The sequence below is a fragment of the Ambystoma mexicanum genome, chromosome 1p (genome assembly GCF_040938575.1).
Source record: "Ambystoma mexicanum isolate Mex_15411 chromosome 1p, UKY_AmexF1_1, whole genome shotgun sequence".
In the NCBI taxonomy this organism is placed as follows: domain Eukaryota; kingdom Metazoa; phylum Chordata; class Amphibia; order Caudata; family Ambystomatidae; genus Ambystoma; species Ambystoma mexicanum.
In genome coordinates this window covers 1,435,508,145-1,435,652,323 of record NC_090921.1, presented here as the reverse complement: position 1 = coordinate 1,435,652,323, position 144,179 = coordinate 1,435,508,145, and the positions used below count along the sequence as shown (strand labels likewise).

Genomic DNA, 144,179 nt, shown 5'->3' with positions numbered 1-144,179 from the left:
AGCAGACATTTAACTATAACCAAGTATTACATTTATCTAAATAGGACGGTTTTCAACCTTTTTCTAAACAGGTCCAATGTCTTCCATGCTCTAATCTCCAGTGACACTGCTCTGACATCTGCCACCTCCTGGAGGAACTTGACCTCAATCTCATCGGTCTCACCAAGACATGGTTCACAGCCAACTCTCTCACAAGCTTTGACACTATCCTCCTTGATGGCTACAAGATCCTCTCCGCACCCAGATCCAACCATTCCGGAGGTGCTGTAGCCCTGATCTTCCCTGAATGGATTCCTGCCTCTGTCATTCCTATGCTGGCCTACTCCTCTTTACTATGCCTCTTCTGCAGGCTCTCTCTCTCTCTCTCTCCTGACCATTCCCTTACCAGGGCTGCCATCTATCAGCCACCTGGTCAGATCTCCTCCTTCCTCTCTGAGCGGGCAGACCTCTCCTCTTCCCTCCTGGTTTCAACTACTCAACTCCTCCTTCTTGGAGATTTCAACATCCACCTGGATGCTTCCTGTCCTTCCACTGGACTCTTTCGTGACCTCTGCGACTCTCTCTCTCACTCTCCATTCTCCTCTCTGCAGGGCACACTCTGGATATTTTGATCTCTTCAGACCTTCCCCTCTCACCTGGAGTAATCACTTTCTCCTTTCCTCCCATCTCACCCTCTCTACCCCTCAGGCCAAGCCAACTCCAGCATTGCCACCTGCCTTCTTGGTTATCCGACCCATGAAGCGTGTGTCAGCTGAGGCTTTCACCGCCACTTTCTCACCACCCGCTCCCCCTTTGGCTCACACCCTGACACTGCCCTTTCCATGCTCCACTTTGCTATATCTGATACTCTCAATGTTCTTGTCCCTATCATGAGGATCTGCTTGAAGCCCAAATCCAAGTGCAACTCTTGGTACGGCTCAGGCCTCGTCACCCTTAAACGCAAGTGCAGCGTGGCTTCCGGTACATCCTCTGACAAACTGGCCTGCTGCCTTCTCCAAAGACAATACTGGTTCTATGTCCGCACCAAGAAGAGAGCCCACATCCAAGCCCTCATATCCATTGCATCTAACAACTCGGCCAAACTCTTTAATATCTGCAAGGAGCTGAACAATCCTGCCACAGTCTTTACCTCTCTTATCCCCTGCCAGGCCCTCTGCACGGCCCTGGATTCTCATTTCATCTCCAAAACTCAGGACAATCAGTCCTCTCTCTCTTCCTCTCCACCTCCTCTCTCTACTCACTGCTCTTCCTGTGGCCCTTCTTCAGCCACCTCTCCTCCTTCCTTCTCTGCCTTTCCCCTATTCTCCTCAGACGAGGTTGCTAGACAAGTCCGATCTATGAAAGTCTTATGAAAACAGGTTCACCCCTGTTCCTCCAAAACCATCAAGGACCACTTTGGCACCCTGGCTCCTGCTCTGGCTGATTTCTTCAACCACTCCTTTGCCACCAGAGTCTTCCCTCCCCCCTGAAGCACTCTCTTGTGCACCCTCTTCTTAAGAAACCCTCTGCCGACCCTTCCTGCCCGGCTAACTATTGTCCAATCTCCATCACTCCTTTCCTGGGAAAACTCCTGGAAAAGCTGGCCATCTCCCAGCTTAATCTTTACACTGAATCTGTTGGTTGTCTCCATGACCATCAGTCTGTCTTTAGAGCTGACAGAAGCATGGAAACTGCTCTCCTGGACAACCATGAAGACCTGCTCTCCAACCTCAATTCCAATACCCCTTCTGTCCTCATCTTACTTGATCTCTCTTCTGCCTTTGACAGGGTCAATCATGCCATCCTGCTCAACCATCTCCGTGATAACCTGGGTATCACCGATCAGGCCCTGACTTGGCTGACTTCCTTCCTCTCTGATAGACCCTCCCAGGTCCAACTTGCGTCCTTCCTCTCCTCTATCTCCAGTGCTACTTGTGGTGTTCCCCAGAAATCTAACCTCTCACTGGCTGTGCAACCAATATCTGGCACTTCTTGCCAACCGCATTGCCGCTCTCTGCCCCAACTTTCAGTGCAATGCGGATGACACTCCACTCATTTTCAAGCTACCCTCTGCCACCACTTCTCTCTCTCTCATCTCTGACTGTCTGTCCGCCATCCAGGATTTGTGTGCCACCAATGATCTCTGCCGTAATGCCAGTAAGATTGAGATTCTCCTCATCAACACACCTGCCCCCTCCTTTCCTGTCACTCTCTGGCCAGCCTATCTTGGCCCTTTTCCTGCCCCCACCTTTGAGTCTAAAAACCTTGGTGTCATCTTCGACTCAACACTTTTCTTCTCTCCTCACATCTCTGACATCTCTAAGAAGTTACACTACCAGCTGCACCTCCTCAGAGGTATTCTTCCTTTCCTTACTTTCCCCCAGAAGCTCACTATCTCCAGAGTTCTGGTTCTCTCCAGGCTGGACTACTGCAAAAGCCTCTTTCTAAATCTTCCTGCTTCTACTCTCCGTCCTCTGCAACTCATCCAAAACAGGACTGCAAGACTTGTCCTTGGCCTGAAGCCCAGGGATCGAATCTCTCCTGGACTGAAATCTCTGCACTAGCTCCCAGTTGAGGCGAGGATTAAGTTCAAAACCCTCTGCATTGTCCACAAGGCCATATGCGGCCTGGGACCTCAATACCTCCAACTCTCTCTTCCTAAATATTTTCCTTCTCAAGCTCTTCGCTCATCCGCCTTCAACTCTCTCAGATTTAGCAGCGGGTTTGTGGCAGATCTCTTTCTTCTGCTGGGGCCTCCCTGCCTCTCTCAAACTTGAGGAGAACCATCTCCGGTTCCGGAAGCACCTCAAGACCTTCCTCTTTGCTTCTGCCTTCTCCCTTCCTCTCCCCTGCTGATTTCCTGTCTGATACTGCACTGGTTACCTGGCTACCCTCTGATTCGGGTCGAGCTCCCTGCCCGCCCAGTTGCACAACCGCACTGCTTCCCGGTTACCTTGCACTTGGGTCTTTATCTTGCACCTGCCACCAGCTGGCCACACTTCTTGTTATTGTTGTGATCCCATGTACAGCACTGCCACCACCCCCCTTTCCCTTGGCATGTTTCTCCTCCCCTCCCCCCTGCATTTACGCAATCTCAATGTCACTTGGCCTAGTAAGATCGTTGTCTCTGTCCTCCCTCTGTTCCCCCTTCCCTGTGTATAGGTGTGTTACAAATGCCATATCATATCATATATCTGTGAGGGTTAGATTCTCAAAAAGTAGTACAAATGAAAGGCGCACAGAGAATATGCTCATTTAATTTGTGCTACTTTTAGAAATGCTGAGGCCACTTTATTCTCAAAGGTGACCTATGCATTTCACGAGGGGATGGACAATGGTGCAATGGTGTGCTGTCCAGCCCCCATTGCATTCCATAGTGCCTGGATCGTGCTTCAGACATTAATGTCTCAGAGGCTCCCAGCAACCACATGGTTGCTGGGAGTGCATTTCACATGCCAGGAAAAGTCCTTTTTCAATGAAATACTTGAAAAAAAAAAGCATTTCCATTCGTGTTTGGGGAACGGAAATGTAAGTGTGGCAGACTCCATTTTTCACTATTCTCACATGCGGAGGGTAATGACCCCCATTTCTGGGCATTTAAAATCGCATCCCATTTGTGAATTCGATATTGTCTTTTAAATTCTCAAAGAAAACGCCCCCTTATTTGTGCAAATGCCCAAAATGGAGAGAAAGGGTGCTGAATGAGCGCTTCTAAGATATGAGCTTTCTGGTGCCGTTTGTGAATTGGGGTGCTCCTTTTTTGGCGCAGTGTTGAGATGTAGTGGTGTATCTCCTCACGTGTGCAAAAAAAGATGAGAATCTGGCCCTTTGCTTTTTGTATTTTTTGATGAATTGATTACATTCCTAAAGGGAAGCCTGCTAATCAGGCTCCTCTTTCATAATATTCCATGACAAAAATGTAGTGCACTGTTGACCTGACTGGCTCGGGGGTCGTTCAACCATTTAATCAAATTGCAGATGAGGGAGAGGCCAGCAGGATGCACAAACACTGATGAGTGCATCAGCACTGCAGTGGGCACATCTCCAATGCCCTGGTTAGTGGGAAGGTCTTCAGAGGTGGGCTTTCAGCTCCAGAAGGTGTCTGCTCCCCCCACGGCAGTGATGAATGATGCACAGGCCATAGAATACCTAAGGAAGTGGAGTCATCACCAGTTATGTTACGATCTGTGCAGGTTTGTTCCAGAACGAGGGCTGATTGAGACTGCCAGTTCTAGGTAAGAACATGGGCCTCATTACGAGGAAGGAGGTAGCCATGCCGCTTTTTGCGGCATTGCTACCCCCATTCTGGGTACCGGGTCTGGGTTCACTGAATGGGGAAATACAGGGCCATTCCGACCTTAGAGGGGCCAGTATTTCCCCATTCAGGGAACCCGGACCCGGTCCATCCCCATTCCCATTTGAGCCCCTCTAGGGCTCAATGGGAATGGGGAGCATACTAACAACGGACCCGTTAATGATGGGCCCGTTGTTAGCATGCTGGACCGCTAGCGGGACCCTCTAAGGACGTCTGGTAAAGCCAGGCATCCTTAGCGGGTGCCTCGAGCGGACCTCGTAATGAGGCGATAGGGGGTTAACTGCCCCGGCAGCTCTACCAGCCCTGTTAACCCGCTACCGCCTTCTTCGTAAGGAGGCCCCATTTCTTCAGTGCGTCTGCAGGTGCAAATTAGGGAGAAAAAGGGAAGACCGTGAGGGGAAACCCACCAGTCCCACTCTCCACGCAATCTTCATTTTACACTAGGGGAACGCTGGGGGAAACGTGGGGTTAAAACTTTCTATATACTCAACAGCTTACATCACACAGTTGACATCATATGAGACAGCAAAGACACAGCAGGGCCAGATCTGTTCTTCTACCCCCCCTTAAAGAGCAAAAAAGCAAAGGTCTCTAACAGGGACAGTCAAGCAACACTTAAACAAGGGCACATGTGGACACACCGATGCAACAATCAAGCAGACACCCATGCAGGAGGGCACAGGGGACACATCTTCACTCTGTCACACACTTCTTCACTCTACTACCCATGGAGGGAACAGGCATATTCAAGGCCAAGGCAGGCAAGAGATGAAGATGGAAAGAAGGAAAACATGAAACCATCCACCAAAACCCCCAAATCCATTGCCACCCAATTGGCCAAAACCTTCAACCAACAGAATCTGTGCTGCACTTGCCACCCCGAGGGAGCCTTCACCAGCATGCATCCCAAGTAGGCCACACCTGGAAGCACACATGTATGGCACTGACACTCCCGAACAAACATGTGTCCACACCGGAAAATACATACACGCCCAACATTGAAACACTGCCTATCCACCTATCTCATAGCTTAGAGAAGAATTTGAAGAAGAAAGAGAAATAGACAGTACAGAATAATCAGGGATGGTCATTGGTCCGGCTCTCGCCTGATCCGAGATCCGGCACCAGATGTGTAGCTGGATATTGGGATCCGGCCAGAGTTGGCCGCCCCAAACCCCTGCTCTGCGCTGGGGAGGAGAAGAAAAAAAAGCACATTCGAGCAAACTGTAACTTCCTCTGGTGACTCCATGCAAGAGGTCACAAGAGGAAGTTACAATCCTCAGCCACTACCCGGTGTATTTATTTATGTTTGTCGGATACCTGTATCCGACAAACATTGCATAAATAAATAAATATACAGGTATCCGACAAACATTGCAGAAAGTAAAGGAAAACGTTGCATGTGGCGGACAGAAATCACTGTCTTTGAATAGTACCCACGGGGTCGTTTTTTAAAAATAAAATGGAATGCAAATTGTGCATTTTAAAGAATATTTACTCAGCAACACTGGTCAAAACTATTATCCACATAGTGAAGTAACTCATCACCAGTGCCATGGAAGTGGTTTAAAGTGGAATTAATGTATAGTTTTGAAAAGAAGCAGCATGAAAGAAATAGTGCCGTTTTAAACTATTATGTTGGACATTTCCTTTGATCGGAGGTCAACTGCGAACTCCACCCCACTTAACCCCACCACCTCGGGCACCGTCCCGTCCCCCCAAATTCTGCCCCCACCCCGCCTCTTGTGGGATCCCCCACCAATTTCTTTTTTTTCCATTTCCTCCTCTGAGAATAATGACAAAGGAAACAACTATACTACAGGAGCAGCAGCTGCCTGCCCTCGTTTCGACACATAAGGCCACATTGCACTGACTGGGCCTCCTGAACTCAGGAGCACCTCCTCCTAGGGCAGTGGTATTCAAACTGTGGGTCGCGACCCCCTAGGGGTCCGCGGGTGCATCCCAGGGGGGCCCTGAGAGCTCAGCATGAAAAAAGATTTTTTTTTTTTATTTTTTATTTTTTTTATTTTTTTTTTTAGATTGGAAGAAATGGGCAGGGGTGGCCCACATGGGCGGGCTGAAGCATGAAACTGTCTCAGGCAACAATGAAAAAGTGGCCCACAGTTGTAAATGGATATTCATTCCTTTAGTCACAGACTGGGCCTCATTACTACTATGGCGGACCAGTAACAACGGTGCTGGTAAGCTACCGGCACCGTTGCTACCGTTCCGCCATAGTAAGAGTTGTGCTCGTGGGTGCTTGACAGCCCCCGCCAGGTCTGACCTCAGCTCGTCGGATGCACCGGCACCGTTATTAACGGTGCCGGTGCATCCAAGCTCCCCCTTCCCATTTGAGCCATATGGGGCTCAAATGGGAATGGGGATCTACCGGCACCTTCGAAAGGGCAATTATCATGTCCGCCTAACTCGGCATGACCTAGTAATTGCCCATTCGCGGGTGCCAGACCCGGATGCAACTCCAGTGGCAGCCGTGCCGGTTTTACCGGCACAGCTACCGCCAGAGTAGTTATGAAGCCCACTGTTTCAATAGTACCCAAAGGGGTGCTTTGTGTTAAAATGTAAGTAAATTGTGATATATTCAGCAACAATGGTCAACATTACTAACTGCATAGTGGCCCCTCACCCATTATGGAGGAGCTAAGGAGCCAGCCCAGTGAAACAGTGAGCACTCCCTCAGCTGCTTTATCCAGCTAATGGAGTGCTCCTGGGCTGGCTGAACTGTCAAAGGGAAACACTGTTTCCCTTTGACAGTTCAGTTTAGTTCCCCAGCCGCACATGCTCACTGAGCCATGCAAGTGCTGGGGCGTTTTGCTTCGCCAGCATTGCATAGCTCATTGGAAATGCTGGCTGGGGCACTGCATGTCTGTATGTCCGAGGGGGAGCTCCTGCGCCTCCTCGCACATACGGACAGAGCAGCTGGAGCAGCACCCACACACAGGACAATGCAGAAGGTACGTTTATGTTCATTGTTTTTATTTAAACATGTGTATGGATGCGTTATGAGTGAGTGTATGGTGATGGATGCTCATGTGAATGATAGAGTGATTGCTGTATGAATGTGCAGCGCCTTGCATATACACATAATCATGTTCATTGTGTTAGGACCAGTGGGGCCCAGGGGACAGGGATGGTATCTTTTTACCGGACATCTATCATTCAAAACCCTCTGCCTTGTCCACAAGGCTTTCTGGGGCCTCGGTCCAAAATACCTTCAGCTATTCCTCCGCAAATACCTCCCCTCTCGAGCTCTTCACTCCTCTACCTCCAACTCCCTCAGGGTCAGTCGTTTATCAAAGAAACGAGCTCGGGGTAGATCTCCGTCTTCGGCTGGGGCCTCCCTCTGGAACAGCGCCCTGCCACTCTAAAAGTTGAGGAGAACCATCTTTCTTCCTGCACTTATCAGACCTACCCTGTCTGCTGCCTTAAACGTAGCACTTGCAAATTGCTGGCTGCACTACCACTGTTTGTTGCCTTTATTATTTATTTATTGTTATTTATCTGTTTCTCCTCTGCTTCGCACTTTCCACTTCTCCCCCTTCCATGCACTTTTCCCCTCAAACTTGCGCGTTCTCAATGTCACTGGGCCTAGTAAGATCGCTGTTTTATTCTCCTCTGTTCCCCTCCCTTGCCTTGTCACGCTCTGAAACACTTGTGTACGAGCGCGATAGAAATAAAATATCAATGCCTGCCCCCTGGACTCCCAGCAACAATTGCAAACTGTTTGGCTATTTACCCATTTTTTGTTAAAAGTATGCTCTACAATGCAACATTTTAACCTATTATTTAAAAAAAAATTCACAGGGGGAAACCCCCCCGAACCTCCCCTTAATGCCCCTCCACTTAAAAAAGATTCACCAGCCGCCACTGGCCCTCAGACTGTTTTGGGAACGGGATGGGGGAACCGAGGGACTATGGTGGGAGCACAATGGGCGGGAACCATGGGATAGTGATGGGAGCAGAGTGGGGAGAGCCCTGGGTGTGTGATGGGGTGGGGAGAAACCAGCGACTGGGTAGGAGTGGGATGAGGGAGCCCAGCGACTTTGATGGGAGCAGGTGACGGCGCGCAATATATACTGTCCATTTGGCATTTCTGGGGGGTCCCGACCTGCCCAAATTTTGCTCAGGGGGGCCCTGGCCAAAAAAGTTTGAAGACCACTGTCCTAGGGCCAGTAAGCAACAGGAAGGACAGAGATAAAGGGGGAAAGACGGAAAGATGGGTTCAGACGCACCCTAACAGTGATCTCACCCGACTATCTGCAATACTCAGGAGCGTCAGGTGGCCTACGAATCAACTCCACCCTACTAAAACGCATGGCTGACTATGGTGCTCTCCACACAAAGTGAAACCAGTATGGAAATGCAATTCATGTAGCAACCCTACCAGTGCCACGCGTGGACACGAACTACTTGTGGATCATGGGCACACCCCAACACCAGTACCATACAGGGACACAGAATACTCATACTAGGATCATAAACATACCTCTCGCCCAGCAAGCACACCAGCACCACAGGTGGACAATCAATCAGCAACTGAAGAATCCGGCCGGAACTGAGATGTAATATGCTGCAGGCCTCCTAAGCGCATATAGCATGATAAACAACACGGACCGCCCTAAACAAAGTAGGCATTAATAGGTAGGGTAGTAAAATGCGCATTAATAGGCACTGCCATGCTCCCATAGAAACCGTACCTGAGGAACAATTGATGGCTGTCCAAATAATAACACACACCAAGTGTGTTCAGTAATAATAATGACAATCTACCTGTTACACTGCCTGGGGGAAGTCCCTTTTGCTGAAAAATTCCATCTGTGAAAGAAAAAAAAAAGTAAGGTGTATCAAATGACTAATACATATAAAAATGATGATTATAAAGATACATGCGACATATTGAAACAGTGGAACTCCTGCTGTGATATGAGGTCGCACTTAAGCCCCTTTCACTACACCACAAGTGCTGGCCCCATCACAACAGCTTCGAAAAAGAATTGTGTGCACACAATTCTGAATAGTGAGCACAGGGGAAAGTGTTATATAGTTGTGCAAGCTGGTTCTTTGTGACTGTCAAAGACCATATTTTCAAAGTCAATTGTAAAGGTTGAAGGTCAAATTCATGGAGCTCATTGCATACCCTTGGTAAATTCCTCAGACAAGGTGACAGAATTAGCGCAAAAGACACCCACTTTGGAACTGTTGCTGCTGGGTTGGCTGAAGGTGATATCAGCCTTGAATATCTTGGGGTACTTCATTGTGGGCAAAACAGGGTCTCTGCGATAATTCTGGATGCCCATCCAGGCATTCGGCTTGGAAAAGGATGCTCACTCTCTGCTCTATTGCGTGAAGCCCTCCTTGGTCAATGCACTATGCTCAACTGCTGCCTGGAGCGGACACTGTGGAGGAAGCATTGTTGTCGTGAAGGAGCGTTCAGAGGCAGCAGGCTGAGTGCATGAGGCATGCTCTACACCAGCGCAGATTAAAGCTGGCCTTACGCAATGGAGGCAGCCGGAACAGCAGGAGCTTTTCCACCAGGGCATGAGTGGTCCCTCCCAACATCTCCTGGGCTTTGTGCAGGGCTGCTTGAAATCCCATGCTTGTCCTGGCACTTTCTTCTCATCCTCCTGAGCCTGAGCCCACCCGGTTGGGTTTCTGATCGGCCCTGACATCCTGCTCCTATGTCCAGTCAACAGTGTCATGTGAGGTGATCCCACATTGACTGTGCTCAGCCTGAGTTAGCTCCGCATTCTGTTGGGTGTTCTGACCCACGTTTGGGCTATTATGCTACAACATTTGGTGCTGTGGGCTTAGGAAACCCAAGATGGCCGAAAAAGCCCACATGTGCGCCAGAATCTATGAAAACCGCGCAGTTTGTGCGCACACCAAAATGGTCGCCTTACTTGCCACCCCCCGGTGCGGGTGTGCTGGGTCAGAAGAGCCATGAGTGAATGGGGTGCCAAAGAGAAAAACAGCAGTGCCTGTTCGCTAGAAAGCACTTTAAAAATCACCCTTTGTTTCTCTGAAGGCAAGCTCAGAATGCCCATTTCAAACATTGCAGAATATCCAACAATCTCACTGAACACCAGCAGACATTTGACAGAATAAAGTCTTGTGGGCATACAAAATCTGGAAAGAGGATGAGCCTAAAATAATGTTCATAGCAAAACTGGCTGAGTAGTGGATTTCAGCAGTTTAAGTAAATTTGGACTGAAAGACACTAAAAATCTAAATGTTTAAAAGAAATGAGTGACCTACTTTTGAGTGTCACATAGGTTGCAATTGTTTAAATGTCATAGTTTTAAACTTAGAATCAGCATTCTAGCTGCATGCGTACAAATTGGAAGTTTGATTTGGACAGGAAAACTGGCAGCCAAAGAGACATTTAGCTGAGGCCTGGCTTAAAAAGAGAGGGAATTTTGCCCACCAGCTACCCCCGACAGGAGTTGAGACTTGCACAACAGCTGTGTTCCCAGGCCTAGCTGCCTTTTTTTCTGTTCCCACCAAAAGGGATATGACACTTCTCTGATTGAATTACCTGGGCTCTGCAGGAAATTGAACAAAGCCCTGTCCTGACTCAGGCAAATGTTTTATTGGGGGGGGGGGACCTAAAAGTGGCTTCCTCCTGGAAGGAAAGGGGAGGAGCACTGGTATGTTCAGGGGGGTTTTTAGCAGAAAAGAGGATATTACTCTAAATGTATGTATGTTAAAAATCTGACACTCCACCACCTAATGCCCACATGCTTTGCGAACATTTGTGTAAATGCGGGGACAAATCCAATATTGGTAACCCGACCAAAAGTGAAATATGTTGCCATTTTTGAACCCAAGCTCCTAGAAACGACAGAATTGGAACAGGGGCTACCATCAGTAAATGCATGATGTGTGTATGCAATGCCAAACCACTGTGTATCTATGAAATATGTCTTTAGGTCAAATATAGATTGTGTGTAATTTGACAGGGGAGTGTCCTTTCTGCAAGCCATTAAATGACATCGCTCTGACACTCCACTTCTTTTCCCCAATCAAGAGAGAAAGGAAAGCTTGACCAATGGGCAGTTGAGAGAGGGGCTGGCTAGTGATGCTGAACACACACACCCACTTTCAAAAGACATAAAAAGAGCCACTGGAAGCTAGAGAGGGAATTCGATTCCACCTGCTGCGGGACACTCTGCCGGGAAAATCCATACTTTACCTCCATCAACCTCCAGAGAGCCAACATAGAGACTTCAATCTATCCACCTTCAGAGACCAAGACTTTACTTCAAAATTTGTAGCAGAGAGGCCAACTACAAGCTAAATCCGTCTTTAGCAGGCCTCAAATCATTGCCACTATTCACAGCCAGGCGAGCTGTTTGAATTCTTTGCAAGAACTCTTGCCATTTGCCAGAGAGCAGTGTTGCATCCAGAGAGAGACCAGCTGAACCGGAGACCGCTGTATCCGGACCCCCAGACCTGATCAGAACCAGAGACCCAGACCAGACCAGCAGAGTAGAGCTGACCCAGACGCTGTGCGCAGAAACTGTCCGTGGCGAGTGAAGAAAACCTGTTGACCAGATCCATGGCGAGGCCCATTCCTTTTAAAATTATATTGTGATTACCTAGCAGAACTGTGCAGAACCAATCTCTTAGTTAAAATAATATAATTCAATCTATTTTAATCTAACCAGAACTGCCTCCAAACTGTCAACTGTCATTTGCAAAGCTGTCACTTGTCAATTTCTAGCTGCAAGCTGTAACCTGTCACTTTGAACTTTTAAAATTTCAAATCCGAAAAACGACCTTTATTTAATCGTCCGTATCTCTGGAACCGTTTGGGCTAGGAACTTGGTTTAACTTTCCTCTGAAAGCTTAGAATCTCAGCTTTTCAACAAGCCTAGACTTCCTACTCCTCATACTTTTGCCGTAATCACGATTCTCGCACTCGCGAATTTTACCGCGATTTGCAATTTGGTAAAAAATCCAGCCACGTGTGAAAACAGCAGCTTCATTGCTTTCCTTTGCCAAAAATTTGTTTAACCTGCTAGTTACTCCTAGATCCTTGCTAAAGTGAGCCTGAACTCATCCCAAGTATATTTCACTCACCCTGAACCTCCTAAAGGGAATTAAAACCATTTTCAGCATATTTCTCACTGCATTGTCATCATATTCAAAGCATTTTGCCTGTGTTTCAAAACTCCTATCTGTTGTATAAGCTGCTGGGGGGGAATTGAACTGAATTCTATTTGATTGCATTCCTAAGAACTGTGTCATCTTCATCTCCTTACAGTGCATAAAAGGGGGGGTGAATTGTCCAAGAAAGTGATTACATTGTCTTTTGCTGAAATCCTATCAAGTTATTTTCTGTACTGCATTTCATTCCACATTGCATCCATTTGAAACCATAAAAGTATTGTTGCTATCGTATCCATCCTATAACCACTCATCATTGATTATAAAGAAGTGTGCTAGTGCCGGACTATCTATTATTGATTACTGCTCAGATTAAGTGTGATATTCAATTATTAATTTATTATAAAGTGTGATATATATATATATATTGTTTAAATTATCAAATAAACCGTTTAAACTTGCAAAACAGAACTACTTCGTGGCTCAGTGGGGTCAGGGGATTCCAAGAGAGGGGTGTTATATAGGGGTAGTCATCCAGAACGCATGAACTGGACGTAAAGATATATCAATAAGGGTTTCCATTCAGTATCCCAGACTAGGCATTGACTTAGCTGTAGTGTTGAATTGAATCCTCTTACAAATTGGGGGCTCGAGCCGGACGTTTGGGTTAGATCTATCACTTGTGCAGATTAATACAGCGTGCCAGCTAACCACATACACATATCCGGTCGGATCACCACGCTGTGTTACGCTGTAAAGCACTCCTCAAAGGAACGCTCTAAGAAAAAGGTCTGTTTTGCAAAAATAAAATACAAACTTCTGTAAGTCAGGACAGAGACCAATCTCTAGAATGACGACCTTGGTAGATATGAAAATAGCCAGAGAACACTTCTTACATAAGCTATTTGTGAGAGGTGAGTGGACTCATCAGGACCAAACGGTCTGGTTGCAGGCAATCGCGCAACAGGTCACTGAAACAGGGTCAGATATATGGGGAGATCAGGGTCCCCTACATGTGGCCCTGAGTGAACTATACATGGCCCCGAAGGCCAAGGATGAGCACCACAAGATTGCCAGGGTAGCGGCATATTTATATTTACATATGGGAGCCATGCAGGACAAATGTGCTGAAGGCCAAGATCTGGCGAGTAGGCAACTGCTGGCATTACAGAAGGCCCAATCTGATCTGGACTCTTCTGAGCAGAGGCTGCTCAGGAGCCAGGAGTCAGAAAATGACAGCAGACGGTACATCACTAAAATAAAGGAGGATATGGATGTGCTGCAACAGGAAAAGGCGGACCAGGATACAGATTTCTGGCCTTGCAGAAGGAGTACCAAGAAGGTTTGGACTCCCTACTGCAGAGCCAGAAAAAGCTGGAGCAACAGTTAGACTTCAATAGGGCATGTGCTGAGCAGGTAGTCACCCTGCAAAGCCACCTAGATAGGGAGAAGGCAGAGAGCAATAAACTGATTTTGAAAGACCTGGATACCCAGGCAGAGTTTGACCAGGAGCGCCAGAAAACTGGTGCCTTCCAAAGGCAAAGGGACGACCTGGCGGCACAGATGCAGGCTCTTAGTCAGGAAAGGGATACCTTAGGCCAGGAAGTCTGCCACTTAAAAAGGAAAATGGAAGAAAATCACCTGGCCCTCCAGGGACTGGGTGACCTCCAAAAAGAACACCAGAACTTGTTAGAGCACACCAGGAAGGTGGAGGATGCTCTGGCAAGAAAGGAGCAGGCAAATAGGGACACAGCTCAGGAGGTAACCCTCCTGCAGCAAAGACTGGCCCAGTGCTCCAGGACCAATCAGGAAACGCAGAGAGAGAATGAGGCTCTCTGCCAGCACAATGATAGGCTCCAACAACAGGTAGCGATGCAGGAGAGACTGATAGAGTCTAGTAAGGCCTTAACTGAGGAACTCAAGGCGCAGGCTCTTGCATTGCAACAGGGAGCAGGGGCGGATAGAGACCAGGTTCGCTGGGAAAGGGAAACTCCTGAGCATAACCTCAGGAGCCCTAGTACCAGAGGCATTTATCTCTCTCAGTCCCTGGACTCTGCCACCCCCCTGTCCCCTGGCGCACATGAGCACCGGGCCACAGGGATGGCAGATTACTATCCAGCCAGAAGCATGGGGCTCATAGGCCAGTACCTCCCAGGAATGGTTGGGCGGGCATCCGGGTATGGGCACCCAAGCACAGTGCAATTTAGTGGGGAACCCCAGGAGAATAGGCCCATTAAGGGCATCCTGAAAACTTCTGCCCAGTTAGGTCAGTGGGGGGGGTACCCATCAAATCCTGGCAGCAAGGAGGAATCTGAAGACTCCTCTGAACGGCGCAGGACACAGGAGACCAGGTCCCCACATTCTGCCAGCCATTCCCAGGCTCGCAGAATCCGGGAAAACCTGGAAGATCAGACAGGAACCTCTGGGAGCAGTGACTCTGAGTCAGAGGATGAATGGACAAGGGTTACCCGAACCAAAAAGGCCAATAAGGCAAAAAGGGCCTTGCTTAAGGACCCATTGAAACAGATTAAGGCAATCAGGAGTGTCATCACGCCTTATCATAAGAACGCCAAGTACTCTGTTTGGGAACACTTGGAGCTCTATGAGCAAATGATGGAGACTTTCCATTTGAAGGACAGCAGTAGCGGCATCCAGTACGTCAAATGGATTTTCTCCCCAGAATACTCCAGTTTCTTTGCGGGGCTGGAGGACCAAAATCATTTAAGATGGTCCACCTATAAGGCGGCCATCTTGAAACATTTTTCTGTTCACAGAAATCCTCAAGAGGCTCGCAAGGCAGCCTACAATTTGCAATGTGGGGAGGATCAGGCCCCACAAGAATTCGTGCAAGAACTGAAACGTGCCTTTGTGCAGACCACCAGAAGGGTGCGCACAGACAGCAGAGAATTTGTCAATACATTTTTCCATGCCTTGCCCAAATATATAATGACCCAGCTCGTGAGAGATTTTCATGAGAAAAGATCTTTAGACTGGGTCATTGAACAGGCTACCCGGATCTATGAGGTGCAGAAGCCCATAGAAAATAAAAGCAATACCCAGAAAAATCCCAAAACCAACAGCACCCCTGCTGCTGCCAAGGTGGCAGAGGTAAAGGTCACCCCCGTTTTGGATTTGGAGATGGGGGGGCCTAAAAACCTACCTGCACCTAATAATGCTAGGCCCAGAAGGTCCTCGGGCCAGTCACAGACAGGGAGTGAAAGAGGTAGTCCCACAAATGAGGTCCCTCGCTCTCCTGACTATGTAAGTCCCCGTTACAAGGGAAACAGACCAATCCTGGGTTATGTGTGGACTCCTCCAGCCCAAGGGGGGGGATCCAGCCAAGCACCTGACCAGGGGAACTTCCCTCCTAACTTCCCCAAGGAGGGCAGAAATTCTCCAAATCCTGGGCAGAACTTTTTCCCCAGGTATCCACCCAATTTCCAGCCCCAAAATCATCCATCCTTCTTTCCCCAATTCCCTGAGCCCAGACAACCTAATCCGGGAGAGGGGAGGCCAAGGGTGGAGGGGTACCAAAATCTTCCCAACCAGGGGTACTACCAGAGAAGGCATAGCTACCCTTCCCGGGATCAGCCCAGGGGAGAAAATAGAGCCCCGTATCAGCCTGAGCGGGTTTCCCAGTTAGAGCGCCAGGTCCAAAATATGGCACGGGATCTGGGTCACATACTGAGGGCTCAACAGAACCCTCAGATGAGCATGCCACCGCAGAATGACCCAAACTCTGGACCTGGTGCTCCAGAACAATGACGGGGGCAGCACCCCGATAACACACCGGTTCCCAGGGAGGAGGCACAAGGGGAAGGGGGGTGTAAAGCCTTGGAGGAAGTTTCCTTTCCAACTTGTAAACAGCCCCTGGAATACCAGGAACCGGAAACAAAATCTCCTGCCCCTGAAAGCCCGCCTCCCAAGGAGCAGAGGGGGGTAGGAGAAACAAAGGACCCAAACAGACCCACTTTGTGGAGGAGGTACAGGTCTTCCAATTTGAGGGAGAGGGATCCTCAGAGGATCCTGGGGAAAGGACCTTCTCCTTCAGAGATGGGAGAACTCCTCCCAAGGAAAAATGGGTCCCAAGGGATGCCAATTCAGACTGGGGAGATATGGAGACTGAGCTACCGCCACCCATCATCTCATCCCAGAACCCACAATACCAAAATCCCCTGGTTCAAACCCATCCTGATGACTGCCTCCAAAAAGGGGGGGGCGGCCCAGAACCGGAACCAGAGGAACCCACAATGGCTCTGATCTCCAGTTGCCAACTTTTTCTTTCAGATTCCCAAGGCTCTGCACAGAATTCTGCCCAAATTTCTTCTCTTGCAATGTCCCAAACCAGAAAGTTAGCCCACCAGTTGTCCAAAAATGTGCATTATCTGTGCCCCCTTGAGGAGAAGGAGGGAAGATATTATGCCCCGGTACAAGTACAGGGGCAGGGTACGATTTCAGCGCTGGTGGACACGGGATCTCAAGCTACCCTTCTGTCCAAAAGGGCCTTTGAGGAACTAAATGCCGGAAGGGGGGGGAATTACCGTATTCCTCTCACCTCTCTTCCTGGACAACTGCAGAACTTTGACGGGAAGGAAATTCCCGTTGAGGGGACTGCAGACTTGGACATTAAAATTGGGCGACACAAGTTGAAACACCCGGTCATAGTAGTGACTCCAGAGGGCACCCCTTGTTTACTAGGGAATGACCTCCTGAGAAGGTTGTCACCTCTAATAGATTGTGTAAACAAGGTCCTCTGGACCGAGACTAGCTGACCAATAAAATTAAAACAGAGTGTCAACCATGTTAGTTTAAACGGCACCTGCCACATGGTTGAACAAAAATCTGACCAAGTAGAATTTCACTTCCAGAACAACCACATTCCAGACGTGACAGTAATAGCAGTAGGACAACAGACTGGTGATGGGGGGTCCTCTCTATTTCTGAAAATCAACCTTCCTTCCAGTTTAAGGTGGTATTCCACACTGGAAGGAAACACCCTGAAATTCTTTACTAATCCACAATCAGAAACTCCCACTCCTATGGTCCAGAAAGATGTGAAATCAGCTCAGAGCCTGGCTGATATTCAGCAAATTGGAGAGCAGTTGTTCATCCCTGTTCAGTTAAATGATGGGAAGGACTCTGATCTCGCTCGAGTGTGTGTGAACAATGGTAAGAGCTTCATCAGCGAAGCCATGTTCCGCCAACTCCCAAAAGATCCAGCCATTCCCACATTAAAACTGATAGACAAATGGGAAATGGACCTGGAAGTACCTAATTCCAAACATCTCCTGCCAAGCAGGTGTATGCTCAAAATCTCCATTGGCAACAAGAGCATAGTCCATAATTGTTGGGTCGTGCGAGACGTCACTGCTGCCTTTTACTTAGGCAGTGACATTCTCAATCGCTTTGCCATTAGTTTGGACCTAATAAACTTCAAAGCTTGGTCCCGATTAGCAGATAATCCCATGGGCTTTGATGATCCAGAAAAAGCATTTAGGTCAGCTCAATTGCTACCTTATGCAGTTGAAATTCAGATCAAAGAGGAAGTCACCATCCCAGAAAGGACCCGACAATTCTCCCTGGAAGGGAAAGCTAAAAGAGGACAACATTTGAAAAACCATGATGCTTATATACATCTAAATGCTTCTCTCCAACAGCAAGGGTTGGGGGTAAACCCAACTCCATTAGTCAATATAGAACATGACACCATTCCAATAGAGGTGGACAACAGCGATTTAAAGAGTATTACTCTAGCCGCAGGCACCATTATTGGAATGGCGGTTGATGACCGACATTTTTCCATCGATTTAGGAAATGAACTGTTAGGACCAATCCCCAAGGACTGTTTTGACAGTGATGACAATACAACACCAGACAGGATTTTTACCCGGCATGGGGGGAACTTCCTGGTGTACACTTCCTGCCCCTATGGTAAGGAAGATGTGACTTGTGACTTCAGGAGGGATGAGGTGATTTTCCAGGTCCATGAGGGTTGCCTTTCCCACCTGAGGCCTCCAGTCCAAATCAACACTCTGACCAGGGACTTCTCCACCCAGCTGGAGGAGGCCACTGAGATAGCCAAACCAGAAGTCTTTCCAGGCTTCAGGCAGATGGTGGAAGAGAGAGTCAACCTAGCTTATGCCTGTGTGACTCTGGAACAAAAGCAAAAGTTGAAACAAGTTTTCTTGGATTTCCAAGATCTCTTTGCGGTAGACTCATATGACTGTGGTCGCACTGACATCCACACAACAACAATCCCCACGGACCCTGGCATGACTCCTGTGTTTGTGAAGCAATATCGCTTGCCTCTCGCATCAATGGAGTCTCTTACTGAAATAATTAAGAACCTTGAGTCCCGGGGAATAATCCGTCCAGTCCACAGCACCTTCAATAATCCTGTGCTCGGAATATTGAAGCCAAACGGCCAGTGGAGACTCTGCGCCGACCTCAGGGAGCTCAACAAACGGGTCCATACTTCCCGATGGCCTCTGCCCTACATTGACCAAGGGCTGGCCCAGATCCAGGGGTCTCAGGTATTCACTGCAATAGACCTGACCAATGGATACTGGACTGTGCCTGTCAGTAGGGAGGACCAATACAAGCTGGCTTTTACCTTTGGGGGCCAGCAGTACACATGGACTCGGACTCCCTTCGGATACCTCAACTCCGGCAATGAATTCAACATTTTCCTACACAAGGCCATGCCCGACCTGGGTGCAAGGGGTAACCTGGCTTATGTATATGATGTCCTCATCAAAAGCTCATCTGTGGAGGAACACATAGCGGAGATCCGTTATGTTCTGACCCAGTTGAGGGCCGCCGGAGCAAAACTTTCCTTTCAGAAAGCACAGTGGTGTAGAACCCGTGTTAATTTCTTGGGGCATGAGATTACTCCTCAGGGTCTCTGTCCCCAGGAAAAGAAGGTGGAAGCACTCCAAAAACTGAAAGACCCCACAACTCTGCGGGAACTAAGGAGCCTCCTTGGACTGACTAATTACAGCAGAAAGTTCATTGAGGGCTACGCAGAGATCACCAGACCCCTGATTCATCTCCTGAAGGGGGGGGTCAAGTGGGAATGGGGTCCAGAACAAGCCGAGGCGGTAAAACAACTCAAAAGAAGCCTCTCACAAGCGCCTTGCCTAGCTTACCCTGTCAGAAACAAGGAGTCTTCCTGGAGACGGGGTTCTCTAATACGTGCTTGACGGCAGTATTATACCAAAAGCATGACAAGGTCTCCTATGCGAGCAAAACTTTATCCTCTGTGGAGGAAAAATTCAACGATTGTGAGAAGGCACACCTGGCAACGGTGTGGGCATTGAAGAATTACCACCCGTTTATCCAGGGGGAACACATCATAGTGGAGACTCCACAACAGCCTCTGCAATATCTCCAAAGTGACAGAATCCGGGCCGGAAATGTGAGTAATTCCCGAATTACTTCCTGGATTCTGTCAATGCAAGGCTTTCCTGTGGAGGTCAGATATGGCCAAAACAAGAAGAGTCCCCTCGCGCAAGGTCTGGCTGACTTGCAGGATTGTGCCAGAGAAAACTGTCTCGAGGACGAAAGTCTAAAAATCAAGGACAACACGGAGGCATACCTTAATTCCCCACACAAAGTCTTTGAAGAAGACAAGTGTGAGGGAATGCCCACTGTCTATGTGGATGGATGCTCGTACCATGTTGACAACGACGGGGAGAAAGAACTGGTGGCTGGCGTAGGGAATGCATGGGTGAAGGAGTTCCCAGAACCCTCCGCTGGATACAAAATTGGTCCCCGAAGTAGTCAGGTGGCAGAATTGATGGCTGTGCATCAAGCCATCCTCACTGCTGTCCAACATCAACTCCACGAACTGGTCATAATCACAGATTCTGATTATGTACGGAACGGGTTCGTGGAGCACCTGGTCAACTGGAAAACCAGAGGCATGTTATGTGCTAACAACAAACCCTTGACACATGGGAAGTTGATCCAAAACATTGATGATCTGGTCACCTCGAATGAGATGACCATCTATTGGAAAAAGATCAAGGGTCATTCCAAAGTAGAGGGACCAGACAAAACTGGAAATGACTTAGCTGATCAGCTGGCCAAAACCGGGGCCATCCAAGGGGATCTAATTGAGATTGAGTCCCTGTTGGGGGAAATCCAGGTCACTGCTATCACTAGTTCCCAGACAAAGGCTCACAATGACCTTTCAATTGCACAATGGAGTAAGGAGACCCCTGATGCTGATTTGATTACCGCTCAGAAGGGGGATCCAATAATTGGTAAATTTTACCAGCACCTTGAGGACCCTGAGAACTTTCCCCTGACGGATACCGATTACATTGGGAAAGAGGACCTAAGAGTGTTGATGAAATGTCCAAAAATGTTCCGAATCCAAGACGATTTGCTGGTAAGGAAATCCAAAGCTGGCCACGATCAGTGGGTGGTTCCTACCTCATTCCGAAGCCTGATGTTAAGTCACGCCCATGATGCGGCCACCGCCGGTCATAGGGGGTTTCACACAACACTGGAAATCTTAACAGAGGTTGCATACTGGCCACACATGGGGCAGGACCTTGACCAATACTTGAAGGGGTGTCTTGTGTGTGCACAATTTCAGCCATCATCCCTCACACACCGTGCGCCTCTCCAAAAGAGGGGGATGACACTGTCATGGTCAGATTTGCAAATCGACTTTGTAGGCCCTGTAATCCGCTCGTCTAGAGGAAACAAGTACATGTTGACCGTTACATGCTTGTTTACCAAGTGGGTGGAATGTCTCCCAGCCCCAAATTGCAAGGCAGAAACTGCAGCTGCCCTGATGATTAACCACATCTTTTCCCGTTTCGGTCTACCTCAAAGGATTGAGTCAGACAGGGGTAGCCACTTCACCAGTGAAGTAATGACAAAGATGTGGGAGATACTGGGGGTTAAAAGGAAGCTACACATTGCTTACAGGCCAGCTTCTTCTGGAGCAGTGAGAGATACAACCGAACCATTGTGAGCATATTAAAGAAGTTTGTGGCAGATTCTGGGCCAAGTTGGGTATCCGATTACCTCTGGTCCTAATAGCCATCAGATCTACCCCTTCATCTGCAACCAAAATGTCACCATTTGAGTTGATGACTGGACGCAAGATGGTGCTTCCTCAGCATTTGCTCTACAGGACCCAAGAGCAGACACTAATAAATGCCTCTACAACTCATGAGTATGTGGAGAATTTAAGGAAACACCTTCAACATGCTTTTGCCTATGCTCAGCGGAATCTAGAAAGATCAACTGAGAGTATGAAGACCCACTATGACCTGAAAACTTCCAGGAAGGAATATCAGGTGGGGGACCGGGTCTATTTATACAATTTCCAAAGGAACCAGGCCAAACAGCGAAAATGTTTGCCTACATGGAAGGGACCGTTTGAGATTATAGACAAGATCTCCCCTGTGGCCTACAAGATCCGCATCCCCAAAGGCGGTTTGGCAGAGGGGGAAGACACGTGGGTCCATATAAACCAGTTGAAGTGTTGCCATCCCAGGCACACTTTGCAGCAGGTGGAGGAGTCCTCGGTAATCCCAGAGGGTATCGCTCCAGAGTAATTCAATTCCAACCCTAAAAGATCCTACATATAGCCTATCAAATTCTGTGTTTCTCAAGTTTATGTGTTCCTGTCTCTTAATTAAAAATAAAATGTGCATGTTCACATCTGTTGAGTTCTAAAATATATATGCCACCCCACTATATCAATGGTGGGGGAGAAATGTCCATGAATAGGTATTGCCGCTCTTCCTTTGTCGTCCTAGGAGAAAGAAAACCTGGAGACTGGCCAAGGAGGACGATCCGGAGACCGGGAGCAGAGACGCAAGGGGCCCAGTGTACCGCCCAATACTCCAATCAGGACCGGCGAGGAGAACCGACTGATCCACCCCTGATGGAGGAAAGGATGCTGAACTTTGTCATCTGCGGAATTGGAAGAAGATGATGCGGACCTCCCAGCACGTGGGTCAACATCCTTAGCACCCGACATCCCCTCGACTCAATCCAAGTGCAGTCGGGCGGGGGGGTTTGTTGGGTGTTCTGACGCACGTTTGGACTATTATGCTACAACATTTGGTGCTGTGGGCTTAGGAAATCCAAGATGGCCGAAAAAGCCCACATGTGCGCCAGAATCTATGAAAACCGCGCAGTTTGTGCGCACACCAAAATGGTCGCCTGACTTGCCACCCCCCGGTGCGGGTGTGCTGGGTCAGAAGAGCCATGAGTGAAATGGGGTGCCAAAGAGAAAAACAGCAGTGCCTGTTCGCTAGAAAGCACTTTAAAAATCACCCTTTGTTTCTCTGAAGGCAAGCTCAGAATGCCCATTTCAAACATTGCAGAATATCCAACAATCTCACTGAACACCAGCAGACATTTGACAGAATAAAGTCTTGTGGGCAAACAAAATCTGGAAAGAGGATGAGCCTAAAATAATGTTCATAGCAAAACTGGCTGAGCTGTGGATTTCAGCAGTTTAAGTAAATTTGGACTGAAAGACACTAAAAATCTAAATGTTTAAAAGAAATGAGTGACCTACTTTTGAGTGTCACATAGGTTGCATTTGTTTAAATGTCATAGTTTTAAACTTAGAATCAGCATTCTAGCTGCATGCGTACAAATTGGAAGTTTGATTTGGACAGGAAAACTGGCAGCCAAAGAGACATTTAGCTGAGGCCTGGCTTGAAAAGAGAGGGAATTTTTCCCACCAGCTACCCCCGACGAGTTGAGACTTGCACAACAGCTGTGTTCCCAGGCCTAGCTGCCTTTTGCTGTTCCCACCAAAAGGGATATGACACTTCTCTGATTGAATTACCTGGGCTCTGCAGGAAATTGAACAAAGCCCTGTCCTGACTCAGGCAAATGTTTTATTGGGGGGGGGGGTCATAAAAGTGGCTTCCTCCTGGAAGGAAAGGGGAGGAGCACTGCCTGTGAGAGCAAGCTGGCTTGGCAGAACTGGAAAAACCAGAAATTCAACCTTGTGCTGCGGGGAAACCACACCCCTTTGGGGCCAGAACATAAATCTAAAAAGATGGATCATTCATAGAGCGGACTTGTGAAAATTTTATAAGTGATATCATTATTCTTGTGATTTTTCTGTGCACATTTGAAGACGTGTTAGGACCCAGTGGTATGTTCAGGGGGGTTTTTAGCGGAAAAGAGGATATTACTCTAAATGTATGTATGTTAAAAATCTGACACTCCACCACCTAATGCCCACATGCTTTGCGAACATTTGTGTAAATGCGGGGACAAATCCAATATTGGTAACCCGACCAAAAAGTGAAATATGTTGCCATTTTTTAACCCAAGCTCCTAGAAACGACAGAATTGGAACAGGGGCTACCATCAGTAAATGCATGATGTGTGTATGCAATGCCAAACCACTGTGTATCTATGAAATATGTCTTTAGGTCAAATATAGATTGTGTGTAATTTGACAGGGGAGTGTCCTTTCTGCAAGCCATTAAATGACATCGCTCTGACACTCCACTTCTTTTCCCCAATCAAGAGAGAAAGGAAAGCTTGACCAATGGGCAGTTGAGAGAGGGGCTGGCTAGTGATGCCGCACACACACCCACTTTCAAAAGACATAAAAAGAGCCACTGGAAGCTAGAGAGGGAATTCGATTCCACCTGCTGCGGGACGCTCTGCCGGGAAAATCCATACTTTACCTCCATCAACCTCCAGAGAGCCAACATAGAGACTTCAATCTATCCACCTTCAGAGACCAAGACTTTACTTCAGAATTTGTAGCAGAGAGGCCAACTACAAGCTAAATCCCTCTTTAGCAGGCCTCAAATCAATGCCACTATTCACAGCCAGGCAAGCTGTTTGAATTCTTTGCAAGAACTCTTGCCATTTGCCAGAGAGCAGTGTTGTATCCAGAGAGAGACCAGCTGAACCGGAGACCGCTGTATCCGGACCCACAGACCTGATCAGAACCAGAGACCCAGACCAGACCAGCAGAGTAGAGCTGACCCAGACGCTGTGCGCAGAAACCGTCCGTGGCGAGTGAAGAAAACCTGTTGACCAGATCCGTGGCGAGGCCCATTCCTTTTAAAATTGTATTGTGAGTACCTAGCAGAACTGTGCAGAACCAATCTCTTAGTTAAAATAATATAATTCAATCTATTTTACTCTAACCAGAACTGCCTCCTAACTGTCACCTGTCATTTGCAAAGCTGTCACTTGTCAATTTCTAGCTGCAAGCTGTAACCTGTCGCTTTGAACTTTTAAAATTTCAAATCCGAAAAACTACCTTTATTTAATCGTCCGTATCTCTGGAACCGTTTGGGCTAGGAACGTGGTTTAACTTTCCTCTGAAAGCTTAGAATCCCAGCTTTTGAACAACTTCCTACTCCTCATACTTTTGCCGTAATCACGATTCTCGCACTCGCGAATTTTACCGCGATTTGCAATTTGGTTAAAAATCCAGCCACGTGTGAAAACAGCAGCTTCATTGCTTTCCTTTGCCAAAAATTCGTTTATCCTGCTAGTTACTCCTAGATCCTTGCTAAAGTGAGCCTGAACTCATCCCAAGTATATTGCACTCACCCTGAACCTCCTAAGGGAATTAAAACCATTTTCAGCATATTTCTCACTGCATTGTCATCATATTCAAAGCATTTTGCCTGTGTTTCAAAACTCCTATCTGTTGTATAAGCTGCTGGAGGGGAATTGAACTGAATTCTATTTGATTGCATTCCTAAGAACTGTGTCATCTTCATCTCCTTACAGTGCATAAAAGGGGGGGGGGGTGAATTGTCCAAGAAAGTGATTACATTGTCTTTTGCTGAAATCCTATCAAGTTATTTTCTGTACTGCATTTCATTCCACATTGCATCCATTTGAAACCATAAAAGTATTGTTGCTATCGTATCCATCCTATAACCACTCATCATTGATTATAAAGAAGTGTGCTAGTGCCGGACTATCCATTATTGATTACTGCTCAGATTAAGTGTGATATTCAATTATTAATTTATTATAAAGTGTGATATATATATATATATTGTTTAAATTATCAAATAAACCGTTTAAACTTGCAAAACAGAACTACTTCGTGACTCAGTGGGGTCAGGGGGATTCCAGGAGAGGGGTGTTATATAGGGGTAGTCATCCAGAACGCATGAACTGGACGTAAAGATATATCAATAAGGGTTTCCATTCAGTATCCCAGTCTAGGCATTGACTTAGCTGTAGTGTTGAATTGAATCCTCTTACAATTCCAACCCACACTAAAGGGCATTGTCGTCGAGAGTCGCTGCAGGCATTGCCACTTGAAGCTTGCAGGCCTGACTCTGCTATCTGGGGCTTGCTCACTTCTCTAATCAAATTCCACGTGTCAGAGAGGTCAACAGGATGCACAACACCTGCACCAACATGTACATTCCTATCAAGTGCTGGAAAACAAAGTTCCAATAGCCAGAGGTGTTTTGTTTATCATTTGCACCTCTGATTCAAAACATAATTATTGCATACCACAGTCAGCCATGTGGAATGCTAAACTGTAAATATAATCCATGTCTGATTATGTCATGGTGGCTACTGTGGTCACACAATTACACAGCCACACAACTTGATATCATATTAGTGGTAGCTTGGAGAGCTGTGCTCTAGTCATGGTAGTGCTGGTGTGAATTAGCTTACTGGCCTGGGTGTCTCTACAACAGCCAAATGGGACCTTGCCCCAGGAAGCTGCTCTTTTGGTCGTACTGAGAAATGTGATGCCTTCCTTGAGGGCAGGTTAACTCTCCCTGTGAGGTCGCCTTAGATACTGTGTATCAAAGCAGTCATGGTATAAAAAGCAACCTTCGCACCAGAGTGCTGATCATTGGAGTCCTTCGAAGTAGGAAGACATGGGAAGGGGGTGGACATAGAGTAGCCTGATGACAGGTTTAGGGCATCTTGGATTCCAGTAGAACGTTGTATGTTTCCTGCTGACGAAGCACTGTGGGTCTGATATCTGAAGGCAAAGGACACTTGTTACATTAGCCTGGAATGGATCCCTGACAACAAGCTTGTCATGGACCAATCCACCACAGCAATTTGCCTTTATAAACGAAGGAAATCCTACCCTTAGGGCATCAATCTTATCTTTGGGCTCTCAGAGTGAGGGAGATTCACTGCAACTCTGTGGGGAATATAGTCTATTCTCAAGTCCTCTTCCACAGAGTTGAAGCCCGAAGGTGCCACTTCAAGGCATATGTTCTGTGAAACTGCTGCTTACATAGCCTCTGTGAGTCCTAACACTGTTGTATACCTGTTTAGGGGGTTCACTTAAAGCACATTGCATGTGATTTAGTATGATTAGCCAGCGTAGTATTACAAGCTATGAACCCTGAAAGCAACCTTTGGAGAGCCAATGGTGTTCTGACAGAGAGAACAACATTTTCTGCATAACCTAGCACAGTATGGATCTCTCAGCCCTCCGCGGGATGTTGAGGTTTCAGCCGCAAATACTCACCCAAACCATTTAGTTATAGTTTGAACAGAAGTAGCACTACTTCACATGCACTTCGGCTTGTTGGAAATATGTCTTCTGCCATTGTATACATAAACATATATTCCAGTATACATCTGCAAGGTTAGGCTAAGTTGTCCATTATCAATACCCAGACTTATAAGAACATCCAAGAGCAAAATATATAATTATTAATAGTATTATTATCAGCATTATTAATATGAATATTGTTATTGTTATTCAAGACTCAATAACATATCAATATAGTGAATAATAAAGCGTTTTAATCATTCTCCTGCGGGGCATAGGTCTGGCTGGCCCAAGCAACTCTGATAACCAGCAGCAACATGGGAGGAAATTAATGTTGGTTCTGTTGCAGTTAGCCCACTACACTAGACATGTTGGTGCACTGTCTGGCCAGAGATGAATATATATCCCTGTGTTAAATCACCTTATAGGGTACATAGGGAGGTCAAGTGATACGTTAACACAATTCTAGGCAACTGCTTTGGGGGATATCAACATAGCAGGACAAATGGACATCAATGTGTTAGTAAAATCATTATATCTGTCCAACTGTAAAAAGGCTTTTTTGAATATTGTGAACGCCATAGTTCTGCATTGTTAGCATTTATGGCACAGTGAAATGAATCTCTTTGCCAGGATCACACACTTTGGTTAAACAATGAGAATGGGACTTTAACCCGTTCTGAAATTTAAGAACATACACATTTACCTTCTGAGCTCTAGGTCATACAAATATTTAAGTTTTGGTTTTGAAGAACTACAATAATATGCGATTATAGTGTTTTCTTGCTAAACTCACCTAGAGCAACCTGAGACTAGGTACAATCTTATAGAAACAAGGTAGGCCAAAAGAGTTTAATTGTAACATTATTTGCCACATCCTGAACGGAAGGCTACAAGTGCCAGAATGCAAACCCATTTTTTGCATGTCAAACTAGTAGATATTGCATATATACACTAAGATGTAAAAAGGTGCTTCATTTGTGACTCACTTTCTTGCTCTGCGCTTTCTAGACCCAATATGCTTTGATGACATGTAACATATTTAAGCACATTCTAGTGAGACTGTAATGAAAATGAAGCTTTTATGTTACAATACTCCATAACTCTGCTCTTCCTGTATGAAACCAGACACACTTGAACACTGCTGTGAAGATGAGTTGTGTGCCATTTCTTCTGACCCTCCTAATCTCTGTCCCACCAAATAAGTGCTGCAGCAAAACCAAAAATTGATAGCTGGAAGGTGTTGAACAAATCATCACCATAGGCACAGCTCGGGGTACCCTCCAGGCCATCGTTTTCCAGCCTGTCAAGCCATTACACAGGGGGAAAGACCATTTGCAAATCAGGATTGGTCCCGCCCCCAAAGGGGAAGTCGACCCCAGACCGCTTCATCACATCCTTTCTGCACAAGACCACAAGCATCAGAGACATGTTTTGGCCTTGTTGGGCATCGTCAATGAGGAGTAGCTTGGGTCTCTAGGCCCAGCAAGCTTGGGTCCCATGTCTGGGCATACCTGTCCCACTTGGGTCACTAAAGCAAAACCAAACGTTGATGACTGGAAGGCTTTGAACAAATCCTAACCACGGGCACAGTTCTGGGCAACCCTCCAGGCCATCGTTTTTCAGCATGAAAAGCCATTACAGAAGGGAAAAGACCATATGCAAATCAGGCTTGGGCCCACCCCCAACCATACAAGTGCTGATATTCTGAATCTTTAACTAAAACCTGACTTAGTGTCAGCAATAATTTATTATATCAATTTGACTGTTTTACTCTTAAGTGTGTGGCTTTTTTATTAAAAAGAAATGGCCTGTGACTCACTTTAATAGTTCTAAAAGCAGGAAGAGATGTTATAGGTATTTGCATCTGTGTGAGAGTTTTCATTTGAAAATGTCATATCACGTTTTGTATTGCCGAAAATTCATGCATAAAGAAAGTGCTGCTAATAACAATGTAATTTGTTACAGAAGTATTTCAAGCTAAGCTCCGAACAATTTGTCCAAAAATGCATCGAGTATAGTCCTAATGCCCCTTGGTGATGAGCTAGTATAAGAGCATCATCAGTGAAAAGCAACAGTAGGCAAATCTCCATTCCCAACTTTAGTGAATGCAGGCATTTCCCTCTAATGTATCTTACCACCTTCTTGATGTACAACAGGAAGATGAGGGGGCCACCATACATCCCTGCCTTACCCCTCTTGATACTTCGAAGGGGTCAGTTAACTCCCCACCCATTCCCCATCTGACGTTGGCTGTATTACCATAAAATAGTTGGATGATTATCTGCAGAAGGGCAGGCGGGATTCCCCTCATTTCCAAAATTCTCCATAATGTTGGTCTCGACACAGAGTCGAAGGCTGTCCTGAGGTCGACGAAGGCTGAATATAACTTCATCTTCCTCAGGCCAGTGTACTGCTGCGTTATAATATGCAACCGGAGTGCCTGGTCTATAGTACTAATTCCAGGTTGGAACCCCACTTGTAGGTGGTCAATGATCTTGTTCAGAGAGACCGTTTCCCGGAGGTGCACACATATTGCCTTTGCAAACATATTTCCAATCCAATAACGAGATGCGTCTGAAGTTAAATTGGTCCTCTCTCCCCCTCTTATAAATTGGAATTTTATCAGCCTGCCGCCAAGAAGGCAGGACTCTGTTTTGTCTGAGACATGCATTAAATAGAAGCCGTAGCATGGGCCCCCAAACAGTTATCTCATCCTTGAATTAATCTATTGGGATCAGGTATCGGCCCGTTGCCTTACCTCCTTTTGTAATTGGATTGCATTGCAAATTTCCCTCAGGTCCATTTGGATAGGCCCATTGATAATCCCCCCTTCCTGGCAGGGTTGGGGCTCTGCTAGAACACCCAGGCTTCCTTTCTTGCCATACAATTCGTGATAGTGCCTGGTCCAAAGATTTGGGCTTATTTCAGAGACCACCCCTCTGATGTGTCCATCATCCAGGCCACTCACCAATCTCCAAAAAGTATGTGTGTCGCTCGACAAACCTACCTCATGTAAATTTTCTAAGTTTTGGCGGACAAAAGCCTCTTCTTTGGAATTTGTCAGGGTTTTAAAGCCAGCCCTAAAGGATTTTAGCTTTATTTTGTCTATGGGTTGGTTCCTTTTTAGGCAGGTTAAGATGTCACTCTTGGTTGACCTACAGTCCTTGTCATAGCAAGGGCATGTTTTTGTAGCAAACATTTTTATCTTCTTAGTGGATTTTGTGACAAAGGGTTGGATAGTCTTTACAACCCGAAGAATTATTGGCAGTATCTCTTTCTTGGCCCATGTTTGACCGAGAGCAGTGTTTTATTAGTGGCAGTATAGCCTTGTACATTTTGGGCTTTTCTTTAGTTAAATCCAAAGCAGCCCATTTTAGACGTTGATTTGCTGTACCTTGTGTGCGAATATATACACTATCATTAGGGAATTCATTTGTGCAGCCTCTGGGGGTGACATCCCAATCTTTAAACTTTATTAATAGCGGTGTATGGTCGCTCCCTTCTGTACATAAGACTTCAAAGTTTTGTATAACAGCCCATGACTCCATCGAAACAAGGATGTCATTTACGTACGAAGAGCCCCCGTGCCCTATGAATCTCTGCTTCAGCGGTTGATCCTAAGGGAAGCATCCATTGCAAGCCTTGAGCCCCAATCCAAATAGGGTTGTGACACAACTGCCAGTGGATGGGCTCTCCTCTTGGGTGGCAGGATCAAAACTGGGATATCTCACGCCTCATCTAGCTCGTCCCATGCCCCTTCCATATCTAAGAGGGGCTCTGTTTGTGTTTTCAGGTCACCCACAAAAATAATACAATGGCTTGAATTGACTGAGCCAAGCCTAGTCAAGACTAAGTCACGGGTCAGGTCAATAATACTAGTTGGGGCCTTGGGGGTCATTTCTATTATACAGATTGCATATGGATACTGGGAGGGTGCTATTACCATTTAACACCAGATACTGGACATCTGGGCCCCCTGTTTCTATAGATTCTATGTGCAAATCCAGAGTTGCACTGATCCACATTGCCAGCCCACCTAAGTCCCTTCCTAGCCAGTAGCTGAAAAGCCTCATATCCCAGGAAGCTAGTTAATTCCTGGTCCCATGTCACCTGCATGCAAATTATATCATGACCCCTTAGGAATTCACACCATTCGTTATCCACCAATAGATTTCTCTTCTTGCGCATTTCAGTCTGCTGATAGGAGTAGGCAACTTGCAAGTAGTGTTGGATTTTAAGATTCTACCTGACAAATATTCTGTGAGTCAGTTGGATTTGTATTTGGTTACAGAGTTCAAAACCACTCTTGCTATGATGCAGGGAACGTTGTGAATGCAGAATTGGTTCAGTAGCCAGTAACCTTAAGCTGACAGGTTGTCATGTACATTTTTGCTACGGAAGGTGGTCAGACCGACAGAGTCTATCCTCCCTCCAATGGAAATATTGTAGTCACCTACCGAGACTGAATATATGTTCCTCCTACTTACCAAGAATTGTACACATTTTTCTCTGCAACTAATACTTTCTCTAGCCACTATAAAGTTAATACTCACTTACAGCCGCTCAATGTAATCGGTTTCTGCCTAGGAAGAAATATCAATTTTTCTCTCCAGCTAGTTTTTTTCTCTTTTCACAAAAGGATCAAACACTCATTTATGGCCTCTAAATGCACTCTTGCCTAAAAATGATGTTAAGATTTGTAATTCCTAACTTCGCGAGCAACATGTATTTGGTCTGACCAAAAAGATGCCACATTGAATTACAGCCACTGAAGGAATGTATTGTAAGATCTTTTTCTCTCAAACTAGCGTGTTCTGGCAGGAAAGCTATATTGCTGTACACAACACGCACTGACAGCATTCTCTGGCTTAAAAAGAAACTAGTATTTGATCGTGCCATTGAAAAATGGTGACATGATTTACAGCCAATGAGTGATATCCTGCCTTGCTCTGAAGAATTGTCTTCACTGCACGAAGACAAGAAACGTCAAATGTGTTTAGGTTAGGCAAGCTGGACAGTCACTGGTATTCTCCCAAGTTCTTGAAGGGCACCATGACTCACAACCAGTTTCTCAACAACTGGTATCTTCTTTGGCCACTAAAGGCACAGACATTTACAGTGCTCAATGAAATCTGAATCTGCCTAGAAACAATATATGACTGTTTCTCAGCAGTGAGTATTTTCCCTGGCCACAAAAATACCGAACACTCAGTTGCAGCCATTGAAATAACTATTTGAATTAACGATTTTGCTTAGAAAGAAATGTAAGGTTTGATAGTTGCAACTTTGCAAGACACCGTTATATGATTTTAACAAAAAGGTGGCACACTGATTTACAATCACTGAATACAAACTACTGCAGGTCTGCAAAGAATTTTGCAATTCTAGTTTATTCACCCAAAAAATAAATGTTACATGTGTTTACGTCATGCAAGGTGAACACGGGGATGTAGTAGAATCAAGAGCAGTGACACAAAGGTAGTTCTATCTCATTTCAATGTTCTGTGTCTCTCTCTGAGAAATCTCATTTTACATGTTTATCTATCTGCCAAAAAAAATCCTATTTCAATATTCTAGCCCTCCCTCCAATAATAAGATAACAGATGTATTTGTAAAGCACACCTCAAAAGGGCATCATGGCGCCCATAAGAGATGTGTATAGTTACCCAACTTACTGGCACTCATTGTATTGACCTCAGTAGGATGAAGGGCTGAGTGGATCTGACAAGATTTGAACCTGTGACCATGAAGTCAAACACCATCCCATGTAGTAGATGCATTAGTCCACTGAGCCACAGACCAGGCAATACATTCTAATAATATATTACCTTGTCCACAATTAAGACCTATTGTTCCAAATGATCTAACAACCTCCTTCCTCTGCCGAAAAAGACTGACCTTGAAAATCAAATTATGCATGACATATTTATAATATTTTAGTCCAAATAACCCAAAACGCTTAACCCGAACAAGTGACAATGTTCAGAACAACTAATTTGTCAGAAATGCCTAATATTCTGAAGTTTCTGTTCCTGTGAGAACAAGTTTGGCCATTGGTCCCGAATAGGATGTTTTGTAAATATTTAAACCTGTATGTATGGGGGGTTTTATCATTTTTGCAGCAGATGTCTTTATAATGTGAGTGAATGTATACACTCTGAAGCATCTTCGTGCATGTTAACTATACTGGAGGCCAGCTGCAGCCCAGACGTGTATGTATGTATGTATGTCTACACTTATATTCCACCTCCATCACCTTAGTTAACAGGCATGTGGGAGACGAACTGGAGGCCTACGGATAATGAAGTTCAAACTAGAATAGTACAGCAGCATGTATCCAGTCCATAATCCTCTTAACCTCAGACCCCGCCGAGGGATTGCCACATGCGGATCAGAAAACACAGCATGTTCAGTGTTTGCAACTAATATCTGGGTTTCACATGCAATTCACAGGTTTGAATTCAGGCACTGCCATCGTAGCCCTTTGACCTGAAGAGGTGCTTATATTGTGTCTGTCGTCTCTGTCTATTGGTCTGTATGGAATGCCATACAATTGGGAGAGAGTCAAACATTGTATTTACAGCACCATGAAACAGCAGAAGCCAGCACAATACGCACTATATTAAAATAGACTGTGTCTTATTATTATTTATGCAAATACTCGGGACATTTCCAGCTTTGACATGCTCAATGGATTTTCATCTCTATGCATTGGGATACATCACAACTCCCTACATTCATAAAGAAGAAAAAAACATCGAACCTCCTTAATTTTCAAGCCTAATTTCATTCATAAATTTCGCTCTGTCAGATATTAGTATTTATTTTCTTGGCATTTCCAGAACATGGATACAGCCAAGTTCATCTGCCTTGCTCTTGCATGCAATATGTTTCAGGCCACGCCATCATCAGCTATTCATCGGATCTGCACTGGGCCATCCCCCATTTTGAAAAAGGAACCACTAAAGATGTTTTTTTACTGGAAGGAAGCTGGCCTGTGGAAGTCTCTGAAAGAAAAATCATTCAAATGGAATGTTGACTTCCTCTTGGTGCACTCACTCCTCTCCCAGGTGAATACGCCAAATAACCATGGTAATCAAGGTAGCGTGTCGGCAGAGAAACGTGATGATTAATTGTTGACTACCCAATGGAAATAGAGATGTCTTGGGATTTCTGTTTGCATTGTTTGAAGGTTCAGGCAACTTAACTGTGTTTTGTAAGGTTGCCCCAAGTCTGTTCACAGCCAGGCACCATCACAAGCCAGCGTCCATGAAGGCATAATAATAACAATAGCTTACTTTGGGCACTGCTTTCAGCGCATACTTAACAGTGACCTTGCAGATATGTAACTAGCAACGGTTTCATATCACTCAACTATATCAATTCTTGAAATGGTGAGGCAGTGAGCAATTCTCTCAGGATTCAGACCTGTGCTTTTTGGAAAACATACTTCTTACAACACAGAAGTGTTAGCAGGGCAGGTCAAATATGGACATATGTTTGGTTGGCCATCAAGAGCAGAATCATTTTAATTTCCAAATCAGCGCGAACCAATCATCTAGAGATAAGCCAAACGTGCACCGCTGATAGAACATACATGAGTCATGTATGTCTAAATGAACCTTTAGGGCTGCAGACACGCTCTTACAGATAGAGGATATTTCCTTGTACTCGAACTTCCAAACAACAAAAAAAAGTCTTCCATGCAATCTGGGCCCAAGCCAAGAGGCTTTGCGGGAAACTGGGCGCATGGACAGCCAATGCGGTACCTCCCTCTCATGAGTTCTTCCCAATGTAAATGTTCATTTTGAATTATTAGTTTGAAAGCGCCACCTTTAAGTCGAAACTATTGTCATTAAATAAGAGCTTTACTATAAGAGATTCAAATATGGGTTTTGAATGAGTGTCTGTAATGCTTTTCTAAAGGAGATGACATTTTAGGAGGGATACACAGTTGTTAGGTCATTGAATACCTGCCATTCCCTGCACCTAGTCATGCTAATCCTTATGGCCAATCCCTCCCATTCATGCCCATCTTGGAACTCTTGGAGCTCTTCCATGGAGGCAGCCATCTGTGATGACTGTCTCTAAGGAAGCTCTCTGCAAATAAGCCGAAACTAGCGGCCATCTTTGAATAGGAAAGTGACCATGCATCTTCCAAATAAAATGATACATTGAATCACGTAAGTATAATTTTTTTTTAAATAGCTAAACTAATTTACGGTACTTTCGACAGCAGTAATTATTTCTGTCTTTTCTGCGTTTCATCTCCTTGTTTTTTTTTAATATAGCAAGGGCTGTTGCTTGTCCTTTTTAAATCAGTTTTAATATGTATCAATGTCTTACAAGACAAAATCGGCAATGGTGTGATACATGTGATGTAGTGCTCAAACCCTTACTGGGTCAATGATTGCCTTTGTTAACTGAGAAGGGTAATGCAGATGCTTGCCCCACATGGTCCTGCAATCCGACTGGCTGTGCTCGGCTTAACACATACATTGTCTGGATCACTTCAGCTCTATTTTTGCCCTTTGATGCATTCCTTTGCCACCACTTTTAAACAAACTGTAAAGTGTCAACTAAAAAACTTGCACTAAGACATGAAACCCCACAGTGCTCATGTCGGAGAGGATCTCTGATATCCTCTCTGACGTGAGCACTGTCCTTTGTGTGTTTGATGGATTTTGCTTGCATTCAGAATTATTTGCTCCCCGCTGCCGGCATGTGCCACGTTGCAGACAGCAGGGAGCTAGAAATCCAAAGTGTGAGCAAAATCCTGCCAACACACAGAGGACAGTGCTCACGGATTGTGAGCACAGTCCTGTGTGTGTGTGCGGGATTTGGCACACAAAGTACAGTGTACACTGAAATGACAAATATATAAATACTTATGTTAACCAAAAATATTATGACAGTAAATTTGTTTTCCCTATTTGGAAATGGTAGAATACAAGCATATGAATGCAATATGATGTCAGCCTTAAACAATCTTCTATGCGTTTTGCAGCTTTTCGGTCAAGTCATAAAGACACACAAAATCAAAACGGTGTGGCAATGCTAACTGTTAGTAAACATAATGTGCCTGATTTGAACAATTGTTTTTGAATGGGAAAATCAATGTCAATGCTTCCAGAATAAATTAACTGCTTGTAGAAGTGTCTTCTCACCACTTAGGAACTGCCGTTTAAACATTCCACCTGCTTGAGAGATGGTAAGCAAGCATTTCTGTTGGTTTAGGGCAATCTTGACCTTGGTGGGTGGCTCCCCTTTTCTCAGCAAGCAAGCCTGTAGGCTAGGGCCACTTATCACCTGTTCTGAAGCACAAAGACCACATAACAGGATTGTGAGGTGTGGCTGGTGAGTATTGCAGGTAGGGCAGGGAAGCCCCCGGGAGTTGTTTGCAAGTTACGCTTGATTATGTGTATCATTGATTAGCCACCTTCTTGATTGAAACATAATAGAGCGTAAGGGCCTGATGCATGGAATTATTTGCAGTGAAAATCAGGGACATGCACGCCACACCACGCACATGTCCTCGTTCGGCGATTCATGGAATCGAACGAGCGGGACTTTTCCTGGACTTGAGTGGAGTTTGCAAAGACTCAGCACCTCTCTACGACCCGCCGAGGGCCTTGCGTGAGCCACCGCGCAGAGCGTGGGCGTGGCTTGTGCAGAGGGCTGGTAAGATGGCGGAACACCAAAAATAGGGAAGAACTTGCAAAAAAGTGGGCGTTCTAAGCGTCGTCATGCAGGCAAGCCAGTCCCTCCCACGCCCACAATTGCACGGCATGAGATGTATTTATGGATTCGATCCTGCAACTTCTCAGCCGGTAAATGGCCACGCAAGTCCTTCATACTATCCGCCACCCAAAGGCAGGCATAATTACACTTTTACACAGGAATCAGAGTTTGGAGGTTGGTTTGCATGTCGGATTTTGCGGTATGTGTACACAACCAGAATTCCGATCCAATTTAGGGGTTTGCGTACGCAGTGTACCGGGGGCAGTACCGGTTTACTAGGGTTTGCATTCATATTTTTTCATACTTCAACTGAGTTACGATTTTTCATACGCATGTTGTCGGGGTACCGGATACAGTTATGGGGGATGCAGGCCTGCTTGCGGGTGTCCCCACGGACTGTTTCAAGGGTGAGTGTATTCGCACCCGGGGGTGCATGCAAAGATAGCTGTCCTGGCTGTTTTTGCTTTGCATGGGGGCATTTTGGGCGTATTCTGGGTGTGACTTATGAATACACTTACTTTGCACAGTAAATTCCATAAATACGCAGGGTGCACATTTTTTAATCTGTGCACAGGCTTGTGCAGTGTCCTTCTTGACATGTGGCCCCTGTGGGATTTCTGCACACATTTCCATGAATGGGACCCTAGATGTTCATCTTCCCCTCACCACCCGGTGAGAAATGTATGTCCCCCCCACCCAGGTGGCTTTGAGAACCTGACAAAGACATGAGGTTGAACTCTTGTTGTGTCTTCACCTGAAGACACAGGAGACTTGAACTCTCCTCCAATACCCTCCACAGGACAGTAGGACAGAATGCCATTAAGTGTGTGGGCTCAGCTCTGGGAAATTATTTCTGTCTCAACCAAAGGTGGTTACTTGGCAATTCTGAGATGAAGCAAGGCTTTATGCCAGTTACCTCCACTAACAAACTGCAGTGAGACTTGCGTGTCTCCCAATGCCCATCCACCCCCATCTCATTGGCTTGCTTGTGTAGCAGTGGTCTCTGGTGTAGCACTTTCCTGGAAGAGACACTCTTAAAGCAGGCACTACATGCATCTTGTTTTCTCCTTGGCAGGAGAACAATCAGGATCTCAGGGTTGCTTTTGTTCCAGTGCGCAGGCATCGCTTGCCAATCTGGAGGCCTGCCAGCGTTTTAGACTCATGTCCAACCCCCATTAACACCAGCACAGGAATGCCCCACACTATCTCTGCACCTTTGCTGCTGCTACAAGGTTTCACCCCAATAAGTGGACATACATATATTAAGGACAACCGACATTGGACATTTTTTATTGTAGGTAGGCAGTACGGCCAGATGCACTTAGGGTGTGACCATGATGGGTGAAGTGCTAGAGTGGAGGGAGAAGAAGTGAGGGACAGAGGTAGGTAAGAGGCGAGGGAAAGGTGTTAACTTTGCTAGCTAGGATAGATGGCTGGGTTGAGTGAATGCTGCTGATTGAGCACAGAATGCAATCTATAGGTCACATGTTTGAATCCCATTGAGGTGGAATCAGGATTTCATCCATCTGTGATTCACCAGAATTGGGACAAACAGTGTTTCTGGATTTTCTTTTTCTTTTCAGTAGCACTGAGCTGAAACCTATGTTTTTCTTGAAGGTGCAGCGGCAAACGCTCTTTTGGTTGCTAGCTTATCTTGCAGCCATGCAGAGCCCAGAACTGATTAATTGAAGTTGTGGGCGCTTGTGTTTTGGTGCATTTTGTTGCATCTCTTCGGATTGCGTGAGTACCGTATGAGACGACACAAAGCTTGTATGTGTTTGGTTATTTGCCCACCCATTGATTGATCGTGATTGATCGTGTGTTTTTATTTGTAAGGATATACGATGTCAGAATGTGTTGCACATATTTGCACATGTATTGTATTTGATCTTTCGCAAAAGAAGAAATGCACATAGATGAGAATCCAATAGTCAGCTGATACTAGAGTGCTTGCCCTCTGGCACCGTGCCATCAAGTACCTGTGTGTTTTCAGAAGTGTTTTTATCGCATGAACTGCCTACTCCCGGGCGCGATTGAATCTCCCTCCATTTTGTGTTAACCTTGAGGTAAAAGGCAGATCTCTGCCTCCTTATGCGGATGAAGGCGCTTGTTGCAAACCCCAGTAAAGGCATTCCCTCATCTTTAAATCATAATATAACGCTGCCTGAACATTGTTAAACTCCACAACGGCACTGCACTGGTGCAAACACTTCAGACTGCAAAGAAGGCATGCGCTTGTACATTATGCTCCGGCAATTTGCTGAAATTTACTTTCGGCTTCAAATATGTGGCACATTTCAGATGTTTAGGCATGGATCAGACATTTGTTTAGGCTATATGCCTCCACACGCTTCCCATAATGTAATAAAATTGACAGACGGCTTGTTCTTGCAACAGGTTTGAAAGGATTCTAGTGTTTTCGAGATGGCTGTTTAGACAGCAGCCTTAAAAAATGACTAGGCACTGAAATTCCTCATGCTCCTTTCGCTTCGTGTTGATTCATATTAAATTCATGACAAAAAGGCAACTTGAGGCGCTTTTGGAAAGGACCACTCTTGCAGTGCTTTCCCTCCTGCAGGCTCCACGGGCCCAGAGTCCATAAAGCGGCGGCTGTCTCGTGTCATGAAAAGAATCAGCTTTGCCTGGTAACGCCATTACTGGGTAATGAGCCATGCAGCAAAATATACCTTCAGCAGCCACTTGATGAAGGCTTGCTGACACACCAGACCAGACAGAAATGTTTTTTTGTGTGTTCTCCCTTATTTTGCCCATCAATCACATCATTACTCAAAGCAGACAGGCCTGTCAGCCGGGCACAGATGCAGACTGGCAGGCGATCAGCGGACAGGTGCTCCCGCTTCCCAAAAACACAATCTTCGCAATGAAGGAAGACCTTGCTTCAAGGGCTGGAATGTCAATAAGAAATAGACCGCGAGGGGAAAAAGTTCAGCGAGGGGAAGCCGCAGCGCCAGGCAAAGAATTCCACTTAGCAAAGACAAGGACATAACAACCAAAACAAAGCAGTAGCAGATCAGATATGAAAGAACAGCCCTTCCACACATGATTTCGGATCGCTCTAATTCCAGTCTCAGTACAGCGGACTTTGAGTGGGAATACATGCCTTTACTTCTCACGTTCATGTGTGTTTTGCAAACAGTGCTGCATGCATGCTCAGATGTCAATAACATTCCAAATACTGGTTGTCTACAGGTACGTTTGCCCAGTCTTAAATTAAACCCACACTTTACTATTTAAAACAACAAAAAAACAACATGTACTTAGAGAGAAGGGCTGCGTCACAAAGAAGCACTAAGCATGAGGACATGCGGGCTGGTGGACCACTTGCATGTCTGGGTACTTTAAAAAAGAATGCAAAATGGCCACCCTTTAACACCCACACCACTTTTCATCACTGTAACATGTTCCCCTCAGATTTTAATGTTAACTATTCCCTGCTATCCTCAGTTCACTGCTCAGGACAATTCACCTCATTTTACTGAGCTTATAGCCCTTTAGTAACGTGCATGAAATGGGTGGGATCTCAGAGTAATTCTGATTCCAAATAATCGAACCAACTCAGGAAGATGGTAAAGATACTGTTTTATTAACAAATTATCTAAAACAGGAAGGTTACAATGGACATGAATGGACGGTCGCTCAGGCTCTCGACTATTTTCTCATAAAACATCCTTATATGCAAAAAAATGTGATAAGTGACATCATACTACGTGGCAAATAATAGAAAACTTATGAAGGGTTAGGATTGGCTAAGGTAAACATCTAAATATACTTTCTATAGGGGCTAGGATTTTGATTGGCTGCGCAATCAGGTGGACAACTTATGCCTACCTCTAAAACATGTCATCTTCAATACGGTTAAGTACACAGTTTATCATTGGTCTTCACATTATAAGACGCTTTGTTATACTGCCCTCTACAATTGGTTGACATGCTCGTGCATGTTTGGAACATGCGGTTCACTTAGCAGCACGGAAGTTCAGACCCAGGTGCCAGGAGGTGAACTTGACTTTACCTCCCCACCCAATTATCCCAACATCTCTCACCACACATGCTTTCTGCCATGAAGATTGTCTTTGAACTTGGCCTTGCAAAATATCCTTGTCTGTGGGAATATATGGGAGTGGAGGCTGTCACTATTGTTGTTCTAGACTCCAAGCTCAAATCTATTTCTATCCTTGTCTCACGTGACAGTAGACAACGATTTGGTCAATTTTGCAGCATTTAAATGTCTTAAATGAATACAACTTGGCACCCTTGGGGCCTCATTATAAGGCTGGCACTCCCATAATGAAGGGGGCCGTTACGGGACCGGCCCCTTTCATTCCGGGAGCACCGATTACGAGCTTCCCATCGCGGGACCCGGATCGCACGCCTGGTAAAACCAGGCATGCTTTCCGGGTCCCGCGAGGGGAAGAGGGAGGCAATAACGGGCCAGATGTAATCTGCCCGTTATTACCTCCCTCCCCATTCCCATTGAGCCCTATGGGGGCTCAAATGGGAATTTGGATGGGTTCCTGCAAGGAGGAATTACCGAGTCCTCCTATGTCGGAGTAACCCGGAAAGTCCCCATTGCAGGAACCCGATAATGGAGCCCGGAACAGAGGCAGCCATGGAGCTAAAAGCTCCATGGCTACCGCCTTTCTTGTATTGAGGCCCATGGTGTTCTTTCTTTGTACCTTAACATGGGATGATTCTCTTCTGCCAGTATTCTCGGGGAGTCAAGCATGTTTCTTGCGATTTCACTAGCTTCTCTCTTTGCTTCTTTTCATATTCCTTCAGAGAGTTCCTCCCTCAGATTGTTGTCTCTTCAGGAATACATTCAATAGGGTTTTCTCAGTGGATACCTTCTTTCAAATATCTGCTGTGGTATTGACACAACTGCTGGTGAAGACTGGAGGGGGGTGTCTGTACTTCTGCTCTCTATATGGTAGAGGAGAGGCATAGAGGACCCCAGCCAAGATTCTCTATTATTGGTATTGTGGTCGAGCAATCAAGGCCTAGCTTCTCAGGAAGGTGATGCAGGCTGATTCTTAAGTACAGTGTAGTCCCCAAGCACCCACAAAGGAATGTCCACACACTCTATCGATTAAAACACACTCTTTATATAGTTAATATTCAAGGTTATGTGCACTATCACAATAACTCACTTTGTGCTCAGAAAATCAACAATGGTAAATATATACAGTTCTACAGTGGTACCACAAATATTATCAGATCTCATTAAAGTGCATCAAATATGCTGTCAAAATGTCACACAGATCAATAAAGAGGAAACCAGCAGTAGAGGGAGGAAGGAAAGCAAGACGGTTGAACAATTGGCAGAATACCGGTCACTGTCGTTAAACACAGCTCTGTTTGGAGATCCCCCCACCTGGGCAACTAGTAGAATAAAGATACAAGCCCAGTCCATACATTGTTCACAATAGACTTCCCAATAGTTCTGCAACCCCAAAGTACCTTGCGTTGTAGCATTCGTCGTCGGGGAATCGATGGCCCTTCTTGAGTGCCCTCCCTTTAAGGCAGGAGTCACGGGTCATCGAACGTCCGACGGAGAACAGGGTGAACTACGGCGATGAAGTGGCAGCTTCGTTCCTAGCGGTGCTCGTCGACGATGGAGCGTTGGCGTCCTGCAAGGAAGAGGCGTGCGGGGCTCCTCAGTAACGGTAGTTCTGGACCGCAAAGAGATTTTGAAGAACTGTGGCCCTGAAAGGGCGTCGAGTCGTTGGCATCTCTGTGGCATTTAGGTGGTGGGAAACCCACCGGCAGATGTTCCTTGGCGCGTCGACCATCGGGCCTTCTCCAGCGGGATAAAGTGGGCGGCGATGCAGACGAGAGCGTCCTTGGCTCAAATTAAGTTCTTAGGCAAAACGGGAGCACAGTGGCTTCAGTCAGCGATGGCGGTCATCGACAATGGCGGACAACAGTCCGGGCGCTTCTCTTTGGGATTCCGCGGCAGTCCCCGTCTCCGGTCGGCAGCCTGTCGTAAGTCTGTCTACCAGGGAGCTTTGGCAAAGATCAGCTGGTGCACGATGTTCCCTCGTAGCTCGGGAAGAGGGTTCCTTACCAGTTCCTCTTTGGGTCAGTCCTTGGAGACACAGCCGCTTTCAGATAGACGAAGTAGAGCAGCAGCAAAACTTCTCTTCCAGCAGGGCTTCAAGGTTAAGCTTCAGTTTCACTCGAGTTACTCTTCAGCTTCTGAACACAAATTCTAGCAGTGAGAGACCCCCAGATATACTAGTTGATCTCCCATTCATTCTGCTGGGTCACACTCAGGCAACCAATTGGTCAGAAGGGCATTCATGCAGGCAGGCATCCAATCAGGTGCATAGTGCATTCAGGCCATTCACTCCTCTCCAGACACTCACAACAAGTTATGTTTATTGGGACAAGTACCCAGCCATTCAACACTTCACACTGCATTCATAGTAGTTTTGGGCAGGGCTGTCTCAGTCATTGTGTCAAACACCAGATACTAGATACCCACAACACAGAGGGCCTCATTGCGAGGTGGGTGGTAAGGGTTACCGGCACAAGTAAGGGCACCGGTGCCGGTAATCCCTTACCGCGTTACTACGAGTTCCCTTTGCGGGTCCTTCCTTAACGCCTGGTTTTTTAGGCGTTAAGGACGGGACCCGCAAAGGGACTCTAGAGCTAATAACGGTACCGCAATTTGCGGTACCGTTATTATTGCCTTCCCCATTCCCATTGAGCCCTATGGAATGGGGAATGGCCGTAGTGAATGGGGAGTTACCGGTCCCACCAACCTTGGAATGGACCGGTAATTGCTCCATTCACCAGGGCGGAGTCGGAACGAGTTTGGAGGCAGCCATGGCGCTAATAGCGCCATGGCTACCTCCAACCTCATAATGAGGCCCAGAATGCGTATTCGTTGCACACTCCATTCACCCAGGTCCCACCCACACGGTGTACCCATAACATACAGTCACTGGGAAGACCCCAGCCAGTCTGGCCTGGACTTCACAACAACACCATATATGGAACTTCCACCCAACAACCTGTCAGGGGGAAGGGACAGAGTCAGGGCTTCCAAGGACTTTGGGAAAACAAGGTAAAAGGCAATAGAAAGCAAGAGCCCACAGGGGCCATCTTGTTTCCTATCAAGAATCAATTGATTCCAATGGCAGGGCCTGGGTATCCCAAAATGAAGGATACCCAGGGCACCTGTCACATTCAACATGGAGCTGCCACCAGCCCATATCATGCTCTGTGGGCCACACACAGGTGCCCAAAAGAAATACACTAGGGGCACAGAGTTCTACCCCCACCCATGGGTGCCATAAGGGTTTTCCATGGGTCTGTACACCAAACCAAAAGAGAGAGCTGCACCACCAGGAGTCCCACATGCACTCCTGTGCGAAAAACATGACAGAACACACGATAAAAAGCAGTAAAGGACAAGGATACAGAGGCCTTGTCCCTCCGATGCATTTCCAGCATCACAGTCGCACCTCCCAGACTGAGGTTAGGGTGCCTAATCTCCCACGGGATAGACACCCTCATCCAGACGGTCAACATACCTTCTGGAATGGCCATCTGAATTATCGTGACTCTTCCCTGCTCCATGCTCAATGGTGAAGTCTAGCCCTTGCAGGTTAATGGACCACCTGAGCAGTTTCGGGTTTTCACCCTTCATCTGCATAAGCCACTTCAGGGGCTTATGATCTGTTTGGACCTTGAAGGTAGACCCTGAAAGGTAGGGCCTAAAACACCTAAGGCTCCAAACTATGATAAAACATTTTTTTTCAACAGTAGCCCACCTAAGTTCTCTACCCTTGAGATGTCTACTGATGAATATGATAGTATGTTCCCTCCCTTTGTCTTCTAACTGGGACAAGACAGCTCCAATTCCGGTGTCGCTGGCATCCGTCTGGACAATGAAGGGTCGGCTGTAGTCAGGTGCACACAACAAAGGTGCCCTACACAGACTTTCTTTCAAGCCATCAAAGGCCCTCTGGCAGTCTTCAGTCCAATTATCCTTCCTAGGTTGTAAAGGGGGGAGGCAGAGCTGTCAGGGGTGCAGCTATGGTTCCATAGTCTGCCATGAAATTGCGATAGTACCCAGTGAGGCCCAAAAAGGCTCTCACCTGAGTTTGAGTAGTGGGAGTCTCCCAGTCATGTACATCCTGTACCTTACTGGGGAGAGGTTGGATTTGACCCCCTCCTACCTCATGACCAAGATATGTAATTTTCCCCTGAGCTATCTGGCACTTGGTGGCCTTGATAGTGAGGTTAGCCCTTTTGAAGACCTGCAGCACCTTATCCAGGTGTGTCAAATGCTCTTCCCAGTTGGAACTGTAGACAGCAATGTCATCTAGTTAGGCCACACAAAAGGCCTCCAGCCCACTTACCGGATGATTGACCAATCTCTGGAAGGTGGCAGGGGCATTCTTCAACCCAAAAGGCATGACCCTAAACTGGTAGAGTCCCTCTGGTGTTGAGAACGCCATCTTTTCCTTGGCATGGTCCGTCAGTGCTATTTGCCAATAGCCTGTGGTAAGGTCAAAGGTGCTCACTAATTAGGCAGCACCTATGGTGTCCACGAGCTCATCAGCCCTGGGTAATGGGTGCGCGTCAGTTTTGGTGACGGCATTGACTCCTTGGTAGTCCGCACAGAACCTACAATCCTTGGTACCCGCCTGGGAACTTGCCTTGGGGACAAGGACCACTGGACTGGACCAGGGACTGGTTGAGGGTTCAATAACATCCAGAACCAATATGTTGGTGACCTCAGCCTGGATGTGGTTCTTAACTGTATCTGACATATGGTAGCACCTGCTATTGACAGGCACACTTTCACCAGTGTCAATTTCGTGCCTACACCATGGTGTAAGGCCTGGTGTCAGGGAAAACAGAGAGACATACTGCTGGAGCAAAGCCCTGCAGGCCCTCTGCTGCTCTGTCGTCAGACCTGGAGAGAGATGTACTCCCTCCACTGAGCCATCCTGAGGGTTGCTATGCAGCAAATCAGGAAGGGGCTCACTCTCATCCTCTTCTTGCTCTGAAGCTAGCAAGAGACTTGAGACTTCGGCTCACCTGTGGAAAGGCTTGAGCCTATTAACATGGAATACCTGAGGGGCTACCCCCGAGGCTCCCATGTCAACCAGATAATTGACCTCGCCCATCTTGGAGATTATCCTGAAGGGTCCAGTCCATTTATCTGCTAAAGCTCTAGGCTTGGTAGGCTCCATCACAAGGATTTCCTGTCCCAGAGTCCAATCCACTTGCGAGGCTTTAAGGTTATGCCAGTACTCATTTAATTCCTGGCTGGCATTGAGATTTGCTGTTGCTTGACCCATCATCTGTGTCATCCTCTGTCTGAGGCCTAAAACATAGTCCCCCACTTGCTTGGCGGGGCCTAGAGGGGTGACCGCTCAACCTTCTCTGATCAAGGCAAGAGGCCCCCTACGGGACATCGAAAGAGTAACTCAAAGGGGCTGAAATCAACACCCTCTTGAGGTACCTCTCTGTAAGAAAACAGCAGGCATGGCAGGAGGAGATCCCATTTCCTCCTTAGGGGCTCTTCCAAAGCGCCTAGCATGCCCTTGAGAGTTTTATTAAATCTCTCAACCAGACCATTGGTCTGGGGGTGGTAAGAGGTAGAGAACTTGTAGGTTACCCCACACTCTTTCCACATGGTTTTCATGTAACTAGACATGAAGTTGGATCCTCTGTCAGAGACAACCTCCTTAGGGAATCCAACACGGGTGAAAATGCCCAGGAGAGCCCTGGCAACCACCTTGGCAGTTACAGTCCTAAGGGGTATAGCATCAGGGTACCTGGTGGCATGATCTACCAAGACCAGGATGAACCGATGTCCACCTGAAGTGGGAGGGTCAAGGGGACCGACAATGTTGATGCCCACCCTCTCAAATGGTGTGCCGACCACTGGCAATGGTTGCAGTGGGGCAATGACACTGCCTCCAGTCTTGCCAGACAACTGACAAGTTGGGCAGGTCGTGCAGTGGGACTCCACCTCTACTCCCATCCGTGGCCAGTAGAAATGGGCAGAGAGCCTCTGCTAAGTCTTCTTGGTCCCAAGATGATCAGCCAAGGGCATCTCATGTGCCACCTGCAGCAGGAAGGGCCTGTAAACCTGGGATACCACCAACCTCTTGAGGGCACCAGGTTCAGGCTTAGTGGGCTCACTAACAAGGAGCTCACCCTCCCAATAGATTCAGAATGTCCTAGGCAATTCTCCTTGTGCCTGGGACAGGGCCTGTTTCCTCAGACCCTCGAGAGAATGGCACTCTCTCTGTCCCTTACAGAAGTCCGCCCGCCGGAGGGTCCCCCTTCAGCCAACAAGCATAGAAGGTCGGGATGATCCTCCGGGTTGAAAACCTCTCCCACAGGAGAGGCTTCTTTCTCTTCTCCCTCAGGAGTGGAGTTTGGGTTTTCCACTGGACCCAGCCCGTCCGGAGCATGGATCCCAATGGGTGCTGTCGGAACAGCAGGAAGGGTAGGGGCTCCCTCCACAGAGGTGGCCTTCTTACTCTTCCGTTTCCTTCATGCCTGGGGTTTCCCCGTCGGCGAGGATACCGGGCTCACAGCCGGACCCTGTGTGACCTGCGATCGGGTGACCACCACAGCAGCCATGTTTAGACCATCCGTGATTATCCCCAACTCTACCAAATCGTTTCCTGACAAGATGTTCGCAGGCACGTTGTCCTGAACCAGGGCCGGAAGCTTTGCTGTCTTGTCTCCAATAGTAATGTTGACTAAGGCTACAGGCGATAATTTGGGAGGCCCACCAGCTAACCTGGTGGTTCTCAGAGGAGCACCTACATAGTCCTCTGGCTTGAGCAGGGTCCTGTACACCACTGTCATGCTTGGCCTAGTGTCTCTCAAACCAGTAGAAGGCTGGCCATTCAAGAGGACACTTCTCAAAAACCTACGAATGTTCTGTGGGATGTTCACCAGTACTTCTGCGTACTGGTCCCAGGCCCCAGGGGACACTAAGGAAATCTCTACGGAACACCAAAGGTGATCCCAGTAGAGGAGGAGAGGACAGTGGCCTCCACCTCAGGTACGGAGTAGGGATAGGCCAGGCTGACAGCCTGGACTCCAAGTTCCTTACCCTTACACTTGGGGTCACCACTTCGGTGATCCAGAGCCCCATAATCCCAACAAGTGCCGGGAGTGCAGGGTACGGTACTGGAACCACTGGGACCCTGCTTTGCAGCAGGCGGACCCCTACTCTTACTCCCACGCACAACACACCTATCCCCACTAGGTTTTTGGGTCTTCGGAGAGGTAGGTTTTGGTTTACCTGACTATGATTGCTTCTGGGACTCCTCAGCTTTCTGAGAGGTCCCCTTTTCTTTGTCCTTGTCCTTCCCAATGGAGTCCTTAGGGGACACCCGGTGGGACACCCACTTGTCAGCCAACATAGCCAGCTTAAAGGGGTCAAAAAGTTTCTGGTCAGCAACATACTGACGCAGCTCTGGTGAACAGTCTTCTGAAAAATGTTCAAAAAACAAGAGGTGGGACAATTCAACAAACGTTTTCACTTTGTAACCATCAATCCACCCCATCATGTTCATATGCGCAGCACTCACCCAGTCAATCCAAGACACATTCTCTCGTTTCTTAAAATCCCTGAACCGTTTATGGTATTGGGTTGGTGTCTTGCCAAACTTGGCAGTTAAAGCAGACTTCATGCACTCATACTGACCCCTTTCTTCCACACTTATTTTCAGAATACAGTCATATCCAGTCGGAGGCACTCTGCTTAACAAACACTTAGCCCAATCTCTCTTATCAACACCATGAATTGCACAAGCTACCTCAAACGCTTCAATCCATTGGAGGATATCAGAACCCTCCGAATACACACCAACCAAATCCTTCATAAACTCGGTTGCTGGGGACCTGACACTCTCAACTGGTTTACCTGAAGTCTCCACTCGATCTTTCTCTAACTGGATTCGCTGACATTCAGTGTCCTTGTCTTTGAGTTCAAGATCCCTATTCTTGAGTTCCACTTGCTGTGCCACCTCCTCTTTCTTAAGCTCAGCATCTATTTCCAACTTGAGATATTCAAAGGCCAATTTCATCCTTAATAACTCAAGCTCCAAGGAAGTGCTGGGGTTTGGAACAGAGGCAGCAGGAATGGTGGCATTTCCAGAATCAGATTCGGCGACAACCCTCGGGGTAGAGTGCTCATTGGTTTAATCCCCCACTACAAGAGTTTCACAATCAGTCTGGTAGTCCACCAGGGCAGCTATCAGCTCAGCCCTACACTTATCCACAAAGTCTAACTCCCTGGCTTCACAAGCACTCTGGAGAGCCTCTAAGCTCATCCTAGTCAATTTACCCTTTGCAATAGACTCCATTGCTTGTAATGCATTTATTTTGTACACAACTAAACCTTAATTTAATAAAGTGCAGATATTTTGTAAGTGGCACGCTTATACACTGATTCTCAAAACCATAAGCATCCCACCGCTGCTACCAGTGTAAAGACTGGAGGGGGGTGCGTACTTCTGCTCTCTATATGGTAAAGGAGAGGCACAGAGGACCCCAGCCAAGATTCTCTATTATTGGTATCGTGGTCGAGAAATCAAGGCCTAGCTTCTCAGGAAGGTGATGCGGGTTGATTCTTAAGTACAGTGTAGTCCCCAAGCACCCACAAAGGAATGTCCGCACACTGTATCGGTTAAAACACAGTCTTTATATAGTTAATATTCAAGGTTATGTACACTATCACAATAACTCACTTTGTGCTCAGAAAATCAACAATGGTAAATATATACAGTTCTACAGTGGTACCACAAATATTATCAGATCTCATTAAAGTGCATCAACTATACTGTCAAAATGTCACACAGATCAATAAAGAGGAAACCAGCAGTAGAGAGAGGAAGGAAAGCAAGACGGTTGAACAATTGGCAGAATACTGGTCACTACCTTTAAACACAGCTCTGTTTGGAGATCCCCCCCACCTGGGCAACCTGTAGAATAAGGATACAAGCCCAGTCCATATATTGTTCACAATAGACTTCCCAATAGTTCTGCAACCCCAAAGTACCTTGCGTTGTAGCGTTCGTCGTCAGGGAATCGACGTCCCTTCTTGAGTGCCCTCCCTTTAAGGCAGGAGTCACGGGTCGTCGAACGTCCGACGGAGAACAGGGTCAACTATGGTGGTGAAGTGGCAGCTTCATTCCTAGCGGTGCTCATCGATAATGGAGCGTTGGCGTCCTGCAAGGAAGAGGCGTGCGGGGCACCCCAGTGGCGGTAGTTCTGGATCGCAAAGAGATGTTGAAGAACTGTGGCCTCGGAAGGGCGTCGAGTCGTTGGCGTCTCTGTGGTCTTTAGGTGGCGGGAAAACCACCGGCGGATGCTCCTCAGCGCATCGACGGCTGGGTCTACTCCAGCGGGATAAGGCGGGCAGCGATGCAGACAAGAGCGTCCTTGGCTCAAATTAAGTTCTTAGGCAAAACGAGAGCATGGCGGCTCCAGTCGGCGACAGCGGTCATCGACAGTGGCGGACAACAGTCCGGGCGCTTCTCTTTGGGATTCCGCGGCATTCCCCGTCTCCAGTCGACAGCCTATCGTAGGTCTGTCTACCAGGGAGTTTTGCCAAAGATCAGCTGGTGCATGATGGTTCCTCATAGCTCGGGAAGAGGGCACCTTACTAGGTCCTCTCTTGGTCAGTCCTTGGAGACACAGCCGCTTTCAGATCGACGAAGTAGAGCAGCAGCAAGTCTTCACTTCCAGCAGGCTTCAAGGTTAAGCTTCAGTTTCACTCCAGTTACTCTTCAGCTTCTGAACACGAATTCTATCAGTGAGAGGCCCCCAGATATACTAGTTGATCTCCCATTCATTCTGCTGGGTCACACTCAGGCAACCAATTGGTCAGAAGTGCATTCATGCAGGCAGGCATCCAATCAGGTGCATAGTGCATTCAGGCCATTCACTCCTCTACAGACACTCACAACAAGTTATGTGTATTGGGACAAGTACCCAGCCATTCAGCACTCCACACTGCATTCATACCAGTTTTGGGCAGGGCTCTCTCAGTCATTGTGTCAAACACCAGATACTAGACACCCACAACACAGAATGCATATTCGTCACACACTCTATTCACCCAGGTCCCACCCACAGGGTGTACCCACAACATACAGTCACTGGGAAGGCTCCAGCCAGTCTTATTTATTTATATTTATATAGCACGCAAGCAGCCCAGAAGCATTGACATCTCCAATGTTCAGTTCACTCTGAGGAATCACTAATGCTGGAACATGTATGAGCACCAAGGAGCATACTCCACTCAATCCTTGGGCAACTTCATGTAGGCTCTAGACCCACAAGCCCAATTTCAATCCATGAGGATGGCTGTCCCTTCTGCCATCCAAGAAACGTCATCTGTAGTTCTGCACTTCTTGTTATCTCCCACATGATTCTTTCTGTGTCTTCAGAAGCTCAATGTTGCATTAGCCAATGAGATTACAACCATTGGACCTGATTCATCTTCTATCCATGTCAGTACTTTTGCATGTTTAGCCCATGACCATAAATATCCATCTTTCACCCTTTGCACCTCCTGTACATATTCTGGCTTCAGTGAATGAGCTGCAGAGGATATCATTCCTTCTTCCCATCCCTTCTTGGACTTCACTCGTCCAAAAACAAAGAAATGAGTTTGCATCCAACATTCAGGTGATCCAGCTATTTCTGTCACTTCTGGGTAGTTATTTTTCTCCATCTTTTCAATGACCACCTCATCCTGTCCTCCTGCAGGATACACAAGCATCTTTCTCTTCCATCCAGGTTCCTTTTCCATCTGTGTGGTCATGATATAGTAATCCTGGTATGGAAACCACCATTTCGATTTCCATCGTAAGGTGGCCCAAATTCCCTGAAATTGTCCTCTAGTCATGCATGCTGAAAGATGACTGGGCCGCCTTGCATCATGCTCTGAGTCTTCTCTGGCAAATAAATCATGCACTGAATTCATGGCACAGGGGATCAGAGAGCAGATGTAGCCACTCTCCTTAGGGAGATTCTCTCCCCTACTTTTCTCATGTGCTGGTACCACATGTTACTCCCCAAGTGTGCTGCATTATGTAGATAGTCATTAATCACCTCATTATCTTCCTCTGCATCTTTCGTGTGTCTTTTAGAGGCCATGTACCATTCATGAAGTATATCAAATGTATATCAAAAGAAGTTCCCATAGTATGAAGAACCACAGTGACCTCTTCCACAGTGGGACTGCTAACATGATAAAGACTGTGAAAGATGAGAAACAGAGAGGGAAAGAGAACAATCATGCAAGCATATATTATGCATAAGAACATAGGCATCCATCTCTCGCACCATCCTACTTCTCGTTGCAATTGTTCTTTGCCTAGAATCTTTAATCATTTTTATTACAATCATCACATTCTTTATACTTGTAAAATCTGCTCGATAATCGCTATAAAATGGTTTCTTATCACTAGGCCATTTTTAGGATCCTGTAAGAAAGTCCAAATTTCAATGTTTCTTCTCACAAGAGCAGGGTAAACTTGAAGTATAAATACAAAGACAGCAAGCACAAGTCGCTGAAAATCACTATCAGTAAGTACCATATATTTAGCTGCTTAGAACAGGTATTCTCCAAGAAATGAACCTGGATACTGATCTTGTTTCCAATTTTTAATCAAGGACTGATGTTTAGGCATAACTCTGATGCTTCAATGTATTTCTAAAAGTTCATTTAAAAATACCTGGAAAGTCTTTGCACTCTCTGCCAAAATATCTATAAGGAGTGTCCGCTGAATTCCAGTCCAATACAAAATCTGTATTAATTACTGGTTGCTTTTCCGTCCTTCTTATTTGTCATTGAGTCTGCACATGCTGAAATTCTTCTTCTTTTCTTGCTGGATCAGCAATGGTGGGAGGGCAAGTCTCACATTTTTAGTCCTATACGTCACTCAGGTGAAGCCAAGCTCGTCTCCCTTGGACCTTCACAGCTGAAGGGGTTATATTTCTCAACACAAAAAGTACCATTAAAACTTGGTTCATGCTATTTTCTAGTAAAATTCTTAATGAGTACTATGTCTCCAACTTATGACTTAGGTGCCGATAATAGTTCAATTGGGTTGGTTGTTGAATTGTCTTCTTCTGTGTTCTGAGACCAACACCCCTTGTGCTCGATTTGATCTGAAATTAAAGAAATGCTAGAGGTCATACATGTCAAATAGTCGTGCATTTTATCACCTAAAGTTTTAGCTACACCCTCGGCATCACTTCTACACCTAGATGGAGGTGTAAGGGGCATTCTCATTTAACGCCCGTCACTAGCTCATGCAGGGTGAGGTGGTGGTCTGATCCTGGCTGATTTTGAGGGGATATAAGGCTAGCGGTAGGCAATATAGCCATCCCTTCTTCAGAGTCAATCTAATTTTGGCAATCCTTTCTTTAAGGAGGTAATTGAGTCACTCACATAATCCGTTTGCTTGTGGGTGATAAGCAGAAGAAAACATATGCTTAATACTCATAAAGCCCTATCTGTTCAAACAGTTCATTAACAAAATGGGGCCCATGATCAGATCTCAGCACTTCACACACACTCCACCTCAGGAAACTTTGCACATTTAAAACTTTGCTACGCAAGTGGCGTCAGAGTGTGTACATGGACCTGCCTCGATCCACCTAGAGAAGGGACACACCACCATTAATAGATACCTATTTCCATTACATAATTGCAGCATATGGACAAAGTCGATATTTAAATGCTGAAACTGACTATTCAGTTGTGGTATGACGCCTCTAATCTTCCTCAATGTATGCCCAGCAGTAAACTTTTGACACACGATGCAGTTTACCATAAATGGTGCAACATGCTCTAACAAATTAGGAATCAACCAGTCTTCTGCAGTTGTGACAGCAAGACTCTCCCTATTCACATGTGCGGGGTAATGCAGCTGTTCAAGCGCAAGCTTTAATAATGCTACTGGCATCACCGGCTTTCCATTGCTGTCTTGTCGCCATAATGCTTCTGTGGGGGATAAAGAATGCCCCTTGGTTTCCACAATTCCTGCTCTTCCTGTGGTGCACTCCCTTAAATATTATGCTCAAGTCCATGTGTATAGTACACCAGGCTTTTTATGGACTGGGAGCAGATTATCTGCAAATTAAGTTCACTCCCTACCAACCCACTCGCACTCTTCATTCCCAAAGCACCCGGCGGGTGGCGGTACCTCGTTTCAAGCAGGCCCGTAAGGGTGGCTGTGCTTTCTCAGTCACTGCTGCAAGGGCGTGGAACCACCTTCCCATTTTCTTGCGCAACACTTCCAATCATCTTGCGTTCCGTCGAAGCTTAAAAACCCTGCTTTTCTAATTCTGTGCTGCGGTCCTTACGCCTTGCCTCCTCAGTGCCATGATGCCCCCGGGTGTGCGTTCATACAAATGCTTTTAACATAACATAACATAACATAACATAATATAACATAACATAACATAACATTAAATATCCATTAGTTGGGTTATCGATAATTTATTAAACCCTTCTTGCACTAACATGGTAGTGACTACTTTTTCTTTAATACTCTCAGTATCAAAACTTGAAATGTCTGGGGAATATGCAACCCTTTTGGCTTCTTCGTCTGCAGCTTTGTTCTAGCAAGAAATACAATCTGTTTGCTTAGCATACGCTGTGTATTTGGCCACTAGGAGTTGTAGTGTCTTAATAAGCCAATTTAGTAAGGATATATGTTGCACTGGGGTGTCGTCTGCGTGGAGGTAGCCCCTCATCTTCCAACGTGCTAACCCTGCATGTACGGTTTACGTCACGTAGGCAGAGTCACTGTACACCATTACTTCCCGGCCTTCATGTTTCTCATTTGTGACAATGAGTGCTACTAATTCTGCCGCTTGTGCTAAAATACTCCATTTAATCTATGCCTCACTACTGCAGCGTCTGAATGCCTTTCCCTACTAGTCTAATTCATTTTTGAAGAACCGTTGATAAAGAGACTTTCCCCTCCTGCTAAGGCATTTTCCTTCACAAGCGGTATATCATCATAAAATATAATTAGCACAGTCATGCACATGATGAATTCTTCTATTGGCTCTGCTATAAACGTGGCAGTATTCACTATTTTACATTTTACAATCTTACAATCTTAATTGTTGGGTTAGAAATCATTACCTCATAAGATGAAGCTCTTTGGGATGTTAATGTGCCCTTGGGTTTCTCTAAAATAGCAAATAGAGCATGCTCCATGAAGAGAGTCATGGGGCAGCCCATGACAATACTTGTAGACTTCTTAATCGCAAATGCGGCAGAAGCCAAAGATTATTTGCTAGGGAAGTGTCCTCTCATAACTGGGTCTAAAATCCCACTGTGATACGCTAGAAGGTTTGTACCCAAATGTAGTTCTCTGCATAAGCACTATTTTCATGACTGTTCCATTTGTGTGCGAAAACAAATAACATTCCTCAGCATGATTGGTAATTCCTAAAACAGAGGCTGTGCAAACTGCTTTTTTCAGTTCCTCAACCCATTCCTCCATCTCTTCAGTCCATTCTATTTTTATTTTCCCCCTTTGTACTTTCTTTAAAGCTTGCAGAAGTGGTCCTGTGTACGTACTTTAATCAAACACCCAGGCTCTAACATAGTTGCATAGCTCAAAAAATGGCTGCATCTGTTTCACTGTATTTGGTTTTGACATTTTCATAATCGCTTCGGCTCTTTCAGGTGTCACTTTCTTTCCTTCATGTGAAATCAACTGACCTACCTATAACACCTCTTCTTGACAATAAACCTCTCCTTGTCTACCTTATATCCCTTGTCTGCTAGAATGGTCATCAACTGAGCAGAATATTGTCTGCCCTCATGTTCTGTGGTGTTGCAAATTAAAATATCATCTATGTATTGTATCACTGCACTCTTGAGATCAATATTGTGAAATCCATCTGTAAAACTCTATTAAAGATCGACGGGGACTCATAGTACCCTTGGGGCAGCCTAGTATGTTTCAGTCGAGTTTGGCAGAACGTAAAAAAGTCAGGTCTTGTGAGTCCTTGTGCAACGGGATCGAGAAAAATGCATTCTTCAAATCGATCACAGTGAATTATCGAGTTTATACCGCACAGTATCATCGCCAGATTAGAAACTAAAGGAAACTCTGCATCTAAAATCGGGTTAATCAGTCTCATATCTTGCATAAATCTCCACAACCCTCCTTTAGATTTTTTAATAGGATACAATGCAGTATTGCACAATGATTCTGATGGCACCAGAATCCCTTGTTTCATTAGTGCTGAAGCGCACTGAAATATACCTTCATCAGCTTCTCGAGACATGGGGTACTCTTGTGCCCGAGGTAAAATTGCTCTTGGCTTAAGCTTTATTTTAACCTTCCCTATTCACTTTAATAAACCTATGTCATAAGGGCCTGTGGTCCAAAGGACGCTTGGAACCTTTTCCAAGTCTTCCTGAAAAAATACTGGGTATTTCCGCATTATCGCATTCACTGTGGGACTTCCCTCTTTTCTATCCTTATCCAGTATGTGATTCTCATAAAGAACACCACTTCATCATCTGTTTGGTCTTCCCTGAACATGTCGTCATCAGTTATGTCAGTCAACCTGTACCCTTCCTCGAGAGCTATTACTGTTCTGCATGGTTTACCCTCATCATCTACTGCTTTGAGCATTGCCATTTCCCTTTGTACTATGGCTGCTTCCAATTCTATAGGGATAGTCTGATACCCTCTACATCCGAAGGCATTCGTGGTCTAAAGAACAACTCATAAGGTATTCTCACAATTTTTCCCACCAAGCCATTTAGCCATGTCAGTAAAATGCTCACTCCATATAGATAAATCTCTGGATCTACTGGAATGCCTCGCAGAGCCACTTGCCCTGTGAATGCCAGTATACATTCTCCCACGTTTAAATAGTGTATTCCTGGAGTAGAGAACACTATTCCTTGATCAGTAAATGAAATTGCCATGTTTAGTTTTGTCATTAAATCTCTTCCCAAAATGTTATCCGGTGTCTGTCGTGAATATAACAAAGGAACAGACATGTCACATTCTCCTATAGAGACTGGTTATTCATTGGTAAAAGAAACTCTACTCGTAGCTCCAGAGTACCCTTGAGCATTCATGGCAATTCCTGACATTGGATATTTTCCCTCCCGTGTACACGAATGAGTTGCTCCAGTGTCTACAAAAAAGAAAAGGATTTGCCTCTTATCGTTACATCGACCCTTGGTTCCTCTTGGGGGTCTGGTGTCACAGATAGTACTGAACAAATCAAGTCACCATGTGAGCTCTCCTGTTATGGGTACAGACTCAGCCCTGTCCCTGTGAAAGGATTTCCTCCTACCACAGTGACGCCTCCTATTCTAGGTGTCAGTACTTGTCCTGTGTTTGCATAAAGTTTTGTCTGCATAGGGGTCTGTTGCAACTGCCCTTGTGATGGATTCTTTTGCACTTGTTCTTGTTCCTGTACCTGCTGTACTTGCAGTGCTTGTGTCTGATAAAATGTGTGATCCAGGGTAAAGCCCCCTCTAGTCTGTATGCTATATGGTGGTGGATAAGCTGTCCTCCCCTCTTGAAAATTGACAATTTTGTACATTCCCGTGCAATATGCTGTGTCATCCTACAAGTCCAACATACTGGGTTGCCCGTCTGGCAAACCCTCCTTGGTTATATCCTAACTAAGTACTCTGGTTCTCGTTCTGCATACTTTGAAACCCACCTTGACTATTTTGGAATCCACCTCCTCTTACTCTATAGCCTGTACCTCTTACTTGTGGCACAAACCCATATCCACCTTGACCCATTGGGCAAAGTTTACTCGCCTGCGATGCACCTATTGCTTCTTGTATTCCCAGTCCTTCTCCACTTGTCAATACCGCCCCTTCTATGGCAGATTTTGACCATTTTTTTCTGAACGAACTTGGCTTCTTAAATTTTCCTATTTTGATCTTTCTTCTTATTTTTCTCTTGTAATAACCGACAATGATGTATCGTCAGCAGTATCTCAGCCCATGGCTTTGCTTCCATCCCCACTTCATCTGTCTCTGTACTGGCTCAGTCAACCCACTGACATAAAATGTGTTAAAACAATGCCACTGTCTTTTCCCATCACTTGTGAGTTTCAAGTTGCCATTTCTCCTGAATATCCTGAATGTAAGCAATAGGGCCTTCAACTTCCTCCATTTTTCGTGTCATAATTCCACCCATATCTGATGTATCAGAGTACTGTACCTGAGAGCCTTCCAAACATCTGCTCTACAATTCTGAGCTGTCACACTTGAATTTCCTGCTCTTCTCCATTTGTCACCAGCTCTCTGCCCAAGAATTGTTTCCAGGAGATCTTTTATGTCCCCTTTGGCCAAGGTGATTCCTCCTGTCATTGTTTCTTTTTCATATATCCATTTCTCAGCAACAGAAGTCAAACATAGGAGCTTGCACTCTAAATTATCCTTGTCCATCTGTGGCCATGGGATATACTGTGGTCTTGCTCCTCTTTTTCCAATAAAGGAAACTGAGTGAACCCCCTCCCAGAGTCAGATCGCATCATTGGTCATTCCATGGCAGGGACGTTCGTCCCTGTCTATCTCCTCATTGGTAACAGCCTTATCCTGCTCAGATATGGCTCCAACTCTCCCTTCTCACTTTATGATCGTCCTCAGGATGCACTGGATATGCTATGGGATCTGGCGTTCTATCTTTAGGCTGTTCCAGATCCAAACATCTCACTTCTTTATCCATTTGCAGACTTCATCCAGGGGCGCACACACATCCTCCTTCTATCCCGAGACCGGACTCTCTTTCCTCGTCTGACATGTCAATTCCCCAACTAGTGTGACTATCATCCCGTTCACCCTTATCCAGATTCAGTCTACTTAAAGACAATACTCTACGTCCGTGACTGAGTGGATTTTCTTCTTCGAATTGTAATTGAAATTCTAGGGATTGATCACTCTTCCCTTGAATCCCATACTTGCTGCCTTCCTTTAACTGTTAATAGACCTTGTCGATCCTTTCTCCAATGCTTTCCGCATCAAATCGTTCTTCTTCCAGTGCTACTCTAGATGGCGCTGGCATTGCTTCCTTTATCGGAAGGAACTCTTCTATTCTATCCCATTGTATTTCTGGGCTTGGCTCTACTGGTTCCTTACGAACAAGACTGGTATCAAGACATTGTTGTCTCCTTTTCCATTCCATTTCTCCATCTATTTCTCTTTGCTTTCTCGCATCCCATCTAATTTTTTCTTCCTCTTTCCTTCGTTCTTCTCCTCTCCTTATTCCTTCCCTTCTTTCCTCTTCTTCCCTTCATCTCTGTAATCTTTTGTCACTTAATCTTTGTGCTTCCTCCTCTTCTCTCTTCCTTTCCCTTCTATCTCAATCTTCTATCGTGCTCTGTTTATTATCGTACTTTCTTTGTTCTTCTGCCTGTTCTTCTTTTTTCTATTGCTCCTCCTGATATATCTGTTCTCGTTGCTCTGTGGTCTTCCTTTTCTGCTCATCTTCTTTCAATCTCTTCTCTCATTCCTTGTCTTTTTTGTTCATCCTTTTCTTCTCTTTACGTTACTTGCATGATACTTTTCCCATCTATTTTAAGTAATATCGGTCCTCCCATCCATTTGTTCTGCACAAGCGCTATCACGTCAGCTTTATCGTTCTCTTCCTGTCGATTTCTGTCAACAGATCTGACCACTCGCTTCTTTCTTCTTTGTCTTGTATGATCTTATAGATCTCTTCTTTTCTATTATTCTCCTCTGGCTTATCGTCACTACTGTAAGCGGGGGGTTCATATATTGGATTACTATACCCCGTTGCTGCTTTCAACTCCTTTAAAGGATATACCCCTATTTCTTCCATACTAGCCCCTTTTACTTTGGGTGAGGTAAGGGAAGCTGAAGGTTCAACACCTTCCTCCTACTCTAAGCATCCACACTTCAGATGGCGGGTCTTCTCTGACTTCTTGGTACGTCTTCCAAAGCTCTAGTATGTGGTCATGTGTTGAAATACCGCTTTTGACAATGATCCCCCATGTGGCCATGGCATGCACATTTTATCTGCCATGCTTTTCACCCATTCCGCACTATACTGTTTGAGCTTGGGCATGTGCTTCGGTAATGTTTTGCATAAGTTCATAAGAGGGGTGTCTCCATAATGACAAGTCTCACTTGACTGTCAATACTTACCAGACTGTTAAATAACTTTTATACTTTTGCTTAAATCACCACTTTTCAATGTTTTAAAACAACAAATATGAGCACGCACCATCAGTGATTGCTGAAGCCTCTAATTTCAACAATTTACCTATTTTCTTATTCAATATATCTATTTCTGTGATTGGCGGCAATCACTTTGCTACGCTCAATCACTGTTGCTCCTCAACCTTTTCATTTTCTTCACAACTGTTATCACTCTTAGATATTTTTACTCAACAAACAACATTCAGACTAGCCGACATTACACATTTATAAACACAGTGATCACCTTTTCCTCTCTCACCTTTATTCCATACCCTATGCAGGGTTTGAGACATCACCTTACGTAATACTAATTACACATTATATGTTTCTGCTCTTCCCCCGTTGGGATTTGAGACATCTCCTTCTGAAATTCCCTTGAGTCAGGACCCCTAGGTGCTACCTATTCTCTTCACAATATTTCCTGTTACTCAAAAAATTATCACAATCCCATCCCCTTTATTTGCCATTTGCCTTAGTCTACTCACCATTCGTTAATAGACTCGAGGCCTTTGATATCAACTCCTCCTTCAATCCGACCACTTCGACTTCCATCTGCAGAGCACCTGTGGAAACCAGGCAGGGATTTCATCAAAGGGGGTCCTGCCCACTGTCTTGGTTCTACCTGCAAGTTTATTTCTATCGGCCACTCTACATAGGAAACCCTGCGATCCCACAGCTAATGGCAGAGGATGTCCGATCGTCCGGAAAACTGGAGCAGAACTAGTTTGGACCTTTTTCAACCATTCGCACCGCTACCATGTGAGCTTATGGCCCTTTAGTAACGTACATGCAATGGATGGGATCTCAGAGTAATTCTGAGTCCAAATAATCAAGCCAAAGTAGGAAGATGGTAAAGATACTGGGCCTCATTACAAGGTTGGTGCTCCGGTAATAACGATACCAGTAAGGGAATACCACCATTGTATTCCGGACTGGTGCATTATGACCCGCAATGCCAATGCTACCGTCAACCTCAGGGACCAGGAGGGACCAGGTAGTGCCTACCCGGTATGGGTGCAGGCATGCGGCAGCCGTGCTAGTAACACCGGCTTGCCGTAAGGAAGTGATCATTATGGGTTGCACGGACATGCACTTACCGGCATACAGATGCCTGTAAGAAGGGTCACCATGATGCCACTAACACTGGCATCGCAGGGCAGGCATTAATAGCAATCTGCTGTGTCCAGACCTGCCACAGGTGCACACAATCAGCACAGGTGGAGGCAATGGAGTCTGGCCCAGCACAAAAAGAGCACACCCACACACAACACCCCTTCCAAGTCCAAAATGATACCACAAGCAGTTGCTATACAGGCGCTGGAGGACATGCCTGCACTGCTACTCCTTGAGCTGGCAGTAAACCAGGGAATGCAGAGGAGGCGCAGGAGGAGAAAGAGGGTGAGACCGGGCCAGCACATACCACCAGTGCAGGCAGTGGTACCACACAGGCAGCCACCAATCCCTTGCATAAGGGCCAGTCCATTTGACGTAAGCCCTGTACCGATCCACATCCTGTACCGCCTGGACAGGGACACCATCACCACCATACTGGACCTCATTTATGATGTCATGGTCAGCCTGATCAACATCCGCACCGCCATCCCGCCTCTGCTGAAGGTAGTGTCTGTGATCCACTTCCTGACAACAGGCACCTACCAGTACACAGTGGGGCAGCTGCATAGCATCTCACAACCATGTTTTTCCCGGGGGCTGAACCAGGTGCTGGATGCACTCCTGAAGCATGGAAGGGCCAACATATCCCTACCATGGACTGCGGATGAGGTGAATGCTACCAAAATTGCATTCTATGCATTGGCAGGCATGCCAAATGTCATTGGTGTCCTCGACTGCACCCATGTGAAGCTGGTAGTCCGGCATCCCGTGGAGGTGGTGTACCACAACCGGAAGCTATACCACTCCCTCACTGTTCAGATGGTGTGTGATGCAAGCAAGATAATTGCGCATTGCTGTGCTAGATACCCTGGATCCACACATGATGCAATGGTGCTGCAGAACTCCACGCTTCCCTGCTACATGGAACGACATGCTGCACAACGTGCCTGGCTGCTGGGTAAGTCTGACCACAGGGCCATGGGGGTGTTGTTGAGGGGGACCACAGGCATATGCAACCTGTCTGCTGTCTGGGACATGGGGGTGTTGTTGGGGGGGGCACAGGTATATGCAACCTGTTTCCTGTCTGGGCCATGGAGAGGGTTGTTGGGGGGGAGACCACAGGCATATGCAACCTGTCTGCTGTCTGAGCCATTGGGGTGTTTTTGGGGGCGGGGCACAGGCCTATGCAACCTGTCTGCTGTCTGGGCCATGGGGGGTGTTGTTGAGGGGGCACAGGCATATGCAACCTGTCTGCTGTCTGGGCCATGGGGGGTGCTGTTGGGGAGGGACCACAGGCATATGCAACCTGTCTACTGTCTGGGCCATGGGGGTGTTGTTGGGGAGGCACAGGCATATGCAACATGTCTGCTGTCTGGGCCATGGGGGTGTTGTTGCGGAGACCACAGGCATATGCAACCTGTCTGCTGTCTGGGCCACTGGGGGTGTTGTTGTGGGGGGCGACCACAGGCATATTCAACCTGTCTGCATCTGGGACAGGGGGGTGTTATTGGGGGTTTGGACACCGTCCTGGGTGCCAAACACTGGGACCCAACAGATTTCAACAGAATGCATGACACTGACAATGGATGCAGACCTGCCATGGCTGTACAGCAATGTGTAAATGGTAGCAACAAACAAATCACCCACCCCTGCACATGCACATGGTACATCATCAGACCGGAGCCATAGTGCACAAAACAGAATTTACATGAGCGCAGCAAAGCACATCACAGGCCATGCAGCCATGACTGTGCGAAAAATAAAAGTCTTTCAGGGAATCCCTTGTCACTACCCCTGCCTGACAGGAACACCACAGACCACCATGTCGTTCCATGCAGCTGAAGGGACACTTAAAAATCCAAAGTCACATGGACACATGAAACACTTGTGTATAGGCGCGTTACAAATGTCATATCATATAATATCATATCATGTAGAAAATAGATTTCATCAAGTAGTCAACATCAAAGGAACGTATCCATACACTGGCGGACCATACCACCAATGCTATTGTGCCATGGTCACATGGGTGAAGTTGTTGCAGAATATGAGCATGGCGTCATCAAGTAGTCGAAAGCATGATGCGCAAACCTACATGTATCATGTTGGACATCAGGCAAATGCATCATACAGTGCTGTACATTCATTCTGATTCTTCCTCTGCCACACACCCATCACATGTGACTACATCATGGACCTTCTGACCTCATGTGAGTGAGTGCTGGATCGGATGACAAGGCCCCTAAGTTGTGAATGTTACCCATGCTCCCCCACCATGGATCGACACCAAGTACACCGACCTGATTCTTACTCTAATGAAATGCCAATAGCTGGAAGTGAAAATCTCTTTCATTTGACCATGAACAATGTACAGCCCGTACACACAAGGAATGGCAAAAATACTCACAATCAAAACATCTTTTGCTCCCATGCATTTGATGCTGGGTATCCCCTGAAGCTGGGGTTCCTCAGCCCTGTCAGGCATCCACTCAACAGGCACAAAGAGGACTACAATCGTGCACATGCACACACTCGTGTCATGATTGAGCAGACCTTTGGCCTGTTGAAGGCACAGTTTCGCTGCCTCAGCAGGTCGGGTGGGGCACTCATATACAGGCCTGAGAAGGTGGGCAAGATTGTATTGGTATGTGCGATGCTGCACAACATCTGCATCTGGCGCAATGTAACCCGGCCCCCTGACATGGACCAAATTCCACCGGATGATGAGGAGGATGATGGAGAAGATGCTGCACATCGGCCACGTCACAATGTGCCTGAAGGACGTGCTGTGTGCCAATCATTGATTGCAAAATATTTTTCATGGACTGGGTTCCACAAGGGGCTGGAAACAGGGGGCACTGTGCACTGGGAATGGGGGACACTGGGCAGTGGGCACTGATGAAAAACAAATTGACACACACTCAAGAAGCAATGTCAAGTCAAGTGTTTTTCATAAGCACACCAGGTGTATTAATGCAATGACAACTATGTACATGAATCAATGTTGACCTCTACCCTTGACATACTACAAACTACCCCCACACCCCATGGCCCAACAGCACCACACACCCATAACCCCAGCCCCCATGGCCCAACACCCCCACACACCCATGCCCCCCACCCCCATGGCCCAACACCCCCACACACCCACGCCCCCCACCCACCATGGACAAACACCCCCACACACTCATGCCCCCCACCCCCATGGCCCAACACCCCCACGCACCCACGCCCCCACACCCCATGGCCTAACACCCCCACACACCCATGCCCCCCCTGCACCCAATTCGAGTTCTACTGGACTCCCTCCTGACATGTCCAGGTGTCTCAGGCTAGTGACACCACCTTTTAGATTGAGGGGGATGTCCCACCAGCCGGCACATACTGCGCATGGACCTGTGCACAGGGCTTGTCTGTGTCGAGCTCTCCGTGGTTGAGCGTGACGATGGTTGGGGTTGTGGGTCAGCTGGGGCAGGATGAGATTGGGCCATGGTGGTAGTCAACTGGTTTACAGCCTGCGTCATGGCTGCCATGCCCTCACGCACCCGCCCAGCCACACGGTATACAGCATGTGTAACTGGCTGGGTGTTTTCCTGATTGGCCCGGTGTGTGGCTTCACCTTTGGCAAGGTATTGTTTCATCATGCCGTGCATGGCCTGCTGGCGTTTCTCCATGCGGCTCAGCCACCCCGCAAGGTCCCGTATTAATGTTGCAGATGGTGGTTGCACGGGAGGTGGTGAGTTACTTCTTACAGGGTTGAACTAATTTTCGGTCATCTCCTCCGTAGTACTGCGTCCACCATATCCATGTCCTATAGAGCACTGTGTGGTGTCCTGCATGGGTGGTGTGTGTTGAATGTCCTCACACATGCAATGGCCTGCTGTGTCTGCATACACCTGCTCCTCATCCTCATGCGCGCTATGTTGTGCGGATTGTGCCGCCTCACCTATGTCACTTGTGGCCGTTGACTGCAGTCCCTCGACATCACTGGCCGCTAGTGATGCATCCTCCTGCACACGAGGTGTCTACTGGGGGGCTGGAGTTTTCATGGGTGTGACCTGTGGGTCCAGTGTGTCTTTTGGCATGTGTGCCTTGATGGAAACAACGTGTCCGGCCTGGGGCTCCTGACTCTGTGTCGTAGCTGGCTGGTCCTCTTGCTCTCTGGCCTGTTCGCCCTGTTGGCTGGTGGGCTCTGGCTTGGGAGCAGTGACTTTTTTTGTGCCGGCCCTTGACATAGATGGCTTGGTGGCATCATTGTTCCCTCTGCCCATGCGTGCAGGTGTTTTACTGGTATTTGCTGTGTGTTCTGCATCACTGTCTGATCCCAAGCCTGTGGGGGACGGAGAGGCAGGGCATCGTCATGGGTGAACGTACATCCTACATACATCAATGTTGGTACATTTTGGGTCATGTGCATTGTCGTGTACATGTTGGGGGGGCAGGCATGGTGCTTGCAGCTGTTGAGGGGGTGTATTGTTCTGGCATCCTTGTGGTGCAGCCATGATGTCCATGGTGTCTGTTGGGTGGCCTACTGGTGTGACATGGCTTGTGTGCTGTAGCCATGGCTCAGGGGCTGTGTGCCATGTGCTGTTTGGTTGTGTCTAAAGTGTGCAATCGTTAGTGTAGTTGTGTTCCCCATGGATTGAGATGGCACAGTGGTGAGGCCGGCATCTCAACGGTGATGTATAGGTGTATGTGTGCATGCATATGTAGCTTGTGTTTGTAATTGTGGCCTCGTTTTTTTTGTCAGTGGGGTGTGTTGTGTGTTTGCGTGGCCGTGAGGTAGCGTTTGTCTTAGGGCTGACTTTAAATTGGAGGTGATGGGCCATGTATTTACTCTCATCTACTTGCCATTTGGACTCTAACTTTGTACTTGGGGTATTAGGTGTGTGTGGTGACTTTTGTATTACGCTAAGGGTCACTCAACGTCATCGGCCGATGATGGGACTCCCCTCTCCGACTGCCCGATTCCCTCTATGGACTCCATGTCAATCACAGAGCTACAGATTTCCTCCCACCCGGCCGGCTTGATGGGTGATGAGGAACCACCACCTGTTGTATGGTCCTGGCAGCAGTTGGAAGACAAGATGTTGCGTACACGCAGCCGCAGATCGTCCCACCTTTTGCAGCAGTCTTTGACACTGCGTGGGGTTGTCCCCACTAGAGAGACCTTGTGGGCCACCTCCTCCCAGATATTTTTTCTTCTTTAATTGCGCAGCACGGCGCAGGTCTTGGGAAAAAAACAACATCTGCATGCTCGACAAGGCTGTCAGCAAGCATATTTAGCTCCTCGTCGGAAAAACAGGGCTTACACAGCCAAGGGGTGCCTTTTTGTGTGGCCTTTGACATGTTCTTGCTGGCAGGGTACACAGTTCTGGAATCCAGGTCCTGTATGCAGAGGATTGCGATGGATTGTGTTTTTCAAGATGGCCACCGGCGCATTTCCCTTTCCGGCGCGATGATGTTATTTCCAGTTCAGTTGTTAGCTTAGTCGGTATTAGCAGCACCTGTATTAACGGTCCCTTTCTTAGCAGGTTCTGCGATGCCGGTGACGGTGTCTGCGGATTTGATGAAGGGGGGTTTGAAGGCCTTACCGGCATGCCGGTACTGCCATTACTGGCATGCCGGAATGCGGTGCACGCAGACTCAGAATCAACCGTTGATTCCGGCAGCAGTGCAACACAGGCACGGTACCAGCGGCATGCCTGTAATGGCAATTTCTTACCACCAAACTCGTAATGAGGCCCACTGTTTTATTAACAATTATCAAAAACAGGAAGGTAGCAACAGACCTCAACAGACGCTCGCTCAGGCTCTCGATGATTTTCTCATAAAAGCATCCTTATATGCAAAAAATAGATCAGAAGTCACGTCATACTACGTGGCAAATAATATAAAACTTATCAAGGGTTAGGATTGGTTAAGGGAAACATCTAAGTATACTTTCTATAGGGACTAGGATTGTGATTGGCTGCCCACTGTCAGATGGACAACTTTTGCCTACCTCCAAAACATGTCATCTTTAACACTATTAAGTACACTATAAGTACACAGTTTATCATAGGTCTTCACACTATAAGGCCCTTTGTTATATGGTCCTCTACAATTGGCTGGCAGGCTCGTGCCATGTCTGGAACATTCGGTTTACTTAGCAGCACGTAAACTCAGACTCAGGTGCCAGGAGGTGGACTTGACTTTAACTCCCCACCCAATTAGCCCGACATCTCTTATCTCCCATGCCTTCTGCCATGAAAATTGTCTTTGAACTTGGCCTTGCAAGGTATCCTTGTCTGTGGGAATATATGGGAGTGCAGGCTCTCACTATTGTTGTTCTAGGACTCCAAGATCAACTCTATTTCCATCATTGGCTTATGTGACAGTAGACTACGATATTGTCCATCTTGCAACATTTAAATGTCTAAAATGAATCAAACTTGGCACTCTTGGTGGTCTTTCTTTGCACCTTAACAAGGGATGATTCATCCTTCGCACATTCACTGCTTTCAACAATAGATAACAGACCTTGGCTGCTTCAGTTTTGATACGAGGCCAGACAGCGTCGCCATGTGCTTCCACAATCCCAGTTTATTCTTGTTGTGACGCAATTCTCTGCCTTTCCTCTCCATGGGTCCGGGCTTACTAAATTCTTGAGACCGATGTCCACTTCCTATGCAATGGCGGGTTCGCCTGCAGCCTATTCACTACATATAGCCAACTTCTTTGATGACTTAGTCTACTTGCATTTCAGCATCTGTACAATTATTGAACAGTGGGTTTTCTGAAGCACTTCGTATATATGCAATCTTCTTTTCACATATGAACATTTTCTCGATTCTTAACTTCGTCATCAGTTTCTATAACATCCATGCCTTCTCTTCAGCCAGTATTCTCGGGGTGTCACACATGTTTCTTGTGATGTTACTAGCTTCTCTCCTTTTTATATTCCTTTAGGGAGTTCCTCCCTCAGGTTGTTGTCTCTCCGGGAATAGATTAGATACGGTGCTCTCAGTGGATACCTTCTTTCAAATACCTGCTGCAGTATTGGCACAACTGCTGGTGTCAAACATGGTACGATCTCAGGCTTCCAACATATAGGAGGTAGGGGGGCAGGATTTCCTACAGAGGCATGTATCTGCTCTCTACATTACCACATCCTTTCTTTGAGGGAATATCAAAAGGGGGGCACTCCTTATATTGGCCTCCTTCGCCACATGTAGTCCCAATATTCCCATAGCCCATGTGTCCCTCGGCCTCCGCACATCTGCTGCAATAAAATAAGGTAAAATGTCCAACAGTGAAACAGTCGCAGTGGGATGGGTGACAGATATCAGCTTAACCCACTCTAATGTACATCACTCAATTTCCTCCGGATCCTAGGTTGATGCTCAATAACTTCCCAACTTCAAATAAATAATAAAAAAGGGATTAGTAGACAGAAGTGGGCCGTAAAAAGTGGATGGAGCTAACATTGAGCAGGCACAAACCAAAGCAGTCCTCACATAAATTCACGTCCTGCTTAGTTGTTCATGATGTGCTCCTGCATTGGATGTGTAATGTTGGCAAAAAACAGCACGACAGCACCTTTTTATTTGTGATTTGACGCTATCCTGGCTTGTTTGCTAACGAATGTATGTCGTGCATGTTTATCAAAATTCCAATGGAGGCAGAGTGGAGTGGTCTGTGAGCTTGTCAGAATGTCACTTTCGTCCAACCATTGACTGAGCCCTTGGTAAGCATTCTTAGAGAGTCCTCTTTCTTTGAAGACTACCCTCATTATAATCGTGTCATAATACCCTGTCAGTCGTCTAAGCATCACATGTCACCCTCTACTGTATTACTGAAATATGGATCACTGCAAACGCGCCACAACGTATCTATCTCATAGGGCTGCCGAATTTTTGCAAAGTACATGGCAGACATTTTTTATTGTATTGTACTTTACTTCAGATCTTAGGCATAAACAATTCTAACCCACCAACAAAAGTACAGCAAGTAGCTTTGATATGAAATGGAAAACAGCTCCCCGCTGCATCCCATACTGGCTATGAATGCCCAATAGTGAGATGCATCAACTGCTATCGCCATACATCATGTGCCCTTCTGGAATATGCTGTGTCTCATTAGCGAAGCAGTCTGTTGATAGAATCATTTGTTTCAGAAACATATAAAGAAGCATGCTCCACGTGGCTCTGATAATAATAGGTAGACAAAAGAAATCCAGATTCTGCAAAGGTCAAGTGCCTTATGGAGGGAGCAGGATGGGAATCAACCATTCCAGTGCTGACCTTTCCGAGGATGGGCTGTGAGCGGTGGAGTATACCGCGCCGGACTGCGATACGTGGGCTTTTAACCAGGAACTATGTCTCGAGATAAATATGAGACACGCAGTATTGGCATATATGTACCATTCATTAATCTAGCCAACCATGCATGACACAACTGTGTCACTGTGTATTAATGCCGCTGGAACACAAATCTATGAAAGGATAAACATCAGTTCTTAGTGAGTCTCATTTGTTACATCCCACATTCGGAGACCTAAATAGGTCTTAAAACCCCGTCTCCATCATCTCTCGAGGCGCGAGAGCTAGTGGTTAATGTATGTGCTTAATTGCGCTTCCGATATTGCTTGCTGGCAAAAGATGCGCCATTAGGTTCCTTTTGGGAAATGGAATGCAGAGTGGAGGCTAAGGAAGCGGATTTCTTTAACTTTACATGTTTTAAAAAAAAATAAAGGCCGAGTACTTTACAAGGCCCAACAAGAAGTGATTTCTCTGAAGGCAAGTTCCGTAGGCAGGTTCAGTTTTAGCTGAAGGAAGCTTGCACATTCTCCAAACTAATACGTACAGATCTCAAATGGGCTCTGCTGTAAATCAGCACACATGTGATATATTATGGCTTCCTATTGATTCATTGCTCCTTGGCCTCGTTTTGGAACACAAACATTGCACAATGTGTGCATCCTCAAGTAAATATAGTACATGGGATGAGGGGGATGGAATGTTCGATAAAATGACAACCACTTTTTAAAAAAAATGTTTTTACAAACTCTTGTGTGGCCATGCCCTGCTGAACTCTTTAGGATGTACTAGATCAAGTGAAATTAGTCAATATTAGCTTACATTGTGGCCGTCAGGTACGTAATATGAACAGAGGCCAATATGACGTGGAGGAGGCACATATCTCAGCTGGTATCAGCACTGAGGAAGAAGCAGTCAATACAATCATCCTTGCAGTTCAACCTTGTGGTCGCATCTTAGATACAAGTCGTTTTATATTAACATTAATGAAACTAGAAATATTTATTTTATAAATATCACTGAACTAAATTACTTTAAAATATAACGCAGGAATACTATATGCCCTTAACACATTTAAGACATTAGGCCCTGATTCATGGAATTATTTGCGTTGGAAATAGGGGACTTGCGTGCCAAACTGCGGGCAAATCCGCGTTCGACGATTCATGGAATTGACTATGCTGGACTTTCTTGGGACTTGCGTGGAGCTTGCGCAGGCCCAGAACATCTGTAAGAGCCGTCGAGCGCCTTGTGCGAGACACCACACAGAGTGTGGGCATGGCTTGAGCAGAGGGCTGGGAAGGAGGCAGAACAAAGAAAATGGGGAAGAACATGGGAAAAAGATGGAAGACACGTCCCTCGCACACCCACATTTGCGCCAAACGACAGGTATTCTTGGAAACGACCATGCAGCTTCTCCGCATAGAAATAACCATGCAAATCCCTCGATCACTACGCCACCCGCAGGCTGGCGTAAGGACACTTGCGCATAGGATTCACAGCACGGAGGTGGGATTGCATGTCGGATTTAGGGTTGCATGTATGTAACCAGAGTTCCGATCTAACTTAGGGGTGTGCATACGCAGTGTAACGGGGTGCAGGAACGGTTCACAGGGATTTGCATGCAAATTCTCAGAGTTTAGGCTAAGTTACAATTTTTCATATGCATGTTGGCGGGGTGCCGGCTACAGTTACGGGAGATCCTGCGCAGGGTCCCTGAGATGCAGGCCTGCTTGCGGAGGACCCCATGCACTGTTTTACGGTGTGTGTATTCGTGCCTGGGGGAGCACGCAGTGGTAGCTGTTCTGGCTGTTTATGCTTTGCATGTATGTGTGATGGGGGCTTTCCAGGCAGGAATTGCGAACACAGTTATTTTGCACAGTAAATTCCATGAATATGTGGGGCGTGCATTTTTTATTTTGCGTGCAGGCCCGATAGTATCCTTCTCGATAGCGCTCGTGGGATTTCTGCACACATTTCCATGAATCGCCGCACTAGGGCATAATTCACAGATGCCTTTTGTAATGGTGCAATCCCATTCTCGGGGTCATCTTCGACTCCACACTTTCCCTCTCTTCTCACCTCTCTGACGTGTCTAAAAAGTCACACTACCAGCTGCACCTTCTCATAGGTATTCTTCCTTTCCTCTCCTTCCCCCAGAAGCTCACTGTCTCCAGAGCTCTGGTTCTCTCTAGCCTGGACTACTGCAACAGCCTCTTTCTAAATCTGCCTACCTCTACTCTCTGCCCTCTGCAACTCATCCAAAACAGGACTGCAAGACTTGTCCTTGGCCCAGGGATCGTATCTCTCCAGGACTGAAATCTCTGCACGGGCTCCCAATGTCAGTGAGGATTAAGTTCAAGACTCTCTGCATTGTCCACACAGCCTTCAGGGGCCGGGGACCTCAATACCTTCAACTCTCTCTTCCTAAATATCTTCCTTCTCAACCTCTCCGCTCATCCGCATCCCTCAGGGTTAGTCGCTTCTCCAAGCAGCAAGTTGGTGGTAGATCTCTTTCTTCTGCTAGGGCCTCCCTTTGGAACTGCCTCCCTGCCTCTCTGAAACTTGAGGAGAACCACCTCTAGTTCCAGAAGCACCTCAAAACCTTCCTCTTTGCTTCTGCTTTCTCTCATCTTCTCTCCCCGGCTGATCGTCTGGCTTAATCTGAAACAGCAATGGCTCCCTGGCTACCATCTGATCTCGGGTCCAGGTCCCCTCCCTGCCAGTTGCACACCTGCACTGACCCCCTGGCAACCGTTGCATTTAGGGACTGTTTCTGTATCCCTACAGGCTCTCTGTGCGCTCTAAGAAGAGAGCTCACATCCAATCCCACGTCTCTGAGGCATCCAACAACTCGGCCGAACTCTTTAAAATCTGCAAGGAACTGGCAATCCTGCCGCAGTCGCTACCTTTTCTGTCCCTTCCCAAGCCCTCTGCACTTCATCTCTAAAACTCAGCACATCTTGTCCTCTCTTTCCCCCTCTATTCCCTGCACTTCCTCTGGCCCTTCTGCGGCCACCTCTCCTCCCACCTTCTCTGCCTTTCCCCTGTTCTCCCCAGATGAGGTTTCTAGACAAGTCTGATCTATGAAAGTCTCGTCAAAACAGGTTCACCCCTGTTCCTCCAACACCATCAAGGACCACATTGTCTCCCTGGCTCCTGCCCTTGCTGATTTCTGAAACCACTCCTTCACCACTGGAGTCTTCCCCTCCCCCCTCAAGCACTCCCTTGTGCACTGTCTTCTTAAGAAACCCTCTTCCAACCCTTCCTGCCCTGCTAACTATCGCCCAATCTCCATCACTCCTTTCCTGGGCAAACTCCTGGAAAAGCTGGCCATCTCCCAGCTTAATCTTCACACTGAATCTGTTGGTTGTCTCCACGACCATCAGTCTGGCTTTAGGGCTGCCAGAGCACGGAAACTGCTCTTCTGAACATCCACGAAGACCTGCTCTCTAACCTTGATTCCATAATCCCCTGTGTCCTCATCTTACTTGATCTCTCGTCTGCCTTCGACATGGTCAACCATGCCCTCCTGCTCAACCGTCTCAGTGATAACCTGGGCATCACGGGTCAGTCCCTGGCGTGGCTGACTTCTTTTCTCTCCGATCGACCCTCCCAGGTCCAACTCAGGTCCTTCCTCTCCTCCATCTCTATCTCTACCTGTGGTGTTCCCTAGGGGTCTAACCTCTCTCCCTGGCTGTTCAACCAATGCCTGGCACTTCTTGCCCACCGCATTGCCGCATTCTGCCCCAACTTCCAGTGCTATGCGGATGGTACTCAGCTCATTTTCAGGCTACTCTCAGCCACTTCTCCCTCACTCATCTCTGACTGCCTGTCCGGCATCCAGGAGTGGTGTGCCGCCAACAATCTCTGCCTGAATGCCAGCAAGAATGAGATTCTCCTCATTGGCACACCCACACCCTCCTTTCCTGACACTCTCTGGCCGGCCTCTCTTGGCTCTCTCCCTGCTCCCACCTGTGAGGCTAAAAACCTCGGGGTCATCTTCGACTCCACACTCTTCTTCTCTCCTCACATCTCTGATCTCTCTAAGAAGTCACACTACCAGCTGCACCTCCTCAGAGGTATTCTACCTTTCCTATCCTTCCCCCAGAAGCTCACTGTCTCTAGAGCCCTTGTTTTCTCCAAGCTGGACTATTGCAACAGCCTCTTTGTAGATTTGCCTGCTTCTACCCTCCGCCCTCTGCAGCTCGTCCAGAACCGGACTGCGAAACTTGTCCTTGGCCTCAAGCCCAGGGATCGTATCTCTCCAGGACTGAAATCTCTGCACTGGCTCCCAGTGGCTGTGAGGATTAAGTTCAAAACCCTCTGCATCATCCACAAGGCCTTCTGGGGTCAGGGGCCTCAATACCTTCAACTCTCTCTTCCTAAATATCTCCCTTCTCTTTGCTCATCCACCTCCAACTCCGTCAGGGTCAGTCGCTTCTCTAAGCAACAAGTTGGTGGTAGATCACTTTCTTCTGCCGGGGCCTCCCTCTGGAACAGCCTCCCTGCCCACCTGAAACTTGAGGAGAACCATCTCCGGTTCCGGAAGCACCTCAAAACCTTTCTCTTTGCTTCTGCTTTTTCTCCCCCTCTCCCCTGCTGATTTTCTGGCTTATACTGAAACTGCACTGGTTTACTTGGCCACCCTCTGATCTCGGGCCCAGGCCCCACCCTCTGCCAGTCGCACACCTTTCCCCCTCCCTTGCCTCGTCATGCCTTGAAACACTTGTATATAGGCGCGCTATAAATGCCATATCATATCATATCATCATACAGACCATATAAGCACTAGACACCTGATGTCTGCACTTACCCTTGCCACCTGCTGGCCGAATATTTATTTCTTATTTATTATTGTCTTCATTTATTTTACTGTTATCCTGTGTACTGCACCGCCCCCTCCCCTTTGCCCCCACACTGTTTTCCCTTACCCCCTCCCCTTGTGCGATCTCAATGTCACCTGGCTTAGTAGGAGCTCTGTCTCTGTCTTTCCTCTGTTTCCCCTCCCTTGCCTCGTCGTGCCTTGAAACACTTGTGTATAGGTGTGTTATAAATGCCATATCATATCACATCATATCAAAACCACTTTGTGAATCAGGCCCTTCACAGAAAGTTTTGCGAAGCACAAAAGGAAAAAAAAGTACACTTTCCGCCATGCAAAATGTATGTTGCTGATTCATAGATCAGACTTTGCGCTGGTGTTTATATACTTTGAACTGGTCTGTACCTACTTTGTGCTGTGCTGAGTGCTTTGTGAGACACACTGCGCAAAGAAATAAATAGGGGCGGAACATGCATATTCCCCTTTCTTTGCGTAAAATGAGGAAGAACAAGGAATAATGTGGACGTGTTGAGGGATGCACCACGCAAGCACGAAACATGCCTTATCAAGCGCAAAGGAAACCTTATTCATGGATTTTATTGCCCAGAGTCCAAAGGGAAACGGACATCGTGCAATCTCACTGCCACATGATGCGTGGTGCAATGTACAAAGTGCAAAGAAATATTAAGTATAAAAGCATGCAGTGCAACCCCATTAAAAATCAGACTACCACTGATGTCCGACTCCACTTTATTGGCATTGATCATACATCACGGAAGAAGGAGGAAAATGATGATGAGGAGGGCCCGAATAGTCCCCTCCAAACATCATTATTTGGAATGCCAGACAAGGAGGCCTTGAATCACCCACCATCTGCCCTCATGCACTGACACCCCTGGATAAGTTGCTAACAGTCCTACATTTCCTGACAATAGGATCATTTCGGCGCACCTTAGCCATTGTGGGTGGCACATCACAGTCCATGCAATCCCGGTGCATACACCAGGTATTGCGCTGCATATTAGCACATGTGCGTAGGCAAATATACATGCCACGCACACTGCAGGCAAGGCAGTGTGTGTCAGGAGTTCTATGCCATTGCAGAGTTTCCACTGGTACTGGGATCCATCCGCTACACACATGTAGCGACCCAGCCCCCCACCCTACCGAGAGATTGAGCACATCTTCTGCAACAGGAAACATTGACACTCCATTAATGCGCTGGTCATCTGTGATGATAAGGGCCACATTGTGCATGTGAATGCCAATTACCCGGGAAGCACCCATGGTAACTACATTTGCTGCCATTCTCCCCTATAGCAGGCCTTGGCATCAGGAAACCTTGGGAACACCTGGCTCACCAGTGAGTATCAACTATCACGCACATGCAAGCAGTCACATGACCCATAGAAAAACAATCCATGACAATCAATGCTAACAACAACCATTTCCATCATTGCAGGGGCAGTGCCTACTTTTATTTTTAATATTATTAAGGTATTTATTGAGTGGTGACCTAGCTTCGAGAAGCAACAGAGCGCTTTACAGTTGTATACACCAACACAGATATATAACAGAGTGCTTTAATGAGGTGTGCAACATTTCAGATGCATAACAACAGAAAAAGATATACAGCTGGGGGTAGGTTACAGAGGGCAACAGCGGAGAGGTACAACTGTTATATGCCCCAAAAGTAGTATGCCATATCATAATGACATGTTGTGTCCTGCACAATATTGCCACACATCGCGGCATAGCATTACAGCTGCAGAAGAGACAATGCCCTCATCCACAGGCACCACCCATGCCCTTTGCAGGACAAAGGGCACAGGGACAGGAGACAGGCAATCAGGTCATACAAACATACTTCACTAGCATTGCAGCCCCTGTGGAGCACACACGTTAAAGCTACATCCCTGATACCTTTCAATGATGCAACAAGGCTAATCCTCATTGCCCATTACTACACCCTGTGAATATGGGCCTGGGAGAGGCAAGCTGTGTGTGTCAACATCCATCAAACCAACTGCACATTCCACCAACATCATAATCGCAAGTGGAAGCAACAGTATCCTTGTCGTTGATACAAAATCACATGACACAATCGAAACATCATATTACCAGTTTGTCCTGCTCCCCACCAATAATTGTGCACTCAGACACTCAATAAGCCACAGGAAACCAGATGTAGGAAGGCACAGCTGTAACGATTTATGGGGAGACCCCACTCAACATATGGAGTTCTTTGTGTCAACTGCAGAAATACCTGATTTTAGATTTGCCATGCACATTTAGCAGCAATGAAGTTTTAAAACAGGCTTTTCATACGCCAGTGGGCCTAGTCTGGCCTTTCAGTTATATCTGTTGGAGCCGTTATTAAACCCCCACAAGTCCCCCACAGCTCTTTTCTGTGGGGAGTTGTGAGAAATGACAGGGGATAGTGAGGTTTTCCTCCGAAGTCTTTGTTTGTTGGAGCCCTTCCGGCTTGTTTTCTTTCCTTAGGGAGCCGGCACTCCAGCTTCACTTCTGTCTTTTTGGTTCTGGGGTGTGGAATGGAACCCCCTTCCTTTTCCTTCCTGGGGTGCTTCCCGGACTCGCTCCTGCCCCCAGGCTGGAAGTGAAGGTTTTTAGCTATCTAGAACTAGGAAGAAAAGAGAGGTTCAGTACTTATTACACAACACATTTCCCCAGAGGATAGGCAATAGCATTTGGAGAAAAAAATATGTATATATATATATATATATATATATATATATATATATATAATTCTTTCCCTCCGACTGAAGGGAGTGATGTTGAGCCGCACTCCTAGAGTGGAATTCCAAAGGCAGGTTCCCAGCTCACAACCACAAACTGCACCGTATTCCAAGAGAAGTAAAAAGTTTTAGCTTTATTTGTCAAAAAATTAGTTTTAAAAAAGATTTAATTGGGAAAATATATATTCACTAACAAATAACATTGTTAAAGGGACGTTATGGTTAAGTTGCACTACTACAAAACTATCCCCTTGACTTAAATAACTATGCTAAAGGAAGGGTCTGGTTACAGTCGCCTGCTAAAAACCTCCCAAATTCAGTGAAAAAATGTTGGTAAAGGGACATTATGCTTCAGTTGTCCTAAGAACAACCTAGCAACATCAGTGCAAAAACTTTTGTTACAGGAACGTTAACCATAATTCACACCACCACTGTGCACTGCTAAAACTAACACTCACGGCATCACAAATGTCATTGATGACAACACTGAGTTATGGATGCTTAGCTCACCATAACTGGCGAATTTCTGGGGGTTTTCGGTTTTACTTGTAATCATAGCATGGATAGGTTGTTGTTAGTGCAAAGTAACTGTAACGTTCCTGTAACAAATGTTGCTAGGTTGTTCTTAGGACAACTGAAGCATAATGTCCCTTTACCAACATTTTTTCACTGAATTTGATAGGTTTTTAGCAGGCCACTGTAACCAGACCCTTCCTTTAGCATAGTTTTTTCAGTAAAGGGGATAGGTTTGTAGTAGTGCAACTTAACCATAACGACCCTTTAGCAATGTTTTATATTAGTGAATTTCATAGGTTTTTAGTATAGCACTGTAAACGGAACGTTGCTTTAGCATAGTGTTTTCTGTAAAGATGATAGGTTTTTGGTACTGCAACTGAACCATACCGTCCCATTAACAACAATTTGTCACTGATTCCTTGGCTGCCCTCATGATGAACTTGTGGAAAGACCAAACTCTCTGGTGTATGTATCCATTTGTGCTACCCCTCCATTTTCCTAATAGTGTTGGTGTATCTTAGCAATCACAGATGTACATGGTAAGTGTTGGTGAGTGTTTGAGTGGTTTCTCTTTTTGTGTTAACATTGCATGGTGAATCTGTGCTGCACAGTACTGTCTGAGATGACTGCAGGTGAGCAACATGGACATTTCCTAGGGAGACTGCACCTGACCGGCGTATGTGCAATCACACTGCAGGTATACGTCGGAGTCCATTAGTGGCTGCATGGCCGCATCTTCGCATGCACTTTTAATTAGTAGTGGGAGCGCACGTGTATCCATTGTACAGGTATACCCAGGCGTATGGCATCCTCTGTGTACTGATAACACCACCTCTGTCGCCAGCCCTACGGATTCATACGGTCGGCTACCGCATTTCAAGTACTCCTGCCGACTACATGGGTGGCTGTGCAAACCTACCAATGTAGGGCTGCAGCACACCTGGCTGTATGGGGAACACTGGTAAACAAGGAACAGCAACCTCCAGTGTAACATGGGCGTGTTAAATATAATTGATGTGCTGCTTGCCTATCCATGACCCGTGAAACAAACACACCATCTCTGCACTGAGCACTGTGACGGAAAGTGTCAAGGGGTCGCCTGCGGGTCGTACAGTTGAAGAAAACATGTAACTGCAGGTGTGACAGTTTGTAGTGAGTCTGCAAAATGGCAAAACTGTTGCGGCTTGGTCATGCACATATTAGTGCATGTAAAGGGAAACAGCAGACTCTTCAGAGCGCAAACAATGTCAGTGGTGGTTAGAAAAGTACTGTAGCCACATGGGTCATGCCGGATAATTATCTTCCTGCTCCACATAATGAAGCTGTGTTTCGCGTTGTTGTAAGCATTCTTGTATTTCAGAATGTATGCATCTCTGTGAATGCTAGTCCTACGGCTAATGGCGTAGCATGAAGTGTTTGTACTGCAAGTGACGACAACTGAAATGGAAGCACAAGGGACCAGTGGGCAGGTTACTGCCCTTACAACAATGCAGTAGGGTAATTTCATGTACAGCATTTTCCACATGTGCTGCAGCCAACAACAAGGCACTCCTGTAGGGCAGCGAAGCTCTAAAACATTCTTGCAGACCATATCCCGCGCTACAGACCCTTACCCTGGAAAGGGCATTGTATTGTGCATGTACTCTAATGTGCTACTCTAGGGACTTGGAAGTGCGTGGCAAGGGTCCATCCAGGAGCATGACAATGAATGCCGCCTATGTAGGTGAGAGCCACCCAATATTTCCCTCTATCTGCACATCCCCTATGTTATCCATTCAGGTGCTGCCCCTTCCGTGCCGGGCCATGCCTGCCGTTCCTTCTGTGGTGTGTGTTAGAAGACCAAAATAAATAGAAATTAACTGGGAAAGGAAAAAGGGAAATAATGAAAGCTCCTTTCAGAGTTGAACAATGGAATTGGCAATGAACGGATGCAGGGCGCGGCACACCGTATACGCTCTACACAATGTGCGGTAAATAAAGGGAGGCGTGGCACTGTGCAAAACACTGTAGTGAAATCGGGTAGAAAGGGGTTTGCTGTAGAAAGAGGTTTCTTTAGGTGTTGCAGAGCATTTTGAAGAGTTTAAGTGTGCAACACTTACTACAAAAATTATTTCACTATTTTCAAGAAGGGAAGCAAGTCAATTTGGATAGGGCGTGCAGAAATCGGGATGGCAGGAATAGTACGATGAGCGTTATTTTTGGGGAAAACTGTTTGTGCTGTGAAATGTCATATTCCCATTTTTGAAGTATGCCATTGGTACATGTTGTAGAAAGGCACAAATAGACTTCTTCACAATGTTCCTCGCTTTCTCCATTTGTGGACCAAATGAAAAATAACACAGCTACATCATTGTCTGCGTAATGAGACAGAAAGTTATGAAGGAGATCGGAAACAGACGCATGGCCTGGGCAAGTGCCTCCTTCATCACAAACGGCACGGAAACTCATGTAACAGGTTGTGCAATTTTCCCTCCACAATGAAGAACAATAATGTCAGCATGATCGTGCGTCACCAAAGTGTCACACAGACAAACCAAAATCAGTCACTTCATTGTAGGTACTCCATAGCAGTACACATCCACATGATAGAATCCAAAATGAGCAGCCACTGCACAGTGTTTTTCATTCACTTTCAATCAATGTATTTAGAACTCCATCAAAACCTGTATGCTATGGCTCGTGAAACACACAGCTATAATCCCACCCTCTGAATTTCTGTCGACAAATACACTGTGTATCACAGTCTGTGCATACAAACCACACCCAGAAACCTTATTGACCAATCCCATATCCACTACAGGCCCATTTCTATGGCCGTCATCTGCAAAAAGGGCATATGTAACACGTGCAACCCTGCAACTATCGCAATGTCCGCAGACTTTTCATGCTGTGCGCATGCAGGAATGGGGGAATACATTTCAATCAGGGTAGGGGACTTTGTTAGTTGTAGCTGCTCTGAAAAGAGCCTTTTTTGTTTGTTTTTTTAAAGGTGCTTCCATAGAAACACTTTTTTTGCGGTTTTTATATGTATTTTTGTGTTTTCTACGTCAGCTTACATTCAGTGCAGCCTGTAGATTGTGAAACAAAATATCATTGCCACTGGTCAACAAAGACATGCCATTTGCTTTGAAAAGGTGCATATATCGAGAACCAATGTTCTCATTCTCACAGGAGAACATCTCAGCAGCACTCAAGAAGTCCTACATGCTTCTGTTGATGAAACACCTTCTGACCTCTGACTGGTGACAGGAATCATTGGAATAGTCCCATAATATTCTCAGTGGTATACATGAGAAAAGCACCTTGGCAGTGGCAAAAATGCATTCACTGCTTTCATCAACGTCTTCAGTTGACTGTACACATGGAAACAAGCCATGGAACCCAAATGGAATGCTCCATAGTGCACGACCACACCATGTACAGTAGCTAAAGTGGCCACTCGTCGACATACTGCAAGCACAGCGCCGAAACTGCACACATCGCCAGAGCACCACAAAGCTTCCACTCACTCCAAATTGAAATTGTCATGAAAGCCTTTTTTCAATTACATACTGGAGCAGATCTTCCACAAAGGCATCACTGACTATCAAGACAGTGTGTCTCTCCCTCCATCTCTGCCTGCCACACTCACTACACAGAGTAATAAAAAAAATATTGCCGCCCTTTCATGTGATGCACACCCTGATCACCTGATTGGACAATCCCCACAGTACGATTGCCATTTGCCAGCATGGTGAGAAGCACATAATGTGGCACGTGCGCTTCCCCAAGTGCAGCGAGGGCCACGTCCCAGTAAAGCAGGAGGAGTCCTTCTTCCTATTGCTGCTTTTTCCTGTGACGCGTACCCTGAGCACCTGATTGGACAATCCCCAAAGTTCCCTTTCTATGGCCGCCATCCTCAAAATCCCCAGATGTGGCTTTCGTAATTTGTGCAGGCATGGGAGAATAACTTTTATTTGTTTTAGATGCTTGTAAAGAAACCTTTTTTCAAGTTTTTATTTGATTTTTTTTTTATTGTTTGTTCGTTTGTTTGTTTGTTTATTTGATAATGCGCTCCAAGCCCTTGGGAAGCTGGGCGCAACAATGCAAGTAGACTCAAAACTTAGTTACAGTGCCTGACACAGGCTATTACAAAACAGAGGTAACTTACAACAAATGATACAAGTGATACAGTACATATAGAATCAAGATGGGTAAGCGTAGAAGAATACAGTCTTAACATATGTATAGCATGATCAGCCGGATAAGGGTGAATATCATTACATGTCATTGTTGTGCAGCCATTTGAGAGCGTTACATCTAAATCTAGTGTAGGGTAATGGGCGTCTGAGGTCAGGTGGGAGTATGTTCCATGATTGTGCAGCTCTAAGAGAGAAGCTAGATCCACCCGCTGTGGTAAGTTTGAATCTCGGGACTTCAAGTAAGAAAGTGTTGGCAGATCTCGTCAGTCGGTTTGAGGGTCTCCAGTTGATTCTTTCAGCTAGGTAGGGGGGTGCTTGATTTTTGAGGCATTTGGATGTGAGAGAAATAGTTTTAAGGAGGATTCTGTCCTTTATCTTTAGCCAGTGGGCCTCAGTCTGGTGTTTGGAGATATGCTCTCTACGTGGGATATTCAAAGCTGCTCTTAGGGCATGATTTTGTAATCTCTGGAGTTTGTCAATGACCGACTTATTTGCACCTGATTATAGGGTGTTGCAATAGTCCAGTCTGGACATGACAAGGGCATTGGCCAAGGTGAGGCAGCTGGCACTGGACAGGAATGGCAGCACGGATGAGTTTACACGTGTAAGTGGTTGTAGAGGCGAGGGAGTTCACTTGCTTTTTAAGGGTGAGAGCTGAGTCGAGGTAAAAACCTAGAGTTTTAACCTCTCGCATAACCTTAATAGTATTATTATCGATGTTAAATGAGGCATAGTCCGGGGTGAGTTTAGTTAGGTTATGGTCTGATCCGAGGAGCAGGATTTCAGTTTTATCGTCGTTCAGGCAGAGGCCATGGGTGGCCATCCATGCCTGAATGAGGATGTATATTTTATTCACCAAAGCCAGGTCCACTACATAGTTGCCCGAAAGGGGTATGAGGATCTGGGTGACATCTGCATAATTTGTGTAGGTGACACCCAGTCTGTCCAACTTGTCGAACAATGGCTTGGTGAAAATGTTGTACATAGTGGGTGAGACACAGGAGCCCTGTGTGACTCCACATGTAATTTGGATGAGATCGGCACAGGTAGAGGTGGAAAAGCCTCTCATGGTCTGGTTGGCTAGAAAGGATTGGACCCATGGTATAGCTTCCCCTGTGAAATTGGCAGCGAGCTTGAGGTGGTTGCATAAAACTGCATGATCCACCAAATCAAAAGCTGCTGACAAGTCCAGTAGGAGTAGCAGCGCTGTTTTCCCACTATCCTTGAATTCCTCAATTTTAGTTTTAAGATCTATCAAGGCTGTTTCAGTGCCACGGAGAGGGCAGAAGCCCGATTGGCGCGAGCCTAGTAGATGGTTAGCTTCTAAGTAATCTTGAATTTGGAGATAGGCTACTCTATCGATGATTTTTAGTAGGAAAGGTACAGTGGTGATAGGCCTATAATTAGTTGGGATGGATGGATCAAGGGTTTTTTCTTAAGAAGGGGGAGGACCCAGGATTCTTTTAGGTTAGCTGGCACTGTGTTGGATTTGAAAGAGGAGTTAATGAGCTTCGAGATAAATGGGGCTAAATCTCTGGCTGCGTCCTTTATTATTTGAGCTGGGCAACTGTCGCCCTTACAGTTGGAAGGCTTCAGTTAGAGGATAACCTTTTCAGTGTCGATGATGGAGAAGGTTTGAAGCTAAAAGGGGGGATAGTATTAGGTTCAGTCGCTAGAGGTGCTTGTTGATCAGTAGGAGAGAGGGCGTCCTTTTTATTAGTTATTTTAAGCTGGAGGGTGGAAATTTTATTCGATAGGGCGTTCTGTATGCTAGTGCACCATATCTTGTCCTTGGGGACCGTGTCAGTTGGTTGGATGGGGGATTCCATTTCCCGGAGGATGGCAAAAAGTTCCTTGGTATTAGATTTGGCATTAGTAATTCTGTCATTGAATAAACATTTTTTGTATTGATAATTTCTGTCTTGTACTATCGGGTGAATTGGGTTAAGTTAACTTTGTTGTCGTCAGTAGGCGAATTGTGCCAGATAGTTTGGAGTTTTCGTTTCTGCTTTCTAAGGTCCTTAAGTTGGGGTGCGAACCAAGCATTAAGGTGGGCTTCTTGTTTAGCTTTGCGTAGTTTGGGTGGCACAATAGTATCTAGTGCATGAGACATAGCTTTATTAAAGGTGTCTACTAGGGTGTCTGGGTCAGTATTATTCTCCAGGCCATTGATAGTAGGCAGGAGGAGGGGGATGAGTTTTTCTCTAGTAATGTTCTTTTTTACTTCTGGTGGGGAGTTGTGGTATCATTTTGATAATTTTAGGGCTGAGGAGGTCAAGTGTGGCAGTGAAATGTATTAGATAGTGGTCGGTCCATGGTTGAGGGATGATGTCAGTAATGACTATGTTGCAGTTAAGTTCAGATACCCAGTCAAGGGTTCTACCTTTAACATGTGTGCTCACATTGTTACAGTAAACTCTTCGCTTCATCTTGTAGACAGGCAAACAAAACAGCATTACCAATGGGTGACAACGAAATGCCATTTGGTTGGAAAAACTCTGCATTTCCACAACTAATGAGGTCATTGCTGCAGAAGAACATCCCACAAGTGGACAAAAAAGTATACATGCTTATGTTGATGAGACACCTTCCTGCCTCTGGCTCAGAACAACATTCAGGATCATTGCCCCATACTCTTCGTGGTGTTATGGATGAGAAAAGCACCTTGGCAGATGGAAGAAACCTAAACAAGACACGTAACCCATATGAATGCCGCCGTAGTGGATGATGATGACATCGGCAGTAGCAAAAGTTGCCAGGTCTTTGCAAAGTGCATGCAAGTCGGCAAAACTGCACTTGTAGACAGCGTTCCACAATGCGTCCACTCCGTCCAAACTGAAATTGCCTTCAAAGTGTCTTTCCTGGGCATACCTGTGCAGATCTATTACAATGGCATCACCCAAAGTCAAGACAATGCGTTTCGCCCTGTCAGCCAGCCTCACTACGCAGAGTAATGTACAACAGTATGACCGCCCCTTCCTGTGAACCACAGTACATGATTGGATAATGGCCAAAGTCCCATGTCCATTGGCCAGCATGGTGAGAAGTGCAGATTGTGGCATGTGCGCTTCCCAACGTACCACGACGGCTTCACCCCAGTAAAGCAGGAGCAGTCCTCCTTCCCTTTCCACTTTCTTTTGTCCACCACAACCTCATTGGGTATGGGTAAATAGGCACACAAGATTCCACCAATGCCATTCAAGACGTTAGGATCTAACACTGTCAGTTCTGCACAACACTTCATAGGTACCGTTACAAAATCAGCCTGCAAGTGTCCTGTCACTCAAAAGCACGTGCAGTAGAAAGTTCAGTAAAAGATTGCAAGATTTGTGCATCCACATGTGTCGACATGTGCACCCATCACCATAAAATGGAGGTATGAAATCTTTTCCTGCAGTATGTTTACCACTGTGTTATAAGTGCCTCTGCGCACGCTATCTGCCACTGAGCATCCATTACATTCATTAAAAGCATATTGTCTTTTTTTCCCATCCCCTACCATCAAGTGGCACTTCAGTGGTATGTGCTTGCAATGTTTTCATTTACCCATATCATACATTGTAATATCGAAAGAGGAGCTCTCTACTTTCCTTCCGGCAATGCTACAAAATGGTTTCCCCACTAACACATCTCCTACATAAATTGTTAAGATATACAACCAAAAGCAGCACTGCTTGTATCTTATCAACCTAAAGCAAGTTTCCAAAAGGTCACTGTCTGCACAGCTGTGCTTCTGGCTAGGCTGCACTATTTCAACAGGCTCATTTTAAATCTGCCCGCTTCTACTCTTCGCCCTCTGCAACGCACCCAGAAGAGGACTGTGCGACTTGGGATGGTATCTCCTCTGCACTGAAATGTCTGCAATAGCTCCCAGTGGCTGTGAAAAATAAAGTGAAAAACCCTCTGCATTATGCACAAGGCCTTCTGGGCCCTGTGTCCTCAATACCTTCAAATCTCACTTATGTATCTCCATACTCGAGCTCTTCCCTCATCCACCTCCAACTCCCTCAGGGTCAATTGCTTCTGCAAGCAACCAGTTGGTGATAGATTTTTTTTTTTTATCCAGATGGGGTCTGCCTCTGCAACAGCCTCTCTGCCTCCCTGAAACATGAGGAGAACCATTTCCGGTTCCGGAAGCACCTCAAAGCCTTTCTATTTGCATCTGCTTCTTCTCCTCCTCCTCCCGGCTGACTGCCTGGCGTAAACTGATTCTGCACTGGTTGCCTGCCGACTCTATGATTTTGGGCCTATGCCACCTCCCCCATCAGGTGAACCCCTGCACTGCCTTTCTAGGAAACCCTGCACTTGGGGACTGTTTTCTGTATTCCTAACAGTTCCTGCACCACCTGATGTGTGCACTTATCCTTGCACTTGGCACAATTGGCCGTATTTCTACTTATTGTCATTTCTTCTTCTTCCCATGTACTGCACCGTCCCCTCGCCCCACCCATGCACTTGGGTGATGTAAGTCACACCTGGCCTATTAGGTGTGTTGTCTCCCCTCTGATCCCCCATCCCTTGTCTCATTGTGCTTTGCTAAACGTGTGTATAGGGGCATTACACATGCCATAGCATACAATTGCACATCATATGATATCATACACAGAATGCATTCATAACAGTAAGATGGCAGCCACTTACCTTGTACACTGCACAGTTTTTTTTTTGTTCGCAGTACCCCACTTACTGCACACTTTTCAAAAATTATAGCTCACAAACAGCACTGCGTTCATGTTACAAACTTCAAACAAGTACATACATTTCATGCATACACCCAGGACGCCTGGCCATTCATTAACTTGCCCACTTCCACTATAGCCTTCTGCACTTCTTTGTACAAAGAGACCATCGACTACACTTTTTTTGTACATACCACAACCACAAACCTCAAACCTCATTGAGTAGTGTCTTTCACTCCACCGTCTCATTTCCATGGCTCCCATACTGAAAATGGCAGTGTGTGGCACGTGTAATCCTGAAAGGACAGTGTAATCCGCAGAGTTTTCATGCTAGGAAGGGAGATCGGGGGGCTGGAATTGAGAAACAGGGTAGGTGATTGGGTCTTTAGTGGTCCCTCTGAAAAGGTTTTAGTTTTTCTTAGTTTTTGGGTTTTTTACGTGTGTTTTTCTGTTTTTTTACGTGCTTGCAAACACCTGTTTTTTCTCTTTGTATAATTTTCTGTTTGCTTCTCCTCCTTCATTTTTTACAGAATTAAGAGCAATGCTTCGTGCACAGTGTACAAGAAAATGGCAGTGCCAATGTCAAGCAAAGAAATGCCATTTGCGTGAAAGCAGTGTATGCTCTGGAATTTCATGCTCTCATAGTGGGTGGAAAACATGCCACCAGTGCATATAAATGCAGACATGCTTCTGTTCATAAAACACCTTCTGAGCTGTGGCTGGGGCACAATTACAACGGCATGGTCCCATACTCCTTTTGGGGGAATGGGTGAGAAAACGACCTTTGCAGTGGGAAACATCTGCATCACTGCAGTCATCAACTTCTTCGGGTGACAGGGCAAACGTCCATATGACATGTAACCCAAATGTAGACCTCAATAATGCACCACAACACCTTCACCAGTAATGATGGAGGCCTCCTATCTGCAAACATGAACCATCCCACCAAAACTGCACACATCGAGACTGGCCCACAAAGCGTCCACTCCTTCCAACCCGAAATTAGCAGCAACGCCTATTTGCACAGCACACCTGTACAGATCTTGTACACATGTATCACCCACGATCAGCATTGTGCGTCTCTCCATGTCCGCCAACCTCATTACACACAGAGTATTGGGAGAAAGTAGTACCGCCCCTTCCTGTTAACCACACCTTTACACATGATTCCATACTTTCCGGAGTTCCATTCGCATGCCCACCATTCTGAGGATGTGGCGCATGCACTTTCCCAGCTACAGAAAGGGCTGCACCCCAGTAAAGCAGGGCAGTCCTTCTCCCCTCTCCACTGTTCTTCTTCCAGCGCTCCTTTATTGCGGATTGTAAAATATTCACACGAATGCACCAATCACAGTCAAAAAGTCTGCGTTCAACACTATCATTTCTGTACAACACTCCATATTTACCGTTCAACACTCCGAGTACACGTTGCATGTGCTTCCAAAGCACCTTTCGTACAGCATCCAAAATCGTCCACAGCGGCACCCATCATGCCTTTGACCATGCACAGAAGAGTCTACTGCTTGCTGACACCCTTCACAACATAATGGAGCCATGCATGGGAACATGTGGCCATAAACCACAAACCACAAATGTAGCATAGCCATCAGCACTTCTACCCAACCCCAGCACCATAACACAGTGATGCATGGAAACATGTTAGCAGATTCCACAAACATACCACTGCCTCCACCACCCCTTCCCACTTCCATACACAAAGTATTATGTCATTGGCAACCAAACCGCACAATCCTCACAACATTGGGCTTACTCCCAGGAAGCTACACAAACCAGAATGTCCAAGCACATCAAATATTCACTTCAACCCGACCCTCTTGTATACTGACAGTGTTCCAACACTGCATCCAGTGGGCACACTGCAAGACTTTTCACTGCACAATCTCCAGCCATACACCGAAAACTGTAGGATGTTCCAACAATGACCACACCCATGGAACCAACAAAGTATGCATGTCAGCACACTTCTGGTGCTATATGAAGAGTAAAATGTGTTACACAACCATTCTGTGAAGGTGACCACCGTCTGAAAGATGCAGTGAAAACTGCATTGCTGCAGTGGGTGTGGTGAAGGCTTTGGCTTTAGGGTGCATGGCCTATGGCCTACGGTCTTTAACCATGCAACCAATAGTCTAGGCCTTAGCCACACTACCCACAAAATAATGCAGCCATACATGGCAACATGTCATCAAGTACCACAATCCACACACATACCACAGCCACCAGCACTCCTACCCAAACTCTGCACCGTCATACAGCTAAGCATAGAAGATTCACCTTCTACCAGAATCTACAAACTTAACACAGCCTCCGACACCCCTACCCACTTTCATTCACATACGATGGTGTTACTGCCAACCCAACCAACCAACAGTATTTGCATGTCAGTTGACTTCTGGTGCTCTATCAAGTGTACAATGTGCCCCACAACCATTCTGTAAAGGTGAGGCGTCTGTGACAGATGCAGTGTAAACTGGATTACTGCGGTGGGTGTGGGCAAGGCCTAGACTATTTGATGCATGGCCTACGGGCTACAGCCTTTGGCCATGCACCCAATAGTCTAGGCCTTGATCACACCCACTGCAACATAATGCAGGCATGCATACCATCATGTGCTAACATACCACACTGCACACATGTCCCACAGCCACCGGCACTACTACCAAACCTCCACACCGTAATACAGCTAGATGGAAACAAAACAAAGCCTTCGGCACCCATACCCACTTTCATTCACATAGTACGTCTCCCAGCTCTCTATTCAGTACAGAAAAGCAATACATCATACTGCAGCACAGATGTCACTACTCCACGCAATGGACACTACGCAATCCGATGCGATATGCAGTTTAGTCCATCTTTATTTCTATGCCCACACTAATGAAGACTTGCGCCCACTTCACACACTGCAGTATCCATGCACATAGAAGGTGCACTTCATCCCTACCCTCTTCAATACTGTCAGTATTGCAACACTGCACTGAGTGGACTCACTGCACAACTGTCACTCCAGTAGCTGCAACCATGGATTAAACACTGTAGGATGTGCTAAGAAGCACAGCACCCATGCAATCAACCATCTATGCAACACACTGGTACATAGTTGTCGCTGCAAGGCCTCCATCCATGCAACACACTGGAGTACATGCTATCTTATAATGTGCATGTCATGTGAAATACACTCCCCTTCTGCAATTGAGCTCCCACCAGTCACCATGGAAATATGTCTCTGCACCAGCTATCATGCCGTAACAAAGCCTGCCTGAATGCAGCACACATGGGAGACGGCTGTGCAGAGACCCGTGAATTGGCGCTGTACGCAAAGGACACTGCATGCATATCAAAGTCTTCATCTAAGTATTGACATATCTCAGATGATTCACTTCTCACTCCCCCACCCTTTCCATCCCTTCTTCCCACATGGCGTAATATATGTTATGCAATGCACTCCCTGTCTGCTATTCAGGTATCACCAGTCAGTACGGTAAGAGGTTACGGCACGAGCTATCGTGCATTATGAAGGCTGCCTGTATTCACCACACATGGTTGGGGCCTGTGCTGGGACTGGCGAATTGGCGCAGTGCGCACGGATACTGCAGGCACACCACCACCTTGGTCCACCTAATAATCACATATCTCTGATGAACCACTTCTCTCTCCCCCGCCCTTTCCATCCCCTCTTCCCACCACCACATGCTGTACATTTTGTTTATCAGTCCCTTCGGCGGATGCACAGTCCTCCGATACACCTTGACAGCGTTTCCGAAAATCTTTAATGCACAGCATGCTTCTCTCCAGCCAACCACCGGCCGCGTCCAAAGTTTGTCGAAAGCATGGCATACTGCAAGCCAATGAGCCTTCTATCCACGGAGCGAACAGGGAAATGCGTCCGCGGAGCAGAGCCAGATATCACTAATTTTTTTAGACGTACATTTCAGTTCTTTGCAACAAAAGTACTGGTCGGATTTCCACCAAACACACAAACACATACTTTCTGACCCAAGCCCCCGCTCCTGCCGCACATTTGGTGCAAATCTGTCCAGTCTTTCTGCCTGCAGCAGTGCGAAAGTTTTCGCCCATTCAGTCTATGGGAAAAAAATTATGTTTGGGACCCCCTCTATAACTTCCCCCCCTGCACGAAACCTCACCAAAATTGCCAAAAAAATTCTGAGTGGCATAAATACTTCTTTTTGCAAAGTTTGGTGAAGATTCCTCCAGGGGGAGCAAAGTTACAAGCCACCGATAAAGTGGTCTTCCTATGAGTTTAGCAACTTAACCATAACTACACGACCGCTACCGTGGGCCGTGTAATATATATATGTATATAGAAAGAGATATAACGTTTCAGAACATAAACTTCACAAATTGTTTTACTTTAACATTTCCAAAGGAGATGAATTAAACTACTCACCTGTTATAAGTCGCCATCCAGGGTTTTCATCCTTTCCTTTTATTCCTCAGATGGGTTCTCTGTCTGACCTTCATTGGGCTACTCAATCAGTTGTAAAGCTTGTCTGGAATGACTTCTTTTCAACTGATTGATGAGGACCCATGTTTCTTCTGTCTGTTCTCCTTTTGGGATGCAAATCTTGTAGGCAACAGGTGATATTTTATCTACAATTTCAAAGATACCACGCCAAGACAGAATGATTTTCCACTTCTTTGTCTGATTCCTTTGAAAATTGTACAGGTCAACCTTGTCACCTACCTTGTACTCCATCTTTGTGGTCTTTGGATCATAATATGTTTTCATTACCTCAGCCAACTTTTCTAAATTGCGCTCAGCATAAGCAAAAGCATGCTGGAGGTGTTCCCTTACATTTTAAATGTATTCATGAGTGGGGCGACCACTGACAGTGCCTGCTCCTGAGTTCTGTAGAGCAGACGCTGAGGTAACACCATCTTACATTCACTCATAAGCTCAAATGGAGACATTTTAGTTGCAGAAGTTGGTCTAGCCCTAATGGCCATCAGGACGAGCAGTAATGGAACTTCTGCAAACTTCCAAAAACTTTGTTAAGATGCTCACAATTGTCTTGTGGCATCTCTTCACCCCTCCAACCCCCCACTCAAGGCCGGGTGATAGGCAATGTGGAGTTTTCTTTTTACCCCTAGGATCGCCGAAGTCCCACCATCACTTCACTGGTAATATTACTTACTTGATCCAACTCAAACCTTTGCGGCAGGCCAAAATGAGAGAAGATGTGATTGATCATTGGTGTGGCAGCAATCTCTGCCTTACAATTTGGGGCTGGAAGACATTCTACCCACTTTGTGAACAAGCATGTTACAGTCAAAATGTACATGTTTCCTCTAGAGGAACAAATCACTGACCTGCTGAATTCGACTTGAAAATCTGACAAAAGCAAGTGTCATTCCTCATTTTTGCAGGGGAGCTATGTGTGTGAGTGAACTGGGTTGAAATTGGGCACACACAAGACACTCCTTCAGGAAAATGTTGAGGTCCTGGCCACACACTCAAACTCACCCAAGATTTCCAATGTTGGATGAAACCCCCTTTGACCGGTGGTGGCAGATTCATGGGCTTGGTTAAACATCAGGCTTCAGAGTGAGGAAGGTACCACCCACTGGTTGCATCCAGATAGGGCTCTCCATACTAACAAACCATCTTGGATCCGCAAAATCTAGAAAAACTTCATGAACACCCATAGATCCTCTTTACCGGCATATTTTGATTCGGCTAGAGGAAAACTCACAGGGTCTTCAATGTGCCGATTAAATTTCCCAATAATCGGGTCCTCTTTTTGTGCAGTGATCAAATTTGCATCTTGGGTATCTTTACCAAACTGGGCAGAGCGAGAGTTCACTGGTGGCATGTGCTTGTGACCTGGTGACAGCAGCAACTTGGATTTCAACCAGCAGGGATTCTGTTTCTATGAAATCCCCCTGCAGAGCTCTGGTTTTAGCCGGCTGGTCAGCCAGGTCATTTCCATTCTTATCTGGCTTCTACATTTGGGAATGACCTCTTATTTTCTTCCAATATATGGTCATCTCATTAGAGGTCACCAGATTATGAATTGACTGGATACATTTGACATGCTTTAATGGTTTGTTGCTGCCACAAAGCATGCCTCTATGCTTCCAGTTGATCAGTTGTTCCACGAACCCATTCCTGACATAATCAGAGTCAGTGATTATGACCAGTTCTTTGAGTTGGTGGTGCAGGGCAGTGAGGATGTCTTGATAAACGGTCATCAACTCTGCCACCTGACTACTTCAGGGTCCTATTTTGTAACCAGCAGAGGGTTCTGGGGTATCTTTCATCCACGCATTCCCAATGCCAGTCACTAGTTATTTTTCCTTGTTATTATCAACATGATAGGAGCACCCATCCACATAAACTGTGGGTATCTCCTGACACAAGTCTTCTTCATAGACCCTGTGTGTGGAAGGTAGTTATGCCTCCATATTATTGTTGATCATTAGACTTTCGTCCTCTAGCCAGTTTTCTTGAGTGCAATAATGCAATGCCACCAACCCTTGCGCTAGGTGACTCTTCTTGTTTTGGCCATATCTGACCTTCACAGGTACGTCTTACATGGACAGGATCCAAGAAGTAATTCTGGAATTACTGATGTTCCCTGCCTGGATTCTATCACTTTGTAAATAAAGCAAGGGTTGGTCAAGAGTCTCGACAATGATGCGCTCCCATGGATGAATGGGCGGTAATTTTTCAATGCCCAAACCGTTGCCATTGTGAATTGTCACACCTATCTGCGATGGTAACCTCTTTTCGCACTTGAACTTTCACTGCCTAAGTCAGCAATTGAGCTGTCCATAATGCTTTTTCTGTGTCATCAAAGCCTTCTTGCAGTCATGGAATTTTTCCTCCACAAAGAAGAAAATTTTGCATGCGTACAATATTATTTTGTAGACTGCATTGTACTTTTGATACAATACCGCTGTTAGGCAGGCATCGAGAACCCTGTCTCCAAGTAGAACTTGTCGTTCTTTATGGGATAAGCCAAATGAGGAGCTTGGGAAAGGTTTCTTTTCCATTGTTTAACTGCTTTGGTTTGTTCTGTACCCCACTCCCGCTTGACTCTGGCCTTTAATAAATGGATCAAGGGTCGAGTGACCTCTGCATAGTCTTCAATGAACTTTCAACTATAATAAGTGAGTCCAAGAAGGATTCTTAATTCGCACAGAGTAGTAGGTTCTTTTAATTTCATTATGGCTTTCACCTTCTTCGACTGGGGATTAATACCCTCAAGGGTAATATCATGCCCTAAGACGTTCACTCAGGTCTTACTCCACTGTGCCTTCTGAAAGGAAATGTTTGCTCTGGCTTCTGCAACGGGGGTAGAACATAGGTGATTTCTATTATATGTTCCTCCACGGTTGAGATCTTTATCAGAACATCATGTACATAGGCCAGGTTACTCCTTTTGCCGAAGTGAGGCATGGCCTTATGTAGAAAGATGTTGAACTCATTGCTGAAGATTATGTATCCAAAGGGGGTTTCGGGTTCATGTTTATTGCTGCCCACTGAAGGTAAAAGTAAGCTTGTACTGGTCTTCCCTACTTATGGGTACTGTCCAGTAGCTGTTGGTCAAATCAATGGTGGTGTACGCCTCTGACCTTTGGATCTGTGCCAGCCCTTGATCGATGCAGGGAAGTGACCATCTTGACATGTGGACACATTTGTTCAACTTCCTCAGGTCTGCACATAGTCTGCATTGGCCGTTTGGTTTGAGTACCCCAGTACTTGGTTTTTAAAGGTACTGTGGATCAGACGAATGGCCAGAAGGGATTCTAAGTTCTTAATAATCTCTGTGAGTGACTACATACATGGATGCCAGAGCTAACCAGTATTGTTTTACAAATACTGGAGCCATCTTGGGGTCAGTGGGTATGTTGGTTGAATGAATGGATGTGCGTCCACAGTCGTATGAGCCCACTGAAAAGATATCTTGGAATTCCAGAAAGACCTGTTTCAGCTTTTGTCTTTGCTCCTCTGTCTCACAGGCACCAGCAGGATTGAATCTTTATTCGGCCATCTGCTTGAAACCTGGAAACACTTTTGGCTCAGCAATTGCAGCAGCATACACCAGTTAGGTGGGGAGATCTCTTTTTATGGTGTTGACCTGACAGGAGGTTTGAGGGATTTGAGGTACTGGTCCTTGGTTCTGAGTACTACATCATTCACCCTAACGTCACAGGTCACCTCTTCCACCCTTTAAGGACAGAATTAGTACACCAAGAAATTCCCCCCATGCCTGGTAAAAATCTTTTATGGAGGAATACCGTCAATGAGGTCAAAGCAATCATTTGCGATAGGTCCAATGATTTCATTACATTGATCAATAGAATAATTTTGGGCATCAACCCCCATTCCAGTAAAGCTGTCCGCGCCCAAGTGATACTTTGATGGTCGCTGTTATCCACCACTATTCAAATGGTGTTGTGTTATAGATCTATAGGGGTGTCTGATTTAAATATAAACCTTGTTATTTGATGTGGGGATTCGTATTTGTATAGGCATCCTGATGTTTGAGGTTCTGGCCTCGCTTAATTTTGAGGGGAATAGTGAATTGTTACACTTTTCTGGGATGTTAACCTCTTCTCGCACTTGAACTTTCACTGCATAAGTCAGCAATTGAGCTGACCAGAATGCTTTTTTTGTGTCGTCAAAGTCAATGCGGTTACCCCTGAGTTGTGACAAGGCTTTATTATTTATTATTAATTACGTCCATGTTGATTGCGAATCGGTTGAGAATGTCACTGCCTAAATTAAAGGCAGAAGGAACATCTCTCACTACTCAAAAATGATGTTCTATGTTTTTGTTGCAACTGGACATTTTTACCATACACCTTCTAGGCAGGAGATGTTTGGAATTTGCAGTTTCCAGACCTACTTCCCATTAACCAATTAAAATGTGGGCATGGTCTGATTGTTTGGGAGTTTCCTGAATAATCCGTCTCTGGTGAAGCTTCTTTCATTATTCTTGTAACCTAAGGGATAGCCTGTGGTCGGGCAGGACGTTAAGGCTGAAATGATATTTAGTACAGGGTGGTGGTCCTGACCTCAAACATTTAAACTACAATGGTTTGCTGTAGAAACAATTATAACACATCTCCATATTAAGTACAATACATCTTCATAAGTGTGCATCATAGGAGGGAAACGTACAAATCCAAATTCGGGAAGAACTGGAAAACCAGTTAATTAGGACCTTTATTTATTTAGGTCACATATTACAGCATGGATAATTCAATTTTGCTAGCTGAAAGGCTTACATATAGACAATAAGCAGTAAACATAGTTGCCTGCTTGCTGAGTTTTGTAAAGCAAGGACGCAAATGTTTAACAGAAAAGCCACAAAATGCTGCCTATTATACTTAAAGATGTACAGAAATCTAAAGTGGCTTTTTATAGGCACTCTGCCAACATTTCAAAAAAGAACACATTCGTAAAATAAGTATAGTGTGTTGTCTCCACAATAATGTATTGTTACACTGTTGTGTTGCCTGTGTGTTATGTTACAAAATATTACTTCATATTTATCAACACTTTTACAACCAGTACTTCGTACAATGCAATGTTTTACTTCAAGAAACCTAAAAATAGGGTCTGCTAAGAGGCGACGTCAACACTGAAGGTGGTAAGGATGATTTAGGTCATTGGTCTCTATGATGTAGGTTCAAGACACGATGACGTGGGACGTTTCGGCTGTGAAAGGGTGGCAGCCTTCTTCTGGGGCCAGGAAAAGCAGGTCTCCCTATGATTAAAATACAATATATAAGATATTGTTGGATGTTTCAGAACATGGACCATGTATTCTAATGTTAAAAATGCCTGTGAGAGGCTAAAAACTAGGGAAAGCCCTCCGTACCCAAGCACTGACCTTGCGTTCAGAGGTTTTTAGGTGTATGAGCTGATAGTAGCAGTGCTCATGGTAAAAGGATGGTTGCCCTCTGAATGAGGGACGCTGGGTAATCACAGAGGAGCGACCTTAAAGACATATGTGGTGGATTAAGACACATGTGGCTGGGGAGCCTATTAGTTGCTGACATGATGTAAAAGTAACACGAAGTGAGGGGTACCTGGTAGAATGGGTACCGCAGAACGAGGTGATGCGTGAGCCCCTCAATGTGAAAGGAGTCTTGGTGGCAGGAGATCAGTTCCTGTCTGTAAGATCTAGGCAGTCAGAAGATCGAAGCTCCTGAGCGGGGGGAGTGGAGAGACAAAAAACCAAAAAAAGGAAAATGAAGAGACCGCAACAGCCTGTCAGTGAATGATAATGGCTGTGAGGTAGAGCCCTGAATGGGAGGCTGGTGCCCTATGTGGAGTAGGACTCACCTAAAGGCATGGATCTGTTGGCGTGCGGCGAATTCGCACAGAAGCAGTGCTCACGTTCTGAAGAGAAGGAGCTGTGCGGGCAATATGAAGTGCGCTTGCGGGTGGAGTGAGCATCTATCCCTCGTGCATGCGCATGGGCGCAGCAGTCTGGTATCCAGGGAGACAACGACACAAAAGGATGCGTCGTTTAGAGTTCGACAGTTGGTGTTGTGGATACACCTGGGCTCAGTGAGCAGGCCGGCCAGGTGAGTTGGATGTCGGTGCTTGTGTATGTGAAGGAGAGAGAAAACTGTAAACAGAAGGACATTGCATAGAATATGCACATTGTGGAATGATGCTGTTGAGTAGTCAAAGGCTGGGTGCTGCGTTGCACAGAGTGAAGCGCCGGCTGGTCGGGGTGATCAGTGTAAAACAGCATCATTTTGTTTGAGTGCCATACTGTCATCTAACAACCCTCTATGACAAGTCTGGTCATTCAGTGTGCATTGGAGGTGGCTCACAGTATCTGCACTCTTTTCACATGTGTCTTTCAGTACAGCAGACTCTATTTCTCACTCTGCACTGGCCTGTGTGTGGGTTTTCACCTCCTGTGTAGTTGTTCAATGTGGTTTTGTTGTTTTACTTCAAATATCTGACTCTGTTGTACTTTGTCTTCTAACTGTCAGATTTCTTCCTGGGCCTGTTTATACTTCTCAGTCTGACTCTGCACATACGCCTCCCTATTTTGCACTCACTCTTCCACTAACTGTGAGTGGAAATATAAATAAGCTGTGAGCTGAGCCATTTGGATCAGTTCTTCACAATCATTCTGGATCTTGTAAAATGCCTTCAAAGCTTTGTGTAAAATCCCACCTTCCTGCCAAAAATGTCACTGCTCACTAAGGTAACCTCCTGCATGATTCTGGTTTGCCAGTTCCAGGCTTTTCCCTCACTCCATTCTCCTTGAATGAAAAGCTTAGCCAGGAGATGCTTTCTGGCTTCACACACTTCTATGCTATTAATTTTGAATGGCTTTTTGCTACTTTGTAATGCTTTCTTTGAGCAGGGACAAACTCATTATGTTCCTGCTTGATTTCCACACACACAATGCCAAATCAAAACCCGTTCTAATCAATCTCCCTTTTCACCTATTAACCCCTCCCTGGAACTCAGGGGTCTAGTATTTGTGGCACTTTAACACAGCAAAACAACATTTTGTCCACCTAAATATGATCACCACCAGAATGAATAGTCTGTCACAATGTACTTGTCATGAGTCAAAAGACAGTAAGGGAAATCCTGGCATGCACCCCCAATTTGTAATGATATATAGGGAGATCACACTCAACATAGGGAATTCCTTGGGTCTACTGCAGAAATACCTGAATTTAGATTTACCAGGCACATTTAGCAGTTTTGAAGTTTTGAGGCAGGCTTTTCATTCACCAGTGGGCCTAGCCTGCCCTTTCAGTTATATCCGTTGGGGGTGTGATTAAACAACACACAGCATATAATGTAATCCGGAACCAATGCATGGTAGGACTGCATTGCCGAGCCTTGGCATGTCTCAACCTAATGTACCAGTGGAGTGGCTACTCCATTCTCTGCCAATAATAGATCTCATAAAACATATCTCCATATAAGGAGCAATACAGACAGAGAAAAGTACAAGTTGTCTTTTACAAAAATGTCCTCATCACGTGGCAGCTTTTGCCCTTGAGAGCCTGCTCCAGCTGTCCTCAGTCATGTAGCAATGTACTTCTCTGGAGGGGCCAAAACCAACACAGGCTGCCTGAGGTGTGATGTGCAGGCACAGCAGCAACTGTAGCATGCCTCAGAAGAAAGGAAAACACATGATTAGAGCTGATACACATCACTGCACCCAATTACACAATGATGTGTGCTCCCCTGAGTGCCATGCAACAACTTCCAAAAATGACTCACCTGGCTCACATCCTCATCATGTCACCCTTCACACCATTGCAGCTGGACCTGCTGACATCTGGCCAATGCTTTTACAAGTACCCCACACAGTGACTGTATCCCCACCCACAACATCACCATGCCATGTGCTCTCCTGAGTTTCATGCAACAAGTTGAAGAAATTAGTCACCTGGTTCACATCTTCATCAAGTCAACCTCTGCACCATTGCAGCTGGACCTACCCACGTTCAGGCTAACACACTGAAAGAAATACCCCACACAGTGACTACCCCCCTGCCCACAACATCATCATACCATGTGCTCCCCTGAGTGCCAGGCAACAAGTGAAATAAATGACTCACCTTGCTCACATCTTTATCAGGTCTTGCTAAATCACCTTGTTAGCTCACACAGTGCATGAAACAAAAACAACTGGACAGCCTTGATGTGTCATGTATGCAAGAAAGAAACTTGACAGCTATGGTCTACCCAGCATCAGCCAACAGTGGTATTGCAGCCCTGGCCGTTGGGCCCTGCACACAATGACATTTAGCTTTCCCCTCCAGAGGAGGCTGGGTTCCCCATGAGGAACACCACTGAGTAATGTGGCTGGTATACTGCATCAAAGTCTGGTGCACAGTGGCTGGATTGTCACCCCTGCCTGGCCCAGCCCAAGTAGCACACCCTTGGGACACCTGCTGGATCCTGTTGGGTTTGCTTATCCTTTTCTTCTGTTGCCAGGCCTGTTGCTCCACACCTGCAGAGGAGACCCAGTCTAAGCATGGAGGAGGCTGTCCAGCTCCTGTGAAATAAGTCTGTCCCACAGGAAGTACCTATGCACTTACTATCATGGACCCCGGCCACAGCCAAATGTTGGAGACAACCATGCCAGCGGTGACTCAGGCTATCTGGTCTGACCGCTGCAGCCATATGGCAAGCTGGTCCCAGCCAAAGGCTGAGATTGCCCAAGATGGTCCTCCCCGACCACAGGGCTGTGTGGCCATAAGGTCATGCCTACCTTAGGCCACTGTCCAGGGTCTAGAGGTTAAGCTACCATCTACAACCAAGGCCCAGCCTCTCGTTCCTGACTCCCATGGGCTGGATGCTGCCACGGTGGCTCTGGATGGGCCAAGGCAATCAGGTCTGGTAGGCTCATCAGAAAGGGAGAATAGTGCTCACTACCCACCCTGCATCCCTGCAGGTGCACCCAGGGTGTGTGGGAGTTTCCCATTCACACTGTGGCACAGCAGGAGGAGGAAGGATACAGACCCTTGTGACACCGGCACTGTGGCAGCACCTTTGACAAAACAGTGCTTCAGTGGATGACTCTCAATCGATTGCATCGAGGTAGCTGATATGCTACTTACAAACACCTGACCCAGAATCAGGTCATCTACAAATGATTATGCACCACAATCCCCACAAGTGTGTGGTGCACTATGGGTGTGAGAGGTTGCCCCCTTATGTCCACACTCGAGTTCTGAGGCAAGCAGCTCTATGCACTGGCACACATGCTGGCTATCTTCTGCCAACCGAGGCTCCACATTGATGTGTTACCATCATAGTTTTTGGGGGATACAGACTTAAAGGTATTCAGTCATAATCCCACAGATGGCCGCTTCACCCAATTGGCTACTCAACCATATAAAGGCTGAGAATAGTTTGACATTGATTTGGCCCCAAGACCTCTAATAATTTGCCTCACCAGATTCAACTGGGGTATCCGAGCACCAACTATACTGAGCGAAATATCAGAGTGAACCAGCCACTATATGGTTCGATTGGTCATCTGCCCCTAAACCCAGGGTGGACAAACAATTAGCATGGCACGACCGCTATGGACATCCACCACAGTACCATCTGGCTTCACCCTTCCCAGGCATACTGCACCATGTCTCAGGTCCTATCACATATGTTAATGCAACAGCTCCCCAACAGAGTGGACAAAAGTTATTAGTGGTGTTCATGGGACAATGGGATCACACTTCAGCTGGCGTATGCTGTCCCTCACCTCCATAGAGCCACAGGCTTTGGTTTGGCTCTCCAACTCATACATGTTGGTCTGTGTTCCAAGATCGATTGGGTGCGTAACCAACATCACTGCTGACACCTGGTGCCCTTTATGGGCCTCCCCACCTGGTAGTGCAACATGGTCAGGGTACAGAGGGGACAGTCCACCCCAGTTGACAGTCGTACTGGGAGCAGGGGGCTCAGTCCCCTGTCTCTGCACCAGTGACCCCTGAGAGATGCTGGGACAGTTGCCAGAGTAGGGTGTGCTCGTGGTCAATCTCCTTTGTCCACGTGGACATGATGAAACTGTAGCCAGGGTTCAGTAACACTCTTCACCCAAGTGTCGAGTGTCCTGCCCCCTGGAGAATTCCCAGCTCACCTTGAGCCAGTTGCGCTGAATCACCACAGGAGGTAATGCATCCTGTGTGGGCCGGATGTGCTCAGGTGGCGCTCTTGCAAGGGTATCCGCTGTTTGAGGTAACCAAACTGCCCACCATGCAACCCCTCCCCAACATTTTGTACAAGAGGTACTGGTGGTGGTCATGGTGCAATGGGATCACACTTCAGCTGGTGTATGCTGACCCTCACCTCCATAGAGTCACAGGCTTTGGTTTGGTTCTCCAACTCATATGTGTTCGTTTGTGTTACAAGGGTGGGTCACCGACATCAGAGCAGTCCACTAGTGCCCTTTATGTGCCTCTGCGCCTGCCCGTGTCACATGGTCAGGGTGAACGGAGGACAGTTTACCTCTGAGTGGTATCATGTCTTCTTTAGCTCACTCTTCAAAGTACACTTCATCTTTCACTTACGCTACTTGTTGGCAATCTGTCTCACCACCATGCTCATCCTTGGATGGAGTCAATCACAAGCTTTTAGTTGCATTCCCAAGTACCTGACTCAGAGAAAACCTGATCCCGCCATGCTGGGGGACACTACCAGCCTGACACCATCCATGCGATGTGCCCTGAATAGAAGAACTCTAGTCCCCTGAGAGATGCTGGCAAGTCAGTATTCTGTACGCCACATTTCCTGCACCCACTTCCCGACATGGATGTAACACTGGGCTCTTCCCTATACATATGCAGTTTCTGAGGGAATCCTGACTAGTTACCTCGCCTGCGCTTAGTAAGATGCTGACATTCAGTGGCTCACCACACCTGATCTGAAGCCATACTAGGGGAGCTGAAACTCGTGTGTTTGGGCTTGGGCCTGGGCCAGTTGTGGTGTTGGCCCAGCACCTTCTAAAGACTGGAGGGGGGCATCTGTACTCCTGCCCTCTATATGGCAGAATAGAAGCACAGAGCCCCCCAGCCAAGATTCTCTATATGGTAGAATGGATGAGCAACCAAGGTTTAAGCTCTCAGGAGGTGATGCAGGCTGGTTCTTAAGTACAGTGCAATCTCCAAGCCCCCACAAAGGAACGTCCACACACTATGTTATGTGCTAACACAGTTCTTTAAATATAAATTAGGTTCAGGATATATACATCAATTAATAACACACTTTGCGCTCTGGCAATTCTATTATGGTAAATATACACAATGGGCCTCATTACGACCCAGGTGGTAAGTTACCGCCTGGGTCGTACCCTTACCACCATGGCATAAACTATGTTTACGCCATGGTGGTTGGCGGATTTACCACCCCATTCCAAGGTGAGTGGGGCGGTAAATCCCCATTTCCCATTTTACCCTTCCCCATTCCCATTTTTGCCCCATAGGGCATAATGGGAATGGGGAAAGGCAATAATTATGGCACTGTAAATTACGGTGCCGTAATTATCGCCAAGGTCCCTTTGCGGCATGGCTTTTAACGGCTGCAAAAAGCAGCCGTTAAAAGCCATCCCGCAAAGGGAACCTTGTAATCGGGCGTTAAGGGTCGGCACCGTTTACGGCGCCGTAAACCCCTTAACGCCTGGGTCCTAATGAGGGCCAATGTCTATGTGGTACCACGCTCAACTACTGGTTCCTTTAAAATGCATCGACTGCTGACAGTTATAATGGCATACAAATCATGTAGCAATGTATAAAAGCATAGATCATAGGAAGGAAGACAATGTAGTTAAGCAATGGCAAAATGGTTCTCTTGCTAGTAAGACACAGTTCTGTGTGAGGATCCCCCCCACCTGGGTAACCTGTAATAAAGAATATTAACAAGCTCAGTCCATTAAGGTTTAAATAGTCTTATTTCCTGGTAAAAATGTTCAACCACCCCAATGTACCTGAGATATATGAGGTTCTTTGATAGTTCATCGACAGATGCTTCGAGAGTGGACTCCCTTTAAAGCAGGAACGACAGGGCGTCGAGATTCACTCACTGAGCAGGGTGGATGGCACACTCTTACCTTCCTCGTGCTTTGATGCTCGGGGCGTTAGCATATGTAGGGCAGCAGGTTCTCCAGGGCCACCTGGCCTATATGGGCTAACTGCTTCGATTGCCTACCCTTGGGTTCACTTTTCGTGCTATCCAAATATAAACTGTCAGCGTGCCAATGTGTTATGACTATTTTGAGGGAATATGTGTAACCCTACTCTGTACAAGCAACTATACTCGAAGTTCTAGGACCAGAAATCATTGGTATACACAAAATCTGACATCCTATGTTCACACACCATATATTGTGGCAAATTGATATATTTATAGAAAAGAAATAGCTTTATTTATAATGTCACATACAATACAAAACATGCATGAAAACAGCATACATGTGCAAAAATCACTGAATCCATGTGCGAGGTTAGTCGCCTATTGAAGTGCAACATTGCAATTCAAATTCATAACAAGGTTAACATCAATTGTTATGTTACAAACAATATCACAACAATTGACAGGTTGGCGCTCTAAACAATATCACCGCGATCCACCAAGGATTCAGCTGCCCAGCCGTTCTCACTGTGGCAAGTGGGTATACTAAGATATAATAATTAATGGCCACTGAGTATCAAGTTCTAGCTGATGGTGAACGTTGTGAATTCCCTTCACATGTTCATTACACTGCCACAGTAGTAGCTGTGTAGTTATGGTTAAGTTGCTGTTTCCATAGGAAGAGTACTTTTTGGGTGGCTTATAACTTATAACCCCCCTTGACGAATCCTCACCAAACTTTGCAAAAAAAAAGTATATGGGCCACTCTGAATTTTTTTGCAAAGTCTGGTGATTTTTGGTCCTGGGGGCGAAAAGTTAATAGGGGGTCCCAAAACGTCTTTTTTCCCATAGACTGAATGGGGGAAAAAACTTTGCGCATGCCTAAAGCCCAAACCGCTGGACAGATTTTCACCAAATTTGCGGGAGGAGCTTGGTCCCGAAAGCGTGCTTTTGTAAATTTGGAGCCAATCCATCCAGTAGTTTTCTTTAAAACGACCAAAATGTATGTCTCAAAAAATGTGTGATATCTATGTCCGCTCTGTGATCACACTTCCCTGTTCGCTCCGCGGACAAGATACCGATTGGCTAATCCGTAGCGTCATGTCCGCGGACATGTGACGCGTTCAATGATTGGATGTTGAAGAGCGTGAAGTGCGTTAGATTGTTTCGATGCGCCCGCCCTCTTTCATTCGTGTTTTGGTGTACGCTAAAACATATAAAACAACACAACATTGCACTTGGTAAACTTATGAAATACTGTCTCGGAAGGTGAGGGTTAATGAGGCTGGGATGGGATGTGGCAGCAGGAATTCAAAAAGTGGTGTTTTTTTGTCACCAAAGTCATACGGTAAATTGGATGTTGTTGCTCAATATAGTGTCTGTAAAGTACAGGCAAAGAATTACTGTGTCTGTGTTAGAATGTATTTAAAATAATATTGCAGTCATACTGGCGCCCTAGAGTTTGAAATCTGAGGCAGCCACTTGCACTGTTTGATGGAAACAGCAGGTCTGCAAGTGTAGGGGAGTACAAGTTCTCATGAATGCATTGAGACATGTTGTTGTAAAGTCAGAATGTATTTGCGTTCTGAGTGAGGTCACTTGCTTTGCTTTTTTGGTTGCAAGCTCAGTAGGCCCACGCATCCGAATGAACCCATAAGGGTCAATTGTTTTTTGACCTTGAGCGAAAGGGAAAATTCAGTAAGAATGCAGGGAGTGAAAGTTTGCAAAAAATACCATTTGATAAGGTTATGCATTCAAAAAGTTTGTAAGGCACATGTGATATCAGTTCAAGAAGATTCTTTGGTGCAAGCACATTGCTGTCTGAGTTTCACAAAGAAAATGGAGACAGTGAATATCGTGTAAGTTTGCTTTTGACGACTCTACACCGGAACGAGATTTAATTTTTTATTACCTGAACATTAATTTTGGCAATGTAACTGAAGTACTATCTTTCTGTGTAGTTGTCATTTGTTTTTAGTTATGGAGAGTGCAGATTCTCAGCGTTTGTAGGCTATCGCTCGATTCACCCATGTTCAACGCTAATATTTCTTTAAAATGTCATGTATGACCACATCGATTTGTGTATCAGTTTCCACGTTCTTTTTGCCTTTTTTGAAATCACGAGATTTAATTTTTTATTACCTGAACATTCATTTTGGCAATGCAACTGAAGTACTATCTTTCTGTGTGGTTGTCATTTTTTTTAATTATGGAGAGTGCAGATTCTCGGCGTTTGTAGGCTATCACTAGAATCACCCATGTTCAACGATAATATTTCTTTAAAATGTCATGTATGACCACATCGATTTGTGTATCAGTTTTCACGTTCTTTTTGCCTTGTTTGAAAATGTTTGCTAAAGGTTGGGTATTGATACGTATTTCTGTTATGTATTCCAAATAGCGACATCCTGCCTTACTGCGATTGCCATGGATTCCAGATGCCAAGTGATGGATTTTTCGCACGCCAGATGCATGTACTCGTGACCGGCTGCCTAACCGTGACTGTTTTGTGGGACGATTGTGCAGGACCCATTTGTCCGTAAGCTGCAGTGGCCATTAGGAGTAACATAACATCTTTTATGGTGGTCTAGGCCTAAGTTCATGCCGACGTCTTGGAATGCACTGTGCGACCGAAGCGGTTGCTTTATCGAAAACAAATACTTTGTGTATGGGAAAAGAACAACGTGTGCCTCACGATTAACATTTTTGATGACGACCGAAGAAACAAAGTTACTATTTGATTGAACATGGGAATAGTCTGATGGTCTCAGACAGTTTATTGTGAAAATAAAAGTACTTTACAAATTGTAAAGTGTTAATGTTTTCTTTTAAAAACCAGTTTATTATTTCAAAATGTGACGTGCTACTTTGTATGTCGCTGTGTGTTCATTTTCAGGTTCTGCGTCACGGCACGTAGGTGCTTATGGGCACATTTGGCTACACTGGAGAGGAATGTCATCCAAAAAAGGTGTAGAATATCATTAGGGTTGGTTATGTGACGAGATGCGGGAGTGTTTTCATATTTGACAAGTGTCGTAATGTAATTTAAAAAAATAGCAGTATACCTTTACTGACTGAGGGGTAGGCTGTAGCCATGGGGAGTGGGCAGAATTTCGGGGTCATGGTTTAAGGTTATGATCACCACAATGTGGCTACTGGCCATGACCAGAAGGGAGAAAAGATAGGATTAAAGTGGCCATATCCACCTGGGACTGGCTTTGTCGTAAAGTTGTTTGACATTTGGATACATTTGAAAGGGAAGAAAAAAGTGCTTGTGGTAATATGTTAACAGGGTTTCCTTTTTGCTTTTTGCATACTGCCATGGAAAGCGAAGAGCGGCCCTGTATGGAACACCTGCCTTCCCTTTCTATGGTGGCCATCTTGGAAAAGGATTTTGTTTCCTAAACCAGGATGCCACAGGAGTCCCACTTTAGGGCAAAAAATCCTTTTTTTAGTAGCACGGGTTACTGCATTGGAAATCTAGATTGTTAATGGCATTCATCCCCCATTTTAGGGGCTGAAGGGGGGTAATGATCCAGAGATCGCGTTGTGCACTCTCGCTTCGATTGGGCTGATAACTTGGCCTGCTGGCCCTTTATTCACCGTTCAAGTCCCTGGAACGGAGGATGAACGCTACAATATTCCCATTAGCATAACACAAACTGCAAATGGAAATGTTGGAAAATCTTATTGTGTCTATGTACTTTACTGAGAAATATAAAGTAGACATATTTTTTGCAATTTTTTTTATTTATATTTTTTAACTGTGAAAGGTGGTTCTTAAAAGAACATTTATCTGGTTTACGGATGGCTTTTTTTTGGAAGGACAGCTAAGAAGGAAAGCTGCAGACAAAAATGAGCAAAGAGGCACCAAACAGTAATATGGAGGGTTAGGTGGATGGGGGAAAATCTTGTGCGTGTGTTATTTGTAAGGTAGAGGCAGTGTTTCTCATGCTCCTTCATTACAGCAGTGGTGCTGTTTCTTGGGGAGGAGCGATGGCCTTAGCTCATGTCGTTTTCAGATAAATAGTACTTTTGCTAAAAGTATGTACTGTGTACTGCATTGTTAATGGCAGAGTACGAATAGGTGTTGGAGCTCTGCAAAGGAAATGTTAAGGTTGTAAGTTCCTACATCAGCAAAAAATGTTGTTCCACACTGTCCACGAGGCATAGATCTTATTGTTAAGTGTGTACGGATTCTCGGACACGTCACCATGCTGTGCGCCAGCATAAGGCCATGTGGCATTCTTCGGAAGGTGTGCAATGAAGTCAGATGTTTGTTTACATTATGGTTACGTGCCACTGCTAGAAACCTATGACCTTCAGTAGAAAAACTTTCTTAAAGGGACGTTATGGTTAAGTTGCGCTACTAAAAACATATCAAATTCAGTAAAAAAAACTTAGTTAAAGGGACTGTGAAGATACTGGTGGGGGGTGCCTGTACTGGTACCTGGTGGAATAGAGTTCTTCGAAGACACGTCGAAGGATCCTTCTTGAGTGACTCCCTTTAAAGCAGGAGCCACGGATCGTCGAGAGGCGTCAAAGATGGTGAACTTGTCGTCGACGGCGGCGATGAGAAGTTCAAGGGTGCCGAGACCCCGATGTCGATCCAGGCGGTGCTCGTCAGCAACGTCCTGCGAGGATGAGGTGTGGGGGGCACCTCGGCGATAGATTGTTCAGGACCGCAAAGAGTTTCAGAAGAGCTGTGGCCCAACAAGGGCATCGAGCCATCAAAGTCTTTGTGGCCTTCAGGTGGCGGGAAACCCACCGGCGGATTCTCCTCAGCGCGTTGGTCGTCCTCGACTTTCTCCGGCGGGACAAAGCGGTCAACGTTGCGGACAAGGGAGTCCTTGGATTCAAATGTTCTTAGGCAAAGGAGCGGGCGGCTCCGGTCATCGGTGGCACAGTGTCAAGTGGTCTCCACGGCTGGGCAACACAACTTCGATGGGCCTCCAGCGGTTACACAAACCTGCGAACCCTGGTGGACGGCAATGGACTTCGACAGCGGCGAAGTCCGGGTGCTTTGCTTTGTTCTCCTCAGCGGTCGCGTCTCGGGTCAGCAGCCTTTCGAGGGTCTGACTTCCAGGGAGCTTTGACGAAGGTTAGCGGTGCTCGATGGTCCCTCGGAGCACGGGAAGAGGGCGTCTTACCAGATCCTCTCTCGGATCAGTCCTTGATGAATTTGGCAGGTTGAAGCAAATGCAACAGCAAGTCTTCGTCTTCCAGCTGGGCGTCGAGGATCAGCAGTTCCAGTTACTCTTAAAGTGTAGACACAGCTTCTAAATGCTCTGAACACTTCTGAACAACTTCCAGTGGTGAGAGGTCCCCAGATATACTATCTTGTCTCTCATCCACACTGCTGGGTCACTCTCAGCAGCTAATCATACAGAAGGGCATTCATGCAGTCAGTCAGCCACACAGTGCATTCAGGCCATCCTCCTCCCTCTCAGACACTCACAACAAGGAATGTGGATTGGGACAAGTACTCAGCCATTCAACACTACACACTGCATTCAGGACAGTTTCGGGCAGGGCTATCTCAGTTTTTGTCTCTCATACCAGAAACCAGACAGCCACAACAAGAAGTGCATATTGGTTACACACTCCATTCACCCAGGTCCCACCCACAGGAGGTACCCACAACATACAGTCACTGGGAAGGCCCCAGTCAGTCTGGACTGGACTTCACAACAACACCATATATATAACTTGCACCCAACAGCCAGTCTGGGGGAAGGGACAGAGTCAGGGCTTCCCAGGACTTGGGGAAAACAAGGTAATAGGTAATAGAAAGCAAGAGGCCACAGGGGCCATCTTGTTCTCCATCAGGAATCAACTGATTCCAATGGCAGGGCATGGGGATCCCCAAAATGGAGGATACTCAGCGCACCTGTCAAAGTCAGCATGGAGCTGCCACCAGCCCATACCCTGCTCTGCGGGCCACCCATAGGTGCCCAAAAACATACACTACGGGAACAGGGTTGTACCCCCACCCATGGGTGCCGTAAGGGTATCCCACGGGTCGTTTCACCAAACCAAAAGAGAGAGAGCTGCACCGCCAGGAGTCCCACATGAACTCCTGCACAAAAATATGACAGAACACACGATAAAAAGGCAGTAAAGGACAAGGATACAGAGGCCCTGCCCCTCCGATGCATTTGCAGCATCACAGGGGCGTAATGGTTCAGTTGCGCTACTAAAAACCTATGAAATTTACAAAAAGAAAACGTTGTTAACGGGACGTTATGGTTCCAAGTAAAACTGAAAAACCCTTGAAATTCGCCAGTTATGGTAAGCTAAGCAATCATAACTTGTGCCACCACTCTGCACTGCCAAGACTAACACCCAGGACATCAAAGATGACATCACAAATGTCATTGATGACATCACTAATGACATCACATGTCTGGCTCCCCATTTTTTCTTTTACTGACATATCTAGGCCACATGGTTGTCTTCAATAACAGTCAGGAATTAAACATTGAAAAGGTGCTATATTTGTAGACTTATCCTTCAAGTTTGTTCTGAAAGTAATTCCCTTAGGGTCTAGTCAAATCATGTGATACATATGAATAAGGTAAGTAGCAGCTTTGAAACAGAGCAATCATTTATCTGCATAAAGGTAATCAGTTAGGTTATGAACACTTTCTGCTACTACTGCTGCTTTTTTCCTTACTTCAATTTCCTTGTATATACTCATATTTGTATGTGTTGTTGTCTCTTTTTGTTTTGTCTATAATAATGCAATTATGTAGTAAGTGGGTTTTATTACCTACTTAACACATGTTTCACAGTACGCAAAACTCTAAAAAGAAAACAGTTATCATTTCACTATTCAACATGGCAAGCTTATGAATATTGCACCACCATCATGTATGCTGCACACAATGCCTATGTTTCTACATGAGTAGCTTAGTATACTGGATAGTACTTCATAATAGAATGCTATTCATATCAATGCATTGCTTAATGCACTAATTAGCACTTGATATTTATTCCAATTATCCTTGACACATTTTGGTCAACATTATAATAAGAATACCTTCTACAGAGTTTTCATGAAAAGTAAATGCACATGTGATGTCATCAGTGATGTCATCCATCACATTTGTGATGTCATCTTTGATGTCCTGGGTGTTAGTCTTAGCAGTGCACGGTGGTGGCGCGAGTTATGGTTGCTTAGCTTACCATAACTTGCGAATTTGAAGGGTTTTTCGGTTTTACTTGGAACCATAACGTCCTGTTAACACATTTTTTTTAGTGAATATTATCTATGGATGTGATGGAAGATGTGAGTTATCCACTTGTGATTGACCAACATAAATACTTCCTGACCAAAATAACATTCTGCTTTCTCTCATACCACTATCACATGCATGATTTACCACCCATTTCCATTGCCTTTCTTTGGCACATCATTCATCTGAGTCACTCAGGCATCAGCTCAACTCATGTCATCAACTTTGGAAATTAATATCCCCAGAATCTCCGGAATGTGAGAGACCAGTTGAGTGGCACTCCAGAAATGATGCCCTTTGACTGGTACACACAAAAAACACACTCATCATGATCTGCTATTGTAGGCATGGCTATTTGACCTACGTCACAAAGTTAACAGTCACAAACAGGCACACTGTAGAAAGTTCAACCTCACACGTGTTTTTGCAGACACACACACAAAGTGAATGCTAGATAGGATCTCTGCAGATAGTAGTATGCTGTTGAAAAAAATAAGGTGTAAAGCAATGAGCATAAATGATGCAAACCATGGCATGAACATGCCATGATATGTTGTCTTAATAATGCCACCACCACACAGCGTTAAAGTCTTTGGGCCTCATCACGACTAACGGTAATGCTATTAGCGCGGGCGGTATTAGCCCTACCGCCAAACTCCCGAGCGCTAATAGCGCCGGATCACGAGTTCAGCGGTAATGTAAGTCCCCATTCCCCACTGAGCCCATTCGGGAATGCCCCATTCCCCATTGGGCTCAATGGGGAATCTTCGCGCTAATACCGCCGGTGGATTTACCGCCGGCGGTAATAGCACAAATTTTCGGAGGATTTCCCCCCAGCTCAGAGCTGTGGCGAAATCCACCGAAGCCCTGATTCGGCGGACCCTTAAATCCGGCGGTAATAGCGCTACTGCCGGATTTAAGGGTTACCGCCGAAGTCGTGAACAGGCCCTTTGTCACTGCATTCCACCATATATCATACAACACATACACTCTGTTGCACTTATCCACTTGTCACACAAAATACAGAAGATTTTACAATGCTTCAAAAAACAATCCAAACACATTTTATAGACCTGTCTCTCTTATTAGAGTACAGCAAAAGAGGAATACATGCCAGCTAGGCCATAACACTGATCATTGGTATAGATCACAAGACATCACTAATTATAGGTTTCAAAGTAAGTATCTCACTTATCCAAATTCCATGCTTGCACTTGGTTGACTAAGCCTTGAAAACAGAGGCTACATTCCAAACAATGTCTATGGGGGTCATTCCGAGGTTGGTGCTAAGGGAACAACGATGGCGGTAAAGAAATACCGGCATCGAATACCGCTACGGGCTATTCTGACCAGCCCAACCGCTATTAACGGCATCGTAAAGTACGGTGCCGTTAATAGCGGTCTGGGCGCGGGCACGCGACCCATCATGCCGGCAATAGCGGCATGCCGTAAACTGGAGTAGATCACAAGGTAAGCGGACATGAAAATTACGGCTTCATGAAGGCGTTAAAAGTGCCTACCGGCATGCCGTAAAAACCGGCATCGCAGATCTACTGTAAAATGCCATGTGCAGTGATCCCAAATGCCACAGGTGCACACAATCAGCACAGGTGGAGGCAATGGAGTTTGCCCCACTACAAAATAAGCACACCCACACACCACACCCCTTAACACACCAATATCAATACAATAGCAGCATCAACACTTCAGCTGGAGGACAAGCATGCATTGCAACAACAGCAAAAACACCAACAACAGCAGGCACCACAGAGGAGATGCAGCAGGAGAAGGAGGGTGAGACAGGCCCTGCATGCCCCACCAGTGCAACCAACTTAACAATGCAAGGAGCCCCCAATCCCAAACATCAGAGCCAGTCCCTCAAACCCAACCCCGCAGCACAACCACATCCCGTACCGTCTGTGCCGTGACACCCTCAACACCATTGTGGACATGATATACGACTGTCAGTCTCATTGAAATATGCACCGCCATCCCCCCTCTACCGAAGGCAGTGTCGGTGCTCCACCTCAAGCACACAACGGAATACGTATCTCTACCACAGACTCCCCAGGCGATACTAGAAACAAAAGGTGCCCTCCATGCCATGGGGGTGGTTTAACGCAATCACAAACTATACCACCACAAACAGGTGGAGATGGAAGGTGACGCAAGCAAGATCCTCAGACATTGTGGTGCACATTATCCCAGATCAACCACAGGAATGCTGCATGTCACCATGGGAAAAATCCGTGCAGAAGGCCAAAAATTGCAGAGGCTACTGCCAACGCTCACCATCAGAAAATCCTACACAACACAACAAATCACCAAATTCACACAAACACAGCAATATGCGTACACAATGCATGAGCTACAATACAGCAGAGCACACCGTGTATCATCTTGAGGATGCAACCCATACCATTATTCCATGGCACAGGACACATTGAGGGCCAAAAAATACAACCATGCACATGTGCATGTGACCAACGATAATCTGCCGGCATGTGTGACTCGTACAGCTGTCCATCATTATTCACATGACATCTACCTTTAATTGCCTCACATGCAGGTGATAGTGGCTATCCCTTGAAGCCGTGGCTCCTCACCCCTGTCCGAAACCCACAGAACAGGCACAAGGAGGACTACAATTGTTCCCATTCCCGTACCAGTGCAGACATCACGCAGACCTTTGGCACGTCGAAGGCACGATTTCACTGCCTCAGCCGGTTGGGTGGGGCACTCCGCTACAGGCATGAGAAGGTGGCCAAGATCATCATGGCATGTGTCGAGCTGCACAATATGTGCATCTGCCGGAATATGCCCCTGCCCCATGACATTGAACTGCTACCACCTGGTGATGATGAAGGGGAGGAAGAAGATGTGGCTGGACATCATCGCGGTGGCGATGCACAGGAGGGTCTTACTGTGTGCAAGTCCGTGATTGCAGAATATTTGTGACACACGCATCAGAGGGTGACATGATGGTTGGACAGAGGGCACTGGGTGTGGGGGTACAACTACACCATGCACTGTGAATAATTGACACATGCGCAATGATGAATGTCCACTCAGGTCTTGTTTTTCACACAACCGGTGTATTAAATGTAACAAAGTAAACTTAAGTGACAAAACCCTCAACCACTCTCAACCCCCTCCACCTCCCCCCACAACTCCCCCACACACCCTCACCGTCCTCCCCCTCACCCCACAACTCCCCCACACACCCTCACCTCCCTACACCTCCCCCACAACTCCCCCACACACCCTCACCCCCTCCACCTTCCCCCACAACTCCCCCACACAAGTTCCATTGAGTCCCCGAAGACTACATGAGGCTGCCATGTCAATTAATCGGCACTCCCTGGCCCAGGGGGTGGCATGTCTTGTTGGCACTGTGTACTGGCCAACCTGCAGAGCAGGCTTGTTTGCATGGAACTGCAGGACGACGGTGTGGCCGCCTCCTGAGGTTGTGTGGCGGGATGACCTGTCTCCATGGCATCCGCAATGCGCCCTAACACCTGCCGGAGGGCCGAGACCTCCTCGCAGAGGCGGCTGGTGTTGTCTAAGAAAGATCTCACCATGGAGGCAGTGTTGTCCGTAATGGACCAGCCTAGTGCAGCTAACTCCGTACGCCACTCCTCCCTGGCCAGCCTGTTGTCCTGTACGAACTCACGCACAAGGGCAGTTAGCAGGTCAGCCCACTGCAGCCCTGCAGGTGCACCTGTGGAGGTATTGGGCCCCTGGCTGTCATGCTCAGCCTGCTCAGCCTCGCCAGCCCTGAAGTGTCCCTCTGTGTGCTCATGACTGGACTGCTCTGGGGTGGTGGCGTTCCCGGTATCGAATGATGATACTTGGGGGGATGCAAATTGAGTTGGGGTATGGACCACATCCAATAGATTGTCCTCCATGTGCCCCATATGTCCTCCTGTGTGTCATCCACAGTAAGGGGTGCCATGGCTGCCACCTCCCCAGCCAAACTCGACTCCTCTGAATATGGTGCCTCCCATGTGTGATGAGGCTGACCAGTGGGTGGAGCTGGGTGTGGTGCTGTGCCCGCCACGGGCCTTGGTGGCACAGGTGCAATGGGTACCTGGGGTGGCTTGGATGCTGGTACACAGCGCCCCCTGGCTTGTCCCCTCAAGGTTGAAGGCTGGTTGCTGTCCTCCTGGGACCTCTTCCGGGGTGTGGCCTGTGCAGGGGTTGTGTCCTTCCCATCGCTGTCATGGTCGGTGCCTGTGGGGGTGGAAGAGAGGGACGGCATGAGTGATGTTTTGATAGGCATCATACATACATTGAGACAATTGCTCATCCACACAATTGGGGGTAATAGGCATTGTGTTTGGAAGGGCACATCATTTGATACATGGGTGGTTAATGCAGGCATATGTCAGCATCACTCATGTTGGCCATTTACAGTGCTGTCTGACATGCATACTATTTTGGACATGCACGCTGTGTGCCTCGTGGAATTTCCTACTTTGTGTGGTATGTGTCATGTACGATATTGCCTTGCACCAGGCATCTGCATGTGCCTGTGATGCATCAGCCTACTTTGTGGTGTGTGTATGTGTGTGGGCGACCATGGCTTGACTCTTCGAACTGACATTGGAGTTGACTTTCATCAGATTTGGCATAGCAGTGTTTACTTTGGACACTCCCCTCCATCGCCCGATGTTGTGGCGCCACACTCCATCTCGCCTACACCTTCGATGGATTCCGTCCCAATCATGCTTGTGCATATGTCCTCCCATGGGGTGAGCTTTATCGGGGAACTGGGCCGTCCTCCTGTTCCCATGGCCTGGCTGGGATTGACAAAGAGGATGTTGCGCACCCTTAGTCACGTTTCGTCCCATCGCTTGCGACAGTCTTTTACTGTGCGTGGTCTGTTGCCCACAGCACTAACCTTCTGGGGAACAAGTGCCCAGATCTATTTCTTCCTTTGCACTGCCTCTCTCCTCATGTTGCTAGAGAAGACTGTGTCAGCATGCTCGTGCAGTGTGCCCACCAGCATCTGGAGCTCATCCTCATTGAAATGTTCCTTTCTCAGGCGGGCAGCTCCCTTCTTCAGGGCCTTAAGCATTGTGGTCTTGGAGGTGGATGTTTTCAAACAATCAGCAGTGTCCCAGGGGTCCTGTGTGGTGATGATGGCAATGGATTGTGTTTATAAAGATGCCCGCCGTGCTCCTTCCCGTTCCTGTGCGATGACGCTACTTCTGGTTCTGCTTATTAGCAGTGACCGTAAATAGCGGTGACCGCTAATTACAGTCACCGCTATTCACGGTCACCACTAATGACGCATTGAACAATGTCGGTAGTGTTATCTGCGCTACGCTTGATGCCGTAAGTGCTTTTTGGGAGCATTTTTTTGCGGCATGGCGCTGCATACCTTACCAGCATGGCGTAAAGCTCATGCCCGCAAAGTCATAATAGTCCTCTATTAGCGGACTGGTGCCAGGACGGACACGCTATTTGCGCCATGCTGGTAAGGGACGTTACTTACCTCTAAACTCGGAATTACCCCCTTTATGTCCTTAGGAGACAAGCACTGTTTCTGTAACACTATTACTCGGGTGTCACCTTAGTTATAATAGAACACACCAGGAACTTGTTTATTCTTCAGCTTTCCTGGAATGTTTTCACAGTGCTAAGTTTGTTAGTCACATATGTTGAGTTATGCTTGTCCATAAACATCCACCATTGTATGTCAAAATAACAGTGCATGTAAAATGCAAGGATTCAGAAAGATGAATATGGACATTAAGTTTACATGAACAGTGCCCACTTACAAGGTGCTTTTTGTTCTTCCAACCCCGTAATAATTAATTTATCATATATTCTGCTAAGGAAAGATGAGGAACAAAGTAAACAGCTGCACAATTCTTTGGCCAGAAATACCAAACCTTGGGGGCACTGTTGCACGGCAACCAAAATGGCTGCAGATAGCTAAATTGTGAGCACTGCTGCCCGGCGACATCCTTTGTTGTCTTAGGTTACAGACAGCCTGCATGACTGAAAACTGTGCAATTCCTGCTGGGAGCTCCGACAGTGGAGAGATACCCACTTAGATTGGGGGTTGAGTCGACAAAGCCGCTGCTTGGTGATCCGAGCAGCATGGTGGACTGGCCCGCATGGGCCTCAATCTCCTGCCCAACTGTACAAGCTGGATTGCAGGGGTTGAGGAGCTGCAGAGACAACAGGTGGACCCACACAGCTGGAGGCAGTAGCGTAGTGGTGGCATAGCAGCCTGGATCGCCTCCAGGGGGGAGCACTTTGAGGCTCTGCCAGGCAGCAGTCTGGCTTGCAGTGATCGAGGAGTGAAGACAATTAGATGGCCCCCAGCACTTTGGGAGATCAGAGATCCTGCTGTGGAGGCTGGCCATGCCTTCTGCCGAGGAGGAGATGCCGGCAGTGGCATTTCCGACAGGGAAGCTGAACCATGCCTGGTGGTATAGTGCCTGGAGAGCCTGCAAGGGGAGGGTGGCCACTCTGGCGATAATGGTGCAGGATTCGGCAGTAATCATGCTAGAAGCTGAGCAGAGAATAGGACAGCACTGGAGAGTGTGCGGCTTGCAGTGCGTGAGGTAGACCTAGAAGGCAGTTGGCCTAGACTGATGCATCCATTTTGCTAGCATAATGGCCGAGGAACCATGGACTGAGCAGCAAGATCTGCCACACTCGGATGCAGGTGTGAGAGGCAGCTGCGGCATGAGGGCCTTAAACAGAGACTGTGGGACACGACTGGGGCCAGGCGGTCATTGCCACCCACCAACATGACTGAATGAGGGTCAGGTTCCAAGAAGCAGGGAAGTATGGGCTCCTACACTAAGCAAGGCGTGAAACCCACAAGTGACCTGGCCTCTAAAGAAAACAATGAGGAGCACAGAGTATCTGGGCAGATCCCAGGCATTCTACAAATACTCAACTGTATGCCGGCAGAATTTACTTCTGTCAATGAGAAGCTAAATTTAATCATGGCCTCAATAAACTCTCTGTGAGCATGCCTGGATAAAGAAAATGCCAGGATCACAGAGACTGAGTCACACATCAGTGGAGGACAAGGTATGCAGGCTGAAGACTCTTTACGGCCAACATCACGTGGGACGTAAAGCATATCGCCTAGAGTCACGATTAAGGGGCAACAATATCTGAATAGTTGGGGTCACCGAAAACGCAAGCAGATGGCAAATGGAAGATTTTGTGGGAAAAGTGCTGAGAGAAACTCTTGCAAATCCAACATTTTTGCCACAGTTTGCAGATGCGCGAGTCCATGCGTGAAAACAGAAATAAAATATCGAGGCTGAGTACCCCAAAAGGAAATACACCGAACACGGGTTACAAAGGAACATACAAAGTACTTTATTCTCTACTGAATACAATTACAAAAAACAGTGCAAAATCAGATAGCTATCTGCCCTCAGTACAACACAACGAACTCCAGCATGGTTCAGTGTGTTCAGTGAGAGACGCTGTACATTAGAATGCATTCGCTTTTTATACATTTTGTGGGCACCATATCCAGCCCCACTTCGGGTTAATATTTTACTTTATACATCACCAATTCTAGGGTTCGTGCCGAGTCTCAAATAACCGCATATAACTGGTTTGCCTTTAATACATGTGACAACAAGCGTATGCATTAACTGTGCTTCTAAAGTTTCGCATGCAGGTCTTCTTAAACATAAATACAATGTAGTAAGACAGATGTTCTTCATTCAGTATGCAAACACATTATCTCAATATATGCTTGTCAATTAGTTTCATCGCACAAGTGATCCCTTTACACATAGGTCAACGAAGGACGAGGTCTCAGTTCATGACCTCAACAAGTGGCCTGTAGGCAAATTACACATTAACTATGTACAGAGGTCAAGACGGTCATGTTGTATTTTGCAATTACATTGTCTACCATTTTAGCTCACAGGGTGACTTTTCCACTACGAATCCTAAAATGGCGGTTTGACCTAAAATGGCGGCCTACATAGATTAAAGGTCAGGACCTTGCAACACAGATTTCCCTCGCAAGCGACTTTCGAGCAGCTTGGCCTAGGCCAATATAAATATATTTATAACAATAGGAGGTACAATATACTTTTTATTCCGACAAACCCTCCTTTTGGCCTATGCCAAGTGCTAAAAACTATTTTGGATCTCCTTGCAAATAACTCCATGCATCGTTTTCCATGCACCCTTTATCACTATCAGAAATATCTATTGCCATTATGTCTTTTGTTAAAATATCCTTAAATACGTATTCTTTGGCAGTCTTATCTGGGGCATACATTTTATGTCCTATCGAACCTATTGCTTGTGCGCAACATCCCCCTAGTATCGAAAACATACTAGGCAGACACTGAATACAGCAACAAAGAAACAACAGAATTCCCAAAGTAATTAATAAGACCGAAAGTACCTTCTAACCCCAAGATCGCAAGAAGTCCCAGAACCAAGCGCCAAGATCCCAGTTTCCCTCGGGAACATGCACTTCAGAACTAAGGACGTGCAGATTCAGTATTGCCTTGAAGATAGTTGGGGAGGAATCTGGTACGAAAACACAGCAAGCGGACCCCACTAATTTGCATACTCCACCACGCTCAGCTAGAATGACATCTAACACCATTTGATTTTGAAGTGCTACTAATCTTATCGCCTTTTGTTCTAATGTCATATTAAAGAGTATGTCCGTGGTCCGTTTGATGGTTCTCTCCAATACTCTCACTAGTTTTCTAATATCTTCTGAATTCGCTATCTGCCCTCAAAATGCACAACTGATTTTGCTATATCTCCCAAGACTTGTGCTGGGGTGTCACCATTCTCGTCCCGCCGTGGACGAGCCTTCGAAACTTCTTTTGTACTAGCTATAAACACCCCAGGTAACAGGATCCCTAAATACCAGGTTCCCTGCCAATCCCTGGGCAACCATGGAAATGCTACATTACCGCAAACGAAATAGACAGGTTCGCCTACACACAAAGGTCTGTCTTCCCCAGTCAAATTTGCAACGTTGGCACAACCTTTAAAATCTCCCATTGACCGAGTGCCATTCCTCTGTATGCAGAAAGAAACTGAATCGGGGCTATGGTTAACAGTGTAGGAAGGAGGCATGGCATCCTTATTGCCTATTGGAGCCATTTTAAAGGAAATCAAATATTGGAAAGGACGAGACAGTTTGTCAGAAAGCCTAATAGAAGCAACATTCGGTTTACTCCTATTTGCAAAAAGCGAGCATCCCAGGGGAGTCAAAACACGTTTCTCAAAACTATTCAAATTGGTGCCATCAAAGTTCCCTGAGACGCTATCATTCCATCGGCCAAAGAACAGTGCTCTAAGAGAAGCATAGCAGGCAATTCTCAATGGTAAAGGATGAATATACCAACCTAGCCCCTTATCCCCATGTTGCGGTAAATGCGAACAGACCCAGCAATTGGATTTATTAAAAATGACATGTGTAGCATTCATGATAAGTAGTAGTGTGTTATTATGGTACCTTCATCTGTGCTGGGAATCCCGAGGGGATAAAGTTTGCAAATGTACAAAGGGAGTAGGAACAATGGGTGCATTTTCAGCAGGCAACAAAAGTTCTAAGGAATGAGTTTCCTCAAGGTACCATAATCCTAAGGCAGCGACTATAAGAAACCCAAATATCATTGCAAAAATACAGCAATACGTTTTTGGGGCCCAGGCATTTTGTCCATTGTCCTGGTTGGTCACCCCATTATTTACAAGTCCAATACGAGCGGCGGCGGTAGCAGGCATTGCAGTCTTCAGATGGAAACCCCAATGTTTGTTGCTGGCGACTCCCCGGTCGCGCAATTTCTTAGTCCTTCCACAACCCTGGCCGATAGAATCCCCTTTCTCAAATTTTGGCAAAAGCCAGCCCTCCATTACCTTTTTCCTTCCTTGAATGCACAGTCGAACCGTGCCGTATGTCTATCAGATGCACAGCAGAACCGTTCCGTATGTCTATTTTCTCGAACGTTAGTGGTACCTTTCTGTTCCTGGTACTGATTGATCAGGAAACAATGTGTTGTCACTTCCCGTTGGAAGCAACCTGTCAGAGGCAAGTGAGGAGGCTGAATTTGAAACAGTCGTTTCCGGGTGCAAAATTTGCGGAGAGTGTGGAGACAAAATGGCAGCTTCCCCAAGCCTCCTGGGCTTAGAGATATTCTCCGACACACTCTCACTGCTTTTTACTGCTTTGGGATCATCAGTTGCAGTATCAGCGGGGAGTTCTGCTTCTTCTGTAGCATGTGGTACAGGGTGAGGAAGTTTCTTGATGTGTGACGCATGGATCCAGTTCTTTCGATCAGCTAGCCGCACCTCTGTCTGGAGGACCAACAGGACCTGGAATGGTCCACGCCTGCGAGGCAGGAGGTACGCTCAAATGATTTGATGAGCACCCAGCTCCCCGGTCGGATGCCGTGGGCCGGGCCCTCGTATCGCACAGGTAAGGCCTCGCATACCCGGTGGTGAATCAAATACAGGTTTTTAGTCAATTGGCTACAATAATCTGAAAGTAGTACATTTTCACCATTCTTCAAATTTCGACATTTTGGAAGATTCCAGATATTGGCAGGTCTCCCCATTACCACCTCAAATGGAGAGAGCCCAGTCTTAGTTTGAGGGGTTGTACGCATGGCTAGTAACACGATCGGTAAGGTGTCCGGCCATTTTAATTTGGTGCCGGCACACGTTTTAGCAAGCTTGTTCTTGATGATACCGTTGTGTCTTTCTACTAGTCCGGCGCTCTGAGGATGTCTGGCCGAATGGAACCGTTTGTCAATTCGTAGCGCTGTACATATCTGTAGGATTACAACAGCGACAAAATGTGGACCATTGTCCGACCAGATAACTCTCGGCAAACCGAACCGGGGAAAGTACTCCTTTAACATGGTTTTCGCAGTGTTCTTGGCTGTAGCATCTTTAACAGGGAAAGCCTCAACCCACTTACTAAAGGCACAAATGACCACAAGGACATATTTTAGATTGTTGCATCGTTCCATTTCAATTAAATCAAAGTGGATTACTTTGAATGGGACAGAGGGTGGCCCAAAACTTCCCCTTGGGGTTGCTGTCCCCTTTCCCACATTATGTTGTAGGCAAATCATACAGTTCTGGACGTGATGCTGAGCAATTTTTGAATTGTTGTCGTTTACCCAAACTTTTTCTAACATTTTCGTCATCTGCAGGGCACACACATGCGTAGGACCGTGTGCCATTACAACCATCATCATCACATAAGCATCAGGAAGTAGCCATTTTCCATCAACCGTGTCCACCCAACACCCATCATCATCAAGTTTTTCCAAGCCCTCAGCCCACATTTTGGATTCTTCTAATGTGGAATCGGCTTGAATACCGCGTACAGACGCAATGCCCTCATCCATTACATCGGCATTTTCAGTCTCCCTTGAAACATACATTTCCGTGAAAAGATCTGTGGCAGTTTGTCTAGCTATCTGATCAGCGAAAGCGTTCCCTTTTCCAATATCATCCACAATCTTTCGATGTGCTGCACATTTTACAACTGCTAACTGAGTAGGGAGCGCAAGAACTGAGAGTAGTTGCACTATTCGGGAGCCATGTTGAATCTTGGTGCCATGCGAGGTTAAGAACCCTCTTTCCGACCAAAGTCTCCCAAAGTTGTGAACCACCCCAAAGGCATACTGACTATCATTATATATATTTACTACAACCCTTCGGAAAGTTCACAAGCTCGGGTTAATGCTATAATCTCTTCGGCCTGCACAGAATTATGCGTAATTCTCTTAGTTTCCACAACCGTGCTCAATGTAGTGATTGCATAAGCGGCTGTGGATGTACCATCCGGAAGTTTAAAGCAGGAGCCATCACAAAACAGCTCTCCATGCGGATTATCCAAATGATTATCCAATCAATTCTGCCCTTTGTTTCTTGTTCGGTCGTTTACAAACAATCATGTGACTCTTCATCGCCACAAGTAGTATCTTGCGGAAAAGGTATGAGTTCAGCCGATTAAGGACACAACACCTCTTAATTTGAATGTGAGGGGCAAACAAGATCAATTCATATCTCGTCAACCGTGCGGAAGTGAGGTGTTGGATTTGAGTTCGGTTCAATAGAACATCTACAGAGTGATGCACCATCAGGGTTACATCATGGCCTAGGACCATTCCCTCACTCTGTTTTACAGACACGGCAGCAGCAGCGACAGCGTGCAAACATCTTGGCAAAGCGCATGCTACAGGATCAAGGGCAGAGGAATAGTAACCGCACGGCCTATTCTTCCCTCCATGCTCCTGCATATTGCCAAAGCACATCCATCACATTCATGCACAAACAATACAAAGGCCTTTTCATATTTTGGTGTGCCCAAAACTGGTGCAGAGCATAATGCAGTCTTAAGCAAGTCAAACGATTGCTGGTGTTCCGAGATCCATGGCAATGGCGAAGAAATGCCCTTCTTTGTCAAAGCCACCATCGGTTTGATCACTAGTGAGAAATTCGGGATCCACAACCTACAGTAAGAAGCCATACCTATCAAGGCTCTAACTTCCTTCTGTGTATTTGGGACAGACATGCCAGAGATGTGTTTTATTCTTTCAGGTGTCAATCTTCTTCCCTCCTTTGACAGGAGATAGCCTAAATAGGCAACCTCCTGACAACAATATTGACATTTTTTAAGCGAAGCTTTGTGACCATGCTTAGCTAGATGAAAAAGTAATAACACAGTGCCCTCATTACAGGCACTCTCAGGGTCAGCAGCCAGAAGCAAATCATCAAAGTACTGAAGCAAAGTACAGGTAGAGGGCAATTCAAGGGTATCAAGTTGTTCTTTCAAAGCCCTACTATAAATACTAGGACTCTCTGTGTACCCTTGAGGTGCACAAGTAAATGTAAACGTGCGTCACCCTAAGGTGAACGCGAACAAATATCTACTATCCTTGTATATAGGAATACTAAAGAACGCATTCTTTAAGTCCACAACACTACAGTAAGTAGCTGTAGCTGGAATCATTGGTAGGATCGTCGTCACATCAGGCACAATTGGAAATTGTGGTGCCACAACTTTATTAATGGCACGAAAATCAATTACAAAACGGAATGGAATTACATTATCGCCTTTCTTGTACACGGGTAAAATCGGACTATTACACAAACTTCCTGAAATTTCTTCAATCACACCGCGATGCACAAAATCTGAAACAATACGTTTCAAAGCTTGCTCGCCCTCAACCGAAATCTTATATTGGGGAATGCGAGGCAGCCCAATTCCATGGGCCTCATTACGAGTCGGCCGTGCCGGAATCTGGTGATTCCGTGACGACGGTTACTCCACTTCCGTGACCGCAAGGTTGCGGAAAGAAGGGCCGATTATGGCAATTGTGTCACACGCAACACACCGAGGCGGAAACGGAGTCACCGCTGTCATGTAAACACCCATGGACATGGACTTTACGCCACAGAAAACGGTGCTAAACCCGTGGCCGGCCCCGCCGACACAGAAACACCGGAAGTGGAAACACCAACACCGGAAGCGGAAACACCATGACCGCGGGAAAACAACGGAAACAGAGAGGCGGCCATTATATAAAGCACAATCCACTCCCATCCTCAGACGCCACAGGTCAGATTACCTCCCTGAGACTGACAACTCATCGAATGGCATCCAGGATACCAGCACGCAGACAGCGAAAGCCGCGCTTTAGTGAGGCTGAGCTCACAGTTCTGGTGGACCACATTGTTGAGCATGCGGAAATGCTCTTTAGTGCAGACCAGCGGCGCGCTACTCAGCAACGGCGCAAGGAGGTGTGGGCAGAGGCAGCACGCAAGTGCACAGTGGTCGGTGTGACCACATGCTCTGTGAAGGACTGCCATAAGAGGTGGGATGACCTCAGGCCCCGGGTGCGCAACCTCATAACTGCACACCGCCAACACAGCACTGGCACTGGTGGAGGCCCTGCATCCCCTCTCAAGTTGCAACCGTGGGAGGAGCGCTGCAGCAGTGTCATGCACCTTGAAGGCATCCACGGCATAGGAGAGGCAGAGGCAGGAGTGAGCCCACCTGCACATGCTGGTAAGTGCACATAGTGCAAAGCCATAAGTGTGAATGGGAGTGACCCTATGGACCCACTCACAATGCCCCCCCTAACAGGGCAGGAGTGACCCAATGGACCCACTCACAATGCCCCCCCCAACAGGGCAGGAGTGACCCAATGGACCCACTCACAATGCCCCCCCAAACAGGGCAGGAGTGACCCAATGGACCCACTCACAATGCCCCCCCCAAACAGGGCAGGAGTAACCCAATGGACCCACAGACTGGCCAGATGAGAAGTAACACATCCCCAAAGCATGAACCCTGCAAATGTACACAGTGCGTGTCTGACTGGAAGCAGACACACACACACCTGAGTGCATCAATAGTCACAAGTGTGTACATGCAAGTGGTCATGGATTATCATGTTGGATGCATGTGATGGACACATCTAGTAACATCACACAACTAACAGCATGCCCTCTGTATCCCCACAGTCGAGACAAGTGACAGCGACGGCCAAGAGGCAACGCAGCAGCCACCTGCACGCACCCAACTCAGCACTTCTGCCCAGGAGGATGATGCTAGCTGCTCCAGCACACAAGCACCGGCTGCATCAGGCACGCCGGCTACATCAGGCACACCGGCTACATCAGGCACACCGGCTACATCAGGCACACCAGCATACGCCACCATCCCCATGCAGGCACCAACCCTAGCCCCGGATGATGATTTGCAGCCCATCTGCACAGCTGAGGAGGCTGCATCAAGTGATGGAAGTGCCCCGGCCATGCAGGCCGAAGCAGTACAACAGGGTGAGGGGGACAACATGGATGAGGTGTCACCCATACATGGCCTACAGTTCAGCCCCCAAGAACTGCATAGCCCCATGCGCTCCCCAACTCCCTCCATGGCTAAGCTCAGTACACGCTTGCAGCACTTGAGCAACAACAGGCCACCCTGACGCAGCTGGTGAAAAGTCAGCTGGAGGAGGCCAGGCTGCAGCGTGAGGAGGCCGTGCATCAGCGGGAGGAGGCCAGGCTGCAGCGTGAGAGCAATGCTACGTCGGTGCAGCGGCTCTCCAGGTTGATTGGACGATTTGCGGCCACCATTGTCACCCTGGCACGCCATGTCAGGGAAGGGAACGGTGAGCAATCCAGCATTGCTCAGTCAATGTTTGTAGCCCATCAGGCATTTCATGGGCGCTTGCCCACAGTCACACGGACAGTCACCTCAGCCAGCACCACCCCATCCAGCTCTGCCACTGCCAGGATACAGAGGCATTCTAGTCGGCTGACTGGAGCCGCCAGCAAGGACACGGCACCGCATAAGCGCCCCGCAAATAGTGGCATGTGGGGATGCCAGTCAACACGACATTTTGGACACAATGGGTGTAGAGGGGTGGGTACGTTTGGTTGGTGGAGGAGGTCCATTAGGGGGTTAGTTGTTTGGGGCCTGGTTGGGGGTGTGTACGTTTGGGTGGTGGGTGGGCACGGGTGTACAGTTTACCTACCCAATGCACTTTCTTACCTGGTTTATTGAAAATACAACACCTTTGAAAAGTACAACAATGAGTGGACATCTGTCATTTCATATGCAGTACAATTAAAGGGTATTTCCGGTCCTAAATTTTTATTGTCCCTACGGGTCAGCCATGTGTTTTTAAACATTAATCGGTCGATCATAGTGAAATTTGCTATGGACCTTACCCGACCTTTCGTCCACTAAACAAACGAAAAATCTCACTTTTACATAAATAGACAATTATCTAGATATTTATGGTTCTCTAGGGCTGCAAAGCATGCAGGCAATATACAAAGATGGAGTGTAAAATTCAAGCTCTCAGGGATGGCTTTACACAGAATGTTGCAAAGTAAGAATGTATGCATGTTCACAGTGAAGGTCAGCTGCTTCGATTTATTGCTTGCGGGCCGGAGTGGCCCACGACTCGCAGTATAAGGTTCTATTGTTTTTTTACCTTGACAGACAGGCACCGTGCCTAAAGACTTCTTTTGAAGGAGGGGTGCAATAACGTAAGAGATGATAAGGATGAAATTTCAGAAACAAGACCGATTTTCATGTTTGTTCACTATAAGAAAGATCGTTGGCACAGACGGATTAGTATTTAGGGACTGCATTACACCTAGACAATGGAAAATGGAAATCTAATGTAAGTAACCCTTTAGATGATTTTATACCGGAATATATTAACAATAGCGTAGCGTTAAAACCCAGTTAAGTTGTACTTGTTTGTTCAATGTGGCATTTTGTACCGCGCACTATCAACACCGAAGTGGTCCCCTGGCGATCAGGCGGCTCTGAAAAAGGCAGAGGAGAGGGGGTGAGTTAGTGGGAATAACGTAACATACTCCGTTGCACTATCCTCGCTAGCAAATAGTTTCAGGCCCAATAAATAAAATGAATAATTTTAATGAAGATCGGCTGGAGAGACTAATTTATGTTTTTAATACAGGTACATCCTTCCCTACTGTCAATGCAATAATTTCCAGACCCCGGCCGACGGGTTCTTCAGCTGCCACGTGCAGTTCTATGTCAAAAACTTCACCACCCTGACCATTTTATGGGACGATCAGCAAGGACCAATATGACCTTACGCGGTACTAGCGGCTAGAAGCAACATACCAACTGTTACGGTGGTGTAGTGCCTCGTTGTTGGAACAGCCTTGCGATTATCAGTGCGACCATAGTGCTTCTTTTATTGTTAACCAACACCCTGTGTACCGCAAAGGAACAGCGCGTGACTCAAGATGAACTTTTGCGTATCGAGAGCAAAGACAAATGCGAATCGCTGAATATTCTCTAAACATTTGACGTCAAATAAATGTAGTTTACCAATTGTACAATCTTGCTGTTTGCTTTTAAACCACAGTTTCATATTCCAAATTGTGGTGCGCTGAGTTGTGAGATGATCTGTGTTGTTTTACGGGTTCTGTGTGAAGTCACGTAGAAGTCGACTGGGCGCGTTTGGCTACGCAGCCCAGTAACGTCACGGAGAGAGGCGGGGAATATGAATGCTTTGTTGATGTCAGGCTCAGGGGCGGGGGATATGATTTAGTGCCGCAAAAGTAGGTCAGCCAGGGCGATGGGACAAGTGATAGGATTATCACATATTGTCGGCGCACAGCAGCCTGATTTATCGTTTGTTTAGTGGACGAAAAGTCGGGTAAGGCCCATAGGAAATTTTTCTATGATTGACAGATCCATGCCTGAAAACACATGGCTGACCTGTAGGGACAATTAGAATTTGGTCACTTGAAATACCCTTTATGGCATCACCATATCCCTGAAATGCTGTGGATGTGCTGTCTCTCAAAAGTAAATGCGAATCAGTGCATCCCATGTTTGTTGTCCATCTAGTGGACCCCCAGGAGGTTATGCCATCCCATCCCCATCCCCATCTCCGTCTCAGTCACCATCCCCATCTTCATCATCTCCGTCTGGGGGCATTGGAATGTTCCTGCGCAGGCACAGATTGTGCAGCATGGCACAAACAAGCGTAATTATTCCCGTCTTCACTAGGCTGTACAGCAGTGATCCGCCAGATCTGCTTAAACAGCGGAACCGGACCTTCAGTAGTCCAAATGTCCTCTCAATCATGCCACGTGTGCGGTCAAGTGCCCTGTTGTACGCATCCTCATGCCTGTTCCTTGGCCTCCGTACAGGCGTCATCAGCCATGGCATGAGTGCATATCCGGCATCTCCTACATGGGATGTAGATGTGGGAGACATGTCAGTTTTGGTAGTATCATGTCTTCATCAGATGCAGTGCAATCTTGTGTCATTGTTAATTCATGCGTATGTGTCATGCAGTGTTTTCACTGATGGGTGTTAATCTTCTATGGCCATCATAGTGGGGGTTGGCAGCTGGACATTGACCAATGCATTGGTGTGCATGTGGCTTGTGAGTATGGCATTGTGCAGTGATGTGCACACATGGCAGGGTCACTCCACAGTGATGATATAGTAGATGCAGGACGTCTCATGTACAGCCATCACGTGCATTGTGAGTGCTGTGTTGCATATTATGGGGGTGGGGGGTTTGCTGTGGCTCCAGGTGTGTGTGCTAGCGGGAGTTCAGGCTGTGTGTGTCAGGTGGCAGGGTGTGTATGGCCACACTGTGGCTACCTGTCATGTGTTGCTTTGTGAAGTTTGGGTTCTGCTGTCTATTCAGTGGATGGGCGGGGGGTGATGCATGTGCAGTCGCAGCAGCCCACTCACGTAGCTCATTGCCCTGGTCACACACACACACCCCACTTACACAGGTCCGGAGCATTGGCAGCTGTACTCACCCAATAGCCATGTGCTTTGTCCAGCATAGTGTTCCATGTACCGTGGCAATGTTGAATTCCGCAGTACCATTGATTCATGGGTTGAGTCCGGGAAACGTGCGCAGCAATGTGTAATCACTTGCGTCGCATCACATACCATCTGTACATTCAGTGAGTGGTACTGTTTCCTAATGCGGAACACCATTTCAATTGCACGTGGTACTGTCAGCTCAATATGGGTGCAGTCGACTGCACCTATACAATTTGGCATGCCTGCTATGGCATGGAAGGCCAACTTGGTGGCAATCACCTGTGGGAGGGTACGGAGTAGGGCAATCTGTTCAGACACATGGTGCAACAGGGCATCCATTACCTGAACCAGGATTATTGAGAAACAGGGTTGTGATAGGCCGTGCAGCTCACCGACTGTGTGTTGATAGGTACCGGTGCCAAGAAAGTGCAGTACAGACACGACCTTCAGGAGGGGGAGGATGGCGGTGGGGGTGTCTATGTGGCTGCTGATGTCGTCCTCTATCAGACCAGTGATGTACAGGATTGTTGGACGGTCCAGCCGGTATAATGTGTGGGTCTGTCCTGGGGTGAGGTTCCAGGGTGAGGCCCTAATGCGTGGTATTGCAGGCTGCCTGCGGGGTGCTGCCGGCTGGACAATGGGGTTTGCCATGGTTACAGGGTTAGCTGGTTGCCGCCTGCGCCACCTACGCCTCCGCCTCCTCCTCCTCCTCTGCAACATTACTGCCACCATTTTGTTGTCGGTGTTTCCATGTCCGCGCTACTTGTGATGCTCACGGTGTTTCGTATTGCCGGCAATGGAGGGGTTTCCGTGCAGGCGGAGTTTACGGGAGCTTTAACTCCGCGGTGGCGGTTGGAAGTGGTGCTATTTCTGGGTTCACAGGTCATGATTAGGCAGACGTGGAAACGGTGCTGGTATGGTTATACCGGCAGCGTTAATTCTGGACCGGAGCACTTGCAATGAGGCTCCATGTTTCAAAACTATCTTAACAGGCTCAATCTGTAAAACACCGACATCATTGTCGTCGACAGCCCACAAGCTCTCTGGTACATCAATGAATTCTGGAGGCAAAGGTCTAGTCAAAAAGTGCAAGGCAGAAGATTGCTGTGATGAAATCGTCAAACGCACTCCATCAGAAGAACAATAAATCACTTCATTTAATTCTTTTAACAAATTCAACCCCAGCAAGTTCTCTCCGCAATCCAAAGTCAACAGAAAAGGACACTGGTCCGTAAAGGGACCCAAAGAAATAGGTACCGGCATAGAAACCGGACAAACAACTGGTGTACCGGAAAAACCTACAGAAACATTGGTTTGCCCTGACAGTGGAATGTTTGGAACCCGTGAATGACCAATGGAACACTTCTGTGCTCCAGTGTCTATCAAAAACTGATGTTTCCTATTTCCCACCATCATGTCAACGTAGGGACCTTTCTGATTGACGGGAATAGGTGAAGGTTCCAAACCCTACTGCGGGCAATCCTAACGAAACATAATATTATCAAAAGGAAGCCCTTCAGATAAATATTCAGCGGAAGGATTATCAAATATATTCCTAGTGTCCGCACTCGGAGTCTGATTGCCCTGCAAAAAAGGTTGTTGAGGGTCCTGTGTAAACTGACCTCTACCAGGGCCCCCTACGCCCGGGCGACCTCTGGATCGCCTACCCATATTACCAAATGTATTATTTGACCTTTGTTGAAGGACGGGCCATTGTGCTCGCCAATGACCCTCTCGACGACAATAAGCACACTGATTAATATTCACAGGACCCAAGGGCACATTCCCCTGTGGGACATACTGACCTCTAACCTGAGAGTTACCCCCTCTGGGGCCCCTAACAAGTTGCTGCAATAGCACCTTAGTTTTTAAATCACCTTTCCGTTTTTCAATCCTATCTTTTTCATTATTGACACGGTTCTCATAGTACTGGCCATGTGCAGTACTTCTGATTGTGATTTCGCATGCCAAGCGCTCTCAGAAGACATAATCTGTGACTGGATGTCAGGCAGTAATCCACGTAAAATTTGTCCACAAATAATCTTTTCCCAGACTCTGTGCCTAAGTCTTGTCCACTGTAATCCGAGAATACCTGTTCGAACCGATTAAAGAACTCGGTAGCACCTTCAGACTTTCCTTGGACACAGGCCGTAAGCTTGTCCCAAATAATTATTTTTTCGGGAATTATGGTTTTTAATTTCGCAATGATTCTATCAGGCAGAGTTAGTATCACCTGTTGTGGTCTTTCGCCAGCTGGCCTTTCCCCATCAAGTCTAATTATATTCGCCCATGTATCTCCCAACCCTGGTATATAGTCAATAGTTCTAACTTGTTTCCATAAATCTAAGGCAGGAGTACAGGAAACAACGAATCAATGTCACCTAAGGTGAACACTGAGGATTGCAAAACAGATTCCATCTCTTTATAAAATCCTGTCAGATTTTTCCTAATATCAGGAATAGACTGTCTAATGGTGTTCACTTCCTGTCGTGAAAACGGAACATGAACAAACTGTGATACATAATGTGCAGGAATGTTCACAGCGACAATATTATTTACAGCATCGGCCGCAACCTCAAACTTCGGGACAAATGTCGGAGGAACCTCTCTCATAGGCAAATGAGATGTAGGCAACTCCGAATGCTTACTAAGCAACAGAGCGAAGTCGAGCGCTAAAGCAGTCGAAGAAGTGTCAAGTGAAAAAGCTCTCTTATAAATGTTCAATAACTCTTTGGGACAACTAATCTTCCTTTTTACACATTCATCCTGCAGGTACTCCACCATTACCTATATCACTTTCTTCTGCATTTCCAACGTATATTGACTATATGTGTCATATACCTCAACTGGAGTTATCGATATGTCTGAAATCCATCTAATCGCATCTTTCTTACAAATTCGCATTTCCTCCGATATCGGTTTACGACACGGAAGGAACCGTTTCTGTACATACATATTTCCCTCTTCATCATCCTCATTCTGTATCCTTTCTAACTCCTTTCTATACTCAAATAACCTCTCGACATGCTCATGTACCTTCTCCACAGTGTCTCTGGAAAGTGCTAAAGTATTTAGATCCCTTAACCCTTGCGGAACATCCGCATTATTTAATCTTACCCACATTATACATAACTGAATCCCTAAACCTTCAATAAAAACATTTTTCTCAGGAAAATGATCCGTATAAAAAAGTGTGAAAAAAATGCTAGCTTGATCATCCTTCTCCATACAATGCTTAGACAATGCAATTAACTCACGTTTCTTCTCTGGTGGTACAGTACAGCGAGTGACAACCTTTGACCCTGCACCATGATCGATTACAAGCGGCTCAGAACCACTTGGAAGAGAGGGAGCAGGCAAATTAGATGGAGGTGCTACAACTGGTGTGATAAAAAGAGGCAGAGGAGCAGGTGGAGGGACAAAAACCGGGGAGTAAGAAAAACAGGTTGAGTAGGAAGAGCAGGAATAACAGCAGGAAGAGGTACAGCAGCGGGAAGAGGAACATACGGAGGTGGTTCAGAGGCAACAGGCCTTCGTTCATTTAATAATTTATCAATAAATTCATCAGAAACATGAAGATCTTTGGAAGGATAGATTGTCTGAATACCAAGTGAGAAAGCCCTTTCCATATTTTTAGCCGACTCAGACTGTTTATCCTGGTCATATAACAACGTTTTTTCGGCATTTCTTTTATGACGGCGCGCATGTTTCTCTCTACTCTTAAGCTGTTGTAACGCTTCTTTTTTCCAATTCTGCAAAACATAAAATACTTCAGGTCTAGCCTTTTTCTTTAACAAGACTGACTCCAAATATTCAATGCGAGGGATCTCAAAACTACCATTGATTGGCCACTGAAGTTCGGAGGCATGTCTGGTTTGTCTGTGCCAAATATCATTAAATACTATACTTCCAATGCCATGCTTACAGTACATAGTACATGCCGGTGACCCCTCCTGTGGTGCTGGATGGCTAAATTCCAATGATTGTCTATCACTGTGGAGTAATGCTCTAAAGCAGGTGGACAATTTCCCAGGCATATCTCAAATTCTTGGTGTTACCTGGTCAATAATTGTGTCTGCAGATACAATGTGCCGAAATTCAAATTGTCAGGGTTGAATTAAGAATCGGGTAACTACTCACCTGACCAAACCTAAGGAGGACCGATCAGTACTTCAAAGAATCTTACCTAACTAATCTTACCTCGTGTATGGTGATTTCGCCAAATCTCCCCGCCTCGATAAGTGGACCTTTGTCAAGATGCTGTCTCAGACCACAGGCTAATCGTCCAGGGATCGGGTCGTGCAGCGCTGCTGAGGTGTTGCGTCTCATCCAAGGGCCCCTTCCTTTTGTCACACCGTCCGATCCCGGTCCGATAGCATGTGTCAACCTCCAACAATCCAGCATCAACCTTGAGGGTCCCTATTTGGGCGCCAACTGTGAAAACAGAAATAAAATATCGAGACTGAGTACCCCAAAAGGAAATACACCGAACACGGGTTACAAAGGAACATACAAAGTACTTTATTCTCTACTGAAGTCAATTACAAAAAAAAGTGCAAAATCAGATAGCTATCGGCCCTCAGTACAACACAACAAACTCCAGCGTGGTTCAGTGTGTTCAGTGAGAGACGCTGTACATTAGAATGCATTTGCTTTTTATACATTTTGTGGGCACCATATCCAGCCCCACTTCGGGTTAATATTTTACTTTATACATCACCAATTCTAGGGTTCGTAACGAGTCTCAAATAACCGCATATAACTGGTTTGCCTTTAATACATGTAACAACAAGCGTATGCATTAACTGTGTATTCTAAAGTTTCACATGCAGGTCTTCTTAAACAGAAATACAATGTAGTAAGACAGATGTTCTTCGTTCAGTATGCAAACACATTATCTCAATATATGCTCGTGGATTAGTTTCATCGCACAAGTGATCCCTTTACACATAGGTCAATGAAGGACGAGGTCTCAGTTCATGACCTCAATAAGTGGCCTGTAGGCAAATTACACATTAGCTATGTACAAATGTCAAGACGGCCATGTTGTATTTTGCAATGATATCGTCCACCATTTTAGCTCACAGGGTGACTTTTCCACTACGAATCCTAAAATGGCGGTTTGACCTAAAATGGCGGCCTACATAGATTAAAGGTCAGGACCTTGCAACACAGATTTCTCTCGCAAGCGACTTTCGAGCAGCTTGGCGTAGGCCAATATAAATATATTTATAACAATAGGAGGCACAATATACTTTTTATTCTGACACACGTACCCTGGTGCCAAGGCCCTGGCTAGGAGCAGTCCTGAGACCCATTTTTGCAAATATTGTTAATTTACAAGGACAGGGATACTATCCTACACCTCACAATGGTTAAAGGTTTGCTGCAATACAAGGCAAGTAAAATACATATTTATCCGAATTGTTCCATGGCAGTGCAGGCTAAATGCAAGAAATTCCTGGGAGCAAAGAAGCTATTGCCTGAGAGGTCGGTGCCAAACGCAGTGCTCTTCCCTGCTAAACTAAGGATGCAGTACAAGGATAAACAATACTTTTTCACTATACCAGAGGAGGAGATAACTCTTATCGAAAGCAATATTCCACTACCACGGCTTGGTGGTAGATCGCCCATGCTGGAAGGGGTAGACTTTGAGCTGACGGGGGACCTGTGACCTGCCCATTTGGTCTACAATATTTATGTCACACAATCACACATGAGTATAATGCACATTAGTTACATTTTTGGGGCAGTTCTAATACATGATTGGATGCTCCTCACCCCTAAATAATCCTGTACATTGTGCATTCTGAGTGGATAAAACATTTCCTGGAACAAAAAAAAACACTCCTTAATGACGTTATGACATTAAACATCCTGCCCCTCAATGACATCAGCATATGCTGATTTTAGAAAACTCTCAGTTCTGATTGACTGGCACAGTTCATTATACAGGTGGATAAGCTTGTGAAAGCTAATTGGACCCTTGTGCCTGGAAACAGCGCAAGCTCAGGAACATGGTTTCAGCTCCGGAAACACCCAATCCCTACGTACTGATTGGTTCCCTTCAACCCTCGCCAACTTCCTTGTGGCAGACATGCTGCCAGCTTAAATTAAAAAAACAAAATAGCCAGGCACCGCTGCTGGAATCCAATTTCTCCTAATTTATTTATTCTGTCATAGCAACTGCTGCCTGGGTCTTTATGTGCACTGCACTGGGCATTGTGCATGCCCATGAGAAAATTCTTCTTCGCAACAACTCAATTTGACACTATCAAGAACCTTCCTCGCATCATAAACTTGGCTACTGATCATTTCTCTGCCCAACAGCAGGACCAACCTTAATTTAATGCAAGCTGTAGCTTTTGCTAACTGGTGGTAAGCTCTGAAACCTTTAACTGTGCCTTAACAAGATGGGGACGTCTTGCTCACTGCTACATCTAACATACTATATTTACTACTGCTCTACCTACCTAATACCGCTAACGCTACCTACCTCTTCACACTAATATACGTATGTTAAAAGAGTGTGCTGAAAAGAAACTAAAATGATATGCGTGGTTGACAAAACCTATAAAGAAAACGCTTTGCTACACATATAGTGCTCTGTAACAGAAAAATAAAGAGGAAATGCTCTGCTGGAAGTGCTCCATAGGAGAAAGTAAAGGGGAACTAAGCACAAAGAAAATGCTTTGCTGCATGTGAGCTTTTCTCTGCAGCACCCATGACTTCCTTAACACTCTCTAAATCACATAGAATCCTTCCTAATACAACGTTATGTTATACGGATTTGTAAAGCACAACATCCACCCAAGGGCATCTTGGGGCTTAAAAGAAACAACAGACAGGATACAAAGGCAAAAATAACAGGAATCAAAACAAATAGGTCTTTAGCCAACGGAATGAAAAGTGGTTGGAGGGTACTTGTAACATGAGAGGAAGGGAGTTCCAAGCTTTAGCGGCTGCCACTGGAAACGCCTGCCCACCCACCCAAGTCCGCTTAGCAATTGGAACCTGCATGGTCAGAGAGGTTTTAGAACAAAGTACTCTAGGGGGAGCATAGGGGCAGAATTTAGCCTGAAAATATTCAGCTCCAATATAATAAAAAGTTCTATGAGCAATGCATAGAAATTTGAATAAGATTCACTTCTCAATGGGAAGCCAGTGCAGCTGGAGAAGAAGGGGTGACATGTGCGAGCCAAATGGTGGATGCAACACTGCCCTTGCTGCCATATTCTATAACAGTTCAAGGCGGTGGAGAAGATATGCTGGCTGGGTGAGGTAAAGAGAATTACAATAATCGACACCACTCATGACCAGTGCAGATGCCATCGGTGCATGAAGTGAGAAGGAATAAAAGGAAGAGTCTTAGGCAGAATCTTAAACTGAAAATGTCCAGAGTTGACAGGTAGAAGCTACCTGATCTTTCATTGATAGGCTGACATTTTGACACCAAGATCTTTCACCACATTTACTGGGAGAGGACAGGGCCATAGAGTGGGTGGCCAGAAACCAGACGTCCAAAAAAGTGAGCAAGAGGAAGAGCCCACTACCAGCACCTATGTTTTATCCACATTCAGCTTAAGCCAAATGTTGGTCATCAACCTCAACACGGCCTTAAGGTAACCCCTAAAATGACAAGCTGTTTCAGATGAAAGAAGGTCAAAACGCAGAATAATATGCATATCGTCTGCATATGAGTAGCATGAGAAGCCGTGGGATTGGATGAGTCCATCAAGTGGCTGAATCTATATGATGAACAACACCAGAGAAAGTGCTGATCCTTGCAGATCTCCGCAAGCCAGAGGCAATATTTTAGAGCAGAAAGGAGCAAGGGAAACCGATTGAGAGTCCTCAAAAGAAAGGAAGACAACCAGGCATCTGCTAGCCGAGTGATCAGGGTGGAGTAGTCAACTGTATCAAAATCAGCTGACAGATCGAGAGGAATCAGTGCACCCACTTCCCCCAGTCAGCAAGGCGTGCCCAGATCGTCCACCACTGAGACAAGAACCGATTCAGTACCCCAGGCCAGGGTGAAACCCGGACTGATATGGGTCAAAAAACCCAGAAGATTCAAGAAAAGAACTAATGAAAAAGAGAGATCAAAGATTCCAACAATTTCATCAGAAGTGGGTGAATTGAGAAGGCATGATAGTTAGGTAATGTAGAGAGATCGAATGTAGGTTTCTTCAAAAGAGGGACAATTAGGCCGTGTTTCAACACATCAGGGATACATCCCATCGTGAAGGAATCATTAACTGCTGTCTTTATCCAAGAGGTAGTATCAGGCGAGATTTCTTTAAGAATTTTTTGGAGGAATTAGATGAGAGGGGGATGCAGATTTAAGCTTACTGATTTCTAACAAAATGTCCTGGATAGTAAATAATGGAACATTTGACCAAGTTGGCTTCAAGATAACATCAGAACATGTTAGCGATCTTATCACGAATAGTTGTAATTTTCTTTATGAAGAAATTGGATAAAGAGTCACAAGGAAATTAAGAAGGAACAATGCTGGAATGTGCTTTGGCTGGGGAAGACAGGGAGTGCACCAGGTCAAATAGTGGCTTGACTGAGTAGGATTGTATTGGCTGACTTATAGCCAGACCTCAATTTTCTTTCAGCTTGTCTGTGTTTAATTTCGAGGAGTTTCAGCTCCTCAATTTATCATGTCTCAGACAGGCGTTATTTATGTTTAGAGAGTTTTTGCATAGCCAGATGGTCAACAACCTTACTAAATACCTGAGTCAGGGAGGTTAGAGTGCAGGAGACCAAATCTGCACAGTCGACCTTGATGTGGGTACCTAAATCATGAAGAGGCACCAGATACCAGTTCCATTTCCAAGTCTCCTGTTGCTTAGCCTTAGTAGAAGAGACTTGCATGTGAACAGAAAATATACAAAATGATGGTCGGACCAAATAACGGAGATACTAGGAAAAACTGAGATTAGAGTCTTAGGCACAAATATAAGGTCCAAGTATTGCCCAGCTGGTGCGTAGGATCTAGCACACATTGGGATAGGCATAGGTCCAACATTATACTCATGAATTGAGTAGTCAACTGATCCTCAGCCTTATTGACAGGGAGATTGAAATCAACTAAAATAGCTAAATGAGCATATCTTAACTGTAATTCATATGTGAGGGATGGGAATTCTTCACAAAAGGAGCGGTTATAACTGAGAGGGCGATAAACTAGTAAAATTACCTGACTAAAAGAGGCAGAGACAGTCATACAAATTAGAAGAGCCTCCATCTTGAGGTTATTCTTAATGGGTGAAATACTAATTTGAAGGGAAGATATATAAATCACAGCAACACCTCCACCAGGATGGTTAGAGGGGTGGTCATAACGTAGAATGTCTTAATTGGGAGGAACTACTGAGGGACCAGAGTGTTCACAAAGCCAAGTTTCAGTAACAAAAGTCAAATCTGGTTGAAATTCATCCAACAAATTATAGCAGTCCTGGGAGTGAGCCACCATATTAACTAAAGAACAGGACATGGGCAAAAAGGCATTTTCCAGGTGACCAGCCTTCATACTGGCTGCCCAATGAGTAGTGACAGATAATTTGGTGCGAGCTGGCGCAAGATCCAGTATTTCAGCATTTAGGGCTATCAGATGTAGACATAGCAGGCATGAACAGCTCACCCCATGGCCTGTCCTGCACCCAGATGAGCAGAGACGGGCTGGACTTAGGCGCGACTATGGTGCGTGAGGCCCTTGCCCACTGCGCCCATCCACTGCGTGGGCGGAAAAGGCGTTCAATTTGTACAAACATAATTGCAAGGCAAGGTCCTCCCACTCGCCAAAGAATGGTAACTGTGAACAGACCGCTAAGCATGTCTGTAAGGAGGAAGCCCTTTACCTACCCCTATATGCTAAAACAACTACCCTGTGGAATGTATCATTTTGTGTATGTGTTTTTCTGTGCCCTGCCAGCTCCCTGATGTGTGGCACAACTATAAGTACTTTAAATACGCCTTAATGTCACTAAACCCTTGGCCCTTGCGTCACCAAGTCACTCTCTTAGCTTGTAGGTGCGCCACCCTGTGCAACGGTAAATCTACTTCTTTACACTTGCATAACCCTGCACTGTTGTACTTAGCTACACCTCTCCCATTGACTAAAGAACCCACGTTGAACCAATAGACATAAGTGTCTGGATTTTTAGTGTATCCATATGGCCATATGAAAACTGACATGGCCACAGTGAACAGTGGTTGAATCTTATTCCAATGCCTTATGTTCATTCACATTTGTATTCTGATCAATACGTTTATTCATTTCCTTTTGTGCGCTGCAGAAACGCTGTCCCTGTCTGTCATTTTTCATAGACATTTAATTATCATTTTCTAATTGTGGGATTACATTTTTTATCCTGATTTCATATTTCTTTTCTATTATTTGCTTTGTTGCCTTTTTGTCAACTGCTATTGTTGTGTTGAGATGTGATGGTGAAAGACACATCACTTGAAAGATGTTCTGCCACGTGATAATCTTAGTAGCCTTACAAACACCTTTGAATGAATGAGGAATATGCTTTTTGATGATAATTACACCCCCCCCCCTAAAAGAAAGTTTAACGAATTAGCCACAATATTTAGAAATGTGAAACTTATTACAAGGTATTTTTTTTAGAAATGTATAAGCACTTTTGGAAATATATGAACAATTTGAAACTATTTTAGGGACATACAAATATATACAAATCTTTTTCTGAAACCTTTTACATGCACATTTGTTAAAATAGTTGAAAAGTTTCAGAAAATTCTACAAACATGTTCTACTATTTCTAATCCTTATATACCTCACAATGACGTCTTTGCAATTGTAATGAGCTTTTGCTTGAAGGTTACCTTGTTATTGAAACATTTTCTGATTGTGCTTTTTTAAATATTTAAAACTATCTACACATAAATTCGATTATTCATCATTTTGCTGATCAATATGTTTATTTTTTCATAATTTTAACAGATTCTTATTTTATTCAGATTTCTCATTTCACCAGAGGAGTAACTGAAAATATAGCCCACATTTTGCAAATGTGTGTAGCAAAAAAAGGGTATATTAAGTAATTTTTCCAGCAGATTTCAAATGTCACAAACCTTTGGGATCAATGACATGGAAGGTATTAACAGCTTGGAAGGAGGTCATGGCATCCTACCTGAGACTCAGTGATCTGCCCACCCTTGCCCTCCCCTGTTCGTTCCCTGCTCCCTTTTTCTCTACTTGCCTCACTGTGTTCTTCCCCCTTTTATTGTAAAGCTCTGCATTACTTCCAAAAATCTGCCTGCACTCAATAAATACCCCAATAATAACAATAATAATAATAATGGCATGGAATAAATCAATGGTGCAATGAGTAATAAATGGGCATGGCTGGATTCAGAGAATGTCATGCCATGAAAAGCAGACAGGGAATTAGGAGCCATTGAGGCCATTAAGAGATACTTAAGGCCTAAAAGTCTAAGAGGCATACAAGGCATGGCGACGTTAATAGCAGGGGAGGGTGTACAAGCCATAATATCATATGGAGTATTAACACCCATGGTCACTGATGGCTTTAAGAGGCAGAAAGGCATGAACGGCATTGGAAGGCGTGGCAGGCCTTAAAACGAAAATACCTGCATGCATGCAAGTTATTGAAATAAATAATTAAGAGGCAGGAATGCCTTAACATGTATAGGCGACATTTATATAATGTAAGACCTTTAAAGGAACTAAAGACACAAAGTTGATCTTATATTGCTACATTACCAAGTTCCCAGTTTAGAGGGAGTCAGAAAGCTTGAAATGTGTTCCCAGCTTGAGGCATCCCTGGATCATCAAGCTGGTTGTGGGCATCTAGATCTAGTTCCATCCTGACCTACAAGTTTGTGAAACAGACAATTGCCACTCATGGTATCCGAGCACCATCAATGGACCATTGTGTTTGTGGTGGGACGGCTGGTTTTGTGCTCAGGCATCATCTAATCCTAACACCTACACTTGTTAGGCCAAGTGGAAGGTGGGAATATGATTTAGGGGGCAGACCTCTGAGAAACACAGTAGAAAGAGATGATCTGATAAAGGTAAAACCAAGGAGGCAGTATCGTGTGAAGGCAAAGTGGGTGCTGTCATGTGGTGGAAAATGGATAGGGGCTTATGTGTCATAATCCTGCCTGTTGAAGGTCGCACTGAATAAAGGCAGCTTTTTTAGGCTGATATTTTACGACCTTCAACAGGTGGGATTATAACAATTTTAAGGGTTTCACTACCCCAAACCTCCCTATGAGCTGCTCCCCCATTCACCCCCACCTTTATCAGTTGGGGTGTTTCACACTGAAGATCCTTTTGCTCCCCTGTCCATCCCTTGCCTGACACAAATATTGTGCCTCACACCACAACATCCCCCAACAGACACACAGGTATACACATCCATAAACATACACTCACATGTACACATACCCACAGACACTTATCTGTTTACCACACCCATGAATTTCTCTTCCCGGCAATGCCTGTCCCCCGCTGTGCACCTTCATGTGTGGCATGGGGCAGATCTTGGCAGGTTTAAGTATTCCGTTTTATTTGCTTGCGATCAATAGATTGCGGGCAAAAGAAACAATACCAGGTAGGCCAGAGAGTCGTACTGTTGTGCATGTGGCTGGGAATGCAATTTTGATGTATGGATTTGGGCTGGGTAGAAGGATGGTGGGGGGTTGGTGTTTAGTGTAAGGATATATTTGGGGATCTTATTGATAGTATGCAGTATGCAATATCTAAATGCAACCATTTCAAAATAGGTGCACAGTAGGTGCACAATAGGTGCAAAGCAGTTTCCAGTAACAGCCAGCAGCCATTTTTTCAGAGCATTTAGTAAAAAGTTTTAGAACAGTGTGCTGTCATTTTAAACTGAAGAGGTGCACATTTTTACAAATTGGATGTTTTCATGTGTGTGAACTGCATTAGAAATACATAATTAATGAACCATTATACTAACTGTCTTAATAATATATTAACCTTAACCTCAACCCTTCTAACATTATTATGCAGTTTTTGTGCTCAATGAAATGCATCCTATGTTTTTACATGCACGGTTTATAATCCACTTTATTTTCCATGAAGAGATGCACACTCTGAAATTCAGTCCATGTGAGTGTTTTTCCGTGGAGAGCAGAAATGTGCCACTGGCAGGAAGGCAAAACAGAAACAGTTGCTTTGCAGTGCTGAAATCTTCATTGTCTTGAAAACGAGGGCTGGTCCAGGACACATTCTTTTATTCCGATTGGTAGACATTGGAGGTGTATGGGCCACGTCAATAGAGGGCTGACCTAGGGGTGATAGGCAGGAGGAGTTTGCTTAAGGAATAACCAGGGGGAAGAGTTCAGATCGACCTGGGACAGAGGAACAGAAGGTGCTTCAAAAGAAACGCTGCTGGACTCCATGTGGGTGTAAGCGCTGGCTACAAACTTAAACAGCTGGGAGCTCCGCACACAAAGAGTTTGAGTTGCTGGCTTTGATGCGAAGAAGTCCTTAGCACTGGGCCTGCGAAATGGTGAGGTTGTGCAGATAAGATCCTGAGCAAATTTCGATTTAGCCTTTCAATTATGAATTCAATCTCAAAAGTAATTTTTTCGATTATTTAATGTTCTGAGACAAAGTATAAAGGTGTTTCAAAAAAGAAAAGAATTGAATTTCTGTGTTTCTCATAATGCATTCCACATTAACAGTTTTCTATGTACATGGTACATTTTCAATAACCTAAATAAACATTTATTTTTTTGCATCTAATATAGTAATGAATTCAGTCACATATTCCAAATGTAAGGCTTATTTCGTTCACTTAAGTTGCCATTAAGCTGTTGTTTAGTGCACAACGTGTTTCGGGCAATTCTTGCCCTTCATCAGGTGCGGACAATACTCAAATTCTGGTAACTCTGTTTCTGAAATTCAAATAGAAAAGGAACCAATCAGTTTCATTTTTTACTCGAAATTATTCGATGTTATATGACTGTTCCTCAGGCTATACATTAAAGATTACTCTGACCTTCAGTGTCACTGGTGTAGAAGATCAAATGTTCTTCCAAACTCTTTCCACACTTTGAATTAGCCGGTTCTCTCATGGAGATTTGTTTATCTCGAGCGTGCAATGCGGGATCTTTTTGTTGTATCTGTTTGGAAAACAATGAATGGATTGTTTTCACTCTCTGTGTTTTTTTCTTACATTTTGGTGCGGGTTTTGCACCGGGATCAGTCACTTTGTAATAACGCTGAGTCCCAGTGTCAAAACCCTAATTCTTTCGGTTTACTGGTAAGTCATTTTATGAGCACATGCGATGCGTGTGCTGACCTCTGATGTTGGATTCCCGTGGTGTTCCTTTCTCGTCAACGTGGTGGTAACGCCGTGTTCGTTTCTCGTCAACGTGGCGGTGCCGCCGTGTGAAGGCTGACCGCTACTCCCTGTTCGATCGTCTGGTCTCTCTTCTCTCCCTCTCCATGATTTTCCGTATGCGCAAAGCAGTTCGCTGTAATGAGGGGTCGCCAGTTCATTCGGTTGTTATGGTAACTGAGTCACTGTTGGAATAGAAGAGGTGACTTACTATTAGTTATGCTCGGGCGCCATCTTAGCATGGATTTACTTGCAGTAGAGTTCTTGTAAAATACTGATACTGCATGTTCAATCAACTTGAAATCTGGTGAATTTAGCTTCATACTTCAATCTTTCTACATATGTTCAGTTTTCACAAAAAACAACTTAAGTCCCATTCTGCATTCATGCCATTGGGTTGCATGGAGTCCAGTTTTTCAATTCAATATGTTTAAATCTGGTGAATTTAGCTTCATGCTTCAATCTTTCTACATACGTTCAGTTTTCACAAAAAACAACTTAAGTCCCATTCTGCATTCATGCCTTTGGGTTGCATGGAGTCCAGTTTTTCAATTCAATATGTTTCCCTCTAAAGCAACATTTTATTTAAATTGCCTCCTCGTCTTGGGGCTTTCACTTGTTCCAGGATCATGAACCTCATCTGGGCAATGTTGTGTCTCTCTTGTTTGAAATTTTGTGTCACTGGTGACTTCAGGGCTCCTGTTCTTATATTAGACTTATGTTCAGCCCATCTTGTTTTAGCTTTTCTCATTGTCATCCTGACGTAATATATCCCACATGGGCATCTTATGCCGTATATTACGTTTTTATAGTCACATGTAGTAGTATGTTGAAGATTTATCTTATATCCTTTATGAGGATGAGTGATGGTGCTGCCTTTTATTAGGTTGTTGCAGTTGTTACAATTATAACAGCCAATCGTCCCTTTATGGTTTCCTGCTAAGAAGTCTGCTTTAATTAACTGGTCTTTGATCGATCTGCTTTTGCTGTAGGCAAAATGTGGAGGTTCAGGGAAGAGTCTTTTCATCATAGGATCCAGTGTCAGTGTTGTCCAGTTTTTTTTAATTATTTTTTTAATTTTGGAACTCTGTTGTGAAAAAGTAGTAACATATACCAAATTGTCCACTTTGTTCTTAGTTTTATGTTTCAGAGCGTCTTCTCTGCTGATTTTACTGACCTTTTCTGCACTGGTTGTTATATTTGTTGCTTGATAGCCTCTTTTCTCAAACTTTTCTTTCAGATCTCGTGATTTTTTAATTGTATTCAGATTCTTCTGATATGATTCTTCTATATCTTAGAAATTGACTGACTGGTAT

At 45.9% G+C, this 144,179-nt stretch overlaps 1 protein-coding gene across 1 annotated transcript; it reads left to right on the top strand.

The window, feature by feature from the left end:
- Positions 1-61,215: 61,215 nt before the first annotated feature.
- On the top strand, positions 61,216-113,112 carry LOC138560287 (putative nuclease HARBI1). Its single transcript, XM_069642747.1, has 2 exons — positions 61,216-61,999; positions 112,724-113,112. The coding sequence occupies exons 1-2, from the start codon at positions 61,216-61,218 to the stop codon at positions 113,110-113,112; spliced, it is 1,173 nt and encodes a 390-aa protein (XP_069498848.1).
- The last annotated feature ends 31,067 nt before the right edge of the window (positions 113,113-144,179 follow it).

Coding starts and splice junctions, on each gene's coding strand:
- LOC138560287 (XM_069642747.1), top strand. CDS start 61,216: ATGATACCACAAGCAGTTGCTATACAGGCGCTGGAGGACATGCCTGCA. Junction 62,000..112,723: donor ACAACGTGCCTGGCTGCTGG/GTAAGTCTGACC, acceptor CCTCACATGCAG/GTGATAGTGGCTATCCCTTG.